Source organism: Dendrobates tinctorius, unplaced genomic scaffold (assembly GCF_039654945.1).
Source record: "Dendrobates tinctorius isolate UK_male_01 unplaced genomic scaffold, ASM3965494v1 ptg000367l, whole genome shotgun sequence".
NCBI classification, from domain to species: domain Eukaryota; kingdom Metazoa; phylum Chordata; class Amphibia; order Anura; family Dendrobatidae; genus Dendrobates; species Dendrobates tinctorius.
The window spans coordinates 734698-878876 of record NW_027362033.1 but is presented as its reverse complement, the minus strand read 5'-3'; the positions used below and the strand labels follow the sequence as shown (position 1 = coordinate 878876).

General features: G+C 48.6%; 2 protein-coding genes across 3 annotated transcripts; one reads left to right on the top strand and one right to left on the bottom strand.

The window, feature by feature from the left end:
- Positions 1 to 11033: 11033 nt before the first annotated feature.
- Positions 11034 to 21569, bottom strand: LOC141075678 (programmed cell death protein 4-like). Of its 2 annotated transcripts, none has more exons than XM_073562781.1 (11): positions 21477 to 21569; positions 18749 to 19046; positions 14109 to 14206; positions 13256 to 13369; positions 12954 to 13172; positions 12719 to 12816; positions 11916 to 12030; positions 11738 to 11845; positions 11513 to 11623; positions 11300 to 11439; positions 11034 to 11184 (listed from the first exon to the last, which is right to left on the bottom strand). In XM_073562781.1, exons 2-11 carry the CDS (start codon positions 19008 to 19010, stop codon positions 11133 to 11135), a joined length of 1317 nt encoding a protein of 438 aa, XP_073418882.1. In that variant the 5' UTR covers positions 19011 to 19046; positions 21477 to 21569; the 3' UTR covers positions 11034 to 11132. The 2 variants fall into 2 exon arrangements, with proteins under 2 accessions (XP_073418882.1, XP_073418881.1); XM_073562780.1 differs by lacking the exon at positions 21477 to 21569 and adding an exon at positions 21208 to 21380.
- Positions 21570 to 30999: 9430 nt separating this feature from the next.
- CCDC142 (coiled-coil domain containing 142) lies at positions 31000 to 96335 on the top strand. The gene is made up of 11 exons (XM_073562779.1): positions 31000 to 31155; positions 72320 to 72429; positions 88355 to 89290; positions 89520 to 89762; positions 92126 to 92266; positions 92338 to 92483; positions 92568 to 92678; positions 93007 to 93121; positions 93202 to 93379; positions 95148 to 95353; positions 96047 to 96335. The coding sequence occupies exons 2-11, from the start codon at positions 72378 to 72380 to the stop codon at positions 96238 to 96240; spliced, it is 2322 nt and encodes a 773-aa protein (XP_073418880.1). The 5' UTR covers positions 31000 to 31155; positions 72320 to 72377; the 3' UTR covers positions 96241 to 96335.
- The last annotated feature ends 47844 nt before the right edge of the window (positions 96336 to 144179 follow it).

Here is a 144179-nt window from a genome sequence, read left to right as displayed (position 1 = left end):
AGGCTGCCTGCACGGGGTCTACTTCATGCAGCACTTCCTCCATCTCTTCCACCCCTTGGTTAGTCGTAGCCCCCAATGCCGGGTCAGCTTCGCCTTGGTAGCAGTGTACAGCAGCCCGGCTGAAGGTAGCTGTTCCCGCCTTTGGCCACTGGGTATGCTGAGTCCGGTTGGGACATTGTCTTTGCAGGTGGCCCAGCTGACGGCAGGTGTGGCATCGCGCCCCAGGGGGACTGTTGTAGGCCGGGTTTCTAGCTGGTCCCCCTACAATCTTCGGTGGTTTGGGGCCCCAAGTAACCATCTTTGATCCAGACAACTGAGGCCTCCTGGCATCATGATGTTCATCGGCCAGACGAGCGGCTTCCTCCAGAGTTGTTGGCCGCCTGTCCCGAAGCCATTCCTGTGTCTCGGGGGTTAGTCCATTAAAGAATCGTTCTAACAAGAAGAGCTGGAGGACGTCCTCCTTAGTGGTTGCTTGGCTCCCTTGTACCCTCTGTAGCAGTGACCGCCGTAATTTACAGGCCCATTCAGCCTGGGTATCGGTTACGCACTTTATAAGTCCACGAAACTTTTGGCGGTATGCCTCTGGTGTCAGCGCATACCGGCCAAGATCACTTCTTTGATCCGCTCATAGTCCATACAGTCCTCATCAGGTACCGTGCGATAGGCGTCCGCTGCCCGGCCTGTCAGCTTGCTGGCCAGAAACTGAACCCGTTCCTCCGGCTTTACTTGATGAAGGGCACACTGCCACTCAAAGTCCTGCAGAAAGCCATCAATGTCTTCCTCTGCCTCCCCCAACTGTCGGAAGGCATTATACTGGATCTTTTTGTAGCTTACTGTTGAAGGTACCTGGTCGAAGGCCTGAGCTCCCCCTGCTCGCTGACTCTCCTCTCTCCGCTCTGCCATCTCCATCTTGGCCAGCTCCACTTTGGTCCGCTCTGCCATCTCCATCTTGGCTAGCTCTATCATGGTCCGCTCTGCCATCTTTTCCTTCAGATCAGTACGCACATCAGCCATCACCTCTCGTATGATCTCTACTGCAGGGTTCGGGCCATAGAACGCCAGTCTGTTCTTTACCTCCCTCTGGAATTCAGTCTCCTCCACGTTCACATTGGGGGGCGCTGCACTGTCGTGTTCCATGATGGCTGCTATCAAATCTGGTTTTGTTCTGTTGCTGGCGATCAACCCTCGGGCTTCCACCAGATCTTTTAATGTAGTCCTCTTTAACTTCTAGTAGTTCTTTTCCATTCATTCCTTTCCTCCTGTAGAAGGGGTATCATATTCCACTGCTGCCACCAGTGTAACGGGGTCTTCCAAGCTGGGGTACCTCTTTCAGTACCACCCCGTGTTTCCGGAGGTCCACTCTGCTTTGGCTGGAGTCTGAATGAAGGACGCTGGCTGGAATTCCTTGGTTACATGGGCGCATATAAAAGATCACTGCTTCTCCACGTATTCCCAGTCTGACAACACTTTACTCACAGGACACAGAATATATCACACAGATACAGAAGGCCGGCCAATAGAAAAGCGGCAGGCCAGACATACATTACAATAGCCGCAGGTGGCCGGAGCCTGCCGATATTTACTGTGGGAATTACAAAGGTGGGGGGAGGGGGCGGCTGGGTGCAGCCTGTGGGCTGATGCATTAGGGACATGCATCTCCCATGGAACCTATTATACATACATATAACTGCACAACATATTCTGGGTGCTGAGTGGTTCCGTAACATGTAACATGTAGTATGTATGTAGTATGCATGTATGTTGTATGAATGTAGTATATATGAAGTATGTATGTAGTATGTATATTTTTTTTTTTTTACATTCAACACATTAGCCGGATGATGGGAATACTACTGACCCATCATTGGCTAATGTGTCAACCACTGTCATTGTAGCAGGCATAGCCCGATGGGACTTGTAGTCCCATCGGACAATGCCTGCACACACACACAACCCCTGGCAGGCCCGCACAGACCCCCGGCAGCCGGCACAGACCCCCGGCAGGCCCGTACAGACCCCCGGCAGTCCGCACAGACGCCCGGCAGGCCCGCACAGACCGGCAGGCCCGCACAGACCCCCAGCAGGCCCGCAAAGACCGTGCATCATGATTAAATCATTTCAGCAGCCAATCACAGCCACAACAGTGGCTCATTGCATTATGGGAACTTCCGATTCCGGTATCCGATATTGTAAAAATATCGGTACTCGGTATCGGAATGCTCAACACTAGTAGAGGTGTCAGATGTCCGAAGAGCCAGCTACACCACCTGCTGTGCTGATGAACCATTTTTCCCTTGGGAAGTCTCTCCTCTCCTTTATCGACACATTATACCTGTGGCTGTAGAGTAAATTTATTTTAATCCCTTTTATTTGTAACTGTCTGTACATACTGTATTTTGTCGCCTTTTGTAATATCTTTTGTATTTTTGTAAACACTGCCTATATTTTCTGGAGTAAACTTACAAAATGTACTAGTTTTGTTCTTTTGGCTCTTTGACAGAACCGACACGTACTCCGTGCCATATCACGCTACCTGTGGGTGGGTTCCTGACCCGATATAGGCTTTATTATCAAACGAGGAACTGGTGGCAGCGCAGCATATTGGTGTTATTGGAGAACACTGGCAGTGACAGATCGGAGGTTTATGTGTATATTCCCTTCCTGGGACTGGTGATATACAAACTGGCCTCACTGCAGAATGCCCGAGAGCCAGTACGCGACAAGGCAGCATTTCTGGCGACTATTTTATCCTATGTGCAGTTCCCTGACTGATCTGAGGGTAAGGGGGCGCCAGAGAGCTGCAAGTTCCTAACTGGAACTGAAAGTGGAAACACCAAGGTTACTTACCGGTAGCCGGTTTTTCCGGAGCCCATGACGGCACACATGAGAGAGGGGATCCGCTCAGTCAGGGCAGGAACCCTACGAAGATAAAAGGGGCGGTACCTCTCCCTCGCTTCAGTTGGTTTACAGAGCATGAGAGGCCCCCCCGTGTTAGTACACATGGTAAAACTATCACCACATTATATCTAACTAAAAAAACACCCAAACTATAGTGCACACCAAAAGGAGTGAAAGGGGGGGAATATACAGGTGCCGTCATGGGCTCCGGAAAAAACGGCTACCGGTAAGTAACCTTGCTGTTTTCCCGTCTCCCATGACGGCACACGAGAGACTTTTGTAGAATAAGACACCTTCGGGAGGGACCACCGCTTGCAGCACCCTTCTACCAAAGGTTAGGTCAGCAGAGGAAGATAGATCAAGTCGGTAGTGCTTAAAAAAGGTTGAAGGTGAGGACCAGGTAGCGGCTTTACAAATCTGCTCAATCGATACCTCAGCCCAGGAGGTAGCCACGGCTCTGGTGGAGTGAGCCTTGATGCCTTCTGGAACCGGAGCGCCACTTGCGGAGTAGGATAACATAATGGCCTCCCTGATCCATCTGGCAATGGTACTCTTAGCTACCCCGTGCCCTTTTCTACTACCCTGAAAGGCTACAAAAAGGGACTGATCTTTCCTCCACTGACTAGTCATTGAGATATATTGTACTATGGCTCTTCTAACATCTAATGTATGGAATTTTTGCTCCCCCGGGTTTCTAGGATTGTTACAGAAAGATGGCAAGGAGATCTCCTGAGTCCTATGAAACTTTTGGACTACCTTGGGGAGATAGGCCGGGTCCGGTCTTAGAACCACTCGGTCATCCAAGATCTGCATATATGGAGGACATATAGATAGAGCTTGTAGATCGCTCACTCTTCGGGCTGATGTTAAGGCTACCAGTAAGACAGTTTTAAGTGTAAGTAGCTTTGGTGACAGCTCTAGTAGTGGTTCAAAGGGATCTTTGGTTACGGCCTCCAAGACTAGGTTGAGGTCCCAGGGTGGTATCTTTGGAATAATGACCGGCCTTGACCTGCCACAGGATTTCATGAATCGGGACACCCACCTATTGGCTGCTAAGTTGTAGTTATATAGGGCCCCCAAAGCTGAGACTTGGACTTTGAGTGTGTTAGTGGCTAACCCCAGTTGCAGCCCCGACTGTAAAAATTCTAGGATAGGTCGCACTGGCGCTACATCCCCTAAAGGTTCCCCCAGGAAGTCTAGGAACTTTCTCCTCGTTCTACCGTAGATTTGGGATGTTATAGGTTTCCTACTTTTCAACAGGGTGGAGACTAACCCTGGAGAGAATCCCTGGCTACTCAGTAGCACCCTCTCAAATTCCAGGCTGCTAGATGGAAGCCCTTCACCTGAGAGTGGACCACTGGTCCCTGCGAAAGCAGGTCTGGAACCTCCGGTAGTATCCATGGATCTGTCACCATCAGTCTCAGAAGGGAGAACCAAGGCCTCCTTGGCCAAAACTGAGCTATAAGAATTATTCTCGCTTGATCCTTCCTGTTTTTCCTGACCACTACTGGGATCATTGTTATCGGGGGAAATGCATAGGCCAGGATGAACTTCCAGGGTATTTGTAGGGCATCTACTGCGAAGGGGTTTTCCCTTGGATTTAGTGAGCAGAACTTCCTGACCTTCCGGTTGTGTGCGGTAGCGAACAAGTCTATTTCTGGTTTGCCCCAGGCCTGAACTATTTGTTGGAAGACTTGGGGGCTTAGGTGCCTGCGACTCAGGAAGTCTGCCTGTATATTTTCTACCCCCTTTATATGCAGTGCTGTGATGGATAACAGATGTTGTTCTGCTAGCTGGAAGAGTAGAACCGATATTTGCATGAGGCCCCGAGATCTCGTTCCCCCCTGGTGATTGATGTAGGCTACTACTGTCTGATTGTCCGTCATGACCCGGGTGTGGCGGCCCCGAAGGGAAGGAAATGTTTCACGGCTTTTTCCACTGCCCATAGTTCTTTTACATTTGAACTCTGATCGTTTTCTAGCGAGGACCAGGTCCCCTGTATCGAGTGGGATCTCAGGTGTGCTCCCCATCCTGTGGCACTCGCGTCTGTTGTAATGATGTCCTCGACTAGTTTTTGCCACGGGACACCGGCTGTTAGATGCTTTTCTACAGTCCACCAGAGCAGGGAATCTCTTACAGCCACTGAGAGACATAGTTTGCCTTCTAAATGCCCTTTTAATAGTTTCTGTGCTGACAGAACTTCCCACTATAGTTGCCTTAAGTGGTACTGCGCCCATGCTACTGCGGGTATGCATGATGTCAACGAGCCTAAAAGGGACATTGCGTTCCTCAGTGTCATATTTGTTTTTTGTATTGCTGTGCGAGCTAGGCCTCTTATCTTGGTCACTTTGTTCTCTGGCAGGAGGCAGTGTTGTCGCTCGGAGTCCAATATCAACCCTAGGAAGGATTGCTCTTTTACTGGGGTTAACCTTGACTTGGGGATGTTTACTATCCATCCTAGTCCTACTAGAATTGCTATCACTTCTTTCACTTGATGTGCGCAGTGGGACTCCGATCTCCCCATTTCAAGAAAGTCGTCTAGGTATGGGACGATCACTATGTCCCTGGAATGAAGAAAAGACATTACTTCGGCCATCACTTTGGTGAATACTCTGGGGGCTGTAGACAGGCCAAACGGAAGGGCTGCGTATTGGTAGTGTTTCACCTGCCCCTGGACATAGAGCGCTACTCTTAAATATTTTTGATACTCCTGATGAATTGGGATGTGATAGTAGGCATCTTTTAAGTCTATCACTGCCATGAGGCAATGCTGGAACAGGATCTTTGTGGCCGTGTTGATTGACTCCATTTTGAAGGAGCAATTGTCTACCCACTGATTCAGTCTCCTCAGGTTGACAATGGTTCTCCAAGAGCCGTCTGGTTTTTGTATTAAGAAGAGGGTGGAGTAGAACCCCCTTCCTTCTTCTTGCACTGGGACTTCCTGTAGGACTCGTTTTTTCACTAGTCCCAAGACTTCCGTCTCCAGGGCCAGCTGTTGCTCTTGGGCTTTCCTTCGGGTTGTCATTATGAAGGTACGCCTGGGCGGACGGATGAATTTTATTTTTAACCCGTCCTTTATTATGTTTAGGACCCATTTACTGGGGGAGATATTCGCCCAGGCGGAAAGAAAGAGAGACAGCCTTCCCCCTACCTCCGGCCTGATGTCATTGGGGAGATTTTTTGGAGGAAGTGGAGGGCCCTTTAAACATATAGCCGGATCCTCTTCTTTCTTTAAAGTCCCAGTTTTTTCTATCTCCCGGGGGACGACCCCTGTTAAATCTCCTCCTCCGAAAGGGCTGCTTTTTAGTTTCTCCCGGAAATCGGGGAAGCTTTTTCCGAAGAGGAATTGGCCATCGCATGGAATGGAACACAGTCTATGTTTTTATGGTAAATCTCCGGGACACCCTTTAAGCCACAGGGCTCATCTTGCCGCATTTGACAGGCTTGCTGCTCTAGCTGTCAATCTTGCGGAGTCTGCAGAGGAATCCGCTAGGAAAGCCGCTGCTCCGTGTACCAGTGTCAGATTAGACAGAATTTCGTCCCTAGGAACTCTATCCCTGATCTGGTCCTCTATTTGTTGTAGCCAGACCATGAGGGCACGAGCGGTACAGGTACCAGCTATCGCTGGCTTTAATCCACCTGCCGAAGCTTCCCGGATATGCTTTAGGAAACCATCTGCTTTTTTATCAAGCGGGTCTTTCAACACGCCAGAGTCCTCTAATGGTAGAGATACCTTTTTTGAGGATTTGGCTATAGCCCCATCAATTTTTGGGACTTTTTCCCAGGTCTCTGAATCCTTTTGTTCAAAAGGGTACCTCCTTTTTGATGTAGAAGGCAAGCTCCCTGACCTCTCCGGTTTTTTCCATTCCCTGTCACTTAGGGCCTTTATTTTATCATTTACAGGAAGGTGCGTTTTTTTCCTTTCCTCCAAACATCATATCCTCCAATGATTTAGGAGTCTTCTCCTCCTTCAGGCCCATCGTAGCCCTAATAGCTTTGACCAGCTTTTCCACATCCTCTGTTGGGAAACATGGACGGCCGCCTATATCGCTGTCCGAGGAGGATTCTGAAAACTGAGTAGAGGAAGAGGAGGTGGAGGGGGACAAGGATCTCTCCTGCCCCTTCTGCCCTGGCGAGTCCTCTGAACCAGAATCCCTTCTATGACCTCTTTTATCCTTCTTTTTAAGGGCTGCTTTTAGGGAACCTTTCACCTCCTGTTGTATTAGCGCCTTAAGGGTAGTCACCAAATCAGGGGTCTCCTCCTGTATAGTTTTATTTATACAGTCAGCGCAGAGGTCTTTCTGCCACTGATCTGCCAGCGGGTGTTTGCATAGGGCGCATTCTCTATTTTTGGTTTTGCTGCTGGCCTTCCTCGACCCCTAGTGATCAGAGAAAAATGGAACCTCGTTACCATAAGGGTGACATTCACGTAGATCACTCACCACCGCTGTCAATCTGGGGTACCGATCTCGGAGGCTCCTCAGATGCACTCGTGACGTTTCTTCTGGGCGTCTCAGAGTCGTGCCGGTCGCGTTTACGACTGCCGCTCCCACCACTCGAGCGGCTGCTCCTGGTATGCTGGCGGCCCGGCCTGGCATCTGGCGAGAGCTCTTGTTGCTGCTGACGCTGTTGTCGCTGCTGCTTACGCTGCTGCTGCTGCTCGTCTTGCCCCACTTCCATCATGAAGCTTTGGCATGAGTGCGTCTTCTGTGGTCATCTCCCTTATGTAAGGGAGATCCACTGCACTCTCCGCCTCCTCCGGTTACCCCCACAGCCCCTCCCCCCCCCGCCACGCCGCCGGGATCTTCTCTTGCCGGCCGGCGTTTTTTCCTATGGGCGCCGCCATTTTGGATCCTGGCGCCGCCTCCCGACGTCATGCGGGCACGCCCCTTCCCAGCATGCCCTGCGTGACGTCAGAGGGGCGCGACCCGGAAGCGGCCGCTCCCTGACGCTGCGCTGTGCTTCCTGGATGCGGCACAGGGGGAGAGGGCGGCGCGGCAGCCACGGCAGAGCCCCAGGTCGCCGTGCTGATTCTGCGCCCGCTCGGACGCTGAGCCCCCGGGGGACCCGCGGACGGCGCTTCCCCCTCCCGACACACAGCGCTCAGGAACCAGCCTGATCTTCCACGCCGGCACGAGAGAGGGGCAGGTACGTGATCTTCAGTGCACGGGTCCCTGTCAGGACAGGAAACCCAACTGAAGCGAGGGAGAGGTACCGCCCTTTTATCTTCAGTAGGGCTCCTGTCCTGACTGGGCGGATCCCCTCTCTCATGTGTGCCGTCATGGGAGACGGGAAAACAAAAGTTATGAGCTTATAGGTCTTATAACAAATTTGTATCTTGGAGGGAAAGAAGAAAACCACACATAACTGGACAGATGCAATAAAAGTGACCATCTGCTGAAGGGAGGGAAGAGTGGATAGAATTTCACAGAGGCAGACTGAGGGGGATCGCTGGTGAAGCATGATCTTTACAAACCAATGGGGGAAAAGCAACAGGCAGCCCTGGATGGGTACTTAGTAGTGATGAGCGAGTATACTCGTTACTCGAGATTTCCGAGCATGCTCGGGTGATCGCCGAGTATTTGGATGTGCTCGGTGATTTAGACTGTCGCCGTAGCTGCATGATTTGCGACTTGTAGACAGGCTGAACACGTGGGGATTTCCTAACAGGCATTCCACACATGTTGTATTCAGAATGTCTAGCAGCCGCAAATCATGAAGCTGAGACGACAGAAACTAAATCTCCGAGCACGCCAAAATACTCAAAGATCAGCCGAGCATGCTCGGAAATCTCGAGTAATGAATATACTCGCTCATCACTAGTCCTTAGGATATTTAGGAAATAACTCATATTTTCCTGACACCATGGATAAATTCTCTACACCTCCCTTATAGCGGATCTGTCACTAGATCCCATATAACCATGACCGGATGAGAAAACTCGCAGAACTCGTTGGATGTTTCTAGACTTCTGATCTTTGTAATTTATTCTTGTAATATGTGTATGAAGTTAGTAGTGACTGAGCACCACCTTGTGCTCCATCAATATTCAGTTTCATGTCCTCCCTGCCACACCCAGCACAGTAATCAACAACCAAGCCCTTCCCCAGATCTGGAAAGATCCACCATGTTCTACCATTGATACAGTTGTGCTCAAAACTTTACATACTCCGGCAGAATTTTTGCTTTCTTGGCCTTTTTTTCCAGAGAATATGAATGATAACACCAAACCTTTTTCTCCACTCATGGTCAGTGGTTGGGTGAAGCCTTTTATTGTCTAACTACTGTGTTTTCTCTTTTTAAATAATAATAATAATAGTGATTTTGGCCTGATAACATGCACAGACGTTGACACAAATGGGATTGAATGGCTACTAAAGGTAACATCCTCACCTGTGACCTGTTTGCTTGTAATAAGTGTGTGTAGAAAAGCTGAGTGAGTTTCTGGGATCCAGACAGACTCTTACATCTTTCATCCAGCCACTGACGTTTCTGGATAGTGAATCATGGGGAAAGCAAAAGAATTGTCAACTGATCTACGGGAAAAGTTAGTTGAAATGTATAAAACAGGAAAGGGATACAAAAAGATATCCAAGGACTTAATAATGCCAATCAGCAGTGTTCAAACTGTGATTAACAAATGGAAAATCAGGGGCTCTGTAAAAACAATTCCACGGTCAGGTAGACCAACAAAAATTTCCTCCACAACTGCCAGGAAAATTGTTTGGGAAGCAAAGAAAAACCCACAAAAAACATCAGCTGAAATACTGGACTCTCTGAAAACTAGCGGTGTGGCTGTTTCAAGATACACAATAAGGCCTGGATCACACTTCCGTTTTTTTAAATCCATCCAAATCCGTCGTTTTCCGTTAAAAAACGGATCCATGTTTTTGGCGGATCTGTTTTTTTTCCCATAGACTTGCATTAGCGGCTACCGCGGATCCGTCAAAAAAACGGATCCAAACGGATCCGTTAGCGGCAAAAAACGGAAACGGATCCGTTTGGCGGACACAAAAAACGGATGTGTGAAACAGGGCTAAGGAGGCACTCGAAGAAAAATGGGCTGCATGGTCGAATCGCCAGAAGTAAGCTATTACTGCGCAAATGCCACAAAGTATCTCACCTACAATTCGTGAGACAAGCCTCAAAACTACTGGAACAAGGTAATTTGGAGTGATGAGACCGAAATTGCACTTTTTGGCCACAACCATAAACGTTACATTTGGAGAGAGTCCAACAAGGCCTATGATGAAAGGAACACCATTCCTACTGCAAAGCATGGAGGGAATCGCTGATGTTTTGGGGACGTATGAGCTACAAAGGCACAGGAAACTTGGTCAAAGTTGAAGAAAAGATGAATGCAGCACGCTATCAGCAAATACTGGAGGCAAATTTGCAATCATCAGCCTGGAAGCTGCGCATAGGACGTACTTGGACGTTTCAACATACAAAGATCCACAACACAAGGACAAGTCGACCTGTCATTGGCTACAGCAGAACACAGTGAAGGTTCTGGAGTGGCCATCCCAGTCTCCACACCTCAATATCTTTGAGCCGCTCTGGGGAGATCACAAGCGCGCAGTTCATGCTAGACAGCCCAGGAATTAACAGGAACTGGAGGCTTTTTGCCAAGAAGAGTGGGCAGCTTTACCATCTGAGAAAATAAAGAACCTCATCCACAACTACCACAAAAGACTTCAAGCTGTCATTGATGTGAGAGGGGGCAATACACGGTATTAAGAAATGGGGTATGTAAACTTTTGATCAGGGTCATTTGGAATGTCATTATGATTTAATAAGAGAAAACACAGTAGTTTGACAATAAATGACTTCACCCGGTGTATGTAAACTTTTGAGCACAACTGTATGATGTACACATATGCCAGATTACACTTGCTGTAATTGGTTTCTGCAGATCCTGTGATTGCACAGCGACAGTGCAGCCAGAAGACCGTCCGGATGATCCTTACTCCAGTGCTCTGTTGCCTGCAGCTTCTAATGAGCTCCTGCAAGCCCTCAGCAGCCACTTCGCGCAGAGCTCGAGCAATCTTTCATTTATAAGCTTGTACACTTGACTTTAGGTGCCCCAATGGCTGAATAATATCTCTATACAATCAAACACCAGACGGCCCTACTCAGCTTTCCATTCTTTATTTTGGATAAACTGATTGTCACGACAGGTTCCCCGGAGATCCCCCTGATCCTTCAGAAGCATCAGTTACTTCAGGGTGAAGTCACTGTTTGATAAGCCCACCATCTCCCTCACTCACAAAGCGTTTGCGGCCCCTGTAGTAGACAAGAGTGAAGAACAGAAGGGTGAATGTGATGTCGACTCTAGTTTTATCATAAAGCACAACTCAAACTGTCTGAAGGTCAGCTCTAAAGTAATAGGATCACTCACCTGGAGGGACACTGGTCCAGCAACTGTTGGGTAATCACTCCCTCCTTGTAGCACAGATCTACTAACTTCTCCATGACATTGTGGGCTAACGGGACATCTAGGGTGAGGTCTGGCAGCTCAGAGTACACACGCTGGAAGCCCTAGATGACACTGGACAGTGAGAATGGCACCAAAATATGATACATACAGACATATAAGTGACCAGAGCAGTACCCGGTTCATCTGGTCCAGGGTGATCAGGCCGCTCTCCCATAAAGCTTTCAGCAGCTTCACTGCCTTCAGGACATGGCCTTCAGCAGAGCCTTCCAGCACCATAACCACAGCCTGTAAATGAAGAGACACTGGGATAAGGAAAGTAAGAAACATATCACCTCTTCCCCAAACCCTCACCATCTCCAGAGTAACGTCATAACATCACAGAGACACAGATATCAATACCTCATAGACAAGCTCATGGTGGAAATGTGGCACCTCCAACTCCCGCAGGCATCGCTCTGTCTCAGACACTTGTCCAGAAACAAAAAACTCCTGTAGGATCAAGTTCATCTGAAAGAAGACACATCCATGACATCTCAGGAACAGCCAGGAAGAGGGAACCTCCAACCATGGCTCTTACCTCCTTAATAAGGTGTTTAACGGGTCTCTGTCCCCCACCGACACCCCACACATTGTCCAATCGGATAATTTCCCTCTTGATTCTTAATAACACTGCGGCGCGGTCCAAAGCTGCCCTGCAAGGAGGAACCGCAAGAGACAGCATGAGATTACAACAGAAAACGCGACGAGATGAGTGGGGTGAGAGAGAAGGACCAAGGATGAAAGGGATGAGGAGCTGAGACAGGATGAGAAGAGCAGAAAGGGGAGCAGACCACAATGGATATCATCAGCATGGAGCCACAATGTGAGAGAACATGAGAAAACCGGACGAGAGGAGTGAGAAGACGAAGAAGAAGCAGCGATGGAAGGGATGAAGAGAAGGAGCAGGGATGGAAGGAATGAGGAGCTGAGATAGGATGAGAAGAGCAGAACACAAGATGGAGGGACAACATGAGATAACCTGAGAAAACCCAACGAGAGGAGTGAGAAGAGGGAGAAGGGGCAGGGATGGAAGGAATGGGGAGAAGGAGCAGGGATGGAAGGAATGAGGAGAAGGAGCAGGGATATGAGGTGGCCATAGACACAGTGTTGTGAGGCACAAACACCCGATTTAGTAACTCCGGGTCACTAGGTGGTGTATATCCCCTACAGTGGTGGCAGGAAGTGCGATGGTATTACAAGTAAATGTCTCTGACAGAGTAATGATAAGTCATTCAGTAAAAGGAGAGAAGAGCCACATGTAAAAATAGGATAGGCCCTGCTGTGAGATGACCCCGCCGGCTGACATGCATCATTCTCGGCATTCTCCACCAGCCCTCTCACCGCGCTTGCTCACAGTCAACTCGTCCCTTGTAGCGATCCAGAAAATCTAATGGCAAAGCGTGATCCGCAACTGCACGGGCAATAAACTGGCCCAGCATCTGCAAGACAACACGAAGCATCAGACACGGCCCGCTGCAGAGTGAGCATCCTGCCAGTGCACAAACCACGGGCAGAAGAGAGTGCAGCCACTATGGTAGGATGATGCCCGCATCGGCACCCGGCATATTGTCATTACCTGTGGAGCCTCAGGAGTGTCCAGGATGAGGTCAGGGAGGTCAGTCAGCAATCTGTCAAAGGCCTGGGCCATGTTCTCTTCAGATAAGACTTTACACAGATCACACAAGAGGCGAGAAGTTAGCTCACGGTGACTAGCTTTTCCTTCCAGGGACAGTGAAACTGCAAGACGGGGAACCCCAGAACTCTGACTCCCCAAATTCAGCTCCCGCAGGAGAGCCTGCAATCCCAGACAGAACTTCAGTTGTGACTCTCTACTTGCTACAGACTATGCCACCACATCATTCATGGCCAGATACTTACTAGAACCTCCCCAGTGTCTCCATGCTCAAAGTATTCTTGCACCATGGGCTGCACCGTCTTCTGCATTCCGCTCTCATCCATCTCTGGGATCACCTTCTGATATACCGTGTCCCCCTATTAAGAGAGACCAGTGACTGACGAACACACGGACATCTCATACACACACCAACAACCTAGTCCGTTCTCTCAGGAGATCTGCTGTCTTCTTATAATCCTACTATGCCTTATAAGCCTCACATGATGGACACAGTCCATACGCTCAATGCTTTGTTCTCGCTTCCGTCATTAGATATCAATAACTAGCTTGTACCCATTACTAGGCGATGACCCTGGTAAGCCATTGTATGAAGGCATCTCCATTAGTGATGAGCGAGTATACTCGTTGCTCGGTGATCTCCGAGTATTTTGGCGTGCTCGGAGATCTAGTTTTCATCGCCTCAGCTGCATAATTTGTGACTTGTAGACAGGCTGAATACATGTGGGGATTCCCTAACAAACAGGCATTCCACACACGTATTCAGCCTGTCCAGCAGTCGCAAATCATGCAGCCGAGACGACGAAAACTAAATCTCCGAGCACGCTAAAATACTCGGGAGACCACCCGGGCATGCTTGGGGAGACCCGAGCAACGAGTATACTCGCACATCACTAATCTCCACCTCCCCCTCCACCAATGTGACCATCCTCCTTCCTTCTGTACATTGGGAGACCACGCAACCTACAATCCTGAATATCTCTCCTTGATCTCCTCAAACCACCCTGTCATCTTTGAAGGGCTCTACCTGATCATCTTCAGTGTCAGCCTGTCCTCCCCCATCTCCCTGTCTTCTAGTCATCCGTGCACTGCTATTACCTGAGCCGCTTCATCATAATTGGGGTCTCGAGCGTCAGGTTCCTGGTAGGTGTAGACCTGTCCTGGAGCTCCCCAGACACCTTTTCCACCAGCACCTCCTACAGAAACATCCACATTATAATGTACTTCATGCCGACAACCACCCCCAATATCCTTCTAGACTCTAAATACTTTCCATAACCAAAGAACATTGACCATGCCTGCTTCTCCAACCCAGGGTCCACTTCTACTCCACCAAGGCATCCAATCTTGGACACTGATCATTTCTACTCCATCACGGCATCTGATCCTCGACACTGAGCACTTCTGCACCAAAGCATCAGAGTCTGGACACTGACCACTTCTACTACACTATGGCATCCTATCCAGAACTCTGACCACTTCTGCTCCAGTAAAGTATCCGATCATAGACAATGACCACTACCACTCCACCACAGCAGCCGATACTAAACCCTGATCACTTCTACTCCACCACACCATCTGATCCTGAACACTGATCACTTCTACTCCACCACAGCATCTGATCTTGAACATTGACCACTTCTACTGCACCAAAGCACCCGATCCTGGACATTGACCCCTTGTACTCCACCACAGCATCAGCACTTCTACTGCAACATTGACTACTACTCCACCATAGCATCTGATCCTGAACACTGATCACTTCTACTCCACCACACCTTCTGATCCTGAACACTGATCACTTCTACTCCACCACAGCATCTGATCCTGAACACTGATTACTTCTACTCCACCACAGCATATGATCTTGAACATTGACCACTTCTACTGCACCAAAGCACCCGATCCTGGTACTCCACCACAGCATCAGCACTTCTACTGCAACACTGACTACTACTCAACCACAGCATCTGATCCTGGACATTGACCACCTGTACTCCACCACAGCATCTCATCCTGGACATAGACCACCTGTACTCCATCACAGCATCTGATCCTGGACATTGACCACCTGTTCTCCACCACAGCATCTCATCCTGGACATTGACCACCTGTACTCCATCACGGCATCTGATCCTGGACATTGACCACCTGTTCTCCACCACAGCATCTCATCCTGGACATTGACCACCTGTACTCCATCACAGCATCTGATCCTGGACATTGACCACCTGTTCTCCACCACAGCATCTCATCCTGGACATTGAACACCTGTACTCCACCACAGCATCTCATCCTGGACATTGAACACCTGTATCCACCACAGCATCTCATCCTGGACATTGAACACCTGTATCCACCACAGCATCTCATACTGGACATTGAACACCTGTATCCACCACAGCATCTCATCCTGGACATTGAACACCTGTACTCCAGCACAGCATCTCATACTGGACATTGACCACTTGTACTCCACCACAGCATCCTATCCTGGACATTGACCACTTGTACTCCACCACAGCATCCTATCCTGGACATTGACCACTTGTACTCCACCACAGCATCCTATCCTGGACATTGAACACCTGTATCCACCACAGCATCTCATACTGGACATTGAACACCTGTATCCACCACAGCATCTCATACTGGACATTGAACACCTGTATCCACCACAGCATCTCATACTGGACATTGAACACCTGTACTCCACCACAGCATCTCATACTGGACATTGAACATCTGTATCCACCACAGCATCTCATACTGGACATTGACCACTTGTACTCCATCACAGCATCTGATCCTGGACATTGAACATCTGTATCCACCACAGCATCTCATACTGGACATTGAACACCTGTATCCACCACAGCATCTCATACTGGACATTGACCACTTGTACTCCACCACAGCATCCTATCCTGGACATTGAACACCTGTATCCACCACAGCATCTCATACTGGACATTGACCACTTGTACTCCATCACAGCATCTGATCCTGGACATTGAACACCTGTATCCACCACAGCATCTCATACTGGACATTGACCACTTGTACTCCATCACAGCATCTGATCCTGGACATTGAACACCTGTATCCACCACAGCATCTCATACTGGACATTGAACACCTGTATCCACCACAGCATCTCATACTGGACATTGACCACTTGTACTCCACCACAGCATCCTATCCTGGACATTGAACATCTGTATCCACCACAGCATCTCATACTGGACATTGAACACCTGTATCCACCACAGCATCTCATACTGGACATTGAACACCTGTACTCCACCACAGCATCTCATACTGGACATTGACCACTTGTACTCCATCACAGCATCTGATCCTGGACATTGAACATCTGTATCCACCACAGCATCTCATACTGGACATTGAACACCTGTATCCACCACAGCATCTCATACTGGACATTGAACACCTGTACTCCACCACAGCATCTCATACTGGACATTGAACATCTGTATCCACCACAGCATCTCATACTGGACATTGAACATCTGTATCCACCACAGCATCTCATACTGGACATTGAACATCTGTATCCACCACAGCATCTCATCCTGGACATTGAACACCTGTATCCACCACAGCATCTCATACTGGACATTGAACACCTGTATCCACCACAGCATCTCATACTGGACATTGACCACTTGTACTCCATCACAGCATCTGATCCTGGACATTGAACATCTGTATCCACCACAGCATCTCATACTGGACATTGAACACCTGTATCCACCACAGCATCTCATACTGGACATTGAACACCTGTATCCACCACAGCATCTCATACTGGACATTGAACACCTGTACTCCACCACAGCATCTCATACTGGACATTGAACATCTGTATCCACCACAGCATCTCATACTGGACATTGAACACCTGTATCCACCACAGCATCTCATACTGGACATTGAACACCTGTATCCACCACAGCATCTGATCCTGGACATTGAACACCTGTATCCACCACAGCATCTCATACTGGACATTGAACATCTGTATCCACCACAGCATCTCATACTGGACATTGAACACCTGTATCCACCACAGCATCTCATACTGGACATTGAACACCTGTACTCCACCACAGCATCTCATACTGGACATTGACCACTTGTACTCCACCACAGCATCTCATACTGGACATTGAACATCTGTATCCACCACAGCATCTCATACTGGACATTGAACACCTGTACTCCACCACAGCATCTCATACTGGACATTGAACACCTGTATCCACCACAGCATCTGATCCTGGACATTGAACACCTGTATCCACCACAGCATCTCATACTGGACATTGAACACCTGTATCCACCACAGCATCTGATCCTGGACATTGAACACCTGTATCCACCACAGCATCTCATACTGGACATTGAACACCTGTATCCACCACAGCATCTGATCCTGGACATTGAACATCTGTATCCACCACAGCATCTCATACTGGACATTGAACACCTGTATCCACCACAGCATCTGATCCTGGACATTGAACACCTGTACTCCACCACAGCATCTCATACTGGACATTGAACATCTGTTTCCACCACAGCATCTCATACTGGACATTGAACACCTGTACTCCACCACAGCATCTCATACTGGACATTGAACACCTGTATCCACCACAGCATCTGATCCTGGACATTGAACACCTGTATCCACCACAGCATCTCATACTGGACATTGAACATCTGTTTCCACCACAGCATCTCATCCTGGACATTGAACATCTGTATCCACCACAGCATCTCATACTGGACATTGAACACCTGTATCCACCACAGCATCTCATACTGGACATTGAACACCTGTATCCACCACAGCATCTCATACTGGACATTGACCACCTGTATCCACCACAGCATCTCATACTGGACATTGAACACCTGTATCCACCACAGCATCTCATACTGGACATTGAACACCTGTATCCACCACAGCATCTCATCCTGGACATTGAACACCTGTATCCACCACAGCATCTCATACTGGACATTGAACACCTGTATCCACCACAGCATCTCATCCTGGACATTGAACATCTGTATCCACCACAGCATCTCATACTGGACATTGAACACCTGTATCCACCACAGCATCTCATACTGGACATTGAACACCTGTATCCACCACAGCATCTCATACTGGACATTGAACACCTGTATCCACCACAGCATCTCATACTGGACATTGACCACTTGTACTCCATCACAGCATCTGATCCTGGACATTGACCACTTGTACTCCATCACAGCATCTGATCCTGGACATTAACCACCTGTTCTCCACCACAGCATCTGATCCTGGACATTGACCACTTGTACTCCATCACAGCATCTGATCCTGGACATTGACCACTTGTACTCCATCACAGCATCTGATCCTGGACATTGACCACTTGTACTCCATCACAGCATCTGATCCTGGACATTAACCACCTGTTCTCCACCACAGCATCTGATCCTGGACATTGACCACCTGTACTCCATCACAGCATCTGATCCTGGACATTAACCACCTGTACTCCACGACAGCATCTGATCCTCGACACTTACGACTTCTACTTGTGGCATCCGCTACCCACTGCCAATAACCACTTCCACACCTCCTGTCCTGGCCCCTTCCCTCCCCACTGCCCCTTCCATCATGCCTTATCAGCCACTAGCAGTCCACTATGTACCTTTCTTGGGGAGTCCTCGCCCTTTGCCCATCCGTGACTTTCTGTCATTCCCCTTCTCTCGAGGGCTGATGGGCTCTGCTTGGTGGTCTGAGCTCTCAGATTCCCTGGTGGAATCACGGGATGATGTCCGGCGGATGCGGCGCTTAGCCTTCGCCTTCACTTTGGCTTCATGTAGAGCTTTTTCTTGGGGGGTCCAGTTACGAGCCCCCTCCTCATCACTTAGCTCCTCTCCCTCCAAAACTTCATCCTCCCCGGGACCCATCCCAGCCAAAGAAGAAGCCCCGATTGACCAGGTGCCCTGGAGAGGAAATGAGAGTAAGTATCCCAAAAATAACGGCACCCCTTCCAGTGGCGCAGGGTGGACATTACAAAAATGGTTCAGAGGCCAAGAGTCAAGGACACCTCCTGCACCCTAAGATTGAGCGTGTCACTGTCCTGCCCCCCCAGAAGTCAGGGTGTCACTGTCCTGCCCCCCCAGAAGTCAGGGTGTCACTGTCCTGCCCCCCCAGAAGTCAGGATGTCACTGTCCTGCCCCCCCAGAAGTCAGGGTGTCATTGTCCTGCCCCCCAGTAGTCAGGGCGTCACTGTCCTGCCCCCCAGTAGTCAGGATGTCACTGTCCTGCCCCCCCAGAAGTCAGGGTGTCATTGTCCTGCCCCCCAGAAGTCAGGGTGTCATTGTCCTGCCCCCCAGTAGTCAGGGCGTCACTGTCCTGCCCCCCAGTAGTCAGGGCGTCACTGTCCTGCCCCCCAGTAGTCAGGGCGTCACTGTCCTGCCCCCCAGTAGTCAGGGCGTCACTGTCCTGCCCCCCAGTAGTCAGGGCGTCACTGTCCTGCCCCCCAGTAGTCAGGGCGTCACTGTCCTGCCCCCCAGTAGTCAGGGCGTCACTGTCCTGCCCCCCAGTAGTCAGGGCGTCACTGTCCTGCCCCCCAGTAGTCAGGGCGTCACTGTCCTGCCCCCCAGTAGTCAGGGCGTCACTGTCCTGCCCCCCAGTAGTCAGGGCGTCACTGTCCTGCCCCTCAGTAGTCAGGGCGTCACTGTCCTGCCCCCCAGTAGTCAGGGCGTCACTGTCCTGCCCCCCAGTAGTCAGGGCGTCACTGTCCTGCCCCCCAGTAGTCAGGGCGTCACTGTCCTGCCCCCCAGTAGTCAGGGCGTCACTGTCCTGCCCCCCAGTAGTCAGGGCGTCACTGTCCTGCCCCCCAGTAGTCAGGGCGTCACTGTCCTGCCCCCCAGTAGTCAGGGCGTCACTGTCCTGCCCCCCAGTAGTCAGGGCGTCACTGTCCTGCCCCCCAGTAGTCAGGGCGTCACTGTCCTGCCCCCCAGTAGTCAGGGCGTCACTGTCCGGCCCCCCAGTAGTCAGGGCGTCACTGTCCTGCCCCCCAGTAGTCAGGGCGTCACTGTCCTGCCCCCCAGTAGTCAGGGCGTCACTGTCCTGCCCCCCAGTAGTCAGGGCGTCACTGTCCTGCCCCCCAGTAGTCAGGGCGTCACTGTCCTGCCCCCCAGTAGTCAGGGCGTCACTGTCCTGCCCCCCAGTAGTCAGGGCGTCACTGTCCTGCCCCCCAGTAGTCAGGGCGTCACTGTCCTGCCCCCCAGTAGTCAGGGCGTCACTGTCCTGCCCCTCAGTAGTCAGGGCGTCACTGTCCTGCCCCCCAGTAGTCAGGGCGTCACTGTCCTGCCCCCCAGTAGTCAGGGCGTCACTGTCCTGCCCCCCAGTAGTCAGGGCGTCACTGTCCTGCCCCCCAGTAGTCAGGGTGTCACTGTCCTGCCCCCCAGTAGTCAGGGCGTCACTGTCCTGCCCCCCAGTAGTCAGGGCGTCACTGTCCTGCCCCCCAGTAGTCAGGGCGTCACTGTCCTGCCCCTCAGTAGTCAGGGCGTCACTGTCCTGCCCCCCAGTAGTCAGGGCGTCACTGTCCTGCCCCCCAGTAGTCAGGGCGTCACTGTCCTGCCCCCCAGTAGTCAGGGCGTCACTGTCCTGCCCCCCAGTAGTCAGGGTGTCACTGTCCTGCCCCCCAGTAGTCAGGGCGTCACTGTCCTGCCCCCCAGTAGTCAGGGCGTCACTGTCCTGCCCCCCAGTAGTCAGGGCGTCACTGTCCTGCCCCTCAGTAGTCAGGGCGTCACTGTCCTGCCCCCCAGTAGTCAGGGGGTCACTGTCCTGCCCCCCAGTAGTCAGGGCGTCACTGTCCTGCCCCCCAGTAGTCAGGGCGTCACTGTCCTGCCCCCCAGTAGTCAGGGTGTCACTGTCCTGCCCCCCAGTAGTCAGGGCGTCACTGTCCTGCCCCCCAGTAGTCAGGGCGTCACTGTCCTGCCCCCCAGTAGTCAGGGCGTCACTGTCCTGCCCCTCAGTAGTCAGGGCGTCACTGTCCTGCCCCCCAGTAGTCAGGGCGTCACTGTCCTGCCCCCCAGTAGTCAGGGCGTCACTGTCCTGCCCCCCAGTAGTCAGGGCGTCACCGTTCGCACACACCTTATATTTTTCTGCTGTGGTGATGTAGGTAGAGCAGAATGCACAGGAGTCACAAGAGGGTCAGAGATATGCAAAGAAAGGGTTAAAGCAGCAGGCGATAAAGGGTTAATGATGGAGACATGTGCAGCAGGGAAGGAGTTAACGTTGCAGGGGGAGGGGAGGGGGTCCATGTGTTCCATATGTTTACTACACGTGCTGCAGCCTGAAGCCCCCGGGTCTCCCCCACAACCCCGGGCACCCCCAGCCGCCCCGGACACACGTGACCTCACCTCCAGTCCTCCACACACCCCGAAACCGAGCCCGAGCCTCCAGATCCCGCACAGCCTCCCCCTGCTGCCTGCCCAGGAAGTGATGTGTGCGCCTCCGATCCCTCCCCGGCCCCGCACCTCCTCCTCCCAGCCCCGCAGAGAGGGCGGCCTGCCCAAAGCCTGCACCGACCTCACACCTCAACCTCAGCCTGCCCCACACCTCAGCCCCACCGACCTCACACCTCCAGCCTCACACCTCAACCTCAGCCTGCCCCACACCTCCAGCCCCACCGACCTCACACCTCAACCTCACCGACCTCACACCTCAACCTCACCGACCTCACACCTCAGCCCCACCGACCTCACACCTCAACCTCAGCCTGCCCCACACCTCCAGCCCCAGCGACTTCACACCTCAGCCTGCCCCACACCTCCAGCCTCACACCTCAACCTCAGCCTGCCCCACACCTCCAGCCCCAGCGACCTCACACCTCAGCCCCACCGACCTCACACCTCAGCCCCACCGACCTCACACCTCAGCCCCACCGACCTCACACCTCAGCCTGCCCCACACCTCCAGCCCCAGCGACCTCACACCTCAACCTCACCGACCTCACACCTCAGCCCCACCAACCTCACACCTCAGCCCCACCGACCTCACACCTCAGCCCCACCGACCTCACACCTCAACCTCACCGACCTCAGACCTCACACCTCAGCCCCACCGACCTCACACCTCAGCCCCACCGACCTCACACCTCCAGCCCCACCGACCTCACACCTCAGCCCCACCGACCTCACACCTCCAGCCCCACCGACCTCACACCTCAGCCCCACCGACCTCACACCTCAGCCCCACCGACCTCACACCTCAACCTCACCGACCTCACACCTCAGCCCCACCGACCTCACACCTCAGCCCCACCGACCTCACACCTCAGCCCCACCGACCTCACACCTCAGCCCCACCGACCTCACACCTCAACCTCACCGACCTCACACCTCAGCCCCACCGACCTCACACCTCAGCCCCACCGACCTCACACCTCAGCCCCACCGACCTCACACCTCAACCTCACCGACCTCACACCTCAGCCCCAGCGACCTCACACCTCAGCCCCAGCGACCTCACACCTCCAGCCCCACCGACCTCACACCTCAGCCCCACCGACCTCACACCTCAGCCCCACCGACCTCACACCTCAGCCCCACCGACCTCACACCTCAACCTCACCGACCTCACACCTCAGCCCCACCGACCTCACACCTCAGCCCCACCGACCTCACACCTCAGCCCCACCGACCTCACACCTCAACCTCACCGACCTCACACCTCAGCCCCACCGACCTCACACCTCAGCCCCACCGACCTCACACCTCAGCCCCACCGACCTCACACCTCAGCCCCACCGACCTCACACCTCAACCTCACCGACCTCAAACCTCACACCTCAGCCCCACCGACCTCACACCTCCAGCCCCACCGACCTCACACCTCAGCCCCACCGACCTCACACCTCAGCCCCACCGACCTCACACCTCAGCCCCACCGACCTCACACCTCCAGCCCCACCGACCTCACACCTCAGCCCCACCGACCTCACACCTCAGCCCCACCGACCTCACACCTCAGCCCCACCGACCTCACACCTCAGCCCCACCGACCTCACACCTCAGCCCCACCGACCTCACACCTCAGCCCCACCGACCTCACACCTCAACCTCACCGACCTCACACCTCAGCCCCACCGACCTCACACCTCAGCCCCACCGACCTCACACCTCAGCCCCACCGACCTCAACCTCACCGACCTCACACCTCAGCCCCACCGACCTCACACCTCAGCCCCACCGACCTCACACCTCAGCCCCACCGACCTCAACCTCACCGACCTCAGACCTCACACCTCAGCCCCACCGACCTCACACCTCCAGCCCCACCGACCTCACACCTCAGCCCCACCGACCTCACACCTCAGCCCCACCGACCTCACACCTCAGCCCCACCGACCTCACACCTCAGCCCCACCGACCTCACACCTCAGCCCCACCGACCTCACACCTCAGCCCCACCGACCTCACACCTCCAGCCCCACCGACCTCACACCTCAGCCCCACCGACCTCACACCTCAACCTCACCGACCTCACACCTCAACCCCAGCGACCACACACCTCAGCCCCAACGACCTCACACCTCCAGCCCCACCGACCTCACACCTCAGCCCCACCGACCTCACACCTCAACCCCACCGACCTCACACCTCAACCCCACCGACCTCACACCTCAGCCCCACCGACCTCACACCTCAGCCCCACCGACCTCACACCTCAGCCCCACCGACCTCACACCTCAGCCCCACCGACCTCACACCTCAGCCCCACCGACCTCACACCTCAGCCCCACCGACCTCACACCTCAACCCCAGCGACCTCACACCTCAGCCCCACCGACCTCACACCTCAGCCCCACCGACCTCACACCTCAACCTCAGCCTGCCCCACACCTCCAGCCCCACCGACCTCACACCTCAGCCCCACCGACCTCACACCTCAGCCCCACCGACCTCACACCTCAACCCCAGCGACCTCACACCTCAGCCCCACCGACCTCACACCTCAACCCCACCGACCTCACACCTCAACCCCAGCGACCTCACACCTCAGCCCCACCGACCTCACACCTCAGCCCCACCGACCTCACACCTCAGCCCCACCGACCTCACACCTCAACCCCAGCGACCTCACACCTCAGCCCCACCGACCTCACACCTCAGCCCCACCGACCTCACACCTCAACCCCAGCGACCTCAGCCCCACCGACCTCACACCTCAGCCCCACCGACCTCACATCTCAGCCCCACCGACCTCACATCTCAGCCCCACCGACCTCACACCTCCAGCCCCACCGACCTCACACCTCAGCCCCACCGACCTCACACCTCAACCTTACCGACCTCACACCTCAGCCCCACCGACCTCACACCTCAACCCCACCGACCTCACACCTCAACCCCAGCGACCTCACACCTCAGCCCCACCGACCTCACACCTCCAGCCCCACCGACCTCACACCTCAGCCCCACCGACCTCACACCTCAACCCCACCGACCTCACACCTCAACCCCAGCGACCTCAAACCTCACACCTCAGCCCCACCGACCTCACACCTCCAGCCCCACCGACCTCACACCTCAACCTCACCGACCTCAGACCTCACACCTCAGCCCCACCGACCTCACACCTCCAGCCCCACCGACCTCACACCTCCAGCCCCACCGACCTCACACCTCAGCCCCACCGACCTCACACCTCCAGCCCCACCGACCTCACACCTCAGCCCCACCGACCTCACACCTCAGCCCCACCGACCTCACACCTCAGCCCCACCGACCTCACACCTCCAGCCCCACCGACCTCACACCTCAGCCCCACCGACCTCACACCTCAGCCCCACCGACCTCACACCTCCAGCCCCACCGACCTCACACCTCAGCCCCACCGACCTCACACCTCAGCCCCACCGACCTCACACCTCAGCCCCACCGACCTCACACCTCAGCCCCACCGACCTCACACCTCAGCCCCACCGACCTCACACCTCAGCCCCACCGACCTCACACCTCAACCTCACCGACCTCAGACCTCACACCTCAGCCCCACCGACCTCACACCTCCAGCCCCACCGACCTCACACCTCAGCCCCACCGACCTCACACCTCAGCCCCACCGACCTCACACCTCAGCCCCACCGACCTCACACCTCAACCTCACCGACCTCAGACCTCACACCTCAGCCCCACCGACCTCACACCTCCAGCCCCACCGACCTCACACCTCAGCCCCACCGACCTCACACCTCAGCCCCACCGACCTCACACCTCAGCCCCACCGACCTCACACCTCAGCCCCACCGACCTCACACCTCAGCCCCACCGACCTCACACCTCCAGCCCCACCGACCTCACACCTCAGCCCCACCGACCTCACACCTCAACCTCACCGACCTCACACCTCAGCCCCACCGACCTCACACCTCAACCTCACCGACCTCACACCTCAGCCCCACCGACCTCACACCTCAACCCCAGCGACCTCACACCTCAGCCCCACCGACCTCACACCTCAGCCCCACCGACCTCACACCTCAACCCCAGCGACCTCACACCTCAGCCCCACCGACCTCACACCTCAGCCCCACCGACCTCACACCTCAACCTCAGCCTGCCCCACACCTCCAGCCCCACCGACCTCACACCTCAGCCCCACCGACCTCACACCTCAGCCCCACCGACCTCACACCTCAACCCCAGCGACCTCACACCTCAGCCCCACCGACCTCACACCTCAACCCCAGCGACCTCACACCTCAACCCCAGCGACCTCACACCTCAGCCCCACCGACCTCACACCTCAGCCCCACCGACCTCACACCTCAGCCCCACCGACCTCACACCTCAGCCCCACCGACCTCACACCTCAGCCCCACCGACCTCACACCTCAGCCCCACCGACCTCACACCTCAACCCCACCGACCTCAGCCCCACCGACCTCACACCTCAGCCCCACCGACCTCACACCTCAGCCCCACCGACCTCACACCTCCAGCCCCACCGACCTCACACCTCAGCCCCACCGACCTCACACCTCCAGCCCCACCGACCTCACACCTCAGCCCCACCGACCTCACACCTCAACCCCACCGACCTCACACCTCAACCCCACCGACCTCACACCTCAACCCCAGCGACCTCACACCTCAGCCCCACCGACCTCACACCTCCAGCCCCACCGACCTCACACCTCAGCCCCACCGACCTCACACCTCAGCCCCACCGACCTCACACCTCAGCCCCACCGACCTCACACCTCAGCCCCACCGACCTCACACCTCAGCCCCACCGACCTCACACCTCAGCCCCACCGACCTCACACCTCAGCCCCACCGACCTCACACCTCAACCCCAGCGACCTCACACCTCAGCCCCACCGACCTCACACCTCCAGCCCCACCGACCTCACACCTCCAGCCTCACCGACCTCACACCTCCAGCCTCACCGACCTCACACCTCCTGCCCCACCGACCTCACACCTCAGCCCCACCGACCTCACACCTCAGCCCCACCGACCTCACACCTCCAGCCTCACCGACCTCACACCTCCAGCCCCACCGACCTCACACCTCCAGCCCCACCGACCTCACACCTCAACCTCACCGACCTCACACCTCAGCCCCACCGACCTCACACCTCAACCTCACCGACCTCACACCTCAGCCCCACCGACCTCACACCTCAACCCCAGCGACCTCACACCTCAGCCCCACCGACCTCACACCTCCAGCCCCACCGACCTCACACCTCCAGCCCCACCGACCTCACACCTCCAGCCTCACCGACCTCAAACCTCAGCCCCACCGACCTCACACCTCAACCCCAGCGACCTCACACCTCAGCCTCACCGACCTCACACCTCAGCCCCACCGACCTCACACCTCAGCCCCACCGACCTCACACCTCAGCCCCACCGACCTCACACCTCAGCCCCACCGACCTCACACCTCAACCTCACCGACCTCACACCTCCAGCCCCACCGACCTCACACCTCCAGCCCCACCGACCTCACACCTCCAGCCTCACCGACCTCACACCTCCAGCCCCACCGACCTCACACCTCCAGCCTCACCGACCTCACACCTCCAGCCCCACCGACCTCACACCTCCAGCCCCACCGACCTCACACCTCAACCTCACCGACCTCACACCTCAGCCCCACCGACCTCACACCTCAACCTCACCGACCTCACACCTCAGCCCCACCGACCTCACACCTCAACCCCAGCGACCTCACACCTCAGCCCCACCGACCTCACACCTCCAGCCCCACCGACCTCACACCTCCAGCCCCACCGACCTCACACCTCCAGCCTCACCGACCTCAAACCTCAGCCCCAGCGACCTCACACCTCAACCCCAGCGACCTCACACCTCAGCCTCACCGACCTCACACCTCAGCCCCACCGACCTCACACCTCAGCCCCACCGACCTCACACCTCAGCCCCACCGACCTCACACCTCAGCCCCACCGACCTCACACCTCAGCCCCACCGACCTCACACCTCAGCCCCACCGACCTCACACCTCAACCTCACCGACCTCACACCTCCAGCCCCACCGACCTCACACCTCCAGCCCCACCGACCTCACACCTCAACCTCACCGACCTCACACCTCAGCCCCACCGACCTCACACCTCCAGCCTCACCGACCTCACACCTCCAGCCCCACCGACCTCACACCTCCAGCCTCACCGACCTCACACCTCCAGCCCCACCGACCTCACACCTCCAGCCCCACCGACCTCACACCTCCAGCCCCACCGACCTCACACCTCCAGCCCCACCGACCTCACACCTCCAGCCTCACCGACCTCACACCTCCAGCCTCACCGACCTCACACCTCCAGCCCCACCGACCTCACACCTCAGCCTCACCGACCTCACACCTCAGCCTCACCGACCTCAGCCTCACCGACCTCACACCTCCAGCCCCACCGACCTCACACCTCAGCCTCACCGACCTCACACCTCCAGCCCCACCGACCTCACACCTCAGCCTCACCGACCTCAGCCTCACCGACCTCACACCTCCAGCCCCACCGACCTCACACCTCAGCCTCACCGACCTCACACCTCCTCCCAGCCCTGCCTCCTGCAGAGAAAGCGGCCTGCCCAAAGCCTGCACCTCAGCCTGCCTCACCGACCTCACACCTCAACCCGCCTCACACCTCCAGCCCCAGACCTCATACCTCCAGCACTGCCTCACTGACCTCACACCTCCAACCCCACTGACCTCACACCTCCAGCCCCACTGACCTCACACCTCCTCCCAGCCTGCCTCCTGCAGAGAGAGCGGCCTGCCCAAAGCCTGCACCTCAGCCTGCCTCACCGACCTCACACCTCAACCCGCCTCACACCTCCAGCCCCACCGACCTCATACCTCCAGCCCCACTGACCTCATACCTCCAGACCTGCCTCACCAACCTCACACCTCCAGCACTGCCTCACCGACCTCACACCTCCAGCCCCACCGACCTCATACCTCAGCCCCAGCCTGCCTCACCGACCTCATACCTCAACCTCAGCCCGCCTCACACCTCCAGCCCCACTGACCTCATACTTCCAGACCTGGCTCACCGACCTCACACCTCCTCCCAGCCCTGCCTCCTGCAGAGAGAGCGGCCTGCCCAAAGCCTGCACCTCAGCCTGCCTCACCGACCTCATACCTCAACCTCAGCCCGCCTCACACCTCCAGCCCCACTGACCTCACACCTCCAGCACTGCCTCACCGACCTCATACCTCCAGCCCCACCGACCTCATACCTCAGCCCCAGCCTGCCCCACCGACCTCACACCTCCTCCCAGCCCTACCTCCTGCAGAGACAGCGGCCTGCCCAAAGCCTGCACCTCAGCCCCACCGACCTTATACCTCCAGCCCCAGTACTGCCCTACCAAGCTAATATGGGGACACAATGCTCCTGCAGATGATGGGAATATCCAGGGTGTGACCACTAGGGGGCACAATGCTCCTAGAGATGATGGGAATATCCAGGATGTGACCACTAGGGGGCACAATACTCCCGCAGATGATGGGAATATCCAGGATGTGACCACTAGGGGGCACAATGCTCCCGCAGATGATGGGAATATCCAGGATGTGACCACTAGGGGGCACAATGCTCCTGCAGATGATGGGAATATCCAGGATGCGACCACTAGGGGGCACAATGCTCCTGCAGATGATGGGAATATCCAGGATGCGACCACTAGGGGGCACAATGCTCATGCAGATGATGGGAATATCCAGGATGTGACCACTAGGGGGCACAATGCTCCTGCAGATGATGGGAATATCCAGGATGTGACCACTAGGGGGCACAATGCTCCTGCAGATGATGGGAATATCCAGGATGTGACCACTAGGGGGCACAATGCTCCTGTAGATGGTGGGAATATCCAGGATGTGACCACTAGGGGGCACAATGCTCCTGCAGATGATGGGAATATCCAGGATGTGACCACTAGGGGGCACAATGCTCCTGCAGATGATGGGAATATCCAGGATGTGACCACTAGGGGGCACAATGCTCCTGCAGATGAAGGGAATATCCAGGATCTGACCACTAGGGGGAACAATGATCCTGGAGATGATGGGAATATCCAGGATGTGACCACTAGGGGGCACAATGCTCCTGTAGATGGTGGGAATATCCAGGATGTGACCACTAGGGGGCACAACGCCCCTGCAGATGATGGGAATATCCAGGATGTGACCACTAGGGGGCACAATGCTCCTGCAGATGATGGGAATATCCAGGGTGTGACCACTAGGGGGCACAATGCTCCTGTAGATGCTGGGAATATTCAGGATGTGACCACTAGGGGGCACAATGCTCCTGTAGATGTTGGGAATATCCAGGATGTGACCACTAGGGGGCACAATGCTCCTGGAGATGATGGGAATATCCAGGATGTGACCACTAGGGGGCACAATACTCCTGCAGATGATGGGATTATCCAGGATGTGACCACTAAGGGGGCACAATGCTCCTGCAGATGATGGGAATATCCAGGGTGTGACAACTAGGGGGCACAATGCTCCTGGAGATGATGGGAATATCCAAGATGTGACCACTAGGGGGCACAATGCTCCTGTAGATGCTGGGAATATCCAGGATGTGACCACTAGGGGGCACAATGCTCCTGTAGATGTTGGGAATATCCAGGATGTGACCACTAGGGGGCACAATGCTCCTGCAGATGATGGGAATATCCAGGATGTGACCACTAGGGGGCACAATGCTCCTGCAGATGATGGGAATATCCAGGGTATGACCACTACGGGGCACAATGCTCCTGGAGATGATGGGAATATCCAGGATGTGACCACTAGGGGGCACAATGCTCCTGCAGATGATGGGAATATCCAGGAAGTGACCACTAGGGGGCACAATGCTCCTGTAGATGCTGGGAATATTCAGGATGTGACCACTAGGGGGCACAATGCTCCTGCAGATGATGGGAATATCCAGGAAGTGACCACTAGGGGGCACAATGCTCCTGGAGATGATGGGAATATCCAGGATGTAACCACTAGGGGGCACAATACTCCTGCAGATGATGGGATTATCCAGGATGTGACCACTAAGGGGGCACAATGCTCCTGCAGATGATGGGAATATCCAGGGTGTGACCACTAGGGGGCACAATGCTCCTGTAGATGCTGGGAATATCCAGGGTGTGACCACTAGGGGGCACAATGCTCCTGTAGATGTTGGGAATATCCAGGATGTGACCACTAGGGGGCACAATGCTCCTAGAGATGATGGGAATATCCAGGATGTGACCACTAGGGGGCACAATGCTCCTGCACATGATGGGAATATCCAGGGTGTGACCACTAGGGGGCGCAATGCTCCAGTAGATGATGGGATATTTACTGTTCGCTCTTCCTCGCTCAGTAGGAGGTGATGATTCCTATTGGTTCCTGTCTACGATCATGTGACACATGTAAGCCCCGCCTACTCCACACTGTCTGTTGGAAGTCGTCACTTCATAGCTGTGATTTCCGTAAACTACAACTCCCAGAGTGCAGCGCGGTCACTTCCGGTGCTGAGTGTTGTGGAGACGAGGCGGAAAGGTGAGAAATAACAACAATTACTAATGTGCAATGTATGTGACCCCCATCACTGTGTCCTGCCCCCCATCAGTGTGTCCTGCCCCCCATCGCTGTGTCCTGCCCCCCATCAGTGTGTCCTGCCCCCCATCAGTGTGTCCTGCCCCCCCATCACTGTGTCCTGCCCCCCATCAGTGTGTCCTGCCCCCCATCAGTGTGTCCTGCCCCCCATCAGTGTGTCCTGCCCCCCATCAGTGTGTCCTGCCCCCCATCAGTGTGTCCTGCCCCCCCATCAGTGTGTCCTGCCCCCCCATCACTGTGTCCTGCCCCCCATCACTGTGTCCTGCCCCCCATCAGTGTGTCCTGCCCCCCATCAGTGTGTCCTGCCCCCCATCAGTGTGTCCTGCCCCCCATCAGTGTGTCCTGCCCCCCATCAGTGTGTCCTGCCCCCCATCAGTGTGTCCTGCCCCCCCATCAGTGTGTCCTGCCCCCCATCGCTGTGTCCTGCCCCCCATCAGTGTGTCCTGCCCCCCATCAGTGTGTCCTGCCCCCCCATCACTGTGTCCTGCCCCCCATCAGTGTGTCCTGCCCCCCCATCAGTGTGTCCTGCCCCCCCATCAGTGTGTCCTGCCCCCCATCACTGTGTCCTGCCCCCCATCACTGTGTCCTGCCCCCCATCACTGTGTCCTGCCCCCCATCAGTGTGTCCTGCCCCCCATCAGTGTGTCCTGCCCCCCATCACTGTGTCCTGCCCCCCCATCAGTGTGTCCTGCCCCCCCATCAGTGTGTCCTGCCCCCCCATCACTGTGTCCTGCCCCCCATCACTGTGTCCTGCCCCCCATCAGTGTGTCCTGCCCCCCATCAGTGTGTCCTGCCCCCCATCAGTGTGTCCTGCCCCCCCATCAGTGTGTCCTGCCCCCCATCGCTGTGTCCTGCCCCCCATCAGTGTGTCCTGCCCCCCATCAGTGTGTCCTGCCCCCCCATCACTGTGTCCTGCCCCCCATCAGTGTGTCCTGCCCCCCCATCAGTGTGTCCTGCCCCCCCATCAGTGTGTCCTGCCCCCCCATCAGTGTGTCCTGCCCCCCCATCACTGTGTCCTGCCCCCCATCACTGTGTCCTGCCCCCCATCAGTGTGTCCTGCCCCCCATCAGTGTGTCCTGCCCCCCATCAGTGTGTCCTGCCCCCCCATCAGTGTGTCCTGCCCCCCATCACTGTGTCCTGCCCCCCATCACTGTGTCCTGCCCCCCCATCACTGTGTCCTGCCCCCCATCAGTGTGTCCTGCCCCCCATCAGTGTGTCCTGCCCCCCATCAGTGTGTCCTGCCCCCCATCAGTGTGTCCTGCCCCCCATCAGTGTGTCCTGCCCCCGCATCACTGTGTCCTGCCCCCCATCACTGTGTCCTGCCCCCCCATCACTGTGTCCTGCCCCCCATCAGTGTGTCCTGCCCCCCATCAGTGTGTCCTGCCCCCCCATCAGTGTGTCCTGCCCCCCCATCAGTGTGTCCTGCCCCCCCATCAGTGTGTCCTGCCCCCCCATCAGTGTGTCCTGCCCCCCATCAGTGTGTCCTGCCCCCCATCAGTGTGTCCTGCCCCCGCATCACTGTGTCCTGCCCCCCATCACTGTGTCCTGCCCCCCCATCACTGTGTCCTGCCCCCCATCAGTGTGTCCTGCCCCCCCATCAGTGTGTCCTGCCCCCCATCACTGTGTCCTGCCCCCCATCAGTGTGTCCTGCCCCCCCATCACTGTGTCCTGCCCCCCCATCACTGTGTCCTGCCCCCCATCACTGTGTCCTGCCCCCCCATCACTGTGTCCTGCCCCCCATCAGTGTGTCCTGCCCCCCCATCAGTGTGTCCTGCCCCCCATCACTGTGTCCTGCCCCCCATCAGTGTGTCCTGCCCCCGCATCACTGTGTCCTGCCCCCCATCACTGTGTCCTGCCCCCCCATCACTGTGTCCTGCCCCCCCATCACTGTGTCCTGCCCCCCATCACTGTGTCCTGCCCCCCCATCACTGTGTCCTGCCCCCCCATCACTGTGTCCTGCCCTCCATCAGTGTGTCCTGCCCCCCATCACTGTGTCCTGCCCCCCATCACTGTGTCCTGCCCCATTATATAATATCACTGTATACTGCCCCGTTATATAATATCACTGTATACTGCCCCGTTATATAATATCACTGTATACTGCCCCATTATATAATATCACTGTATACTGCCCCGTTATATAATATCACTGTATACTGCCCCATTACTGTATACTGCCCCGTTATATAATATCACTGTATACTGCCCCATTACTGTATACTGCCCCATTATATAATATCACTGTATACAGCCCCGTTATATAATATCACTGTATACTGCCCCGTTATATAATATCACTGTATACTGCCCCATTACTGTATACTGCCCCGTTATATAATATCACTGTATACTGCCCCGTTATATAATATCACTGTATACTGCCCCGTTACTGTATACTGCCCCGTTATATAATATCACTGTATACTGCCCCGTTATATAATATCACTGTATACTGCCCCGTTACTGTATACTGCCCCGTTATATAATATCACTGTATACTGCCCCGTTATATAATATCACTGTATACTGCCCCATTACTGTATACTGCCCCATTATATAATATCACTGTATACAGCCCCGTTATATAATATCACTGTATACTGCCCCGTTATATAATATCACTGTATACTGCCCCGTTATATAATATCACTGTATACTGCCCCATTACTGTATACTGCCCCGTTATATAATATCACTGTATACTGCCCCATTTCTGTATACTGCCCCGTTATATAATATCACTGTATACTGCCCCATTACTGTATACTGCCCCGTTATATAATATCACTGTATACTGCCCCGTTATATAATATCACTGTATACTGCCCCATTACTGTATACTGCCCCGTTATATAATATCACTGTATACTGCCCCATTACTGTATACTGCCCCGTTATATAATATCACTGTATACTGCCCCGTTATATAATATCACTGTATACTGCCCCATTATATAATATCACTGTATACAGCCCCGTTATATAATATCACTGTATACTGCCCCGTTATATAATATCACTGTATACTGCCCCGTTATATAATATCACTGTATACTGCCCCATTACTGTATACTGCCCCATTATATAATATCACTGTATACTGCCCCGTTATATAATATCACTGTATACTGCCCCATTACTGTATACTGCCCCGTTATATAATATCACTGTATACTGCCCCATTTCTGTATACTGCCCCGTTATATAATATCACTGTATACTGCCCCGTTATATAATATCACTGTATACTGCCCCATTACTGTATACTGCCCCGTTATATAATATCACTGTATACTGCCCCGTTACTGTATACTGCCCCGTTATATAATATCACTGTATACTGCCCCGTTATATAATATCACTGTATACTGCCCCATTACTGTATACTGCCCCGTTATATAATATCACTGTATACTGCCCCATTACTGTATACTGCCCCGTTATATAATATCACTGTATACTGCCCCATTATATAATATCACTGTATACTGCCCCGTTATATAATATCACTGTATACTGCCCCATTACTGTATACTGCCCCGTTATATAATATCACTGTATACTGCCCCGTTATATAATATCACTGTATACTGCCCCATTACTGTATACTGCCCCGTTATATAATATCACTGTATACTGCCCCGTTATATAATATCACTGTATACTGCCCCGTTATATAATATCACTGTATACTGCCCCGTTATATAATATCACTGTATACTGCCCCATTACTGTATACTGCCCCATTATATAATATCACTGTATACAGCCCCGTTATATAATATCACTGTATACTGCCCCATTACTGTATACTGCCCCATTATATAATATCACTGTATACTGCCCCGTTACATAATATCACTGTATACTGCCCCATTATATAATATCACTGTATACTGCCCCATTATATAATATCACTGTATACTGCCCCATTATATAATATCACTGTATACTGCCCCGTTACATAATATCACTGTATACTGCCCCATTATATAATATCACTGTATACTGCCCCATTATATAATATCACTGTATACTGCCCCATTACTGTATACTGCCCCGTTATATAATATCACTGTATACTGCCCCGTTATATAATATCACTGTATACTGCCCCCATTACAGTATACTGCCCCGTTATATAATATCACTGTATACTGCCCCGTTATATAATATCACTGTATACTGCCCCATTATATAATATCACTGTATACTGCCCCCATTACAGTATACTGCCCCGTTATATAATATCACTGTATACTGCCCCATTATATTATATCACTGTATACTGCCCCATTACAGTATACTGCCCCGTTATATAATATCACTGTATACTGCCCCATTATATAATATCACTGTATACTGCCCCATTATATAATATCACTGTATACTGCCCCCATTACAGTATACTGCCCCGTTATATAATATCACTGTATACTGCCCCATTATATAATATCACTGTATACTGCCCCCATTACAGTATACTGCCCCGTTATATAATATCACTGTATACTGCCCCGTTATATAATATCACTGTATACTGCCCCATTATATAATATCACTGTATACTGCCCCCATTACAGTATACTGCCCCGTTATATAATATCACTGTATACTGCCCCCATTACAGTATACTGCCCCGTTATATAATATCACTGTATACTGCCCCGTTATATAATATCACTGTATACTGCCCCATTATATAATATCACTGTATACTTCCCCCATTACAGTATACTGCCCCGTTATATAATATCACTGTATACTGCCCCATTATATTATATCACTGTATACTGCCCCCATTACAGTATACTGCCCCGTTATATAATATCACTGTATACTGCCCCCATTATATAATATCATTATATACTGCCCCGTTACATAATATCACTGTATACTGCCCCGTTATATAATATCACTGTATACTGCCCCGTTATATAATATCACTGTATACTGCCCCGTTATATAATATCACTGTATACTGCCCCCATTACAGTATACTGCCCCGTTATATAATATTACTGTATACTGCCCCATTATATAATATCACTGTATACTGCCCCCATTACAGTATACTGCCCCGTTATATAATATCACTGTATACTGCCCCGTTATATAATATCACTGTATACTGCCCCATTATATAATATCACTGTATACTGCCCCCATTACAGTATACTGCCCCATTATATAATATCACTGTATACTGCCCCATTATATAATATCACTGTATACTGCCCCCATTACAGTATACTGCCCCGTTATATAATATCACTGTATACTGCCCCCATTATATAATATCATTGTATACTGCCCCGTTACATAATATCACTGTATACTGCCCCGTTATATAATATCACTGTATACTGCCCCGTTATATAATATCACTGTATACTGCCCCGTTATATAATATCACTGTATACTGCCCCCATTACTGTATACTGCCCCATTATATAATATCACTGTATACTGCCCCATTATATAATATCACTGTATATTGCCCCATTATATAATATCACTGTATACTGCCCCATTACTGTATACTGCCCCGTTATATAATATCATTGTATACTGCCCCCATTACTGTATACTGCCCCATTATATAATATCACTGTATACTGCCCCACTATATAATATCACTGTATACTGCCCCATTACTGTATACTGCCCCGTTATATAATATCACTCTATACTGCCCCATTATATAATATCACTGTATACTGCCCCGTTATATAATATCACTGTATACTGCCCCATTATATAATATCACTGTATACTGCCCCATTATATAATATCACTGTATACTGCCCCGTTATATAATATCACTGTATACTGCCCCAATATATAATATCACTGTATACTGCCCCATTACTGTATACTGCCCCATTATATAATATCACTGTATACTGTCCCATTACTGTATACTGCCCCGTTATATAATATCACTGTATACTGCCCCATTACTGTATACTGCCCCATTATATAATATCACTGTATACTGTCCCATTACTGTATACTGCCCCATTATATAATATCACTGTATACTGCCCCATTATATAATATCACTGTATACTGTCCCATTACTGTATACTGCCCCGTTATATAATATCACTGTATACTGCCCCATTATATAATATCACTGTATACTGCCCCATTACTGTATACTGCCCCGTTATATAATATCACTGTATACTGCCCCCATTACAGTATACTGCCCCGTTATATAATATCACTGTATACTGCCCCATTATATAATATCACTGTATACTGCCCCCATTACAGTATACTGCCCCGTTATATAATATCACTGTATACTGCCCCATTATATAATATCACTGTATACTGCCCCCATTACAGTATACTGCCCCGTTATATAATATCACTGTATACTGCCCCATTATATAATATCACTGTATACTGCCCCATTACAGTATACTGCCCCGTTATATAATATCACTGTATACTGCCCCGTTATATAATATCACTGTATACTGCCCCATTATATAATATCACTGTATACTGCCCCCATTACAGTATACTGCCCCGTTATATAATATCACTGTATACTGCCCCCATTATATAATATCATTATATACTGCCCCGTTACATAATATCACTGTATACTGCCCCGTTATATAATATCACTGTATACTGCCCCGTTATATAATATCACTGTATACTGCCCCATTATATAATATCACTGTATACTGCCCCCATTACAGTATACTGCCCCGTTATATAATATCACTGTATACTGCCCCGTTATATAATATCACTGTATACTGCCCCATTATATAATATCACTGTATACTGCCCCCATTACAGTATACTGCCCCGTTATATAATATCACTGTATACTGCCCCGTTATATAATATCACTGTATACTGCCCCATTATATAATATCACTGTATACTGCCCCCATTACAGTATACTGCCCCATTATATAATATCACTGTATACTGCCCCATTATATAATATCACTGTATACTGCCCCCATTACAGTATACTGCCCCGTTATATAATATCACTGTATACTGCCCCCATTATATAATATCATTATATACTGCCCCGTTACATAATATCACTGTATACTGCCCCGTTATATAATATCACTGTATACTGCCCCGTTATATAATATCACTGTATACTGCCCCCATTACAGTATACTGCCCCGTTATATAATATCACTGTATACTGCCCCATTATATAATATCATTATATACTGCCCCGTTACTGTATACTGCCCCGTTATATAATATCACTGTATACTGCCCCATTACTGTATACTGCCCCGTTATATAATATCACTGTATACTGCCCCGTTATATAATATCACTGTATACTGCCCCAATACTGTATACTGCCCCATTATATAATATCACTGTATACTGCCCCCATTACTGTATACTGCCCCGTTATATAATATCACTGTATACTGCCCCGTTATATAATATCACTGTATACTGCCCCGTTATATAATATCACTGTATACTGCCCCAATACTGTATACTGCCCCATTATATAATATCACTGTATACTGCCCCCATTACTGTATACTGCCCAGTTATATAATATCACTATATACTGCCCCGTTATATAATATCACTGTATACTGCCCCAATATATATTATCACTGTATACTGCCCCGTTACTGTATACTGCCCCGTTATATAATATCACTGTATACTGCCCCCATTACTATATACTGCCCCGTTATATAATATCACTGTATACTGCCCCAATACTGTATACTGCCCCATTATATAATATCACTGTATACTGCCCCATTACATAATATCACTGTATACTGCCCCGTTATATAATATCACTGTATACTGCCCTGTTATATAATATCACTGTATACTGCCCCATTACTATATACTGCCCCGTTATATAATATCACTGTATACTGCCCCGTTACATAATATCACTGTATACTGCCCCATTACTGTATACTGCCCCGTTATATAATATCACTGTATACTGCCCCGTTATATAATATCACTGTATACTGCCCCCATTACTGTATACTGCCCCGTTATATAATATCACTGTATACTGCCCCGTTATATAATATCACTGTATACTGCCTCCATCACTGTATACTGCCCCGTTATATAATATCACTGTATACTGCCCCGTTATATAATATCACTGTATACTGCCCCATTATATAATATCACTGTATACTGCCCCCATTACAGTATACTGCCCCGTTATATAATATCACTGTATACTGCCCCATTATATAATATCATTATATACTGCCCCGTTACATAATATCACTGTATACTGCCCCGTTATATAATATCACTGTATACTGCCCCATTACTGTATACTGCCCCGTTATATAATATCACTGTATACTGCCCCGTTATATAATATCACTGTATACTGCCCCAATACTGTATACTGCCCCATTATATAATATCACTGTATACTGCCCCGTTATATAATATCACTGTATACTGCCCCCATTACTGTATACTGCCCCGTTATATAATATCACTGTATACTGCCCCGTTATATAATATCACTGTATACTGCCCCGTTACTGTATACTGCCCCGTTATATAATATCACTGTATACTGCCCCGTTATATAATATCACTGTATACTGCCCCCATTACTGTATACTGCCCCGTTATATAATATCACTGTATACTGCCCCGTTATATAATATCACTGTATACTGCCCCCATTACTGTATACTGCCCCGTTATATAATATCACTGTATACTGCCCCATTATATAATATCACTGTATACTGCCCCATTACATAATATCACTGTATACTGCCCCATTACTGTATACTGCCCCGTTATATAATATCACTGTATACTGCCCTGTTACATAATATCACTGTATACTGCCCCATTACTATATACTGCCCCGTTATATAATATCACTGTATACTGCCCCGTTACATAATATCACTGTATACTGCCCCATTACTGTATACTGCCCCGTTATATAATATCACTGTATACTGCCCTGTTACATAATATCACTGTATACTGCCCCATTACTATATACTGCCCCGTTATATAATATCACTGTATACTGCCCTGTTATATAATATCACTGTATACTGCCCCATTACTGTATACTGCCCCGTTATATAATATCACTGTATACTGCCCCAATACTGTATACTGCCCCGTTACATAATATCACTGTATACTGCCCCCATTACTGTATACTGCCCCGTTATATAATATCACTGTATACTGCCCCGTTATATATCACTGTATACTGCCCCATTACTGTATACTGCCCCGTTATATAATATCACTGTATACTGCCCCAATACTGTATACTGCCCCATTATATAATATCACTGTATATTGCCCCATTACTGTATACTGCCCTGTTATATAATATCACTGTATACTGCCCCATTACTGTATACTGCCCCGTTATATAATATCACTGTATACTGCCCCGTTATATAATATCACTGTATACTGCCCCATTACTGTATACTGCCCCATTATATAATATCACTGTATACTGCCCCATTATATAATCACTGTATACTGCCCCATTACTGTATACTGCCCTGTTATATAATATCACTGTATACTGCCCCATTATATAATCACTGTATACTGCCCCCATTACTGTATACTGCCCCGTTATATAATATCACTGTATACTGCCCCGTTATATATCACTGTATACTGCCCCCATTACTGTATACTGCCCCGTTATATAATATCACTGTATACTGCCCCGTTATATATCACTGTATACTGCCCCCATCACTGTATACTGCCCCGTTATATAATATCACTGTATACTGCCCAGTTATATAATATCACTGTATACTGCCCCATTACTGTATACTGCCCCGTTATATAATATCACTGTATACTGCCCCATTACTGTATACTGCCCCGTTATATAATATCACTGTATACTGCCCCAATACTGTATACTGCCCCGTTATATAATATCACTGTATACTGCCCCGTTACATAATATCACTGTATACTGCCCCATTACTGTATACTGCCCCGTTATATAATATCACTGTATACTGCCCCCATTATATAATATCACTGTATACTGCCCCATTACTGTATACTGCCCCGTTATATAATATCACTGTATACTGCCCCCATTATATAATATCACTGTATACTGCCCCGTTATATAATATCACTGTATACTGCCCCGTTGCATAATATCACTGTATACTGCCCCATTCCTGTATACTGCCCCGTTATATAATATCATTATATACTGCCCCGTTACATAATATCACTGTATACTGCCCCATTATATAATATCACTGTATACTGCCCCATTATATAATATCACTGTATACTGCCCCGTTACATAATATCACTGTATACTGCCCCATTACTGTATACTGCCCCATTACTGTATACTGCCCCGTTATATAATATCATTATATACTGCCCCATTATATAATATCACTATATACTGCCCCGTTATATAATATCACTGTATACTGCCCCAATATATAATATCACTGTATACTTCCCCGTTACTGTATACTGCCCCGTTATATAATATCACTGTATAATGCCCCATTACTGTATACTGCCCTGTTATATAATATCATTATATACTGCGCCGTTACATAATATCACTGTATACTGCCCCATTATATAATATCACTGTATACTGCCCCATTACTGTATACTGCCCTGTTATATATCACTGTATACTGCCCCATTACTGTATACTGCCCCGTTATATAATATCACTGTATACTGCCCCGTTACATAATATCACTGTATACTGCCCCATTATATAATCACTGTATACTGCCCCATTACTGTATACTGCCCTGTTATATATCATTGTATACTGCCCCATTACTGTATACTGCCCCGTTATATAATATCACTGTATACTGCCCCGTTATATAATATCACTGTATACTGCCCCGTTATATAATATCACTGTATACTGCCCCCATTACTGTATACTGCCCCGTTATATAATATCACTGTATACTGCCCCCATTACTGTATACTGCCCCGTTATATAATATCACTGTATACTGCCCCATTACTGTATACTGCCCCATTATATAATATCACTGTATACTGCCCTGTTATATATCACTGTATACTGCCCCATTACTGTATACTGCCCCGTTATATAATATCACTGTATACTGCCCCATTACTGTATACTGCCCCATTATATAATATCACTGTATACTGCCCCATTATATAATATCACTGTATACTGCCCCCATTACTGTATACTGCCCCGTTATATAATATCACTGTATACTGCCCCATTATATAATATCACTGTATACTGCCCCGTTACATAATATCACTGTATACTGCCCCATTACTGTATACTGCCCCATTATATAATATCACTGTATACTGCCCCCATTACTGTATACTGCCCCGTTATATAATATCACTGTATACTGCCCCGTTATATAATATCACTGTATACTGCCCCGTTATATATCACTGTATACTGCCCCCATTACAGTATACTGCCCCGTTATATAATATTACTGTATACTGCCCCGTTATATAATATCACTGTATACTGCCCCGTTACATAATATCACTGTATACTGCCCCATTACTGTATACTGCCCCGTTATATAATATCACTATATACTGCCCCGTTATATAATATCACTGTATACTGCCCCAATATATAATATCACTGTATACTGCCCCGTTACTGTATACTGCCCGTTATATAATATCACTGTATACTGCCCCGTTATATAATATCACTGTATACTTCCCTGTTATATAATATTACTGTATACTGCCCCGTTTCTGTATACTGCCCTGTTATATAATATTACTGTATACTGCCCCGTTACTGTATACTGCCCAGTTATATATCACTGTATACTGTCCCATTACTGTATACTGCCCCGTTATATAATATCACTGTATACTGCCCCATTACTGTATACTGCCCTGTTACTGTATACTGCCCTGTTATATAATATCACTGTATACTGCCCCGTTACTGTATACTGCCCCGTTACTGTATACTGCCCCGTTACTGTATACTGCCCTGTTATATAATATCACTGTATACTGCCCCGTTATATAATATCACTGTATACTGCCCCGTTATATAATATCACTCTATACTGCCCCATTACTGTATACTGCCCCGTTATATAATATCACTGTATACTGCCCCGTTACTGTATACTGCCCCGTTATATAATATCACTGTATACTGCCCCATTATATAATATCACTGTATACTGCCCCATTACTGTATACTGCCCCGTTATATAATATCACTGTATACTGCCCCATTACTGTATACTGCCCCGTTATATAATATCACTGTATACTGCCCCCATTACTGTATACTGCCCCGTTATATAATATCACTGTATACTGCCCCATTATATAATATCACTGTATACTGCCCCGTTATATAATATCACTGTATACTGCCCCATTACTGTATACTGCCCCGTTATATAATATCACTGTATACTGCCCCCATTACTGTATACTGCCCCGTTATATAATATCACTGTATACTGCCCCGTTATATAATATCACTGTATACTGCCCCGTTATATAATATCACTGTATACTGCCCCCATTACAGTATACTGCCCCGTTATATAATATTACTGTATACTGCCCCGTTATATAATATCACTGTATACTGCCCCGTTATATAATATCACTGTATACTGCCCCATTACTGTATACTGCCCCGTTATATAATATCACTATATACTGCCCCGTTATATAATATCACTGTATACTGCCCCAATATATAATATCACTGTATACTGCCCCGTTACTGTATACTGCCCCGTTATATAATATCACTGTATACTGCCCCGTTATATAATATCACTGTATACTTCCCTGTTATATAATATTACTGTATACTGCCCCGTTTCTGTATACTGCCCTGTTATATAATATTACTGTATACTGCCCCGTTACTGTATACTGCCCAGTTATATAATATCACTGTATACTGTCCCATTACTGTATACTGCCCCGTTATATAATATCACTGTATACTGCCCCATTACTGTATACTGCCCTGTTACTGTATACTGCCCCGTTATATAATATCACTGTATACTGCCCCGTTACTGTATACTGCCCCGTTACTGTATACTGCCCCGTTACTGTATACTGCCCCGTTATATAATATCACTGTATACTGCCCCGTTATATAATATCACTGTATACTGCCCCGTTATATAATATCACTGTATACTGCCCCATTACTGTATACTGCCCCGTTATATAATATCACTGTATACTGCCCCGTTACTGTATACTGCCCCGTTATATAATATCACTGTATACTGCCCCATTATATAATATCACTGTATACTGCCCCGTTATATAATATCACTGTATACTGCCCATTACTGTATACTGCCCCGTTACATAATATCACTGTATACTGCCCAATTACTGTGTACTGCCCTATTATATAATCACTGTATACTGCCCCATTCCTGTATACTGCCCCGTTATATAATATCACTGTATACTGTCCCATTACTGTATACTGCCCCGTTATATAGTATCACTGTATACTGTCCCACTACTGTATACTGCCCCATTATATAATATCACTGTATACTGCCCCGTTACTGTATACTGCCCCGTTATATAATATCACTGTATACTGCCCCATTATATAATATCACTGTATACTGCCCCCATTACTGTATACTGCCCCGTTATATAATATCACTGTATACTGCCCCATTACTGTATACTGCCCCGTTATATATCACTATATACTGCCCCGTTATATAATGTCACTGTATACTGCCCCATTATATAATATCACTGTATACTGTCCCATTACTGTATACTGCCCCGTTATATAATATCACTGTATACTGCCCCATTATATAATATCACTGTATACTGCCCCATTACTGTATACTGCCCCGTTATATAATATCACTGTATACTGCTCCATTACTGTATACTGCCCCGTTATATAATATCACTGTATACTGCCCCCATTACTGTATACTGCCCCGTTATATAATATCACTGTATACTGTCCCATTACTGTATACTGCCCCGTTATATAATATCACTGTATACTGCCCCGTTACTGTATACTGCCCCGTTATATAATATCACTGTATACTTCCCCATTATATAATCACTGTATACTGCCCCATTACTGTATACTGCCCCGTTATATAATATCACTGTATACTGTCCCATTACTGTATACTGCCCCATTATATAATATCACTGTATACTGCCCCGTTACTGTATACTGCCCCGTTATATAATATCACTGTATACTTCCCCATTACTGTATACTGCCTCGTTATATAATATCACTGTATACTGCCCCATTATATAATATCACTGTATACTGCCCCATTACTGTATACTGCCCCGTTATATAATATCACTGTATACTGCCCCGTTATATAATATCACTGTATACTTCCCCATTATATAATCACTGTATACTGCCCCATTACTGTATACTGCCCCGTTATATAATATCACTGTATACTGTCCCATTACTGTATACTGCCCCATTATATAATATCACTGTATACTGCCCCGTTACTGTATACTGCCCCGTTATATAATATCACTGTATACTTCCCCATTACTGTATACTGCCTCGTTATATAATATCACTGTATACTGCCCCATTATATAATATCACTGTATACTGCCCCATTACTGTATACTGCCCCGTTATATAATATCACTATATACTGCCCCGTTATATAATATCACTGTATACTGCCCCATTATATAATATCACTGTATACTGTCCCATTACTGTATACTGCCCCGTTATATAATATCACTGTATACTGCCCCGTTACTGTATACTGCCCCGTTACTGTATACTGCCCCGTTATATAATATCACTGTATACTGCCCCATTATATAATCACTGTATACTGCCCCATTACTGTATACTGCCCCGTTATATAATATCACTATATACTGCCCCGTTATATAATATCACTGTATACTGCCCCATTATATAATATCACTGTATACTGTCCCATTACTGTATACTGCCCCGTTATATAATATCACTGTATACTGCCCCGTTATATAATATCACTGTATACTGTCCCATTACTGTATACTGCCCCGTTATATAATATCACTGTATACTGCCCCGTTACTGTATACTGCCCCGTTACTGTATACTGCCCCGTTATATAATATCACTGTATACTGCCCCATTATATAATCACTGTATACTGCCCCATTACTGTATACTGCCCCGTTATGTAATATCACTGTATTCTGTCCCATTACTGTATACTGCCCCATTATATAATATCACTGTATACTGCACCGTTATATAATATCACTGTATACTTCCCCATTACTGTATACTGCCTCGTTATATAATATCACTGTATACTGCCCCATTACTGTATACTGCCCCGTTATATAATATCACTATATACTGCCCCGTTATATAATATCACTGTATACTGCCCCATTATATAATATCACTGTATACTGTCCCATTACTGTATACTGCCCCGTTATATAATATCACTGTATACTGCCCCGTTACTGTATACTGCCCCGTTACTGTATACTGCCCCGTTATATAATATCACTGTATACTGCCCCATTATATAATCACTGTATACTGCCCCATTACTGTATACTGCCCCGTTATATAATATCACTGTATACTGTCCCATTACTGTATACTGCCCCATTATATAATATCACTGTATACTGCCCCGTTACTGTATACTCCCCCGTTATATAATATCACTGTATACTGCCCCATTATATAATCACTGTATACTGCCCCATTACTGTATACTGCCCCGTTATATAATATCACTGTATACTGTCCCATTACTGTATACTGCCCCATTATATAATATCACTGTATACTGCCCCGTTACTGTATACTGCCCCGTTATATAATATCACTGTATACTTCCCCATTACTGTATACTGCCTCGTTATATAATATCACTGTATACTGCCCCATTATATAATATCACTGTATACTGCCCCATTACTGTATACTGCCCCGTTATATAATATCACTATATACTGCCCCGTTATATAATATCACTGTATACTGCCCCATTATATAATATCACTGTATACTGTCCCATTACTGTATACTGCCCCGTTATATAATATCACTGTATACTGCCCCGTTACTGTATACTGCCCCGTTATATAATATCACTGTATACTGCCCCATTATATAATCACTGTATACTGCCCCATTACTGTATACTGCCCCGTTATATAATATCACTGTATACTGTCCCATTACTGTATACTGCCCCATTATATAATATCACTGTATACTGCCCCGTTACTGTATACTGCCCCGTTATATAATATCACTGTATACTTCCCCATTACTGTATACTGCCTCGTTATATAATATCACTGTATACTGCCCCATTATATAATATCACTGTATACTGCCCCATTACTGTATACTGCCCCGTTATATAATATCACTATATACTGCCCCGTTATATAATATCACTGTATACTGCCCCATTATATAATATCACTGTATACTGTCCCATTACTGTATACTGCCCCGTTATATAATATCACTGTATACTGCCCCGTTACTGTATACTGCCCCGTTACTGTATACTGCCCCGTTATATAATATCACTGTATACTGCCCCATTATATAATCACTGTATACTGCCCCATTACTGTATACTGCCCCGTTATATAATATCACTATATACTGCCCCGTTATATAATATCACTGTATACTGCCCCATTATATAATATCACTGTATACTGTCCCATTACTGTATACTGCCCCGTTATATAATATCACTGTATACTGCCCCGTTATATAATATCACTGTATACTGTCCCATTACTGTATACTGCCCCGTTATATAATATCACTGTATACTGCCCCGTTACTGTATACTGCCCCGTTACTGTATACTGCCCCGTTATATAATATCACTGTATACTGCCCCATTATATAATCACTGTATACTGCCCCATTACTGTATACTGCCCCGTTATGTAATATCACTGTATACTGTCCCATTACTGTATACTGCCCCATTATATAATATCACTGTATACTGCCCCGTTATATAATATCACTGTATACTGCCCCATTACTGTATACTGCCCCGTTATATAATATCACTATATACTGCCCCGTTATATAATATCACTGTATACTGCCCCATTATATAATATCACTGTATACTGTCCCATTACTGTATACTGCCCCGTTATATAATATCACTGTATACTGCCCCGTTACTGTATACTGCCCCGTTACTGTATACTGCCCCGTTATATAATATCACTGTATACTGCCCCATTATATAATCACTGTATACTGCCCCATTACTGTATACTGCCCCGTTATATAATATCACTGTATACTGTCCCATTACTGTATACTGCCCCATTATATAATATCACTGTATACTGCCCCGTTACTGTATACTGCCCCGTTATATAATATCACTGTATACTTCCCCATTATATAATCACTGTATACTGCCCCATTACTGTATACAGCCCCGTTATATAATATCACTGTATACTGTCCCATTACTGTATACTGCCCCATTATATAATATCACTGTATACTGCCCCGTTACTGTATACTGCCCCGTTATATAATATCACTGTATACTGCCCCATTATATAATCACTGTATACTGCCCCATTACTGTATACTGCCCCGTTATATAATATCACTGTATACTGTCCCATTACTGTATACTGCCCCATTATATAATATCACTGTATACTGCCCCGTTACTGTATACTGCCCCGTTATATAATATCACTGTATACTTCCCCATTACTGTATACTGCCTCGTTATATAATATCACTGTATACTGCCCCATTATATAATATCACTGTATACTGCCCCATTACTGTATACTGCCCCGTTATATAATATCACTATATACTGCCCCGTTTTATAATATCACTGTATACTGCCCCATTATATAATATCACTGTATACTGTCCCATTACTGTATACTGCCCCGTTATATAATATCACTGTATACTGCCCCGTTACTGTATACTGCCCCGTTACTGTATACTGCCCCGTTATATAATATCACTGTATACTGCCCCATTATATAATCACTGTATACTGCCCCATTACTGTATACTGCCCCGTTATATAATATCACTGTATACTGTCCCATTACTGTATACTGCCCCATTATATAATATCACTGTATACTGCCCCATTACTGTATACTGCCCCATTATATAATATCACTGTATACTGCCCCATTATATAATATCACTGTATACTGCCCCATTACTGTATACTGCCCCGTTATATAATATCACTATATACTGCCCCGTTATATAATATCACTGTATACTTCCCCATTACTGTATACTGCCCCGTTATATAATATCACTGTATACTGCCCCATTACTGTATACTGCCCCGTTATATAATATCACTGTATACTGTCCCATTACTGTATACTGCCCCATTATATAATATCACTGTATACTGCCCCATTACTGTATACTGCCCCGTTATATAATATCACTATATACTGCCCCGTTATATAATATCACTGTATACTGCCCCATTATATAATATCACTGTATACTGTCCCATTACTGTATACTGCCCCGTTATACAATATCACTGTATACTGCCCCGTTACTGTATACTGCCCCGTTACTGTATACTGCCCCGTTATATAATATCACTGTATACTGCCCCATTATATAATCACTGTATACTGCCCCATTACTGTATACTGCCCCGTTATATAATATCACTATATACTGCCCCGTTATATAATATCACTGTATACTGCCCCATTATATAATATCACTGTATACTGTCCCATTACTGTATACTGCCCCGTTATATAATATCACTGTATACTGCCCCGTTATATAATATCACTGTATACTGTCCCATTACTGTATACTGCCCCGTTATATAATATCACTGTATACTGCCCCGTTACTGTATACTGCCCCGTTACTGTATACTGCCCCGTTATATAATATCACTGTATACTGCCCCATTATATAATCACTGTATACTGCCCCATTACTGTATACTGTCCCGTTATGTAATATCACTGTATACTGTCCCATTACTGTATACTGCCCCATTATATAATATCACTGTATACTGCCCCGTTATATAATATCACTGTATACTTCCCCATTACTGTATACTGCCTCGTTATATAATATCACTGTATACTGCCCCATTATATAATATCACTGTATACTGCCCCATTACTGTATACTGCCCCGTTATATAATATCACTATATACTGCCCCGTTATATAATATCACTGTATACTGCCCCATTATATAATATCACTGTATACTGTCCCATTACTGTATACTGCCCCGTTATATAATATCACTGTATACTGCCCCGTTACTGTATACTGCCCCGTTACTGTATACTGCCCCGTTATATAATATCACTGTATACTGCCCCATTATATAATCACTGTATACTGCCCCATTACTGTATACTGCCCCGTTATATAATATCACTGTATACTGTCCCATTACTGTATACTGCCCCATTATATAATATCACTGTATACTGCCCCGTTACTGTATACTGCCCCGTTATATAATATCACTGTATACTGCCCCATTACTGTATACTGCCCCGTTATATAATATCACTGTATACTGTCCCATTACTGTATACTGCCCCATTATATAATATCACTGTATACTGCCCCGTTACTGTATACTGCCCCGTTATATAATATCACTGTATACTGCCCCATTATATAATCACTGTATACTGCCCCATTACTGTATACTGCCCCGTTATATAATATCACTGTATACTGTCCCATTACTGTATACTGCCCCATTATATAATATCACTGTATACTGCCCCGTTACTGTATACTGCCCCGTTATATAATATCACTGTATACTTCCCCATTACTGTATACTGCCTCGTTATATAATATCACTGTATACTGCCCCATTATATAATATCACTGTATACTGCCCCATTACTGTATACTGCCCCGTTATATAATATCACTATATACTGCCCCGTTATATAATATCACTGTATACTGCCCCATTATATAATATCACTGTATACTGTCCCATTACTGTATACTGCCCCGTTATATAATATCACTGTATACTGCCCCGTTACTGTATACTGCCCCGTTACTGTATACTGCCCCGTTATATAATATCACTGTATACTGCCCCATTATATAATCACTGTATACTGCCCCATTACTGTATACTGCCCCGTTATATAATATCACTGTATACTGTCCCATTACTGTATACTGCCCCATTATATAATATCACTGTATACTGCCCCATTACTGTATACTGCCCCATTATATAATATCACTGTATACTGCCCCATTATATAATATCACTGTATACTGCCCCATTACTGTATACTGCCCCGTTATATAATATCACTATATACTGCCCCGTTATATAATATCACTGTATACTTCCCCATTACTGTATACTGCCCCGTTATATAATATCACTGTATACTGCCCCATTACTGTATACTGCCCCGTTATATAATATCACTGTATACTGTCCCATTACTGTATACTGCCCCATTATATAATATCACTGTATACTGCCCCATTACTGTATACTGCCCCATTATATAATATCACTGTATACTGCCCCGTTACTGTATACTGCCCCGTTATATAATATCACTGTATACTTCCCCATTACTGTATACTGCCTCGTTATATAATATCACTGTATACTGCCCCATTATATAATATCACTGTATACTGCCCCATTACTGTATACTGCCCCGTTATATAATATCACTATATACTGCCCCGTTATATAATATCACTGTATACTGCCCCATTATATAATATCACTGTATACTGTCCCATTACTGTATACTGCCCCGTTATATAATATCACTGTATACTGCCCCGTTACTGTATACTGCCCCGTTATATAATATCACTGTATACTGCCCCATTACTGTATACTGCCCCGTTATATAATATCACTGTATACTGCCCCATTACTGTATACTGCCCCATTATATAATATCACTGTATACTGCCCCATTATATAATATCACTGTATACTGCCCCATTACTGTATACTGCCCCGTTATATAATATCACTATATACTGCCCCGTTATATAATATCACTGTATACTGCCCCATTATATAATATCACTGTATACTGCCCCGTTACTGTATACTGCCCCGTTATATAATATCACTGTATACTGCCCCATTACTGTATACTGCCCCGTTATATAATATCACTGTATACTGCCCCGTTACTGTATACTGCCCCGTTATATAATATCACTGTATACTGCCCCATTACTGTATACTGCCCCGTTATATAATATCACTGTATACTGCCCCGTTATATAATATCACTGTATACTGCCCCATTATTTAATCGCTGTATACTGCCCCATTACTGTATACTGCCCCGTTATATAATATCACTGTATACTGCCCCGTTATATAATATCACTGTATAGTGTCCCATTACTGTATACTGCCCCGTTATATAATATCACTGTATACTGCCCCATTACTGTATACTGCCCCGTTATATAATATCACTGTATACTGCCCCGTCACTGTATACTGCCCCGTTATATAATATCACTGTATACTGTCCCATTACTGTATACTGCCCCGTTATATAATATCACTGTATACTGCCCCCATTACTGTATACTGCCCTGTTATATAATATCACTGTATACTGCCCCCATTACTGTATACTGCCCCATTATATAATATCACTCTATACTGCCCCGTTATATATCACTGTATACTGCCCCATTATATAATCACTGTATACTGCCCCATTACTGTATACTGCCCCGTTATATAATGTCACTGTATACTGTCCCATTACTGTATACTGCCCCGTTATATAATATCACTGTATACTGCCCCGTTATATAATATCACTGTATACTGCCCCCATTACTGTATACTGCCCCGTTATATAATATCACTGTATACTGCCCCATTACTGTATACTGCCCCGTTATATAATATCACTGTATACTGCCCCATTACTGTATACTGCCCCGTTATATAATATCACTGTATACTGCCCCATTACTGTATACTGCCCCGTTATATAATATCACTGTATACTGCCCCGTTATATAATATCACTTTATACTGCCCCATTACTGTATACTGCCCCGTTATATAATATCACTGTATACTGCCCCCATTACTGTATACTACCCCGTTATATAATATCACTGTATACTGCCCCGTTATATAATATCACTGTATACTGCCCCCATTACTGTATACTGCCCCGTTATATAATATAAATGTATACAGCCCCGTTATATAATATCACTGTATACTGCCCCCATTACTGTATACTGCCCGTTATATAATATCACTGTATACTGCCCCATTACTGTATACTGCCCCGTTATATAATATCACTGTATACTGCCCCGTTATATAATATCACTGTATACTGCCCCCATTACTGTATACTGCCCCGTTATATAATATCACTGTATACTGCCCCATTACTGTATACTGCCCCGTTATATAATATCAATGTATACTGCCCCCATTACTGTATACTGCCCGTTATATAATATCACTGTATACTGCCCCATTACTGTATACTGCCCCGTTATATAATATCACTGTATACTGCCCCCATTACTGTATACTGCCCGTTATATAATATCACTGTATACTGCCCCATTACTGTATACTGCCCCGTTATATAATATCACTGTATACTGCCCCATTACTGTATACTGCCCCGTTATATAATATCACTGTATACTGCCCCCATTACTGTATACTGCCCGTTATATAATATCACTGTATACTGCCCCATTACTGTATACTGCCCCGTTATATAATATCAATGTATACAGCCCCGTTATATAATATCACTGTATACTGCCCCCATTACTGTATACTGCCCCGTTATATAATATCACTGTATACTGCCCCATTACTGTATACTGCCCCGTTATATAATATCACTGTATACTGCCCCGTTATATAATATCACTTTATACTGCCCCATTACTGTATACTGCCCCGTTATATAATATCACTGTATACTGCCCCGTTATATAATATCACTGTATACTGCCCACATTACTGTATACTGCCCCGTTATATAATATCACTGTATACTGCCCACATTACTGTATACTACCCCGTTATAGAATATCACTATATACTGCCCCGTTATATAATATCACTGTATACTGCCCCGTCACTGTATACTGCCCCGTTATATAATATCACTGTATACTGTCCCATTACTGTATACTGCCCCGTTATATAATATCACTGTATACTGCCCCCATTACTGTATACTGCCCCGTTATATAATATCACTGTATACTGTCCCGTTATATAATATCACTGTATACTGCCCCATTATATAATATCACTGTATACTGCCCCCATTACTGTATACTGCCCCGTTATATAATATCACTGTATACTGCCCCCATTACTGTATACTGCCCCGTTATATAATATCACTGTATACTGCCCCCATTACTGTATACTGCCCAGTTATATAATATCACTGTATACTGCCCCATTACTGTATACTGCCCCGTTATATAATATCACTGTATACTGCCCCATTACTGTATACTGCCCTGTTATATATCACTGTATACTGCCCCGTTACTGTATACTGCCCAATTATATAATATCACTGTATACTGCCCCCATTATATATCACTGTATACTGCCCCATTATGATATCACTGTATACTGCCCCGTTACTGTATACTGCCCCGTTACATAATATCACTGTATACTGCCCCGTTATATATCACTGTATACTGCCCCGTTACTGTATACTGCCCCATTATATAATATCACTGTATACTGCCCCATTACTGTATACTGCCCCGTTATATAATATCACTGTATACTGCCCCGTTATATAATATCACTGTATACTGCCCCGTTACTGTATACTGCCCCGTTATATAATATCACTGTATACTGCCCCATTACTGTATACTGCCCCGTTATATAATATCACTGTATACTGCCCCGTTATATAATATCACTGTATACTGCCCCATTATTTAATCACTGTATACTGCCCCCATTATATATCACTGTATACTGCCCCATTATGATATCACTGTATACTGCCCCGTTACTGTATACTGCCCCGTTACATAATATCACTGTATACTGCCCCGTTATATATCACTGTATACTGCCCCGTTACTGTATACTGCCCCATTATATAATATCACTGTATACTGCCCCATTACTGTATACTGCCCCGTTATATAATATCACTGTATACTGCCCCGTTATATAATATCACTGTATACTGCCCCGTTACTGTATACTGCCCCGTTATATAATATCACTGTATACTGCCCCATTACTGTATACTGCCCCGTTATATAATATCACTGTATACTGCCCCGTTATATAATATCACTGTATACTGCCCCATTATATAATCACTGTATACTGCCCCATTACTGTATACTGCCCCGTTATATAATATCACTGTATACTGCCCCGTTATATAATATCACTGTATAGTGTCCCATTACTGTATACTGCCCCGTTATATAATATCACTGTATACTGCCCCATTACTGTATACTGCCCCGTTATATAATATCACTGTATACTGCCCCGTCACTGTATACTGCCCCGTTATATAATATCACTGTATACTGTCCCATTACTGTATACTGCCCCGTTATATAATATCACTGTATACTGCCCCGTCACTGTATACTGCCCCGTTATATAATATCACTGTATACTGTCCCATTACTGTATACTGCCCCGTTATATAATATCACTGTATACTGCCCCCATTACTGTATACTGCCCTGTTATATAATATCACTGTATACTGCCCCCATTACTGTATACTGCCCCGTTATATAATATCACTCTATACTGCCCCGTTATATATCACTGTATACTGCCCCATTATATAATCACTGTATACTGCCCCCATTACTGTATACTGCCCCATTATATAATATCACTGTATACTGCCCCATTACTGTATACTGCCCCATTATATAATATCACTGTATACTGCCCCGTTACTGTATACTGCCCCGTTATATAATATCACTGTATACTTCCCCATTACTGTATACTGCCTCGTTATATAATATCACTGTATACTGCCCCATTATATAATATCACTGTATACTGCCCCATTACTGTATACTGCCCCGTTATATAATATCACTATATACTGCCCCGTTATATAATATCACTGTATACTGCCCCATTATATAATATCACTGTATACTGTCCCATTACTGTATACTGCCCCGTTATATAATATCACTGTATACTGCCCCGTTACTGTATACTGCCCCGTTATATAATATCACTGTATACTGCCCCATTACTGTATACTGCCCCGTTATATAATATCACTGTATACTGCCCCATTACTGTATACTGCCCCATTATATAATATCACTGTATACTGCCCCATTATATAATATCACTGTATACTGCCCCATTACTGTATACTGCCCCGTTATATAATATCACTATATACTGCCCCGTTATATAATATCACTGTATACTGCCCCATTATATAATATCACTGTATACTGCCCCGTTACTGTATACTGCCCCGTTATATAATATCACTGTATACTGCCCCATTACTGTATACTGCCCCGTTATATAATATCACTGTATACTGCCCCGTTACTGTATACTGCCCCGTTATATAATATCACTGTATACTGCCCCATTACTGTATACTGCCCCGTTATATAATATCACTGTATACTGCCCCGTTATATAATATCACTGTATACTGCCCCATTATTTAATCACTGTATACTGCCCCATTACTGTATACTGCCCCGTTATATAATATCACTGTATACTGCCCCGTTATATAATATCACTGTATAGTGTCCCATTACTGTATACTGCCCCGTTATATAATATCACTGTATACTGCCCCATTACTGTATACTGCCCCGTTATATAATATCACTGTATACTGCCCCGTCACTGTATACTGCCCCGTTATATAATATCACTGTATACTGTCCCATTACTGTATACTGCCCCGTTATATAATATCACTGTATACTGCCCCCATTACTGTATACTGCCCTGTTATATAATATCACTGTATACTGCCCCCATTACTGTATACTGCCCCATTATATAATATCACTCTATACTGCCCCGTTATATATCACTGTATACTGCCCCATTATATAATCACTGTATACTGCCCCATTACTGTATACTGCCCCGTTATATAATGTCACTGTATACTGTCCCATTACTGTATACTGCCCCGTTATATAATATCACTGTATACTGCCCCGTTATATAATATCACTGTATACTGCCCCCATTACTGTATACTGCCCCGTTATATAATATCACTGTATACTGCCCCATTACTGTATACTGCCCCGTTATATAATATCACTGTATACTGCCCCATTACTGTATACTGCCCCGTTATATAATATCACTGTATACTGCCCCATTACTGTATACTGCCCCGTTATATAATATCACTGTATACTGCCCCGTTATATAATATCACTTTATACTGCCCCATTACTGTATACTGCCCCGTTATATAATATCACTGTATACTGCCCCCATTACTGTATACTACCCCGTTATATAATATCACTGTATACTGCCCCGTTATATAATATCACTGTATACTGCCCCCATTACTGTATACTGCCCCGTTATATAATATCAATGTATACAGCCCCGTTATATAATATCACTGTATACTGCCCCCATTACTGTATACTGCTCGTTATATAATATCACTGTATACTGCCCCGTTATATAATATCACTGTATACTGCCCCATTACTGTATACTGCCCCGTTATATAATATCACTGTATACTGCCCCCATTACTGTATACTACCCCGTTATATAATATCACTGTATACTGCCCCGTTATATAATATCACTTTATACTGCCCCATTACTGTATACTGCCCCGTTATATAATATCACTGTATACTGCCCCGTTATATAATATCACTGTATACTGCCCACATTACTGTATACTGCCCCGTTATATAATATCACTGTATACTGCCCACATTACTGTATACTACCCCGTTATAGAATATCACTATATACTGCCCCGTTATATAATATCACTGTATACTGCCCCGTCACTGTATACTGCCCCGTTATATAATATCACTGTATACTGTCCCATTACTGTATACTGCCCCGTTATATAATATCACTGTATACTGCCCCCATTACTGTATACTGCCCCGTTATATAATATCACTGTATACTGCCCCGTTATATAATATCACTGTATACTGCCCCATTATATAATATCACTGTATACTGCCCCCATTACTGTATACTGCCCCGTTATATAATATCACTGTATACTGCCCCCATTACTGTATACTGCCCCGTTATATAATATCACTGTATACTGCCCCCATTACTGTATACTGCCCAGTTATATAATATCACTGTATACTGCCCCATTACTGTATACTGCCCCGTTATATAATATCACTGTATACTGCCCCATTACTGTATACTGCCCTGTTATATATCACTGTATACTGCCCCGTTACTGTATACTGCCCAATTATATAATATCACTGTATACTGCCCCCATTATATATCACTGTATACTGCCCCATTATGATATCACTGTATACTGCCCCGTTACTGTATACTGCCCCGTTACATAATATCACTGTATACTGCCCCGTTATATATCACTGTATACTGCCCCGTTACTGTATACTACCCCATTATATAATATCACTGTATACTGCCCCATTACTGTATACTGCCCCGTTATATAATATCACTGTATACTGCCCCGTTATATAATATCACTGTATACTGCCCCGTTACTGTATACTGCCCCGTTATATAATATCACTGTATACTGCCCCATTACTGTATACTGCCCCGTTATATAATATCACTGTATACTGCCCCGTTATATAATATCACTGTATACTGCCCCATTATATAATCACTGTATACTGCCCCATTACTGTATACTGCCCCGTTATATAATATCACTGTATACTGCCCCGTTATATAATATCACTGTATAGTGTCCCATTACTGTATACTGCCCCGTTATATAATATCACTGTATACTGCCCCATTACTGTATACTGCCCCGTTATATAATATCACTGTATACTGCCCCGTCACTGTATACTGCCCCGTTATATAATATCACTGTATACTGTCCCATTACTGTATACTGCCCCGTTATATAATATCACTGTATACTGCCCCCATTACTGTATACTGCCCTGTTATATAATATCACTGTATACTGCCCCCATTACTGTATACTGCCCCGTTATATAATATCACTCTATACTGCCCCGTTATATATCACTGTATACTGCCCCATTATATAATCACTGTATACTGCCCCATTACTGTATACTGCCCCATTATATAATGTCACTGTATACTGTCCCATTACTGTATACTGCCCCGTTATATAATATCACTGTATACTGCCCCGTTATATAATATCACTGTATACTGCCCCCATTACTGTATACTGCCCCGTTATATAATATCAATGTATACAGCCCCGTTATATAATATCACTGTATACTGCCCCCATTACTGTATACTGCCCCGTTATATAATATCACTGTATACTGCCCCGTTATATAATATCACTGTATACTGCCCCATTACTGTATACTGCCCCGTTATATAATATCACTGTATATTGCCCCCATTACTGTATACTGCCCCGTTATATAATATCACTGTATACTGCCCCGTTATATAATATCACTTTATACTGCCCCATTACTGTATACTGCCCCGTTATATAATATCACTGTATACTGCCCCGTTATATAATATCACTGTATACTGCCCACATTACTGTATACTACCCCGTTATAGAATATCACTATATACTGCCCCGTTATATAATATCACTGTATACTGCCCCGTCACTGTATACTGCCCCGTTATATAATATCACTGTATACTGTCCCATTACTGTATACTGCCCCGTTATATAATATCACTGTATACTGCCCCCATTACTGTATACTGCCCCGTTATATAATATCACTGTATACTGCCCCGTTATATAATATCACTGTATACTGCCCCATTATATAATATCACTGTATACTGCCCCCATTACTGTATACTGCCCCGTTATATAATATCACTGTATACTGCCCCGTTATATAATATCACTGTATACTGCCCCCATTACTGTATACTGCCCAGTTATATAATATCACTGTATACTGCCCCATTACTGTATACTGCCCCGTTATATAATATCACTGTATACTGCCCCATTACTGTATACTGCCCTGTTATATATCACTGTATACTGCCCCGTTACTGTATACTGCCCAATTATATAATATCACTGTATACTGCCCCCATTATATATCACTGTATACTGCCCCATTATGATATCACTGTATACTGCCCCGTTACTGTATACTGCCCCGTTACATAATATCACTGTATACTGCCCCGTTACTGTATACTGCCCCATTATATAATATCACTGTATACTGCCCCATTACTGTATACTGCCCCGTTATATAATATCACTGTATACTGCCCCGTTATATAATATCACTGTATACTGCCCCATTTTGCAAGTTTTCCCACCTACAAGGAATGCAGAGGTCTGTAATTTTCATCATAGGCACGGCTCACCTGTGTGAGACAGAATCTAAAGATCTAGACCTGAAAATCACATTGTAGGATTTTTAGATAATTTGCATTTATTATACTCCTCCATTATATAGTATTAGCAGATTATTATAACCCTCTCCCCCTATAATATAGTATTAGCGGATTATTCAATCATAGTATCGTAGAGTTGGAAGAGACCTCCTGGGCCATCTGGTCCAACCCCCTGCTCAATGCAGGGTTCACTAAATCATCCCAGTCAGATGTCTGTCCAGCCTCTGTTTTAAGACTTCCATTGAAGGAGAACTCACCACTTCTCGTGGCAGCTTGTTCCACTCATTGATCATCCTCACTGTCAAAAAGTTTTTTCTAATATCTAATCTGTGTCTCCTCCCATTCAGTTTCATCCCATTGCTTCTAGTCTTTCCTTCTGCAAATGAGAATAAAGTTGATCCTTCTACAATGTGACAGCCCTTGAGATATTTGTAGACAGCTATTAAGTCTCCTCTCAGTCTTCTCTTTTGCAAACTAAACATTCCCAAATCCTGCAACCTTTCCTCATAAGACACGGTTTGCAGACCGGTCACCATTCTGGTCGCTCTTTTCTGAACTCGCTCCAGTTTGTTGATGTCTTTTTTAAAATGTGGCGCCCAAAACTGGACACAATATTCCAGATGAGGTCTGACCAAAGAGGAGTAGAGGGAAATAATGACTTCACGTGATCTAGACTGTATGCTTCTGTTAATACATCCTAGAATTGCATTTGCCTTTTTTGCTGCTGCATCACACTGTTGACTCATATTCAGTCTGTGATCTATTAGTATACCCAAGTCTTTTTCGCATGTGCTGTCACTTAGCCCTATTCATCCCATTCTGTATATGCTTTTTTCATTTTTATTGCCCAGATGTAGTACTTTGCATTTTTCCCTGTTAAAAACCATTCTGTTAGTTGCTGCCCACTGATCCAGTTTATTTATATCTTTTTGAATCCTCTCTCTCTCTTCTCTAGTATTAGCTATCCCTCCTAGCTTTGTGTCATCAGCAAATTTAATCCGTTTACCCTCAATTCCTTCATCTAAATCGTTGATAAAGATGTTGAACAATACAGGGCCCAGGACAGAGCCCTGTGGTACCCCACTTGAGACATTCTTCCAACTGGATGTGCAGCCATTTACGACCACTCTTTGGGTCCGATCACTAAGCCAGTTATGAATCCACCTAATAGTTGCCTTGTCCATTCCATACTTAGTCATTTTTTCAATAAGGATTGTGTGAGATACTTTGTCAAATGCTTTGCTGAAGTCAAGATATACTATATCTACAGCATTTCCCTGATCCACCCAATCAGTGATTCCGTCATAGAAGGAAATTAAGTTAGTCTGACATGACTTATTAGTTACAAACCCATGCTGACTGTGTTTAATCACTTCATTCTTATCCAGGTACTGACATACATGTTGTTTAATAATTTATTCAAATATCTTTCCTGGTATAGAAGTCAGACTCACCGGCCTATATTTGCCTGGGTCCACCTTCTTCCCCTTTTTGAAGATAGGAACAACATTTTCTCTTCTCCAGTCTTCTGGGACTTCTGAATTTTCAATGATTATGGAGAGCGGTTCAAAAATTTCTTCTCCTATCTCCTTCAGTACTCTGGGGTGTAATTCATCTGGACCTGGAGACTTGAATTCATTTAGGTTAGCTAAGTGTTTCCTCACTATCTTTCTGTTTATAGATATCCTGGATTCTTCTATTCCTTTAATAGGACAGTGAAGAACAGTTGATGTTACATTTCCTTTCTGAAAGAAAACAGATGCAAAATAGGAATTTAAAAGTTCGGCCTTCTCAACATCCTGTCTTACCATTTCATCATTTTCATCCTGTAAAAATCCTATAGCATCTTTGACTTTTCTTTTACTTTTGACATATCCCCAAAATCCTTTATTATTGCTTTTGACGTCTCTTGCAAGTCTCAATTCATTGTCAGCTTTACCTAATCTGATTTGTGCCCTGCAGGTTCTGCAGACAGCATTATATTCTTCTTTAGATATGCCTCCCTCTTTCCATTTTATAAACATTTTTCTTCCTTTTTAGCATGTGATTAAGTTCTGTGTTCATCCATCCTGGTTTCCTTAAATGCTTCCTATTCTTCCCTCTTTTCGGAATTGTTAACAATTGTGCTTTGAGAATTTCATTTTTCAAGATTTCCCATCCTTCCTGGACATTTTTGTCTTTAAGGATATCCAGCCATTGGATCCCTCCAATTCTCTTTCTGAATCCCTTAAAATCTGCCTTTCTGAAATCTAACCTTGACTTCTGAGTCTTCACAGGTCTTCCGCCTCTAGTTATCCAAAATTCTAAAATAGCATGGTCGCTACCTTCTAGAGTCCCAGCCACTTTTACCTCCTCAACCATTTCCTCCCTGTTTATAAGGGTTAGATCCAAGGTAGCATTTCCCCTTGTTTTCTCCCCTACCTTTTATACCTATTATATTCCACCCTATTATATAGTACTAACGGATTATTATACCCCACCACTATATAGTATTAGCAGTTTATTATACTCCCCCTGTTATATTAGTGGTTTATTACACTCCCTCCTATAATCTTATATATCTCTATATATAAAAATGTATGTATGTGTGTGTATCACCAACCAATCACAAAGCATCTTTCATTTCACCAGAGCTGTTCAAAAGAAGCTGAGCTGTGATTGGTTGCTATGAGTACATTTTCCCACTTGACAACACCTCAGCAGACACTGACATGGTGGGAGAAATCTAGCATCCCCAGGAACATAAGCTCCCAGCCATTGTCTGCCCCCCAGAAAGGAGCAGAGCACGTGACAGAAATGATCCCCCCCCTCCCGTTCCAAAATACAGCGGTTGTGACGGGATGATGTGGGATATTAGTGGTAGTAGTCTGGTGGCTCTGGCTGATGGGATGATGTGGGATATTAGGGGTAGTAGTCCGGTGGCTCTGGCTGACGGGATGATGTGGGATATTAGTGGTAGTAGTCCGGTGGCTCTGGCTGATGGGATGATGTGGGATATTAGTGGTAGTAGTCCGGTGGCTCTGGCTGATGGGATGATGTGGGATATTAGTGGTAGTAGTCCGGTGGCTCTGGCTGATGGGATGATGTGGGATATTAGTGGTAGTAGTCCGGTGGCTCTGGCTGACGGGATGATGTGGGATATTAGTGGTAGTAGTCCGGTGGCTCTGGCTGATGGGATGATGTGGGATATTAGTGGTAGTAGTCCGGTGGCTCTGGCTGACGGGATGATGTGGGATATTAGGGGTAGTAGTCCGGTGGCTCTGGCTGACGGGATGATGTGGGATATTAGTGGTAGTAGTCCGGTGGCTCTGGCTGACGGGATGATGTGGGATATTAGTGGTAGTAGTCCGGTGGCTCTGGCTGACGGGATGATGTGGGATATTAGGGGTAGTAGTCCGGTGGCTCTGGCTGACGGGATGATGTGGGATATTAGAGGTAGTAGTCCGGTGGCTCTGGCTGATGGGATGATGTGGGATATTAGTGGTAGTAGTCCGGTGGCTCTGGCTGATGGGATGATGTGGGATATTAGTGGTAGTAGTCCGGTGGCTCTGGCTGACGGGATGATGTGGGATATTAGTGGTAGTAGTCCGGTGGCTCTGGCTGATGGGATGATGTGGGATATTAGTGGTAGTAGTCCGGTGGCTCTGGCTGATGGGATGATGTGGGATATTAGAGGTAGTAGTCCGGTGGCTCTGGCTGACGGGATGATGTGGGATATTAGTGGTAGTAGTCCGGTGGCTCTGGCTGACGGGATGATGTGGGATATTAGGGGTAGTAGTCCGGTGGCTCTGGCTGATGGGATGATGTGGGATATTAGAGGTAGTAGTCCGGTGGCTCTGGCTGATGGGATGATGTGGGATATTAGTGGTAGTAGTCCGGTGGCTCTGGCTGATGGGATGATGCGGGATATTAGGGGTAGTAGTCCGGTGGCTCTGGCTGATGGGATGATGCGGGATATTAGGGGTAGTAGTCCGGTGGCTCTGGCTGACGGGATGATGCGGGATATTAGGGGTAGTAGTCCGGTGGCTCTGGCTGATGGGATGATGTGGGATATTAGTGGTAGTAGTCCGGTGGCTCTGGCTGATGGGATGATGTGGGATATTAGGGGTAGTAGTCCGGTGGCTCTGGCTGATGGGATGATGTGGGATATTAGTGGTAGTAGTCCGGTGGCTCTGGCTGACGGGATGATGTGGGATATTAGTGGTAGTAGTCCGGTGGCTCTGGCTGACGGGATGATGTGGGATATTAGTGGTAGTAGTCCGGTGGCTCTGGCTGACGGGATGATGTGGGATATTAGGGGTAGTAGTTCGGTGGCTCTGGCTGATGGGATGATGTGGGATATTAGTGGTAGTAGTCCGGTGTCTCTGGCTGATGGGATGATGTGGGATATTAGGGGTAGTAGTCCGGTGGCTCTGGCTGACGGGATGATGTGGGATATTAGTGGTAGTAGTCCGGTGGCTCTGGCTGATGGGATGATGTGGGATATTAGTGGTAGTAGTCCGGTGGCTCTGGCTGACGGGATAATGTGGGATATTAGTGGTAGTAGTCCGGTGGCTCTGGCTGATGGGATGATGTGGGATATTAGGGGTAGTAGTCCGGTGGCTCTGGCTGACGGGATGATGTGGTATATTAGGGGTAGTAGTCCGGTGGCTCTGGCTGACGGGATGATGTGGGATATTAGGGGTAGTAGTCCGGTGGCTCTGGCTGACGGGATGATGTGGGATATTAGTGGTAGTAGTCCGGTGGCTCTGGCTGATGGGATGATGTGGGATATTAGAGGTAGTAGTCCGGTGGCTCTGGCTGATGGGATGATGTGGGATATTAGTGGTAGTAGTCCGGTGGCTCTGGCTGATGGGATGATGTGGGATATTAGAGGTAGTAGTCCGGTGGCTCTGGCTGATGGGATGATGTGGGATATTAGTGGTAGTAGTCCGGTGGCTCTGGCTGATGGGATGATGTGGGATATTAGAGGTAGTAGTCCGGTGGCTCTGGCTGATGGGATGATGTGGGATATTAGTGGTAGTAGTCCGGTGGCTCTGGCTGATGGGATGATGTGGGATATTAGTGGTAGTAGTCCGGTGGCTCTGGCTGATGGGATGATGTGGGATATTAGGGGTAGTAGTCCGGTGGCTCTGGCTGACGGGATGATGTGGGATATTAGTGGTAGTAGTCCGGTGGCTCTGGCTGATGGGATGATGTGGGATATTAGGGGTAGTAGTCCGGTGGCTCTGGCTGACGGGATGATGTGGGATATTAGAGGTAGTAGTCCGGTGGCTCTGGCTGATGGGATGATGTGGGATATTAGTGGTAGTAGTCCGGTGGCTCTGGCTGATGGGATGATGTGGGATATTAGAGGTAGTAGTCCGGTGGCTCTGGCTGATGGGATGATGTGGGATATTAGAGGTAGTAGTCCGGTGGCTCTGGCTGATGGGATGATGTGGGATATTAGTGGTAGTAGTCCGGTGGCTCTGGCTGATGGGATGATGTGGGATATTAGAGGTAGTAGTCCGGTGGCTCTGGCTGACGGGATGATGTGGGATATTAGTGGTAGTAGTCCGGTGGCTCTGGCTGACGGGATGATGTGGGATATTAGGGGTAGTAGTCCGGTGGCTCTGGCTGACGGGATGATGTGGGATATTAGAGGTAGTAGTCCGGTGGCTCAGGCTGATGGGATGATGTGGGATATTAGAGGTAGTAGTCCGGTGGCTCTGGCTGATGGGATGATGTGGGATATTAGTGGTAGTAGTCCGGTGGCTCTGGCTGATGGGATGATGTGGGATATTAGAGGTAGTAGTCCGGTGGCTCTGGCTGATGGGATGATGTGGGATATTAGAGGTAGTAGTCCGGTGGCTCTGGCTGATGGGATGATGTGGGATATTAGTGGTAGTAGTCCGGTGGCTCTGGCTGATGGGATGATGTGGGATATTAGTGGTAGTAGTCCGGTGGCTCTGGCTGATGGGATGATGTGGGATATTAGTGGTAGTAGTCCGGTGTCTCTGGCTGATGGGATGATGTGGGATATTAGGGGTAGTAGTCCGGTGGCTCTGGCTGACGGGATGATGTGGGATATTAGGGGTAGTAGTCCGGTGGCTCTGGCTGACGGGATGATGTGGGATATTAGTGGTAGTAGTCCGGTGGCTCTGGCTGATGGGATGATGTGGGATATTAGTGGTAGTAGTCCGGTGGCTCTGGCTGACGGGATGATGTGGGATATTAGTGGTAGTAGTCCGGTGGCTCTGGCTGATGGGATGATGTGGGATATTAGAGGTAGTAGTCTGGTGGCTCTGGCTGATGGGATGATGTGGTATATTAGGGGTAGTAGTCCGGTGGCTCTGGCTGATGGGATGATGTGGGATATTAGTGGTAGTAGTCCGGTGGCTCTGGCTGACGGGATGATGTGGGATATTAGTGGTAGTAGTCCGGTGGCTCTGGCTGATGGGATGATGTGGGATATTAGTGGTAGTAGTCCGGTGGCTCTGGCTGATGGGATGATGTGGGATATTAGAGGTAGTAGTCCGGTGGCTCTGGCTGATGGGATGATGTGGGATATTAGTGGTAGTAGTCCGGTGGCTCTGGCTGATGGGATGATGTGGGATATTAGTGGTAGTAGTCCGGTGGCTCTGGCTGATGGGATGATGTGGGATATTAGTGGTAGTAGTCCGGTGGCTCTGGCTGATGGGATGATGTGGGATATTAGAGGTAGTAGTCCGGTGGCTCTGGCTGACGGGATGATGTGGGATATTAGGGGTAGTAGTCCGGTGTCTCTGGCTGATGGGATGATGTGGGATATTAGGGGTAGTAGTCCGGTGGCTCTGGCTGATGGGATGATGTGGGATATTAGGGGTAGTAGTCCGGTGGCTCTGGCTTACGGGATGATGTGGGATATTATGGGTAGTAGTCCGGTGGCTCTGGCTGACGGGATGATGTGGGATATTAGGGATCGTAGTCCGGTGGCTCTGGCTGATGGGATGATGTGGGATATTAGTGGTAGTAGTCCGGTGGCTCTGGCTGACGGGATGATGTGGGATATTAGGGGTAGTAGTCCGGTGTCTCTGGCTGACGGGATGATGTGGGATATTAGGGGTAGTAGTCCGGTGGCTCTGGCTGACGGGATGATGTGGGATATTAGGGGTAGTAGTCTGGTGGCTCTGGCTGACGGGATGATGTGGGATATTAGGGGTAGTAGTCCGGTGGCTCTGGCTGATGGGATGATGTGGGATATTAGGGGTAGTAGTCCGGTGGCTCTGGCTTACGGGATGATGTGGGATATTATGGGTAGTAGTCCGGTAGCTCTGGCTGACGGGATGATGTGGGATATTAGGGATCGTAGTCCGGTGGCTCTGGCTGATGGGATGATGTGGGATATTAGTGGTAGTAGTCCGGTGGCTCTGGCTGACGGGATGATGTGGGATATTAGGGGTAGTAGTCCGGTGTCTCTGGCTGACGGGATGATGTGGGATATTAGGGGTAGTAGTCCGGTGGCTCTGGCTGACGGGATGATGTGGGATATTAGGGGTAGTAGTCTGGTGGCTCTGGCTGACGGGATGATGTGGGATATTAGGGGTAGTAGTCCGGTGGCTCTGGCTGATGGGATGATGTGGGATATTAGGGATCGTAGTCCGGTGGCTCTGGCTGATGGGATGATGTGGGATATTAGGGGTAGTAGTCCGGTGGTTCTGGCTGATGGGATGATGTGGGATATTAGTGGTAGTAGTCCGGTAGCTCTGGCTGACGGGATGATGTGGGATATTAGGGGTAGTAGTCCGGTGTCTCTGGCTGACGGGATGATGTGGGATATTAGGGGTAGTAGTCTGGTGGCTCTGGCTGACGGGATGATGTGGGATATTAGGGGTAGTAGTCCGGTGGCTCTGGCTGACGGGATGATGTGGGATATTAGGGGTAGTAGTCTGGTGGCTCTGGCTGACGGGATGATGTGGGATATTAGGGGTAGTAGTCCGGTGTCTCTGGCTGACGGGATGATGTGGGATATTAGGGGTAGTAGTCTGGTGGCTCTGGCTGACGGGATGATGTGGGATATTAGGGGTAGTAGTCCGGTGGCTCTGGCTGACGGGATGATGTGGGATATTAGGGGTAGTAGTCCGGTGGCTCTGGCTGACGGGATGATGTGGGATATTAGGGGTAGTAGTCTGGTGGCTCTGGCTGACGGGATGATGTGGGATATTAGGGGTAGTAGTACGGTGGCTCTGGCTGATGGGATGATGTGGGATATTAGGGGTAGTAGTCTGGTGGCTCTGGCTGACGGGATGATGTGGGATATTAGGGGTAGTAGTCCGGTGGCTCTGGCTGACGGGATGATGTGGGATATTAGGGGTAGTAGTCCGGTGGCTCTGGCTGACGGGATGATGTGGGATATTAGGGGTAGTAGTCCGGTGGCTCTGGCTGACGGGATGATGTGGGATATTATAGTGAATGTGGCTATGCGGAGTGGGCAGGGCTCTACTTTCAGATATATATATATATATATATATATATAATCATTATAATTTGTTATAATTAACCGTAGTTAGTTACTATGCCCGAGCAGCGCCGGGCTCTTCCGCTAGTAGTCTATAATCCTTAAAAAGCCAACCCTCAACCCAACCGCTATGTCCAGCTATCGCCCATGATCGCTGCTCTCATTCGCTTCCAAACTCCTGGAACAGCACGTCCACGCTGAACTTTCCTCCCATCTATCATCTCACCTGCTCTTTGACAATCCACAATCTGTCTTCCGCCCCCATCAATCCACTGAGACAGCCATGACTAAAATTACTAACGACCTACTTACAGCCAAAGCTAACGGACAAAACTTTGTAATCCTTCTTCTAGACCTGTCCTCTGCTTTCGACACAGTTGATCACTGCCTGTTACCACAGATCCTCTCCTTTAGCATCAATGACCTCGCCCTTTCCTTGATCTCCTCTTACCTTTCCAACCGCACATTCAGCGTCTCCCACTCCCACACTACCTCCTCATCCCGCACTCTCTCTGTTGGAGACCCCCAAGGCTCTGTTCTAGGACCCCTACTCTTCTCAATCTATACACTTGTCCTGGGACAATTCATAAAGTCCCATGGATTCCAGTACCACCTGTATGCAGATGACACTCAGATCTACCTCTCTGGCCAAGATGTCACCTCTCTGCTGTCCAGAATCCCGGAGTGTCTATCAGCCATATCCTTCTTCTCCTCTCGCTTCCTCAAACTCAATGTGGACAAATCTGAACTCATCATCTTTCCCCCATTTCACATATCTTCCTTACCTGACCTATTTATTACAATTAACGACATTGCGCTTTCCCCCGTACCGGAAGTCCGCTGCCTCGGAGTAACCATTGACTCTGCCCTGTCCTTCAAACCGCACATCCAAGCTCTTTCTACCTCCTGTCGCCTCCAGCTCAAAAATATTTCCAGAATTCGTCCCTTCATCAATCCTCAATCTACTAAACTACTTGTGCATGCCCTCATCATCTCCTGCCTAGACTACTGCAACATCCTTTTCTGTGGCCTCCCTGCTAACACCCTCGCACCTCTCCAGTCCATCCTTAACTCTGCCGACCGACTAATTAATCGTTCTCCTCGCTACTCCTCTGCTTCTCCCTTCTGCAAATCTCTTCACTGGCTCCCATTCCCTCAGCGTATCCAGTTCAAATTACTAATTCTGACCTACAAGGCCATCTATAACCTGTCTCCCCCATATGTCTCTGAACTAATCTGCCGATATCTTCCCTCACATAATCTCCGGTCCTCCCAAGACCGTCTTTGCTCCTCACCCAACCACCTCCAAGACTTCTCTCGAATATCCCCCATCCTCTGGAATTCTTTGCCCCAACACATCCGGCTGTCAACCACACTCAGATCCTTCAGACAGAACCTGAAAACCCATCTCTTCAAGAAAGCCTACAGCCTGCAATGATCCCCGCTGCCTCCTCACCACTATTGGAGCCACCGCCTCACCATCACCGGAACTGCTGCAACCCACCAACCTACTATCTCTTTCCCCACCATCCTGTAGAATGTAAGCCCATAAGGGCAGGGTCCTCTCTCCTCTGTATCAGTCTGTGATTGTTAGGTTACTGTAAGTGATGTCTGTAATTTGTATGTAACCCCTTCTCATGTACAGACCATGGAAGCAATGGCGCTATATAAATAATAATAATATTAGCAGATTATTATTTTCCCCCTTGTTATATAGTATTAGCAGATTGTTATACTCCTCCTATTATATAGTATTGGCGGATTATTATACTCCCCCCCCCCCCCCCCAACCAACCTTTATTATATATTATTAGGTATTATTAGCGGACTATTATACTCCCCCTATTATATAGTATTAGTGGATTATTATGCTCCCACACACACACTCACACACACACATGCACCCTCCCCTTATTATATATTAGCGGATTATTATACTTCTCCTATCTATTCTCTTATAGAAGCAAGAAAACAGTCAGACAAACCACACATCCACGATTTTATCACTAAATACAGGTTAAGCATTCATTTTCATAAACCTGCAGTAAGACACAATGACCTGCAGGTGGCACCTCAACCGGAAGACATTTTTTGACCTCTACTTATCAAAACAATTTATTGTATTACCAATCTCCATATATAAATACCTGTCTGTGCTCATCAGCTCATGAACTACAGTTACATTGGAGCAGCTTGCTTTTTCTGAAATTGCCTGCGCCACCGACGACCAGTGTGCGAAAATTGCGCACGGGCCAAGCTAGTTATATAGTATTAGCAGATTATTATACTCCTATTATATAGTATTAGCAGATTATTATACTCCTATTATATAGTATTAGCGGATAATTATACTATCCCCCCCACTATATAGTATTAGCAGATTATTATACTCCCCCATCCACCCTTATTATATATTATTAGCAGATTATTATACTCCCCCCCCCCCCCATCCACCCTTATTATATAGTATTAGCGGATAATTATACTATCCCCCCCCACTATATAGTATTAGCAGATTATTATACTCCCCCATCCACCCTTATTATATATTATTAGCAGATTATTATACTCCCCCCCCCCCCATCCACCCTTATTATATAGTATTAGCGGATAATTATACTATCCCCCCCCACTATATAGTATTAGCAGATTATTATACTCCCCCATCCACCCTTATTATATATTATTAGCAGATTATTATACTCCACCCTTATTATATAGTATTAGCGGATAATTATACTATCCCCCCCCACTATATAGTATTAGCGGCTCGCCCTTAGGGTTGTGATAACATAACACACATAGTGAACTGTTTGTCCTTGGCTACTCCCACTTATCATTCGACGTCTGTCCTGCTGTCTTTCTCAGATGATGATGAGTGAGCCGCTGCAGCGGAGGAGCGGGGTCTTCTTATCACCTTGAGCCCATGAGCAGGCGCGCCACTCCATGGTCTGATCCCAGACATGGCCCCCGAAAGGGTAAGTAACAATCCCAGATCCTGGCTCCTCATCTCTCTGTACCCGAGGTGGTGTTTCCCTCTGCTCTCTCTGGGGGGGTGATGCGTCTTCCTCTGCTCTCTCTGGGAGGAGATGGCTTCTCGCCTCTCTGTACCGGAGGTGTCATCGCTCTCTCTAGGGGGAGATGGCTTCTCACTTCTCTGTACCGGAGGTGTCATCGCTCTCTCTAGGGGGAGATGGCTTCTCGCCTCTTTGTACCAGAGGTGTCATCGCTCTCTGCTCTCTCTAGGGGGAGATGACTTCTCACTTCTCTGTACCGGAGGTGTCATCGCTCTCTCTAGGGGGAGATGGCTTCTCGCCTCTTTGTACCAGAGGTGTCATCGCTCTCTGCTCTCTCTAGGGGGAGATGACTTCTCACTTCTCTGTACCGGAGGTGTCATCGCCCTCTGCTCTCTCTGGGAGGAGATGGCTTCTCGCCTCTCTGTAGCGGAGGTGTCATCGTTCTCTGCTCTCTCTGGGAGGAGATGGCTTCTCGCCTCTCTGTACCGGAGGTGTCATCGCTCTCTCTAGGGGGAGATGGCTTCTCGCCTCTTTGTACCAGAGGTGTCATCGCTCTCTGCTCTCTCTAGGGGGAGATGGCTTCTCACTTCTCTGTACCGGAGGTGTCATCGCTCTCTCTAGGGGGAGATGGCTTCTCGCCTCTTTGTACCAGAGGTGTCATCGCTCTCTGCTCTCTCTAGGGGGAGATGACTTCTCACTTCTCTGTACCGGAGGTGTCATCGCTCTCTCTAGGGGGAGATGGCTTCTCGCCTCTTTGTACCGGAGGTGTCATCGCTCTCTGCTCTCTCTAGGGGGAGATGACTTCTCACTTCTCTGTACCGGAGGTGTCATCGCCCTCTGCTCTCTCTGGGAGGAGATGGCTTCTCGCCTCTCTGTACCGGAGGTGTCATCGTTCTCTGCTCTCTCTGGGAGGAGATGGCTTCTCGCCTCTCTGTACCGGAGGTGTCATCGCTCTCTCTAGGGGGAGATGGCTTCTCGCCTCTCTGTACCAGAGGTGTCATCACTCTCTGCTCTCTCTGGGAGGAGATGGCTTCTCGCCTCTCTGTACCGGAGGTGTCATCGCCCTCTGCTCTCTCTGGGAGGAGATGGCTTCTCGCCTCTCTGTACCGGAGGTGTCATCGCTCTCTGCTCTCTCTGGGAGGAGATGGCTTCTCGCCTCTCTGTACCGGAGGTGTCATCGCTCTCTCTAGGGGGAGATGGCTTCTCGCCTCTCTGTACCAGAGGTGTCATCACTCTCTGCTCTCTCTGGGAGGAGATGGCTTCTCGCCTCTCTGTACCGGAGGTGTCATCGCTCTCTCTAGGGGGAGATGGCTTCTCGCCTCTCTGTACCGGAGGTGTCATCGCTCTCTCTAGGGGGAGATGGCTTCTCACCTCTCTGTACCAGAGGTGTCATCACTCTCTGCTCTCTCTGGGGGGAGATGGCTTCTCGCCTCTCTGTACCGGAGGTGTCATCGCTCTCTCTAGGGGGAGATGGCTTCTCGCCTCTCTGTACCGGAGGTGTCATCGCTCTCTGCTCTCTCTGGGAGGAGATGGCTTCTCGCCTCTCTGTACCGGAGGTGTCATCGCTCTCTCTAGGGGGAGATGGCTTCTCGCCTCTCTGTACCAGAGGTGTCATCGCTCTCTCTAGGGGGAGATGGCTTCTCGCCTCTCTGTACCGGAGGTGTCATCGCCCTCTGCTCTCTCTGAGGGGAGATGGCTTCTCACCTCTCTGTACCGGAGGTGTCATCGCCCTCTGCTCTCTCTGGGGGGAGATGGCTTCTCGCCTCTCTGTACCGGAGGTGTCATCGCTCTCTCTAGGGGGAGATAACTTCTCTCTTCTCTGTACCGGAGGTGTCATCGCCCCCCCGGCTCTCTCTGGTGGGGAGATGGCTTCTCACTTCTCTGTACCGGCGGTGGAGTCACCCTCTGCTCTCTCTGGGGAGAGATGGCTTCTCACCTCTCTGTACCGGAGGTGTCATCGCCCTCTGCTCTCTCTGGGGGTAGATGGCTTCTCGCCTCTCTGTACCGGAGGTGGTGTCGCCCTCTGCTCTCTGGGGGGAGATGGCTTCTCGCCTCTCTGTACCGGAGGTGTCATTGCCCTCTGCTCTCTCTGGGGGGAGATGGCTTCTCACCTCTCTGTACCGGAGGTGTCATCGCCTTCTGCTATTTCTCGGGGGAGATGGCCTCTCACTTCTCTGTACAAGAGGTGGTGTTTTCCTCTGCTCTCTCTGGGGGGAGATGGCTTCTCACTTCTCTGTACCGGAGGTGGAGCTGCCCTCTGCTCTCTGGTGGGAGATGGCTTCTCACCTCTCTGTACCGGAGGTGGTGTTTTCCTCTGCTCTCTCTGGGGGGAGATGGCTTCTCGCCTCTCTGTACCGGAGGTGGTGTCGCCCTCTGCTCTCTGGGGGGAGATGGCTTCTCGCCTCTCTGTACCGGAGGTGTCATTGCCCTCTGCTCTCTCTGGGGGGAGATGGCTTCTCGCCTCTCTGTACCGGAGGTGTCATTGCCCTCTGCTCTCTCTCGGGGGAGATGGCTTCTCACCTCTCTGTACCGGAGGTGTCATTGCCCTCTGCTCTCTCTGGGGGGAGATGGCTTCTCGCCTCTCTGTACCGGAGGTGTCATTGCCCTCTGCTCTCTCTGGGGGGAGATGGCTTCTCACCTCTCTGTACCGGAGGTGTCATTGCCCTCTGCTCTCTCTGGGGGGAGATGGCTTCTCGCCTCTCTGTACCGGAGGTGTCATTGCCCTCTGCTCTCTCTCGGGGGAGATGGCTTCTCACCTCTCTGTACCGGAGGTGTCATCGCCCTCTGCTCTTTCTGGGGGGGAGATGGCTTCTCACTTCTCTGTACCGGCGGTGGAGTTTACACCGGCGATGTGCTGCCAAGGACAATGATTTCTATTCCGGCATAAACAATCCAATCACACAATGCACAGAACCCAATGGTATGAACTGGGATATAAATTGGTGGGCATGCAGCATGTAAGTGCAGAAACATAATGATTAACTCCTTCATGACCGGAGCTTTTTTCAGTTTTGCGTTTTTGTTTTTTGCTCCCCTTCTTCCCAGAGCCATAACTTTTTTATTTTTCCATCGATATGGCCATGTGAGGGCTTGTTTTTTGTGGGACGAGTTGTACTTTTGAACGACACCATTGGTTTCAACATATCATGTACTGGAAAATGGGGAAAAAATTCAAAGTGCGGTGAAATTGCAAAAAAAGTGCAGTCCCACACTTGTTTTTTGTTTGGCTTTTTTGCTGGGTTCACTAAATGCTAACACTGCCCCACCATGATGATTCTCCAGGTCATTACGAGTTCACAGACACCAAACATGTCTAGGTTCTTCTTTATCTAAGTGGTGAAAAAAATTCCAAAGTTTGCTAAAAAAAAAAAAAAAATCGCGTCAGTTCCCAAGACCCGCAGCGTCTCCATTTTTCGTGATCTCGGGTCAAGTGAGGGATTACTGTTTCCGTGCCGGGCTGACGTTTTTATTGATACCATTTTTGGAGCAGATATGATCTTTTCATCGCCCGATATTGCATTTTAATGCAATGTCGCAGGGACCAAAAAACCGTAATTCTGGCGTTTTGACTTTTTTTCTCGCTACGATGTTTAGTGATCAGGTTGATTAAATACACAGCATAGTGCATGAAAATAATATACAGTATTTAGTAAACATGTTTTTTGATAAAAAAAAAAATAAATTCAAAAGCCATCCCACCACTTCACCGTGGGGTTTTAACCCTTTCGCGCCCGAGCCTGTTTTTGCCTTCGTGACGGGGCCAGTTCTCACACTTCTGACCACTGTCCCTTTATGAGGTGAGAGCTCTGGAGCTTCCACGGATCCCGGTGATTCTGACAATGTTTTCTCGTGACATATTGGACTTTCTAAATAAATAAGTGAATAAATAAATAAAATTTGCGCTTAATAATGAAGCCCTTCAGCTTGTAGTGAACGATAAAATGGACACAAATAAATTGGATGCTCCTGATTAGTTATTACCTTAGGGTGTAACCTGAGTCGATATCTGGACTCCAGAGGACCGGTCTATTGGACTTCATGTTAGTGGGAACATCTCTTTGATATGACTTGTGTTTATTTGTGAAAAAAACGGGAATTTGCCGACGATTTTGAAAATTTTGCAATTTTCAATCTTTTAATTTTTATGCCCTTAAATCAGAGAGTGATGTCGCACAAGGTAGTTAATAGGTAACATTTCCCACATGCCTACTTTACATCAGCAGAAGTTTGGAAACAAAATATTTTTGTCAGGAAGTTCTAAGGGTTAAAAGTTGAGCAGCGATTTCTCATTTTTGGAACACCATTTTATTTTTACAGACCACATCACATTTGAAGTCACTTTGAGGGACCTATATGATAGAAAATACCCAAAAGTGACACCATTCTAAAAACTGCACCCCTCAAGGTGCTCAACACCACATTCAAGAAGTTTATTAACCCTTCAGGTGCTTCACTGGAATTTTTGGAATGTGGAAGGAAAAAATAAACATTTACTTTTCTCCTGAGCACGCCGATAGCCCATATGTGGGGTAAACCACTGTTTGGGCGCATGGCAGCGCATGGAAGGGAAGGAGCACCGTTTGACTTTTGGAATGCAAAATTGGCTGGAATCGATAGCGGACGCCATGTTGTGTTTGGAGAGCCCCTGACATCCTAAACAATGGAAACCCCCTCAAGGAATTTATCTAGATATCTGGTGAGCACATTGAACCTCCAGGGGCTTCACAGAATTTTATAATATTGAGCCGTCAAAATAAAACAAAAAACAATTTTGTCACAAAAATGCTATTTTAGCCCCTACTTTTTTATTTTCACAAGGGTAGCAAGAAAAAATGGACCCCAAAGTTTGTTGTGCAATTTCTTCTAAGTATGCCAATAACCCAGTATGTGGTGGAAAACTACTGACTGGGGGCACGGCAGGGCATGAAAGGGAAGGAACGCCATATTACAGTGCAGGTTTTGCTGCATTAGTTTGAGGGGGCCATGTCACATTGTCTGAGCCCCTGAGGTGCCAGAACAGCAGAACCCCGCCCATAAGTGACCCCATTTTGTAAGTTGCACCTCTCACTGAATTCATCTAGGGGTGCAGTGATCATATTGACACCTCAGGTGTGTCACAGAATTTTATACCATTATGAAGTGAAGAAAAAAAATAATTATATTTTTACCACAAAAAAATTGTTTTAGCCCCAAACTTTACATTTTCACCCTGGAAAATGGGTAAAAATGGTGCCAAAATGTGTTACACAATTTCTTCTGAACTTGGCAATACCCCAGATGTGGCTGTACCGAACTGCTTTAGCCGCACAGCAAGACTCTGGAGGGACGGAGCGCTATTTGAGTCTTGGAGAACAAATTATTATAGAATAGTTTCCAGACTATATAAAGAGCCCCTAAATGCCAGAAAAGCAGAATCCCCCCTCAAGTGACCCCAGTTTGGAAATAACACCCCTTTACGAATTTATCTATAGGTGTAGAGACTATTTTGACCCCATGGGTGTTTTCCAGAAACGGGCAGCAGTGGATGTTGCTGAGTGAAAAATGCAAACTGCCATTGTAGTGACCAGTACGCTGTAGTGCCCAGTACATTGCAGTCACCAGTAAGTTATGCCCAGCGCGTGTTTCTAGAGACATGCACCCATAAATTAGGCAGTCTCTCATCACTACAGAAATGCCAAACATGTGGGCGCTCTGTGTGGTTTAGGTACACTCTGGGGCTCAGAAGGGAGGGGGCCATATGAATTTAAGTGCAGGATTTCGTTTGGCGGGTGAGAAGCCATTTCGCTTTTCCAGAGCCTTTGTGCTACCAGTAACGTGGAAGCCCCCTATATTTCCATTAACAGATGACGGACCTTAGTGAGGACTCGCTTTTTTTTTTGTGGATTGAGTTGAAGCTTTTATTGGGAACATTTTACATAATGTTTGGGATCACAGTTATCCGTCGCTCTACGCTGAGCACTTACTTTGGGGTTTCCATCTAAATCTCTGAGTGATGTGACAGATGAAACCCTCGATCCATTCACTTTAATGAAGCAGCATAGTTACGCTGGACTCTGTCTGGCCTCTGTTCAGCAGTGTCCTTCTTTTCAGAGGTGCACAAACCTGGCTGACTGCGCTTTTATGTATGACTAAAAAGACAGACACTGCCGGATCACAGGTTCTATGGCGTCCACAGAGCCTCCATCTGCTTCATTATGGGGAATCTTCTGCCGGGGGTTCTGTATGAATCACGTACGTCAGAGATTTACACGGAAACCCTAGTGTAAGCGCTCACTGCAGTGCGCAGGATAAATGTGAGCTGAGGCAGAATGGAAAAAATCAACAGCATGTGAAGAATTGTTTTTTTTTATTTTTTACGCTGTTCCTCGTGCGGTATTAGTGATTAGGCGACTTTATTCTTCGGGTCAGTACGATTACAGCGATACCTCATTTTATTTTTTTATTTTTTTTTTACATTTTGCTGCGTTTTCACAATAAAAACTATTTAATAGAAAAAATAATTGTTTTTGCATCACTTTATTCTGAAAGCTATAACTTTTTTATTTTTCTGCTGCTGGAGCTGTATGGCAGCTTGCTTTTTGCAGGACAAGATGACGTTTTCATCGCTACAATTTTTATTTTGATATGACTTTTTGATCGCGTTTTATTCTACTTTTTGTTTCGCGGCATGAGGAAAAAGCAAAGGTTTTTGCTCCTTTTTTTTTTTTACAGTGTGCACTGAAGGAGTGAACAAGTGTGACCGTTTTATAGGATAGCCCGTTCCGGACTCGGCAATACCAAACGTATATGTGTGTGTGTATATATAATATATGTGTGTGTGTGTGTGTATATGTATATGTGTGTATATATAATATATGTGTGTGTGTGTATATATATATATATGTGTGTATATATAATATATGTGTGTGTGTGTGTGTGTATATGTATATATATAATATATATATATATATTATATATATTTTTTTCTTTTGTTATTTGTTTTGTGATTTTTTTTTTAATAGTTTTAAAACATTGTTTTTACTTTTTTTATTGTAATTTTCTACTTAGTCCCTGTATGGGACTTCAATTTTTATTTGTCTGATCACTGGTCTTTTACTATGCAATACAATTGTATTGTTAGCTGCAGGCTGAACCTAACAAGCCACCGTGGCTGGCAGACTCTGAGATCATCACGTGACCTCCAGCTGCCGGGACAACGCGGGATCCCCCTGTGATGTGATCAGATCTCATCACGGGGGGTGTCGGAGAGGGGAGCATTTCAGGTGTCTCCTCCTGCAATCTTCCTGCATCTAGAAGATAGCAAAGGGTTAACATCATTGGGACCTGATCTAATCAGGTCCCGATAATGTCACCTGTCAGAGCAACCGCTCTGCACAGTAATCGCAGCGCTTGCAGGACCCTGGGGTCCTGAGTGCTGTGAGACTACCCACCATTCATAAATGTCGGCGCTGCACAAAACCCAGCAAGCGCTGACGTATATCTACCATGGGCGGTCGGGAAGAGGTTAATATTAGAGTTAGGACTGTCCCAATTATGGTTGCCGTGACAAGGCGAATGGCTTCTGCATATTTTTTTTTATCAAAAAACATGTTAACTAAATACTGTATTTTATTTTCATGCACTATCCTATTTATTTATTTACTGCAGGGTATTTAATCATTGTTTCCCCATAGTCCTCCATACAGTATCATGCACACCCCATAGTTCTCCACATAGTAAAATGCACAGCCCATGGTCCTCCATATAGTGTAATGCACAGCCCATAGTCCTGCATATAGTATAATGCACAGCCCATAGTCCTCCATATAGAATCATAGAATCATAGAATCGTAGAGTTGGAAGGGACCTCCTGGGCCATCTGGTCCAACCCCCTGCTCAAAGCAGGATTCGCTAAATCATCCCAGTCAGATGTCTGTCCAGCCTCTGTTTGAAGACTTCCATTGAAGGAGAACTCACCACTTCTCGTGGCAGCCTGTTCCACTCATTGATCACTCTAACTGTCAAAAAGTTTTTTCTAATATCTAATCTGTGTCTCTTCCCATTCAGTTTCATCCCATTGCTTCTAGTCTTTCCTTGTGCAAATGAGAATAAAGTTGATCCTTCTACAATGTGACAGCCCTTTAGATATTTGTAGACAGCTATTAAGTCTCCTCTCAGTCTTCTCTTTTGCAAACTAAACATTCCCAAATCCTGCAACCTTTCCTCATAAGACAGGGTTTGCAGACCGGTCACCATTCTGGTCGCTCTTTTCTGAACTTGCTCCAGTTTGTTGATGTCTTTTTTAAAATGTGGTGCCCAAAACTGGACACAATATTCCAGATGAGGTCTGACCAAAGAGGAGTAGAGGGAAATAATGACTTCACGTGATCTAGACTGTATGCTTCTGTTAATACATCCTAGAATTGCATTTGCCTTTTTTGCTGCTGCATCACACTGTTGACTCATATTCAATCTGTGATCTATTAGTATACCCAAGTCTTTTTCACATGTGCTGTCACTTAGCCCTATTCCTCCCATTCTATATATGCTTTTTTCATTTTTATTGCCCAGATGTAGTACTTTGCATTTCTCCCTGTTAAAAACCATTCTGTTAGTTGCTGCCCACTTCTCCAGTTTATTTAAATCTTTTTGAATCATCTCTCTCTCCTCTCTAGTATTAGCTATCCCTCCTAGCTTTGTGTCATCAGCAAATTTAATCAGTTTACCCTCAATTCCTTCATCTAAATCGTTGATAAAGATGTTGAACAATACAGGGCCCAGGACAGAGCCCTTTGGTACCCCACTTGAGACATTCTTCCAACTGGATGTGCAGCCATTTACGACCACTCTTTGGGTCCGATCACTAAGCCAGTTATGAATCCACCTAACAGTTGCCTTGTCCATTCCATACTTAGTCATTTTTTCAATAAGGATTGTATGAGAGACTTTGTCAAATGCTTTGCTGAAGTCAAGATATACTATATCTACAGCATTTCCTTGATCCACCCAATCAGTGATACCGTCATAGAAGGAAATTAAGTTAGTCTGACATGACTTATCATGCCCAGCCCCTAATCCTCCATATAGTATAATGCAAAGCCCCTAATCCTCCATATAGCATAATGCACAGCCCCTAATCCTCCATATAGTATGCACAGCCCATAATCCTCCATATAGTATATTGCACAGCCCCTAATCCTCCATATAGTATAATGCACTGCCCATAGTCCTCCATATAGTATAATGCACAGCCCCTAATCCTCCATATAGTATGCACAGCCCATAGTACTCCATATAGTATAATGCACAGCCCATGGTCCTCCATATAGTATAATGCACAGACCATAGTCCTCCATATAGTATAATGCACAGCCCATAGTCCTCCATATAGTATAATGCACCGCCCATAGTCCTCCATATAGTATAATGCACAGCCCCTAATCCTCCATATAGTATGCACAGCCCATAATCCTCCATATAGTATAATGCACTCCCCATAATCCTCCATATAGTATAATGCACAGACCATAGTCCTCCATATAGTGTAATGCACTCCCCATAATCCTCCATATAGTATAATGCACAGCCCATGGTCCTCCATATAGTATAATGCACAGACCATTGTCCTCCATATAGTATAATGCACAGCCCATAGTCCTCCATATAGTATATTGCACAGCCCATAGTCCTGCATATAGTATAATGCACAGCCCCTAATCCTCCATATAGTATAATGCACCGCCCATAGTCCTCCATATAGTATAATGCACAGCCCATAGTCCTCCATATAGTATAATGCACAGCCCATAGTCCTCCATATAGTATAATGCACAGCCCATAATCCTCCATATAGTATGCACAGCCCATAATCCTCCATATAGTATAATGCACTCCCCATAATCCTCCATATAGTATAATGCACAGCCCATAGTCCTCCATATAGTATAATGCACAGCCCATAGTCCTCCATATAGTATAATGCACAGCCCATAGTCCTCCATATAGTATAATGCACAGCCCATAGTCCTCCATATAGTATAATGCACAGCCCATAATCCTCCATATAGTATGCACAGCCCATAATCCTCCATATAGCATAATGCACTCCCCATAATCCTCCATATAGTATAATGCACAGACCATAGTCCTCCATATAGTATAATGCACAGCCCCTAATCCTCCATATAGTATAAAGCACAGCCCATAGTCCTCCATATAGTGTAATGCACAGCCTATAATCTTCCATATAGTATGCACAGCCCATAATCCTCCATATAGTATAATGCACAGCCCATAATCCTCCATATAGTATGCACAGCCCATAATCCTCCATATAGTATAATGCACAGCCCATAATCCTCCATATAGTATAATGCACAGCCCCTAATCCTCCATATAGTATAAAGCACAGCCCATAGTCCTCCATATAGTGTAATGCACAGCCTATAATCTTCCATATAGTATGCACAGCCCATAATCCTCCATATAGTATAATGCACAGCCCATAATCCTCCATATAGTATGCACAGCCCATAATCCTCCATATAGTATAATGCACAGCCCATAATCCTCCATATAGTATAATGCACAGCCCCTAATCCTCCATATAGTATAATGCACAGCCCATAGTCCTGCATATAGTATAATGCACAGCCCCTAATCCTCCATATAGTATAATGCAAAGCCCCTAATCCTCCATATAGCATAATGCACAGCCCGTAATCCTCCATATAGTATGCACAGCCCATAATCCTCCATATAGTATATTGCACAGCCCCTAATCCTCCATATAGTATAATGCACCGCCCATAGTCCTCCATATAGTATAATGCACAGCCCCTAATCCTCCATATAGTATGCACAGCCCATAGTACTCCATATAGTATAATGCACAGCCCATGGTCCTCCATATAGTATAATGCACAGACCATAGTCCTCCATATAGTATAATGCACAGCCCATAGTCCTCCATATGGAATAATGCACCGCCCATAGTCCTCCATATAGTATAATGCACAGCCCCTAATCCTCCATATAGGATGCCCAGCCCATAATCCTCCATATAGTATAATGCACTCCCCATAATCCTCCATATAGTATAATGCACAGACCATAGTCCTCCATATAGTGTAATGCACTCCCCATAATCCTCCATATAGTATAATGCACAGCCCATGGTCCTCCATATAGTATAATGCACAGCTTATAGTCCTCCATATAGTATATTGCACAGCTTATAGTCCTGCATATAGTATAATGCACAGCCCCTAATCCTCCATATAGTATAATGCACCGCCCATAGTCCTCCATATAGTATAATGCACAGCCCATAGTCCTCCATATAGTATAATGCACAGCCCATAATCCTCCATATAGTATGCACAGCCCATAATCTTCCATATAGTATAATGCACTCCCCATAGTCCTCCATATAGTATAATGCACAGCCCATAGTCCTCCATATAGTATAATGCACAGCCCATAGTCCTCCATATAGTATAATGCACAGCCCATAGTCCTCCATATAGTATAATGCACAGCCCATAGTCCTCCATATAGTATAATGCACAGCCCTTAATCCTCCATATAGTATGTACAGCCCATAATCCTCCATATAGTATAATGCACTCCCCATAATCCTCCATATGGTATAATGCACAGACCATAGTCCTCCATATAGTATAATGCACAGCCCATAGTCCTCCATATAGTATAATGCACAGCCCATAGTCCTCCATATAGTATAATGCACAGCCCATAGTCCTCCATATAGTATAATGCACAGCCCATAGTCCTCCATATAGTATAATGCACAGCCCATAATCCTCCATATAGTATGTACAGCCCATAATCCTCCATATAGTATAATGCACTCCCCATAATCCTCCATATAGTATAATGCACAGACCATAGTCCTCCATATAGTATAATGCACAGCCCCTAATCCTCCATATAGTATAATGCACAGCCCATAGTCCTCCATATAATATAATGCACAGCCCATAATCTTCCATATAGTATGCACAGCCCATAATCCTCCATATAGTATAATGCACAGCCCATAATCCTCCATATAGTATGCACAGCCCATAATCCTCCATATAGTATAATGCACAGCCCATAATACTCCGCATAGTATAATGCACTCCCCATAGTATAATTGGGGGAGAGGGTGGAGAGTATCCACTGCTCTGGGTGATGTGTTCTTCTGGGCCATCCCCTGCTATCTGAGGTTCACCTGCGCTGTCTGGGGTTTCCTGCAGTGTATGTAGGAGGTGTTGGGGTGACACTTTGCTGTTTTAGGTTTTCCTCTTCTCGTTTGTGGGGAGGTGGTGATTGAGGGCTCTTGTGGAGAAACGGGGTAAGTGGGTGCTCTCGTCCGCTGGCCTGGCTGTCTTTAGCAAAACTGCATGGACCAGGGCTCATACCATTGAATGCCCGCGCTCTTTCCCCATGGGCAGAACACTACACAGACAACACAGGGTGAGGGTAAAACAGTTTGGCAATAATTTATTGAATATCAACACAAAATAGCAAAAGAACAGTCCCAGCAGTTACCCCAAGATGGTGCACATTACAGAGTCTTCCCCTTCCGCTCACTCACTGCTTCGTGTTGCATACCCCCCTCACCAGTGGCTCCCCAATTTTGGGGGGCCTCCACAGTGAGGAGGTAATGGCAAGCTTAGGAAGCTAACCGAGACCAGTGAGATATGTGGCCAGGTGACTCGATTGTCCCAACCTGGATTACGTAAGACGTCTCTGGGGTTTCACTGATGGTCAATGAAGCAGTGCTGTGTTCTTCCAGCTGAGTCCATAGTACCCTAAGCTGAGATCCTGAAAAGTCACTCTGCCCAGAAGAAAAAGTCTCTTTACATACAGGTGCTTCTCACTAAATTAGAATATCATCAAAAAAGTGAATTTACAAAAAGTGACACTCATATATAGTCATTACACACAGTGTGATCTACAGTGGGTACGGAAAGTCTTCAGACCCCTTTACATTTCTCACTCTTTGTTTCATTGCAGTCATTTGGTAAATTCAAAAAACTTAATTTTTTTTCTCATTAATGTGCACTCTGCTCCCCATCTTGATGGGGAAAATACAGGAATGTAGAAATTTTTGCAAATTTATTAAAATAAGAAAACCTGAAATATCCCATGGACAGTGCTGGTTTTCTCCACACATACCGCTTAGAATTATCACCAAAAAGTTCTATCTTCGTCTCATCAGACCAGAGAATCTTATTTCTCATAGTCTGGGAGTCCTTCATGTGTTTTGAGTAAACTCTATGCTTTCATATGTCTGGCACTGAGGAGAGGCTTCCATTGGGCCACTCTGCCATAAAGTCCTGACTGGTGGAGGGCTGCAGTGATAGTTGTCTTTGTGGAACTTTCTCCCATCTCCCTACTACATCGGTGGAGCACAGCCACAGTGATCTTGGGGCTCTTCTTTACCTCTCTCACCAAGGCTCTTCTCCCATGACTGCTCAGTTTGGCTGGACGGCCAGGTCTAGGAAGACCTCTGATGGCCCCAAACTTCTTCCATTTAAGGATTATAGAGGCCACAGTGCTCTTAGGAACCCTGAGTACTGCAGAAATTCTTTTGTAACCTTGGCCAGACCTGTTTAATTACACACAGCTGGACTCCAACGAAGGAGCAGAACCATCTCAAGGAGGATCACAAGGAGATGGACAGCAGGTGACTTACATATGAGTGTCTGAGCAAAGGGGCTGAATACTTATGGCCATGGGATATTTCAGGTTTTCTTTTTTAATAAATTTGCAAAAAACTTTCAGACAAGATGGGGTGCAGAGTGTACATTAATGAGAAAAAATGAACTTTTTTGAATTTACCAATGGCTGCAATGAAACAAAGAGTGAAAAATTTAAAGCGGTCTGAATACTTTCCGTAACCACTGTATTTCACATGTTTATTTTTGTCAATGTTGATGACTATGGCTTACAGTCAATGAAAACCCCAAAGTCATTATCTCAGTAAATTAGAATAATTAACAATAAACACCTGTAAAGGCTCCTAAGTGTTTATAAAGGTCCCTTAGTCTGTTTCAGTAGCTCCACAATCATGGGGAAGACTGATGACCTGACAGATGTCCAGAAGGCAGTCACTGACACACTCCACAATCATAGGGAAGACTGCTGACCTGACAGATGTCCAGAAGGCAGTCACTGACACACTCCAGAAGGAGGGGAAGCCAGAAAAGGTCATTGCTAAAGAAGTCGGCTGGTCACAGAGTGCTGTATCCAAGAATATTAATGGAAAGTGGAGTGGAAGGAAAGTGTGGTAGAAAAAGGTGCACAAGCCATGAGGATAACTTCAGCCTGGAAAAGATTAAGAAAAGGCCATTCAGTAATGTGGGGGAGATTCACAAGGAGTGGATGGTTGAGGAGTCTTTGCTTCACACCACACACAGACGTCTTCAGGACATGGGCTACAAGTGTCACATTCCTTGTGCCACCTACTCATGGCCAATAGACAACGCCAGAAGCGTCTTACCTGGGCCAAGGAGAAGAAGAACCGGACTGTGGTCAGTGGTCCAAGGTGTTGTTTTCAGATGAAAGTAAATTTTGCTTTTCATTTGGAAATCGCGGTCCCAGAGTCTGGAGGAAGAGTGGAGAGGCCACAATCCAAGCTGCTGGAGGTCTAGTGTGAAGTCTCCACAATCAGTGATGGTTTGGGGAGCCATGTCATCTGCTGGTGTAGGTCCACTGTGTTTGTCAAGACCAAAGTCAGCGCAGCCGTCTACCAGGACATTTTAGAGCTCTTCATGCTTCCCTCTGCCGACAAGCTTTATGGAGATGGAAATGTCATTCTCCAGCAGGACTTGGCCTCTGTCCACACTGCCAAAAGTACCAATACCTGGTGTACACACAACAGTATCACTGTGCTTGATTGTCAGCAAACTCGCCTGACCTTAACCCCATAGAGAATCTATGGAGTATTGCCAAGAGGAAGATGAGAGACACGAGACCCAACAATGCAGACGAGCTGAAGGCTGCTATCAAAGCAACCTGGGCTTCCATAACCCCTCAGCAGTGCCACAGGCTGATCGCCTCCATGCCACGCCGTATTGATGCAGTAATTGATGCAGAAGGAGCCCGACCAAGTACTGAGGGCATTTACTGATCATACATTTCAGGAGGACAACATTTCAGATTTTACAATCATTATTCTAGCTGGTGATATAAAGTATTCTAATTTACTGAGATAATGACTTTTGGGTTCTCATTGGCTGTAAGCCATAGTCATCAACATTACCAGAAATTAAACATGTGACATAGATCACTCTGTGTGTAATGACTGTATAATGAGTTTCACTTTTTGTATTGAAGAACTGAAATAAATTCACTTTTTGTTATTTTAATGTTGTGAGAAGCCCCTGTAGTTCTCAACTGGCCTTCAACCAGCATCCAGCGGTCAGAGAGATGTGAATGAGGCCACCCTGCATTGTTCCATTATGTCAGCTATTTGCATAGTTTTTCCTCCTCTGTTTGGAAAGCCAACAAACTGGCTGGCCTGGACAATGTATGTGATCAGCTTATCAGCACACATCATTGCTCAGTGGCCATGCATCACTGTTTAGCAAAGAAAACAGAAAATAAACTGTAGGAGATAATATTAGAGGTAAATATTCGTCCTACAAGAGGAGTCAATACTTCAGACCACAGTTTGATTCTGGGCCTACACCATTTATGTCTGGCATAATAAGAAGAACTGCTGTGTCGTCACAGCTCTTTGCTCTCTTGATGGGGAGGGTTGTGGATCATCTTATTTCCTCAGGGGCGGCGTTTAGCGCTACAGAAGAGTGGTCTTCTGATGTACATTGGGGGTCTGATCTTTAGTGGCCCTTTGTTTTCTCAGTGAACTGTTTACGTCTTTTATCTTTAGGCTTCGCCTCCTCGCCCCCGCCTCCAGTCCTGTTTCGGTGTGATGTCATCAGTGAAGGGGAGGAGCTGACATCAAGTGTTGTCGGGAGAGACGATGCATCACTGCAGTTCCTCCGCCAGCAGCGGCGCCTGCTCACTTTGTCGCGGGAGTTTGTGGTCCATCAGATGCGAGTACTGGAGTATTATAAGACGGTGGTGTGGAGGCCGCTCTCTGGACTGGAGGCCGCTTGTCTCAGGCTGCAACAACTGTGTCATGACGGTGCAGTGCTGCAGAGGAGGGTCCGAGCGAATCAGCTGCTGCGCCCGCTCTCCGCCCCTGTACATCAGGCCCTCCGGACCATGCACAGAATGCTGCAGCTCATGTCTGTAAAGGCCACCATTGTGGCAGGGGAGATGGTGCTGAGTGCAGTGCGATGTGCGGCCCGTCTGCCTGAGGAGGTCCCGGGGGGTCTGTCCCACACTCTGACCCTTTACAACAAAGTTATAGCTGATGTATCCACATGGGCCTCGTCGGGGGCAGAGATGCTGCCGATATCTGTCACCAGATCCCTAGAGATTGTGGCGGAGGAGCGTGCTTGGCTGCTGGCTGGACGCTTCTCCTCACAGGCTGGCCTGCGACATTGGCTGGTGGAAGTCCTGAAGGGAGAGGCGGGGTCTCCAGAGGTGGGTGGAGCTCTCTTCTCATGCCTGAAGACCCTCATCAGGGAAGATTGGGGTCAGGTCTCCCCTATACTAGAGATGCTGGCCGGTCCGGATCACGTGGTACAGAGCCTCCTGTATGAGAAGTATTGCAGCTACCTTTGGCCCCTCCTGTGTGCCCATCTGTACCAGGCCTTGTACCCAGGTAGACGAGGAGTCCATGCCCTGCCTGCCCTGACGCCATGTACAGAGGGGGTGAGAGCCATCATCCAGCTACTACTCCGCCTGCTGAAATCCGGTAGGTGGTGCCACAGAAGAACTCACAGGCGTCGTAGTTATGATGTGTTTGATGGGTCAGGGGCCCTCTATATAGCTGTCCTGGGGGGGCTCCCTCTCCCTATTGTCAGCCCCTCCCAAGTTTGGGTGGGAAGCTTCTCTTATTGCGGTGACCCTGGGAAGTAGAACACCACCCGTCGTTCTCTCTTATATCGGGTTGTGATTTGTGTCATGTCTGGTGATTATCACAGAGTCTGTCCCGGAGCGGGGCCAAGAGCAGAGCCGAGAGCGGGGCCAAGAGCAGAGCCGAGAGCGGGGCCAAGAGCAGAGCCGAGAGCGGGGCCAAGAGCAGAGCCGAGAGCGGGGCCAAGAGCAGAGCCGAGAGTGGGGCCAAGAGCAGAGCCGAGAGCGGGGCCAAGAGCAGAGCCGAGAGTGGGGCCATGTCCTGTGCCATCAGCTGCTTTGTACCACAGCCCTAATCTCCTGGGACAGAGGTAAGGGGGGGTGCAGAATATGATGACATCCTATGTGGGGGCGCAGCATGCGGTGAGACCTATGTGGGGGCGCAGCATGCGGTGAGACCTATGTGGGGGCGCAGCATGCGGTGAGATCTGTGTGGGCGCAGCATGCGGTGAGATCTGTGTGTGGGCGCAGCATGCGGTGAGATCTGTGTGTGGGCGCAGCATGCGGTGAGATCTGTGTGTGGGGGCGCAGCATGCGGTGAGATCGGTGTGGGGGCACAGCATGCGGTGAGACCTGTGTGGGGGCACAGCATACGGTGAGATCTGTGTATGGGCGCAGCATGCGGTGAGATCTGTGTGTGGGGGCGCAGCATGCGGTGAGATCTGTGTGGGGGAGCAGCATGCGGTGAGATCTGTGTGGGGGCGCAGCATGCGGTGAGATCTGTGTGTGGGCGCAGTATGCGGTGAGATCTGTGAGGGGGCGCAGCATGCGGTGAGATCTGTGTGTGGGCGCAGCATGCGGTGAGATCTGTGTGGGGGCGCAGCATGCGGTGAGATCTGTGTGGGGGCGCAGCATGCGGTGAGATCTGTGTGTGGGCGCAGCATGCGGTGAGATCTGTGTGTGGGCGCAGCATGCGGTGAGATCTGTGTGGGGGCGCAGCATGCGGTGAGATCTGTGTGTGGGCGCAGCATGCGGTGAGATCTGTGTGTGGGGGCGCAGCATGCGGTGAGATCGGTGTGGGGGCACAGCATGCGGTGAGACCTGTGTGGGGGCACAGCATACGGTGAGATCTGTGTTTGGGCGCAGCATGCGGTGAGATCTGTGTGGGGGCGCAGCATGCGGTGAGATCTGTGTGTGGGCGCAGCATGCGGTGAGATCTGTGTGGGGGCGCAGCATGCGGTGAGATCTGTGTGGGGGCGCAGCATGCGGTGAGATCTGTGTGGGGGCGCAGCATGCGGTGAGATCTGTGTGGGGGTGCAGCATGCGGTGAGATCTGTGTGGGCTGCAGCATGCGGTGAGATCTGTGTGTGGGCGCAGCATGCGGTGAGATCTGTGTGGGGGTGCAGCATGCGGTGAGATCTGTGTATGGGCGCAGCATGCGGTGAGACCTATGTGGGGGCGCAGCATGCGGTGAGATCTGTGTGGGGGCGCAGCATGCGGTGAGATCTGTGTGTGGGCCGCAGCATGCGGTGAGATCTGTGTGGGGCCACAGCATGCGGTGAGATCTGTGTGGGGGTGCAGCATGCGGTGAGATCTGTGTGTGGGCGCAGCATGCGGTGAGATCTGTGTGTGGGCGCAGCATGCGGTGAGATCTGTGTGTGGGCCGCAGCATGCGGTGAGATCTGTGTGGGGGCGCAGCATGCGGTGAGATCTGTGTGGGGGTGCAGCATGCGGTGAGATCTGTGTGGGGGCGCAGCATGCGGTGAGATCTGTGTGTGGGCCGCAGCATGCGGTGAGATCTGTGTGTGGGCGCAGCATGCGGTGAGATCTGTGTGGGGGTGCAGCATGCGGTGAGATCTGTGTGTGGGCGCAGCATGCGGTGAGATCTGTGTGTGGGCGCAGCATGCGGTGAGATCTGTGTGTGGGCCGCAGCATGCGGTGAGATCTGTGTGGGGGCGCAGCATGCGGTGAGACCTATGTGGGGGCGCAGCATGCGGTGAGATCTGTGTGGGGGCGCAGCATGCGGTGAGATCTGTGTGGGGGCGCAGCATGCGGTGAGATCTGTGTATGGGTGCAGCATGCGGTGAGATCTGTGTGTGGGCGCAGCATGCGGTGAGATCTGTGTGTGGGCGCAGCATGCGGTGAGATCTGTGTGTGGGTGCAGCATGCGGTGAGATCTGTGTATGGGCGCAGCATGCGGTGAGACCTATGTGGGGGCGCAGCATGCGGTGAGATCTGTGTGGGGGCGCAGCATGCGGTGAGATCTGTGTGTGGGCCGCAGCATGCGGTGAGATCTGTGTGGGGGCGCAGCATGCGGTGAGATCTGTGTATGGGCGCAGCATGCGGTGAGATCTGTGTGTGGGCGCAGCATGCGGTGAGATCTGTGTGTGGGCGCAGCATGCGGTGAGATCTGTGTGTGGGGCGCAGCATGCGGTGAGATCTGTGTATGGGCGCAGCATGCGGTGAGATCTGTGTGTGGGCGCAGCATGCGGTGAGATCTGTGTGTGGGGGCGCAGCATGCGGTGAGATCTGTGTGTGGGCGCAGCATGCGGTGAGATCTGTGTGTGGGGGCGCAGCATGCGGTGAGATCTGTGTGTGGGCGCAGCATGCGGTGAGATCTGTGTGGGGGCGCAGCATGCGGTGAGATCTGTGTTGGGGTGCAGCATGCGGTGAGACCTCTGGGGGGATTGTGTTGCATATGGCTGCCCCAGGCTTTGACCTTTGTGCTCTACAGGGATGTGTTGGGCGTTGGGCTCGGCTCTTACCGATAAATGTGTAATGGATGATGGAGAGCGCAGGAAGCACAGCAGAACCTCTGCAGCCCTCGTCACAGTGTGTCAGGAGGTGATGGTGCTGCTGCATGCTCTGAGCTCCGGTAAGATGCCACCATTGTGAGGTCTGTGCTGGTGTCACCAGGAGCCTCTGACCTCATTGTTTCTGTGGCAGGTGATGTCTTCGGCCATCTTGGTGTCCTCAGCCGCTCGGTGACGTTTCTGCAGCTCTGCCATCTGTGGCTGAGGAGCCGCTCTCAGATGTACGTGAGCTCTGGCTCTGTCCGTCACCTGCTGCTGATCAGCCACGGGGATGTGCCGGTAAGATGTCTGCTGAGGGAGTGCTGCAGTTCCCTTCTGGGTCCTGATAGTCGATGTGATCTTGTGGTTCTGATGTAACCTCAGGTGATAAAGGCGCAGCTGCGCAGAGTAACCGCTGTCGCACACAGCATGGATTGGTCTTCTGCGTGTCAACGACTGTGCATGAAGCTGCAGGACGTGGCGGAGAGCCTGGAGGTGAGTACCCGGCCCCTGCTGCACTTGTACCCTCAGTGCTTTGCCTCTAAGATAAGTGACAACAGATTAGAAGAAAAGCTGTGTTCTGCATGATGGACAGACGTCTGTGCTCTGGAGATTTATTGTCATGTTAGAAAACACTGGGGTCCACAATGAAATGATCAGAGCAGGCGTTCACATGTCCCTTCTGCACTGATGTAGGAGGGCAGCGACATTTGCCAGGGTCCGACATGTGGGTGTGGAAATGGCCGGCCCCGTCATCTCCTGAGGAGAAGGCAGAGCCCGTCTATAGTGATGTAGGGCCGCTATTATGTCACCTCCTTTGTAGGGTGTGGTCTTGGGTTTGCCCTGCCTTCTGGACTCTGTGTGCGCTCATCAAGCTCAGGAGGCTTTCCAGCACATGATGCCGGTCGGACGTCACTGGAGAGGGAAGGTTACACGTGGTAAGTGTCATGGAGACGGGTTGTGGTGTTATCTGTGGAATGAGACTGGCTGACATCGTCCTCCTGTGTTTTCCTCTTAGCTCCTGACTTGGTTCCCAGTGAGTATGCTGAAGCCGCCATTACTTTCGTGTTGGTGCCAGTTCTGGAAGGAGTCCATAAACTCACATCGGAGGAGCAAATGTCTGCAGTGTCTGGTGCTGTCAGGGCCTTTATGGAAGCCTGGCTGGGTCATATCCTGCAAGAGAGGATGAGATTCAGGTATTTAATAGGGAGTGGGAGCATCATGACCCGAGACCCTGGAAATGCTTCTCAGGAATTTGTCCCTTGTTGTACATAGAGCAGCTATATCCTGTGTATGCTGGCTCCTGTCCCGAAGAAGGCTCATTGTGTTTGGGGAGGATGGGTCGTCTTCTTCTCAGAATGCTCATTGTGTTTGGGGAGGATGGGTCTTCTACTTCTGAAAATGGTCATTGTGTTTGGCGTCTGTTGGCTCTGGGAAAGATTCGTCGTGTTTGAGGTCTGCTGGCTTTGAGAAAGGCTTGTCGTGTTTGCTGGCTCTGGGAAAGGCTCAGCATATTGGGCGTCTTCTGGCTCTGAGGAAGGCTTGTCACGTTTGGCGTCCGCTGGCTCTGGGAAAGGTTTGTCGTGTTTGAGTTCTGCTGGCTCTGGGGCAGGATCGTCGTGTTTGGTCTGCTGGCTCTGGGGAAGGCTCGTCGTGTTTGGTCTGCTGGCTCTGGGGATGGCTCGTCGTGTTTGGTCTGCTGGCTCTGGGGAAGGCTCGTCGTGTTTGGTCTGCTGGCTCTGGGGAAGGCTCGTCGTGTTTGGTCTGCTGGCTCTGAGGAAGGCTCGTCGTGTTTGGTCTGCTGGCTCTGAGGAAGGCTCGTCGTGTTTGGTCTGCTGGCTCTGGGGAAGGCTCGTCGTGTTTGGTCTGCTGGCTCTGGGGAAGGCTCGTCGTGTTTGGTCTGCTGGCTCTGGGGAAGGCTCGTCGTGTTTGGTCTGCTGGCTCTGGGGAAGGCTCGTCGTGTTTGGTCTGCTGGATCTGGGGAAGGCTCGTCGTGTTTGGTCTGCTGGATCTGGGGAAGGCTCGTCGTGTTTGGTCTGCTGGATCTGGGGAAGGCTCGTCGTGTTTGCAGTCTGCTGGCTCTGGGGAAGGCTCGTCGTGTTTGGTCTGCTGGCTCTGGGGAAGGTTCGTCGTGTTTGGTCTGCTGGCTCTGGGGAAGGCTCGTCGTGTTTGGTCTGCTGGATCTGGGGAAGGCTCGTCGTGTTTGCAGTCTGCTGGCTCTGGAGAAGGCTCGTCGTGTTTGGTCTGCTGGCTCTGGGGAAGGTTCGTCGTGTTTGGTCTGCTGGCTCTGGGGAAGGCTCGTCGTGTTTGGTCTGCTGGCTCTGGGGAAGGCTCATCGTGTTTAGTCTGCTGGCTCTGGGGAAGGCTCGTCGTGTTTGGTCTGCTGGCTCTGGGGAAGGCTCGTCGTGGTGGGTCTGCTGGCTCTGAGGAAGGCTCGTCGTGTTTGGTCTGCTGGCTCTGGGGAAGGCTCGTCGTGTTTGGTCTGCTGGCTCTGGGGAAGGTTCGTCGTGTTTGGTCTGCTGGCTCTGGGGAAGGCTCGTCATGTTTGGTCTGCTGGCTCTGGGGAAGGCTCGTCGTGGAGGGTCTGCTGGCTCTGGGGAAGGCTCGTCGTGGAGGGTCTGCTGGCTCTGAGGAAGGCTCGTCGTGTTTGGTCTGCTGGCTCTGAGGAAGGCTCGTCGTGTTTGGTCTGCTGGCTCTGGGGAAGGCTCGTCGTGTTTGGTCTGCTGGCTCTGGGGAAGGCTCGTCGTCTTTGCAGTCTGCTGGCTCTGGGGAAGGCTCGTCGTGTTTGGTCTGCTGGCTCTGGGGAAGGCTCGTCGTGTTTGGTCTGCTGGCTCTGGGGAAGGCTCGTCGTGTTTGGTCTGCTGGCTCTGGGGAAGGCTCGTCGTCTTTGCAGTCTGCTGGCTCTGGGGAAGGCTCACTCTTTCCATGTCCGCAGTCGCTTCATCTCACAAGTTGTGCTCTTAGTTTGCAGGGGGCGCTCCAGCTTCGGTGTGACTTTGAGCTTGTGCGTGAGCTGCTGAAGTCTCCGGCATCAGGGATGTCTCTGGAGGTGGTCCAGGCTGCATTGTCTCTCCCGGTTTTCCAGCAGGCAGATAATGCCATTGTGTGCCTCCTGCAGCAGCCGTCTCGTAAGCCGTACTTGCAGTCTTCCGGCTGCTCTGTCTTCTGCTGTGAGTAGACACTCATCGTCTTTGTGCCTCTCGTGTCATTTTTTTGTTAATCCTTAACATATTGTCTGTCTGATATTTTAATATTTCTGTTAATAGAGCCGAAAAAAGGGTTTGTTTTGTGAACACGTTTTCCCATACAGTGTCCTGGTAAATGAGACATGAGGTTGGGGGAACTTCCATGTCTACACCAGAGTGAAGATGTTGCTGAACTTGGAGTGTGGTTTTTCTTTTTTTTAAAAGAAAAAGTCTCCACCTCCTGAGACCTGAAACGTGTCCATTTTGGGTCCGACGTTTCACTCGCTTTTTGTCACTTTTTTTTTTTTAGAGAAATGGAGTGATTAGAATTATTGCTTATGTATATTTGTAAAGCTTTTTTTCTCTTTACATATAGTCCTGTAAAGGTTTAGCCTCTGGCTGGACTTCATAGGAGACCACCAGCAGAGCAGGCACAGGATGTTCCGCATGCTCCCGGCTGCCATGGCAGCCCATCGGCATGCCACAACTTCGTGGAGCTATTTTTGTTCCTCCGGACATCATAAATTAAATGCCACGGTCAGCTTGCCAGCGGCATTTATAGGTGTTACCATCAGATCTGGCTATGCTTACACGTCATGGCCGTCATCTCCCAGGTATGATGGAGGCTCAGATCCTGCCACCATAGAAGGTTCTGATTTCTGTTCTTTCCCTATCCAGGTCCTCCCCTGTGTCGCACCACTGTGGAGAGCGTATCTGATAGCCTGCAAAGCCTGGACAGCCTGGGCCGCAGAGTATGGAGCCATAATTATCCAGCACATCGGCCGCGGCACAGCCATGACTCCTACCTCCCGCACAACCAGCGCCAGTGGCTCTCACTGCGCCTCCATAAGAGCTGGACCGGGCTGGGCTGAGCTGTGGTAGGGGCCACAGACAAAGGAGACAATCGCCTGTAATAACTTACTATTTTATACGCAAGAAATCTATTTTATTAAATATGTCTGATAACCATCGTCGTCACTGTCATCCCATCCCTCGTAGATGGCTGACGCTGGCCAAAAGGTGTGAGAAGGGCAGGAAGAGCTGCAGGGTGTATGATGATGATGGTGGTGGAGTGCTTCCCGTTGGCAATGACGTCACATCAGATGTCGGCATGAAGGCTAGCTGTCCCGATAACACGATACAGTTGTGTGCAGACTGCAGTGTTGTGGTTAACATCATGATAAGAAAAAAGTCCACGTCCCTCGTTGTGTAGTCTGCTCACGTCACTCCGTATTTCTCAGATGTCGCTGGGATCGTCCACCGTCTTAGTGCAGCTTCCGTCACACACTGCCCCGTGCTCAGGTGTGACTAGACCATCAGTGGCCAATGTATGGACAGAAGTACTGCTCGGTAGTGATGAGCGAGCGTGCTTGTCACTGCTTGTTAATGGCTCGACTATCAAGGTGCTTGAGATTCTTGTCAATCTGCAAGTATTTTTGATTGCTTGCGCCCAAGCTAGAGTCCGTGCCTCGCGTGTTTGGCGATTGTTAGACAGCCATTAAATGTGTGGGATTGCCTGCCAGTCACTGTAATGTAGTAGCCATGTTGGCAGTGGCATTACTGTAATTGGCTTGCTGCATAGCGTCATCGGATCTATATAAGACCTGTGACGCCATGCTTGGCACAGTGTGCCAATGGAAACAGGCGGAGCAGGGAGAGATGCTGCTGAACTGAGGACTATTAGCTGCGTATAGGTAGGGATAAAACACAATTTATATTTATTTCAATCAGGACAACAGTCCTTCTTAGGAGAAAATAATAATCAATAGTAATACTGCTGTTAGCAGCACTTAGAGATTGTGCTGAAGGGATTGTGTAGGACAGGATAGGGGGAATGGCACGTCCTTTCTGCTGTAGCTCAGACCAAAACCCCTTCTCAGGGCTGGTAATATTCTTTTTGCTCTTGATCCAACAATTTTTTCTGAGCAGAGAATATCATACACCATCTATACTGCAGCAGTTGTGCGTCAAAAGCTACAACCAGACTTGGTTTGTTAGCAAAAGCAAGGTGAAACTGTGCCTGCAGCGGGAGCACAACAAAAACACACATCATGTCGATCTAGCTTCCTGTGCCACATTGTAGGGGGGTGTGGAGCACCAATTTTGAAGCCAGAGTAGTGTGAAAAGTTTGCTGGATTGATAGCAGATAATGCTTCCAGTCACTTTGCCAGCACCACCCTGTCTTCCACTCGGTCCAGTTTCAGTAGCTGTGATTCTGGACCACATGATCCTCACCCTGATCCTCCTTCCTCCCACCATACTGAGGGCATGGAGACAAGTGATCCCACACTCGGACACTCCGAAGAGCTCTTCACATTTCCATTTATAGATTCTAGGCTCTTGCCCTGCCCGTTTCAAGCGGGATATGAGGAGATCCAAGGTAGCGATGACCAAATTTTTGAGCAGTCACGGTCACAAGCAGGCGACAGTGAGAAAGTGCAGTTACTGTTGCAAGAGATGGATGATGATGAGACACAATTGACAACAATTGATGATGTTACAACAGCAAGTCAGTAGGAGGACCAGGTTGTGGAAGTGGAAGACAAGGTAGTGGACGATGAAGTCACTAACCCACCTCGGAAGGTGACATGCAGAGCGAGGATGGCGGATCAGAGGGGGAAGAATCCGCAGCACCACATCAGACAGGAAGAGGCAGTGGAGTGGCTGGGGACACAAGGTGAGCAACTGCTCCCCAAAGCGACAACACTAGTGAAGTTACCAGGTCAATGGTTAGGTGTTCTGGAGTCTGGAGCTTTTTTTAAATACAGTCCAGTTCACCCGAAAAAAGCTATTTGCCACAATCGCCATTTCAGCATCAGCAGGGGCAGCACAACTACCAGCATGCTCAGGCATATGCAAGCAAAGAATCCAACTACATGGGCAGTACACCAGGGTCCAGAAACATTGTCTGCAGGTGACGCCACTGCCTCTACCCCTGTTCTACATGCACGCCAGTCCCATCCATTAAATAAGCAAAGATGCCTCCTACCCTGCATCCGTCGTTGCACACTTGCAACCACTGTCAGCATCCATGTCCTTGTCCCAGCACAGTGTTCAGTTATCCCTACCCCAGTCCTTGGAACGCAAGCATAATTATGCAGCCACCCACCCACAGGCCACAATACTAAACGGCTCCATTTGCAGACTGCTCGTCATGGTAATGTTACAGTTTAGGCTTGTGGAGATGAATGCTTTCCGCAACCTCATGGTGGCGACCATCCCTCTGTACTCGGTCCTCAGCCACCACTATTTTGGTCATGTCCGGTCTGCAGATGGCTGCTTCTGTGCCTCTCAGTAGTGAGTCTCCCACCACTCTTCTTTGCTTCTTGGCTGTACTTTTTGTTGTCACTTCTGGGTGTTGCTGTGTGCCCTTTTCTTCTTTGCTTGCCGGTATTGCCTCATCCTTAGGTGCGCCATCTTCGTCCTCCACAAGGCCTTGGTATCAGTTTCTCAGTTGTGTGGTTTGTGATGTCTCCATGGTCTTCTTGCTTCTTTTGGTCACTTGCTTCCACTCGTCTGCTTTTGGAGCTTCTCTGACACTTTATTCACCTTCGGTCACCAGTAGAGATGCTTCTGTTCTGTCTAGGAAATCTTCATTTTCTTTGAGTTTCAAAGTTGCAATTCTTTCTTCCAGACGCCGCACCTTTTCTTCTAAAAGGGCCCGTAGTCTACACTTCTGGCAGGTGAAGTTGGATTCTTCTTCTGGTCGATCTGTGAACATGTAGCGCAGGTTGCCGCTCACCATGTAGGTTGTCACATCTGCCATGTCGCTCCTAGATCCTGCTGACTTGCTGTGTGTCTTCCTTCTTGTGTAATCTACTTGATCAGCCAAGTTTTCTTGCAATAATTTTCCTAGAGGCAAAAATTTGCCTTATGGCGCACAGTGTGGCGATGCTTTCCAAGCAGCTGGTCCCGGCTGTATCCAATGATCTTCTTGCTGAGGGAGGCTCTTCGCTTTTCCCACAAGGCACCTGGAATATGCAAATTGTCCTCCTCAAGCTTCAGTCCCTGGTTTTTAAGCATGTGGTGATGTATCATGATATTAACACCACAAGGAGCGGACTAGAACACCACAACCTCTGTAACACAACGCTCCTCATTACACTCCACGCCATTCCCCTCTTCCGGGATTCATCAGGAGTGAGATATTAATGAAGGACTACTGAGCTGTTGTCCATACTCTGATGTGGTGCAGTGTCCATATGGACAGGCAGGGTAATCTACCTCTGTAACCCCTCGGACCCCTCTATAACTGATTGACTCTCAAGGCTTTGGATGCTGACACTGGAATCCCTTTTATAGATTATTATACCACTAGCTGAAGCGTGGCCCGGCCATAGTAACCGTGGTTAGTTATAACAAATTATAATGATTATATTCCACATAAAAACATTTCACATCATATATTCATCACTACAGATCTGCAACACAAATTAACTAAACGATTACCCAAGTATTGATAGGATTTATTTTTTTTAGCTGGTGCCATTTTGTTGAAGCAAAAATTTTTTTTTAACACAATATTAACCCCTTACCTACTGCCGATACGACTTTTAATGGCGGCAGTTAAGGGGCCTTATTCCTCCTGCACCTCATGCTCCTTTTTACACAGCCTCCTCCTGCACCTCATGCTCCTTTTTACACAGCCTCCTCCTGCACCTCACGCTCCTCCTTTATACACAGCATTTTTCTGCAGCACAGCTTTTCTCCTTCGTAGTCGCCTCCTCCGGCAGCGCCTCACACTCCTCTTCCATATACTGTACAATTAGAAACACTTGATCCCGAGATAAATTACACTAATTGCAATAAAGGGTGTCGTATACACAGCCTACTTTGGCTGCAGCACCACACTTCTCTCATTTTCCCATCACGCCTCTCATTTACATACATGTACACATGTATATACACAGAGATCCATAATATACACACGCGTACATTTATTTTACTCATTTATATAGCACCATTAATTCCACAGTGCTTTTAAGACGTTATTGGCACTGTCCCCAATGGGGCTCACAATCTACATTCCCCATCAGTATGTCTTTGGAATGTGGGAGGAAACCCACGCAAACACGGGGAGAACATACAAACGCCTTACAGATGTCCTTGGTGAGATTTGAACCCAGGACCCCAGCGCTGCAGTGCTAACCACTGAGCCATAATGCTGCCCAAGATATATATTTATACACACAGATATTATACATACAGTGGGGAAAAAAGTATGTAGTCGGCCACCAATTGTGCGAGTTCTCCCCCTTATAAAGATGAGAGCGGCCTGTAATTGGCATCATAGGTCGACCACAACTATGAGAGTCACAATGAGAAAACAAATCCAGGAAATCACATTGTCTGATTTGCAAATAAAGTCCGTGGAGCCTCATTTAAGAGTCTCAAACACGGGACTAGCCAGATCTTCCTCCAGGGAAGGACCCAGCCAAGGGGAGGCTCCTTTCGGAAACCACCATTACCACCATATTAAGTGGTCCTTTAAGTCAATATCCAGCTCTACGAGTTTACAGATATGACAAGGGAAATGCCAAGGCCAGGTATCCACCCACAGACAGCTATTTCGGGGTGTTGCCCTTCATCAGTGTGGAGTAGGATTCTGTCTAGGTTTGCATATCCGTATTTCCCAGGGAGCATTGCACCTGGGATTTCCCTGTGATTGAGCGCCTTTGCCGGCTGCCGCAGTGTTTTCTTTGGTCTCCCTGAGGTCAGTGATTGTTTTCTGAGGCTTGTCTGATTTGGGAAGATTTAGTTTGCAAATTATAAGTGGGAGAACTTGCACAATTGGTGGCTGACAATACTTTTTTTCCCCACTGTACATGTACACACACCTTTATATACACTCAGATACTATACATACATGTACACACATTTCTATAGACACACACTACACATGTCAGTACTGAAGCACATCACTGGGCAGTGGGCCACAGTGGCAGATGTAAGGGTCGGGGCTTCTCCCTCCTCCACAGTCATGTCACAGTTGTAAAGTGATGATAAAGTCTGGGTCCGGTGTTTGCTCCGCCGTTGCCTCATCCAGGACAATCCCTTTAAGAGCCCAGGAGCGCTGACTGATGGGAGACACCTGGGGCAGTGACCAGAGCTCCAAGTATCAGAAGAGTCAGGAAACTTTCCCATGCGGAGAACTTGTCCAGGGTGACACTCATTCACTCCAGATATGCTGTATGTTCCTCCTCCAGGACGGAGAGCGCTGGAGATCTCCCGCAAGTCCAGTTGCCTCCGGAGCAGCGATCTGCGCCACACACACCAACGGCTACCCATGCAGTGTGAGAGCCCCGGAGCCGCAGGCCGAGCACACACCGCTGTCCCCTCCATCCACACACTCAGCACCGTACACCACAAGTCTCATCACTACATTCCTGGAGACGGGAACATGGGCAGGGGCGGCCAGTGTCACTCTCACAGGGGAGCCATCAATCACCGGAGCCCACGCCGCTGCCACCCGTAACTCCAGGCTGAAGAAGGAGCAGCTGCGAGACGCTGCGGGGCCTGGGCTCTGCACTGTGTGCTGGATGCACATGTGCTATATCATATCCTGTATTTACAGAATGGAGGGATGGGTGTCATGTACAACATGGGCTGTGTGGAGTGGGCGGGGCTAGATACATACACACACACCGACACTCAACTTCATATCTATAGATTGGTTATTTTTACTGAACTGCGCCCTAATGGGGATGTTAGTAATTGTATATGCTTTCTCACAATCCCTAATATGTTCCCTTACTGTTACCTATAATTCACGAGTCCAATGTAGATGAGGTTACAGGGGCATTTAGCATAGTCAATGACTCAATAGGTGGAGGCTTCTCATCCATGGAGGGGGTCACTCACAATGTGTGGGGGCTTCTCATCCATGGAGGGGGTCACTCACAATGTGTGGGGGCTTCTCATCCATGGAGGGGGTCACTCACAATGTGTGGGGGCTTCTCATCCATGGAGGGGATCACTCACAATGTGTGGGGGCTTCTCATCCATGGAGGGGGTCACTCACAATGTGTGGGGGCTTCTCATCCATGGAGGGGATCACTCACAATGTGTGGGGGCTTCTCATCCATGGAGGGGATCACTCACAATGTGTGGGGGCTTCTCATCCATGGAGGGGATCATTCACAATGTGTGGGGGCTTCTCATCCATGGAGGGGATCATTCACAATGTGTGGGGGGCTTCTCTTCCATGGAGGGGATCACTCACAATGTGTGGGGGGCTTCTCTTCCATGGAGGGGATCACTCACAATGTGTGGGGGCTTCTCTTCCATGGAGGGGATCACTCACAATGTGTGGGGGCTTCTCATCCATGGAGGGGGTCACTCACAATGTGTGGGGGCTTCTCATCCATGGAGGGGATCACTCACAATGTGTGGGGGCTTCTCATCCATGGAGGGGATCACTCACAATGTGTGGGGGCTTCTCATCCATGGAGGGGATCATTCACAATGTGTGGGGGCTTCTCATCCATGGAGGGGGTCACTCACAATGTGTGGGGGCTTCTCATCCATGGAGGGGGTCACTCACAATGTGTTGGGGCTTCTCATCCATGGAGGGGGTCACTCACAATGTGTGGGGGCTTCTCATCCATGGAGGGGATCACTCACAATGTGTGGGGGCTTCTCATCCATGGAGGGGGTCACTCACAATGTGTGGGGGATTCTCATCCATGGAGGGGATCACTCACAATGTGTGGGGGATTCTCATCCATGGAGGGGGTCACTCACAATGTGTGGGGGCTTCTCATCCATGGAGGGGGTCACTCACAATGTGTGGAGGCTTCTCATCCATGGAGGGGATCACTCACAATGTGTGGGGGCTTCTCATCCATGGAGGGGGTCACTCACAATGGGTGGGGGCTTCTCATCCATGGAGGGGATCACTCACAATGTGTGGGGGCTTCTCATCCATGGAGGGGGTCACTCACAATGTGTGGGGGCTTCTCATCCATGGAGGGGATCACTCACAATGTGCGGGGGCTTCTCATCCATGGAGGGGGTCACTCACAATGTGCGGGGGCTTCTCATCCATAGAGGGGGTCACTCACAATGTGTGGGGACTTCTCATCTATGGAGGGGGTCACTCAAAATGTGTGGGGGCTTCTCATCCATAGAGGGGATCACTCACATTGTGCGGGGCCTTCTCATCCATAGAGGGGGTCACTCACAAGGTGCGGGGGCTTCTCATCCATGGAGGGGGTCACTCACAATGTGCGGGGGCTTCTCATCCATGGAGGGGGTCACTCACAATGTGCGGAGGCTTCTCATCCATGGAGGGGGTCACTCACAATGTGCGGAGGCTTCTCATCCATGGAGGGGGTCACTCACAATGTGCGGAGGCTTCTCATCCATGGAGGGGGTCACTCACAATGTGCGGGGGCTTCTCATCCATGGAGGGGATCACTCACAATGTGCGGAGGCTTCTCATCCATGGAGGGGATCACTCACAATGTGCGGGGGCTTCTCATCCATGGAGGGGATCACTCACAATGTGTGGGGGCTTCTCATCCATGGAGGGGATCACTCACAATGTGTGGGGGCTTCTCATCCATGGAGGGGGTCACTCACAATGTGTGGGGGCTTCTCATCCATGGAGGGGATCACTCACATTGTGTGGAGGCTTCTCATCCATGGAGGGGATCACTCACAATGTGTGGGGGCTTCTCATCCATGGAGGGGGTCACTCACAATGTGTTGGGGCTTCTCATCCATGGAGGGGGTCACTCACAATGTGTGGGGGCTTCTCATCCATGGAGGGGATCACTCACAATGTGTGGGGGCTTCTCATCCATGGAGGGGGTCACTCACAATGTGTGGGGGATTCTCATCCATGGAGGGGATCACTCACAATGTGTGGGGGATTCTCATCCATGGAGGGGGTCACTCACAATGTGTGGGGGCTTCTCATCCATGGAGGGGGTCACTCACAATGTGTGGAGGCTTCTCATCCATGGAGGGGATCACTCACAATGTGTGGGGGCTTCTCATCCATGGAGGGGGTCACTCACAATGGGTGGGGGCTTCTCATCCATGGAGGGGATCACTCACAATGTGTGGGGGCTTCTCATCCATGGAGGGGGTCACTCACAATGTGTGGGGGCTTCTCATCCATGGAGGGGATCACTCACAATGTGCGGGGGCTTCTCATCCATGGAGGGGGTCACTCACAATGTGCGGGGGCTTCTCATCCATGGAGGGGGTCACTCACAATGTGTGGGGGCTTCTCATCCATAGAGGGGGTCACTCACAATGTGTGGGGACTTCTCATCTATGGAGGGGGTCACTCAAAATGTGTGGGGGCTTCTCATCCATAGAGGGGATCACTCACATTGTGCGGGGCCTTCTCATCCATAGAGGGGGTCACTCACAAGGTGCGGGGGCTTCTCATCCATGGAGGGGGTCACTCACAATGTGCGGGGGCTTCTCATCCATGGAGGGGGTCACTCACAATGTGCGGAGGCTTCTCATCCATGGAGGGGGTCACTCACAATGTGCGGAGGCTTCTCATCCATGGAGGGGGTCACTCACAATGTGCGGAGGCTTCTCATCCATGGAGGGGGTCCAGCGAGGAGCAGGGGCCTGATCACAAGAACTGACAATCTGAGGACACAGCAATGCTGAATAACAGTCTACACTGCATCACTAGATCCTTATACAGGGGTATAATGAGGCCTCACTGTACAGGAGAGACCGGAGCGAGGAGCGGGGGCCTGATCACAAGAGCTGACAATCTGAGTACACAGCAATGCTGAATAACAGTCTACACTGCGTCACAAGATCCTTATACAGGGGTATAATGAGGCCTCACTGTACAGGAGAGACCGGAGCGAGGAGCGGGGGCCTGATCACAAGAGCTGACAATCTGAGTACACAGCAATGCTGAATAACAGTCTACACTGCGTCACTAGATCCTTATACAGGGGTATAATGAGGCCTCACTGTACAGGAGAGACCGGAGCGAGGAGCGGGGGCCTGATCACAAGAGCTGACAATCTGAGTACACAGCAATGCTGAATAACAGTCTACACTGCGTCACTAGATCCTTATACAGGGGTATAATGAGACCTCACTGTACAGGAGAGACCGGAGCGAGGAGCAGGGGCCTGATCACAAGAACTGACAATCTGAGGAGACAGCAATGCTGAATAACAGTCTACACTGCGTCACAAGATCCTTATACAGGGGTATAATGAGACCTCACTGTACAGGAGAGACCGGAGCGAGGAGCAGAGGCCTGATCACAAGAGCTGACAATCTGAGGACACAGCAATGCTGAATAACAGTCTACACTGCGTCACTAGATCCTTATACAGGAGTATAATGAGACCTCACTGTACAGGAGAGACCGGAGCGAGGAGCAGAGGCCTGATCACAAGAGCTGATAATCTGAGGAGACAGCAATGCTGAATAACAGTCTACACTGCGTCACTAGATCCTTATACAGGGGTATAATGAGGCCTCACTGTACAGGAGAGACCGGAGCGAGGAGCAGGGGCCTGATCACAAGAACTGACAATCTGAGGAGACAGCAATGCTGAATAACAGTCTACACTGCGTCACAAGATCCTTATACAGGGGTATAATGAGGCCTCACTGTACAGGAGAGACCGGAGCGAGGAGCAGAGGCCTGATCACAAGAGCTGACAATCTGAGGAGACAGCAATGCTGAATAACAGTCTACACTGCGTCACTAGATCCTTATGCAGGGGTATAATGAGGCCTCACTGTACAGGAGAGACCGGAGCGAGGAGCAGGGGCCTGATCACAAGAGCTGACAATCTGAGGAGACAGCAATGCTGAATAACAGTCTACACTGCGTCACAAGATCCTTATACAGGGGTATAATGAGGCCTCACTGTACAGGAGAGACCGGAGCGAGGAGCAGGGGCCTGATCACAAGAGCTGACAATCTGAGGAGACAGCAATGCTGAATAACAGTCTACACTGCGTCACAAGATCCTTATACAGGGGTATAATGAGGCCTCACTGTACAGGAGAGACCGGAGCGAGGAGCGGGGGCCTGATCACAAGAGCTGACAATCTGAGGAGACAGCAATGCTGAATAACAGTCTACACTGCGTCACAAGATCCTTATACAGGGGTATAATGAGGCCTCACTGTACAGGAGAGACCGGAGCGAGGAGCGGGGGCCTGATCACAAGAGCTGACAATCTGAGGACACAGCAATGCTGAATAACAGTCTACACTGCGTCACTAGATCCTTATACAGGGGTATAATGAGGCCTCACTGTACAGGAGAGACCGGAGCGAGGAGCAGAGGCCTGATCACAAGAGCTGACAATCTGAGGACACAGCAATGCTGAATACCAGTCTACACTGCGTCACTAGATCCTTATACAGGGGTATAATGAGGCCTCACTGTACAGGAGAGACCGGAGCGAGGAGCGGGGGCCTGATCACAAGAGCTGACAATCTGAGGAGACAGCAATGCTGAATAACAGTCTACACTGCGTCACTAGATCCTTATACAGGGGTATAATGAGGCCTCACTGTACAGGAGAGACCGGAGCGAGGAGCGGGGGCCTGATCACAAGAGCTGACAATCTGAGGAGACAGCAATGCTGAATAACAGTCTACACTGCGTCACTAGATCCTTATACAGGGGTATAATGAGGCCTCACTGTACAGGAGAGACCGGAGCGAGGAGCAGGGGCCTGATCACAAGAGCTGACAATCTGAGGAGACAGCAATGCTGAATAACAGTCTACACTGCGTCACTAGATCCTTATACAGGGGTATAATGAGGCCTCACTGTACAGAAGAGACCAAAGCGAGGAGCAGAGGCCTGATCACAAGAGCTGACAATCTGAGGAGACAGCAATGCTGAATAACAGTCTACACTGCGTCACTAGATCCTTATACAGGGGTATAATGAGGCCTCACTGTACAGGAGAGACCGGAGCGAGGAGCAGAGGCCTGATCACAAGAGCTGACAATCTGAGGAGACAGCAATGCTGAATAATAGTCTACACTGCGTCACTAGCTCCTTATACAGGGGAATAATGAGGCCTCACTGTACAGGAGAGACCGGAGCGAGGAGCAGGGGCCTGATCACAAGAGCTGACAATCTGAGGAGACAGCAATGCTGAATAACAGTCTACACTGCGTCACTAGATCCTTATACAGGGGTATAATGAGGCCTCACTGTACAGGAGAGACCGGAGCGAGGAGCAGGGGCCTGATCACAAGAGCTGACAATCTGAGGAGACAGCAATGCTGAATAACAGTCTACACTGCGTCACTAGATCCTTATACAGGGGTATAATGAGGCCTCACTGTACAGAAGAGACCAAAGCGAGGAGCAGAGGCCTGATCACAAGAGCTGACAATCTGAGGAGACAGCAATGCTGAATAACAGTCTACACTGCGTCACTAGATCCTTATACAGGGGTATAATGAGGCCTCACTGTACAGGAGAGACCGGAGCGAGGAGCGGGGGCCTGATCACAAGAGCTGACAATCTGAGGACACAGTAATGCTGAATAACAGTCTACACTGCGTCACTAGATCCTTATACAGGGGTATAATGAGGCCTCACTGTACAGAAGAGACCAAAGCGAGGAGCAGAGGCCTGATCACAAGAGCTGACAATCTGAGGAGACAGCAATGCTGAATAACAGTCTACACTGCGTCACTAGATCCTTATACAGGGGTATAATGAGGCCTCACTGTACAGGAGAGACCGGAGCGAGGAGCAGAGGCCTGATCACAAGAGCTAACAATCTGATGACACAGCAATGCTGAATAACAGTCTACACTGCGTCACTAGATCCTTATACAGGGGAATAATGAGGCCTCACTGTACAGGAGAGACCGGAGCGAGGAGCGGGGGCCTGATCACAAGAGCTGACAATCTGATGACACAGCAATGCTGAATAACAGTCTACACTGCGTCACTAGATCCTTATACAGGGGTATAATGAGGCCTCACTGTACAGGAGAGACCGGAGCGAGGAGCGGGGGCCTGATCACAAGAGCTGACAATCTGAGGACACAGCAATGCTGAATAACAGTCTACACTGCGTCACTAGATCCTTATACAGGGGTATAATGAGGCCTCACTGTACAGGAGAGACCGGAGCGAGGAGCAGAGGCCTGATCACAAGAGCTGACAATCTGAGGAGACAGCAATGCTGAATAACAGTCTACACTGCGTCACTAGATCCTTATACAGGGGTATAATGAGGCCTCACTGTACAGGAGAGACCGGAGCGAGGAGCAGAGGCCTGATCACAAGAGCTGACAATCTGAGGAGACAGCAATGCTGAATAACAGTCTACACTGCGTCACTAGATCCTTATACAGGGGAATAATGAGGCTTCACTGTACAGGAGAGACCGGAGCGAGGAGCGGGGGCCTGATCACAAGAGCTGACAATCTGAGGAGACAGCAATGCTGAATAACAGTCTACACTGCGTCACTAGATCCTTATACAGGGGTATAATGAGGCCTCACTGTACAGGAGAGACCGGAGCGAGGAGCAGAGGCCTGATCACAAGAGCTGACAATCTGAGGAGACAGCAATGCTGAATAACAGTCTACACTGCGTCACTAGATCCTTATACAGGGGTATAATGAGGCCTCACTGTACAGGAGAGACCGGAGCGAGGAGCGGGGGCCTGATCACAAGAGCTGACAATCTGAGGAGACAGCAATGCTGAATAACAGTCTACACTGCGTCACTAGATCCTTATACAGGGGAATAATGAGGCTTCACTGTACAGGAGAGACCGGAGCGAGGAGCGGGGGCCTGATCACAAGAGCTGACAATCTGATGACACAGCAATGCTGAATAACAGTCTACACTGCGTCACTAGATCCTTATACAGGGGTATAATGAGGCCTCACTGTACAGGAGAGACCGGAGCGAGGAGCGGGGGCCTGATCACAAGAGCTGACAATCTGAGGACACAGTAATGCTGAATAACAGTCTACACTGCGTCACTAGATCCTTATACAGGGGTATAATGAGGCCTCACTGTACAGGAGAGACCGGAGCGAGGAGCAGAGGCCTGATCACAAGAGCTGACAATCTGAGGAGACAGCAATGCTGAATAACAGTCTACACTGCGTCACTAGATCCTTATACAGGGGTATAATGAGGCCTCACTGTACAGGAGAGACCGGAGCGAGGAGCAGAGGCCTGATCACAAGAGCTGACAATCTGAGGAGACAGCAATGCTGAATAACAGTCTACACTGCGTCACTAGATCCTTATACAGGGGTATAATGAGGCCTCACTGTACAGGAGAGACCGGAGCGAGGAGCGGGGGCCTGATCACAAGAGCTGACAATCTGAGGAGACAGCAATGCTGAATAACAGTCTACACTGCGTCACTAGATCCTTATACAGGGGTATAATGAGGCCTCACTGTACAGGAGAGACCGGAGCGAGGAGCAGGGGCCTGATCACAAGAGCTGACAATCTGAGTACACAGCAATGCTGAATAACAGACTACACTGCGTCACTAGATCCTTATACAGGGGTATAATGAGGCCTCACTGTACAGGAGAGACCGGAGCGAGGAGCAGAGGCCTGATCACAAGAGCTGATAATCTGAGGAGACAGCAATGCTGAATAACAGACTACACTGCGTCACTAGATCCTTATACAGGGGAATAATGAGGCCTCACTGTACAGGAGAGACCGGAGCGAGGAGCTGGGGCCTGATCACAAGAGCTGATAATCTGAGGAGACAGCAATGCTGAATAACAGTCTACACTGCGTCACTAGATCCTTATACAGGGGAATAATGAGGCCTCACTGTACAGGAGAGACCGGAGCGAGGAGCGGGGGCCTGATCACAAGAGCTGACAATCTGATGACACAGCAATGCTGAATAACAGTCTACACTGCGTCACTAGATCCTTATACAGGGGTATAATGAGGCCTCACTGTACAGGAGAGACCGGAGCGAGGAGCAGAGGCCTGATCACAAGAGCTGACAATCTGAGGAGACAGCAATGCTGAATAACAGTCTACACTGCGTCACTAGATCCTTATACAGGGGTATAATGAGGCCTCACTGTACAGGAGAGACCGGAGCGAGGAGCGGGGGCCTGATCACAAGAGCTGACAATCTGAGGACACAGTAATGCTGAATAACAGTCTACACTGCGTCACTAGATCCTTATACAGGGGTATAATGAGGCCTCACTGTACAGGAGAGACCGGAGCGAGGAGCGGGGGCCTGATCACAAGAGCTGACAATCTGAGGACACAGTAATGCTGAATAACAGTCTACACTGCGTCACTAGATCCTTATACAGGGGTATAATGAGGCCTCACTGTACAGGAGAGACCGGAGCGAGGAGCAGAGGCCTGATCACAAGAGCTGACAATCTGAGGAGACAGCAATGCTGAATAACAGTCTACACTGCGTCACTAGATCCTTATACAGGGGTATAATGAGGCCTCACTGTACAGGAGAGACCGGAGCGAGGAGCAGAGGCCTGATCACAAGAGCTGACAATCTGAGGAGACAGCAATGCTGAATAACAGTCTACACTGCGTCACTAGATCCTTATACAGGGGAATAATGAGGCCTCACTGTACAGGAGAGACCAGAGCGAGGAGCAGGGGCCTGATCACAAGAGCTGACAATCTGAGGAGACAGCAATGCTGAATAACAGTCTACACTGCGTCACTAGATCCTTATACAGGGGTATAATGAGGCCTCACTGTACAGGAGAGACCGGAGCGAGGAGCAGAGGCCTGATCACAAGAGCTGACAATCTGAGGAGACAGCAATGCTGAATAACAGTCTACACTGCGTCACTAGATCCTTATACAGGGGTATAATGAGGCCTCACTGTACAGGAGAGACCGGAGCGAGGAGCAGAGGCCTGATCACAAGAGCTGACAATCTGAGGAGACAGCAATGCTGAATAACAGTCTACACTGCGTCACTAGATCCTTATACAGGGGTATAATGAGGCCTCACTGTACAGGAGAGACCGGAGCGAGGAGCAGAGGCCTGATCACAAGAGATGACAATCTGAGGAGACAGCAATGCTGAATAATAGTCTACACTGCGTCACTAGCTCCTTATACAGGGGAATAATGAGGCCTCACTGTACAGGAGAGACCGGAGCGAGGAGCAGGGGCCTGATCACAAGAGCTGACAATCTGAGGACACAGCAATGCTGAATAACAGTCTACACTGCGTCACTAGATCCTTATACAGGGGTATAATGAGACCTCACTGTACAGGAGAGACCGGAGCGAGGAGCAGGGGCCTGATCACAAGAGCTGACAATCTGAGGAGACAGCAATGCTGAATAACAGTCTACACTGCGTCACTAGATCCTTATACAGGGGTATAATGAGGCCTCACTGTACAGGAGAGACCGGAGCGAGGAGCAGGGGCCTGATCACAAGAGCTGACAATCTGAGGAGACAGCAATGCTGAATAACAGTCTACACTGCGTCACTAGATCCTTATACAGGGGTATAATGAGGCCTCACTGTACAGGAGAGACCGGAGCGAGGAGCAGGGGCCTGATCACAAGAGCTGACAATCTGAGGAGACAGCAATGCTGAATAACAGTCTACACTGCGTCACTAGATCCTTATACAGGGGTATAATGAGGCCTCACTGTACAGGAGAGACCGGAGCGAGGAGCAGGGGCCTGATCACAAGAGCTGACAATCTGAGGACACAGCAATGCTGAATAACAGTCTACACTGCGTCACTAGATCCTTATACAGGGGTATAATGAGACCTCACTGTACAGGAGAGACCGGAGCGAGGAGCAGGGGCCTGATCACAAGAGCTGACAATCTGAGGAAACAGCAATGCTGAATAACAGTCTACACTGCATCACTAGATCCTTATACAGGGGTATAATGAGGCCTCACTGTACAGGAGAGACCGGAGCGAGGAGCAGAGGCCTGATCACAAGAGCTGACAATCTGAGGACACAGCAATGCTGAATAACAGTCTACACTGCGTCACTAGATCCTTATACAGGGGTATAATGAGGCCTCACTGTACAGGAGAGACCGGAGCGAGGAGCAGGGGCCTGATCACAAGAGCTGACAATCTGAGGAGACAGCAATGCTGAATAACAGTCTACACTGCGTCACTAGATCCTTATACAGGGGTATAATGAGGCCTCACTGTACAGGAGAGACCGGAGCGAGGAGCAGGGGCCTGATCACAAGAGCTGACAATCTGAGGACACAGCAATGCTGAATAACAGTCTACACTGCGTCACTAGATCCTTATACAGGGGTATAATGAGGCCTCACTGTACAGGAGAGACCGGAGCGAGGAGCAGGGGCCTGATCACAAGAGCTGACAATCTGAGGACACAGCAATGCTGAATAACAGTCTACACTGCGTCACTAGATCCTTATACAGGGGTATAATGAGGCCTCACTGTACAGGAGAGACCGGAGCGAGGAGCAGAGGCCTGATCACAAGAGCTGACAATCTGAGGACACAGCAATGCTGAATAACAGTCTACACTGTGTCACTAGATCCTTATACAGGGGTATAATGAGGCCTCACTGTACAGGAGAGACCGGAGCGAGGAGCAGAGGCCTGATCACAAGAGCTGACAATCTGAGGACACAGTAATGCTGAATAACAGTCTACACTGCATCACTAGATCCTTATACAGGGGAATAATGAGGCCTCACTGTACAGGAGAGACCGGAGCGAGGAGCAGGGGCCTGATCACAAGAGCTGACAATCTGAGGACACAGCAATGCTGAATAACAGTCTACACTGCGTCACTAGATCCTTATACAGGAGTATAATGAGGCCTCACTGTACAGGAGAGACCGGAGCGAGGAGCAGGGGCCTGATCACAAGAGCTGACAATCTGAGGACACAGCAATGCTGAATAACAGTCTACACTGCGTCACTAGATCCTTATACAGGGGTATAATGAGGTCTCACTGTACAGGAGAGACCGGAGCGAGGAGCGGGGGCCTGATCACAAGAGCTGACAATCTGAGGAGACAGCAATGCTGAATAACAGTCTACACTGCGTCACTAGATCCTTATACAGGGGTATAATGAGGCCTCACTGTACAGGAGAGACCGGAGCGAGGAGCGGGGGCCTGATCACAAGAGCTGACAATCTGAGGACACAGCAATGCTGAATAACAGTCTACACTGCGTCACTAGATCCTTATACAGGGGTTTAATGAGGTCTCACTGTACAGGAGAGACCGGAGCGAGGAGCAGGGGCCTGATCACAAGAGCTGACAATCTGAGGAAACAGCAATGCTGAATAACAGTCTACACTGTGTCACTAAATCCTTATACAGGGGTATAATGAGGCCTCACTGTACAGGAGAGACCGGAGCGAGGAGCAGGGGCCTGATCACAAGAGCTGACAATCTGAGGACACAGCAATGCTGAATAACAGTCTACACTGCGTCACTAGATCCTTATACAGGGGTATAATGAGGTCTCACTGTACAGGAGAGACCGGAGCGAGGAGCAGGGGCCTGATCACAAGAGCTGACAATCTGAGGAGACAGCAATGCTGAATAACAGTCTACACTGCGTCACTAGATCCTTATACAGGGGTATAATGAGGCCTCACTGTACAGGAGAGACCGGAGCGAGGAGCAGGGGCCTGATCACAAGAGCTGACAATCTGAGGACACAGCAATGCTGAATAACAGTCTACACTGCGTCACTAGATCCTTATACAGGAGTATAATGAGGCCTCACTGTACAGGAGAGACCGGAGCGAGGAGCAGGGGCCTGATCACAAGAGCTGACAATCTGAGGACACAGCAATGCTGAATAACAGTCTACACTGCGTCACTAGATCCTTATACAGGGGTATAATGAGGTCTCACTGTACAGGAGAGACCGGAGCGAGGAGCGGGGGCCTGATCACAAGAGCTGACAATCTGAGGAGACAGCAATGCTGAATAACAGTCTACACTGCGTCACTAGATCCTTATACAGGGGTATAATGAGGTCTCACTGTACAGGAGAGACCGGAGCGAGGAGCGGGGGCCTGATCACAAGAGCTGACAATCTGAGGACACAGCAATGCTGAATAACAGTCTACACTGCGTCACTAGATCCTTATACAGGGGTATAATGAGGCCTCACTGTACAGGAGAGACCGGAGCGAGGAGCAGGGGCCTGATCACAAGAGCTGACAATCTGAGGACACAGCAATGCTGAATAACAGTCTACACTGCGTCACTAGATCCTTATACAGGGGTATAATGAGGCCTCACTGTACAGGAGAGACCGGAGCGAGGAGCAGGGGCCTGATCACAAGAGCTGACAATCTGAGGAGACAGCAATGCTGAATAACAGTCTACACTGCGTCACTAGATCCTTATACAGGGGTATAATGAGGCCTCACTGTACAGGAGAGACCGGAGCGAGGAGCAGGGGCCTGATCACAAGAGCTGACAATCTGAGGAGACAGCAATGCTGAATAACAGTCTACACTGCGTCACTAGATCCTTATACAGGGGTATAATGAGGTCTCACTGTACAGGAGAGACCGGAGCGAGGAGCAGGGGCCTGATCACAAGAGCTGACAATCTGAGGAGACAGCAATGCTGAATAACAGTCTACACTGCGTCACTAGATCCTTATACAGGGGTATAATGAGGCCTCACTGTACAGGAGAGACCGGAGCGAGGAGCAGGGGCCTGATCACAAGAGCTGACAATCTGAGGAGACAGCAATGCTGAATAACAGTCTACACTGCGTCACTAGATCCTTATACAGGGGTATAATGAGGCCTCACTGTACAGGAGAGACCGGAGCGAGGAGCAGAGGCCTGATCACAAGAGCTGACAATCTGAGGAGACAGCAATGCTGAATAACAGTCTACACTGCGTCACTAGATCCTTATACAGGGGTATAATGAGGCCTCACTGTACAGGAGAGACCGGAGCGAGGAGCAGGGGCCTGATCACAAGAGCTGACAATCTGAGGACACAGCAATGCTGAATAAGAGTCTACACTGTGTCTCTAGATCCTTATACAGGATTATAATGAGGCCTCATTGTACAGGAGAGACCGGAGCGAGGAGCCGGGGCCTGATCACAAGAGCTGACAATCTGAGGAGACAGCAATGCTGAATAACAGTCTACACTGCGTCACTAGATCCTTATACAGGGGTATAATGAGGCCTCACTGTACAGGAGAGACCGGAGCGAGGAGCAGGGGCCTGATCACAAGAGCTGACAATCTGAGGACACAGCAATGCTGAATAAGAGTCTACACTGCGTCACTAGATCCTTATACAGGATTATAATGAGGCCTCATTGTACAGGAGAGACCGGAGCGAGGAGCCGGGGCCTGATCACAAGAGCTGACAATCTGAGAAGACAGCAATGCTGAATAACAGTCTACACTACGTCACTAGATCCTTATACAGGGGTATAATGAGGCCTCACTGTACAGGAGAGACCGGAGCGAGGAGCAGAGGCCTGATCACAAGAGCTGACAATCTGAGGAGACAGCAATGCTGAATAACAGTCTACACTGCGTCACTAGATCCTTATACAGGGGTATAATGAGGCCTCACTGTACAGGAGAGACCGGAGCGAGGAGCAGGGGCCTGATCACAAGAGCTGACAATCTGAGGAGACAGCAATGCTGAATAACAGTCTACACTGCGTCACTAGATCCTTATACAGGGGTATAATGAGGCCTCACTGTACAGGAGAGACCGGAGCGAGGAGCAGGGGCCTGATCACAAGAGCTGACAATCTGAGGACACAGCAATGCTGAATAACAGTCTACACTGCGTCACTAGATCCTTATACAGAGGTATAATGAGGCCTCACTGTACAGGAGAGACCGGAGCGAGGAGCAGGGGCCTGATCACAAGAGCTGACAATCTGAGGACACAGCAATGCTGAATAACAGTCTACACTGCGTCACTAGATCCTTATACAGGGGTATAATGAGGCCTCACTGTACAGGAGAGACCGGAGCGAGGAGCAGGGGCCTGATCACAAGAGCTGACAATCTGAGGACACAGCAATGCTGAATAACAGTCTACACTGCGTCACTAGATCCTTATACAGGGGTATAATGAGGCCTCACTGTACAGGAGAGACCGGAGCGAGGAGCAGGGGCCTGATCACAAGAGCTGACAATCTGAGGACACAGCAATGCTGAATAACAGTCTACACTGCGTCACTAGATCCTTATACAGGGGTATAATGAGGCCTCACTGTACAGGAGAGACCGGAGCGAGGAGCAGAGGCCTGATCACAAGAGCTGACAATCTGAGGACACAGCAATGCTGAATAACAGTCTACACTGCGTCACTAGATCCTTATACAGGGGTATAATGAGGCCTCACTGTACAGGAGAGACCGGAGCGAGGAGCAGAGGCCTGATCACAAGAGCTGACAATCTGAGGAGACAGCAATGCTGAATAACAGTCTACACTGCGTCACTAGATCCTTATACAGGGGTATAATGAGGCCTCACTGTACAGGAGAGACCGGAGCGAGGAGCAGAGGCCTGATCACAAGAGCTGACAATCTGAGGACACAGCAATGCTGAATAACAGTCTACACTGCGTCACTAGATCCTTATACAGGGGTATAATGAGACCTCACTGTACAGGAGAGACCGGAGCGAGGAGCAGAGGCCTGATCACAAGAGCTGACAATCTGAGGACACAGCAATGCTGAATAACAGTCTACACTGCGTCACTAGATCCTTATACAGGGGTATAATGAGGCCTCACTGTACAGGAGAGACCGGAGCGAGGAGCAGGAGCCTGATCACAAGAGCTGACAATCTGAGGAGACAGCAATGCTGAATAACAGTCTACACTGCGTCACTAGATCCTTATACAGGGGTATAATGAGGCCTCACTGTACAGGAGAGACCGGAGCGAGGAGCAGAGGCCTGATCACAAGAGCTGACAATCTGAGGACACAGCAATGCTGAATAACAGTCTACACTGCGTCACTAGATCCTTATACAGGGGAATAATGAGGCCTCACTGTACAGGAGAGACCGGAGCGAGGAGCAGGGGCCTGATCACAAGAGCTGACAATCTGAGTAGACAGCAATGCTGAATAACAGTCTACACTGCATCACTAGATCCTTATACAGGGGTATAATGAGGCCTCACTGTACAGGAGAGACCGGAGCGAGGAGCAGGGGCCTGATCACAAGAGCTGACAATCTGAGTAGACAGCAATGCTGAATAACAGTCTACACTGCATCACTAGATCCTTATACAGGGGTATAATGAGGCCTCACTGTACAGGAGAGACCGGAGCGAGGAGCAGGGGCCTGATCACAAGAGCTGACAATCTGAGGAGACAGCAATGCTGAATAACAGTCTACACTGCATCACTAGATCCTTATACAGGGGTATAATGAGGCCTCACTGTACAGGAGAGAACGGAGCGAGGAGCAGGGGCCTGATCACAAGAGCTGACAATCTGAGGAAACAGCAATGATGAATAACAGTCTACACTGCATCACTAGATCCTTATACAGGGGTATAATGAGGCCTCACTGTACAGGAGAGAACGGAGCGAGGAGCAGGGGCCTGATCACAAGAGCTGACAATCTGAGTAGACAGCAATGCTGAATAACAGTCTACACTGCATCACTAGATCCTTATACAGGGGTATAATGAGGCCTCACTGTACAGGAGAGACCGGAGCGAGGAGCAGGGGCCTGATCACAAGAGCTGACAATCTGAGGAGACAGCAATGCTGAATAACAGTCTACACTGCGTCACAAGATCCTTATACAGGGGTATAATGAGGCCTCACTGTACAGGAGAGACCGGAGCGAGGAGCGGGGGCCTGATCACAAGAGCTGACAATCTGAGGAGACAGCAATGCTGAATAACAGTCTACACTGCGTCACAAGATCCTTATACAGGGGTATAATGAGGCCTCACTGTACAGGAGAGACCGGAGCGAGGAGCGGGGGCCTGATCACAAGAGCTGACAATCTGAGGACACAGCAATGCTGAATAACAGTCTACACTGCGTCACTAGATCCTTATACAGGGGTATAATGAGGCCTCACTGTACAGGAGAGACCGGAGCGAGGAGCAGGGGCCTGATCACAAGAGCTGACAATCTGAGGAGACAGCAATGCTGAATAACAGTCTACACTGCGTCACTAGATCCTTATACAGGGGTATAATGAGGCCTCACTGTACAGGAGAGACCGGAGCGAGGAGCAGAGGCCTGATCACAAGAGCTGACAATCTGAGGAGACAGCAATGCTGAATAACAGTCTACACTGCGTCACTAGATCCTTATACAGGGGTATAATGAGGCCTCACTGTACAGGAGAGACCGGAGCGAGGAGCAGAGGCCTGATCACAAGAGCTGACAATCTGAGGAGACAGCAATGCTGAATAACAGTCTACACTGCGTCACTAGATCCTTATACAGGGGTATAATGAGGCCTCACTGTACAGGAGAGACCGGAGCGAGGAGCAGGGGCCTGATCACAAGAGCTGACAATCTGAGGAGACAGCAATGCTGAATAACAGTCTACACTGCGTCACTAGATCCTTATACAGGGGTATAATGAGGCCTCACTGTACAGGAGAGACCGGAGCGAGGAGCAGGGGCCTGATCACAAGAGCTGACAATCTGAGGAGACAGCAATGCTGAATAACAGTCTACACTGCGTCACTAGATCCTTATACAGGGGTATAATGAGGCCTCACTGTACAGGAGAGACCGGAGCGAGGAGCAGAGGCCTGATCACAAGAGCTGACAATCTGAGGAGACAGCAATGCTGAATAACAGTCTACACTGCGTCACTAGATCCTTATACAGGGGTATAATGAGGCCTCACTGTACAGGAGAGACCGGAGCGAGGAGCGGGGGCCTGATCACAAGAGCTGACAATCTGAGGAGACAGCAATGCTGAATAACAGTCTACACTGCGTCACTAGATCCTTATACAGGGGTATAATGAGGCCTCACTGTACAGGAGAGACCGGAGCGAGGAGCAGAGGCCTGATCACAAGAGCTGACAATCTGAGGAGACAGCAATGCTGAATAACAGTCTACACTGCGTCACTAGATCCTTATACAGGGGTATAATGAGGCCTCACTGTACAGGAGAGACCGGAGCGAGGAGCAGAGGCCTGATCACAAGAGCTGACAATCTGAGGAGACAGCAATGCTGAATAATAGTCTACACTGCGTCACTAGCTCCTTATACAGGGGAATAATGAGGCCTCACTGTACAGGAGAGACCGGAGCGAGGAGCAGGGGCCTGATCACAAGAGCTGACAATCTGAGGAGACAGCAATGCTGAATAACAGTCTACACTGCGTCACTAGATCCTTATACAGGGGTATAATGAGGCCTCACTGTACAGGAGAGACCGGAGCGAGGAGCAGGGGCCTGATCACAAGAGCTGACAATCTGAGGAGACAGCAATGCTGAATAACAGTCTACACTGCGTCACTAGATCCTTATACAGGGGTATAATGAGGCCTCACTGTACAGAAGAGACCAAAGCGAGGAGCAGAGGCCTGATCACAAGAGCTGACAATCTGAGGAGACAGCAATGCTGAATAACAGTCTACACTGCGTCACTAGATCCTTATACAGGGGTATAATGAGGCCTCACTGTACAGGAGAGACCGGAGCGAGGAGCGGGGGCCTGATCACAAGAGCTGACAATCTGAGGACACAGTAATGCTGAATAACAGTCTACACTGCGTCACTAGATCCTTATACAGGGGTATAATGAGGCCTCACTGTACAGGAGAGACCGGAGCGAGGAGCAGGGGCCTGATCACAAGAGCTGACAATCTGAGGACACAGCAATGCTGAATAACAGTCTACACTGCGTCACTAGATCCTTATACAGGGGTATAATGAGGCCTCACTGTACAGGAGAGACCGGAGCGAGGAGCAGAGGCCTGATCACAAGAGCTGACAATCTGAGGAGACAGCAATGCTGAATAACAGTCTACACTGCGTCACTAGATCCTTATACAGGGGTATAATGAGGCCTCACTGTACAGGAGAGACCGGAGCGAGGAGCAGAGGCCTGATCACAAGAGCTGACAATCTGAGGAGACAGCAATGCTGAATAACAGTCTACACTGCGTCACTAGATCCTTATACAGGGGTATAATGAGGCCTCACTGTACAGGAGAGACCGGAGCGAGGAGCGGGGGCCTGATCACAAGAGCTGATAATCTGAGGAGACAGCAATGCTGAATAACAGTCTACACTGCGTCACTAGATCCTTATACAGGGGAATAATGAGGCCTCACTGTACAGGAGAGACCAGAGCGAGGAGCAGGGGCCTGATCACAAGAGCTGACAATCTGAGGAGACAGCAATGCTGAATAACAGTCTACACTGCGTCACTAGATCCTTATACAGGGGTATAATGAGGCCTCACTGTACAGGAGAGACCGGAGCGAGGAGCAGAGGCCTGATCACAAGAGCTGACAATCTGAGGAGACAGCAATGCTGAATAACAGTCTACACTGCGTCACTAGATCCTTATACAGGGGTATAATGAGGCCTCACTGTACAGGAGAGACCGGAGCGAGGAGCAGAGGCCTGATCACAAGAGATGACAATCTGAGGAGACAGCAATGCTGAATAACAGTCTACACTGCGTCACTAGCTCCTTATACAGGGGAATAATGAGGCCTCACTGTACAGGAGAGACCGGAGCGAGGAGCAGGGGCCTGATCACAAGAGCTGACAATCTGAGGACACAGCAATGCTGAATAACAGTCTACACTGCGTCACTAGATCCTTATACAGGGGTATAATGAGGCCTCACTGTACAGGAGAGACCGGAGCGAGGAGCAGGGGCCTGATCACAAGAGCTGACAATCTGAGGAGACAGCAATGCTGAATAACAGTCTACACTGCGTCACTAGATCCTTATACAGGGGTATAATGAGGCCTCACTGTACAGGAGAGACCGGAGCGAGGAGCAGGGGCCTGATCACAAGAGCTGACAATCTGAGGAGACAGCAATGCTGAATAACAGTCTACACTGCGTCACTAGATCCTTATACAGGGGTATAATGAGGCCTCACTGTACAGGAGAGACCGGAGCGAGGAGCAGGGGCCTGATCACAAGAGCTGACAATCTGAGGACACAGCAATGCTGAATAACAGTCTACACTGCGTCACTAGATCCTTATACAGGGGTATAATGAGACCTCACTGTACAGGAGAGACCGGAGCGAGGAGCAGGGGCCTGATCACAAGAGCTGACAATCTGAGGAAACAGCAATGCTGAATAACAGTCTACACTGCGTCACTAGATCCTTATACAGGGGTATAATGAGGCCTCACTGTACAGGAGAGACCGGAGCGAGGAGCAGGGGCCTGATCACAAGAGCTGACAATCTGAGGACACAGCAATGCTGAATAACAGTCTACACTGCATCACTAGATCCTTATACAGGGGTATAATGAGGCCTCACTGTACAGGAGAGACCGGAGCGAGGAGCAGAGGCCTGATCACAAGAGCTGACAATCTGAGGACACAGCAATGCTGAATAACAGTCTACACTGCGTCACTAGATCCTTATACAGGGGTATAATGAGGCCTCACTGTACAGGAGAGACCGGAGCGAGGAGCAGGGGCCTGATCACAAGAGCTGACAATCTGAGGAGACAGCAATGCTGAATAACAGTCTACACTGCGTCACTAGATCCTTATACAGGGGTATAATGAGGCATCACTACAGGAGAGACCGGAGCGAGGAGCAGGGGCCTGATCACAAGAGCTGACAATCTGAGGACACAGCAATGCTGAATAACAGTCTACACTGCGTCACTAGATCCTTATACAGGGGTATAATGAGGCCTCACTGTACAGGAGAGACCGGAGCGAGGAGCAGGGGCCTGATCACAAGAGCTGACAATCTGAGGACACAGCAATGCTGAATAACAGTCTACACTGCGTCACTAGATCCTTATACAGGGGTATAATGAGGCCTCACTGTACAGGAGAGACCGGAGCGAGGAGCAGAGGCCTGATCACAAGAGCTGACAATCTGAGGACACAGCAATGCTGAATAACAGTCTACACTGTGTCACTAGATCCTTATACAGGGGTATAATGAGGCCTCACTGTACAGGAGAGACCGGAGCGAGGAGCAGAGGCCTGATCACAAGAGCTGACAATCTGAGGACACAGCAATGCTGAATAACAGTCTACACTGCATCACTAGATCCTTATACAGGGGAATAATGAGGCCTCACTGTACAGGAGAGACCGGAGCGAGGAGCAGGGGCCTGATCACAAGAGCTGACAATCTGAGGACACAGCAATGCTGAATAACAGTCTACACTGCGTCACTAGATCCTTATACAGGAGTATAATGAGGCCTCACTGTACAGGAGAGACCGGAGCGAGGAGCAGGGGCCTGATCACAAGAGCTGACAATCTGAGGACACAGCAATGCTGAATAACAGTCTACACTGCGTCACTAGATCCTTATACAGGGGTATAATGAGGTCTCACTGTACAGGAGAGACCGGAGCGAGGAGCGGGGGCCTGATCACAAGAGCTGACAATCTGAGGAGACAGCAATGCTGAATAACAGTCTACACTGCGTCACTAGATCCTTATACAGGGGTATAATGAGGCCTCACTGTACAGGAGAGACCGGAGCGAGGAGCGGGGGCCTGATCACAAGAGCTGACAATCTGAGGACACAGCAATGCTGAATAACAGTCTACACTGCGTCACTAGATCCTTATACAGGGGTTTAATGAGGTCTCACTGTACAGGAGAGACCGGAGCGAGGAGCAGGGGCCTGATCACAAGAGCTGACAATCTGAGGAAACAGCAATGCTGAATAACAGTCTACACTGTGTCACTAAATCCTTATACAGGGGTATAATGAGGCCTCACTGTACAGGAGAGACCGGAGCGAGGAGCAGGGGCCTGATCACAAGAGCTGACAATCTGAGGACACAGCAATGCTGAATAACAGTCTACACTGCGTCACTAGATCCTTATACAGGGGTATAATGAGGTCTCACTGTACAGGAGAGACCGGAGCGAGGAGCAGGGGCCTGATCACAAGAGCTGACAATCTGAGGAGACAGCAATGCTGAATAACAGTCTACACTGCGTCACTAGATCCTTATACAGGGGTATAATGAGGCCTCACTGTACAGGAGAGACCGGAGCGAGGAGCAGGGGCCTGATCACAAGAGCTGACAATCTGAGGACACAGCAATGCTGAATAACAGTCTACACTGCGTCACTAGATCCTTATACAGGAGTATAATGAGGCCTCACTGTACAGGAGAGACCGGAGCGAGGAGCAGGGGCCTGATCACAAGAGCTGACAATCTGAGGACACAGCAATGCTGAATAACAGTCTACACTGCGTCACTAGATCCTTATACAGGGGTATAATGAGGTCTCACTGTACAGGAGAGACCGGAGCGAGGAGCGGGGGCCTGATCACAAGAGCTGACAATCTGAGGAGACAGCAATGCTGAATAACAGTCTACACTGCGTCACTAGATCCTTATACAGGGGTATAATGAGGTCTCACTGTACAGGAGAGACCGGAGCGAGGAGCGGGGGCCTGATCACAAGAGCTGACAATCTGAGGACACAGCAATGCTGAATAACAGTCTACACTGCGTCACTAGATCCTTATACAGGGGTATAATGAGGCCTCACTGTACAGGAGAGACCGGAGCGAGGAGCAGGGGCCTGATCACAAGAGCTGACAATCTGAGGACACAGCAATGCTGAATAACAGTCTACACTGCGTCACTAGATCCTTATACAGGGGTATAATGAGGCCTCACTGTACAGGAGAGACCGGAGCGAGGAGCAGGGGCCTGATCACAAGAGCTGACAATCTGAGGAGACAGCAATGCTGAATAACAGTCTACACTGCGTCACTAGATCCTTATACAGGGGTATAATGAGGCCTCACTGTACAGGAGAGACCGGAGCGAGGAGCAGGGGCCTGATCACAAGAGCTGACAATCTGAGGAGACAGCAATGCTGAATAACAGTCTACACTGCGTCACTAGATCCTTATACAGGGGTATAATGAGACCTCACTGTACAGGAGAGACCGGAGCGAGGAGCAGGAGCCTGATCACAAGAGCTGACAATCTGAGGAGACAGCAATGCTGAATAACAGTCTACACTGCGTCACTAGATCCTTATACAGGGGTATAATGAGGCCTCACTGTACAGGAGAGACCGGAGCGAGGAGCAGGGGCCTGATCACAAGAGCTGACAATCTGAGGAGACAGCAATGCTGAATAACAGTCTACACTGCGTCACTAGATCCTTATACAGGGGTATAATGAGGCCTCACTGTACAGGAGAGACCGGAGCGAGGAGCAGGAGCCTGATCACAAGAGCTGACAATCTGAGGAGACAGCAATGCTGAATAACAGTCTACACTGCGTCACTAGATCCTTATACAGGGGTATAATGAGGCCTCACTGTACAGGAGAGACCGGAGCGAGGAGCAGGGGCCTGATCACAAGAGCTGACAATCTGAGGACACAGCAATGCTGAATAACAGTCTACACTGCGTCACTAGATCCTTATACAGGGGTATAATGAGGCCTCACTGTACAGGAGAGACCGGAGCGAGGAGCAGAGGCCTGATCACAAGAGCTGACAATCTGAGGAGACAGCAATGCTGAATAACAGTCTACACTGCGTCACTAGATCCTTATACAGGGGTATAATGAGGCCTCACTGTACAGGAGAGACCGGAGCGAGGAGCAGGGGCCTGATCACAAGAGCTGACAATCTGAGGAGACAGCAATGCTGAATAACAGTCTACACTGCGTCACTAGATCCTTATACAGGGGTATAATGAGGCCTCACTGTACAGGAGAGACCGGAGCGAGGAGCAGGGGCCTGATCACAAGAGCTGACAATCTGAGGACACAGCAATGCTGAATAACAGTCTACACTGCGTCACTAGATCCTTATACAGGGGTATAATGAGGCCTCACTGTACAGGAGAGACCGGAGCGAGGAGCAGAGGCCTGATCACAAGAGCTGACAATCTGAGGAGACAGCAATGCTGAATAACAGTCTACACTGCGTCACTAGATCCTTATACAGGGGTATAATGAGGCCTCACTGTACAGTAGAGACCGGAGCGAGGAGCAGGGGCCTGATCACAAGAGCTGACAATCTGAGGAGACAGCAATGCTGAATAACAGTCTACACTGCGTCACTAGATCCTTATACAGGGGTATAATGAGGCCTCACTGTACAGTAGAGACCGGAGCGAGGAGCAGGGGCCTGATCACAAGAGCTGACAATCTGAGGAGACAGCAATGCTGAATAACAGTCTACACTGCGTCACTAGATCCTTATACAGGGGTATAATGAGGCCTCACTGTACAGGAGAGACCGGAGCGAGGAGCAGGGGCCTGATCACAAGAGCTGACAATCTGAGGACACAGCAATGCTGAATAACAGTCTACACTGCGTCACTAGATCCTTATACAGGGGTATAATGAGGCCTCACTGTACAGGAGAGACCGGAGCGAGGAGCAGAGGCCTGATCACAAGAGCTGACAATCTGAGGAGACAGCAATGCTGAATAACAGTCTACACTGCGTCACTAGATCCTTATACAGGGGTATAATGAGGCCTCACTGTACAGGAGAGACCGGAGCGAGGAGCAGGGGCCTGATCACAAGAGCTGACAATCTGAGGACACAGCAATGCTGAATAAGAGTCTACACTGCGTCACTAGATCCTTATACAGGATTATAATGAGGCCTCATTGTACAGGAGAGACCGGAGCGAGGAGCCGGGGCCTGATCACAAGAGCTGACAATCTGAGGAAACAGCAATGCTGAATAACAGTCTACACTGCGTCACTAGATCCTTATACAGGATTATAATGAGGCCTCATTGTACAGGAGAGACCGGAGCGAGGAGCAGGGGACTGATCACAAGAGCTGACAATCTGAGGAGACAGCAATGCTGAATAACAGTCTACACTGCGTCACTAGATCCTTATACAGGGGTATAATGAGGCCTCACTGTACAGGAGAGACCGGAGCGAGGAGCAGGGGCCTGATCACAAGAGCTGACAATCTGAGGACACAGCAATGCTGAATAAGAGTCTACACTGCGTCACTAGATCCTTATACAGGATTATAATGAGGCCTCATTGTACAGGAGAGACCGGAGCGAGGAGCCGGGGCCTGATCACAAGAGCTGACAATCTGAGGAGACAGCAATGCTGAATAACAGTCTACACTACGTCACTAGATCCTTATACAGGGGTATAATGAGGCCTCACTGTACAGGAGAGACCGGAGCGAGGAGCAGGGGCCTGATCACAAGAGCTGACAATCTGAGGAGACAGCAATGCTGAATAACAGTCTACACTGCGTCACTAGATCCTTATACAGGGGTATAATGAGGCCTCACTGTACAGGAGAGACCGGAGCGAGGAGCAGGGGCCTGATCACAAGAGCTGACAATCTGAGGACACAGCAATGCTGAATAACAGTCTACACTGCGTCACTAGATCCTTATACAGAGGTATAATGAGGCCTCACTGTACAGGAGAGACCGGAGCGAGGAGCAGGGGCCTGATCACAAGAGCTGACAATCTGAGGACACAGCAATGCTGAATAACAGTCTACACTGCGTCACTAGATCCTTATACAGGGGTATAATGAGGCCTCACTGTACAGGAGAGACCGGAGCGAGGAGCAGGGGCCTGATCACAAGAGCTGACAATCTGAGGACACAGCAATGCTGAATAACAGTCTACACTGCGTCACTAGATCCTTATACAGGGGTATAATGAGGCCTCACTGTACAGGAGAGACCGGAGCGAGGAGCAGGGGCCTGATCACAAGAGCTGACAATCTGAGGACACAGCAATGCTGAATAACAGTCTACACTGCGTCACTAGATCCTTATACAGGGGTATAATGAGGCCTCACTGTACAGGAGAGACCGGAGCGAGGAGCAGAGGCCTGATCACAAGAGCTGACAATCTGAGGACACAGCAATGCTGAATAACAGTCTACACTGCGTCACTAGATCCTTATACAGGGGTATAATGAGGCCTCACTGTACAGGAGAGACCGGAGCGAGGAGCAGAGGCCTGATCACAAGAGCTGACAATCTGAGGAGACAGCAATGCTGAATAACAGTCTACACTGCGTCACTAGATCCTTATACAGGGGTATAATGAGGCCTCACTGTACAGGAGAGACCGGAGCGAGGAGCAGAGGCCTGATCACAAGAGCTGACAATCTGAGGACACAGCAATGCTGAATAACAGTCTACACTGCGTCACTAGATCCTTATACAGGGGTATAATGAGACCTCACTGTACAGGAGAGACCGGAGCGAGGAGCAGGAGCCTGATCACAAGAGCTGACAATCTGAGGAGACAGCAATGCTGAATAACAGTCTACACTGCGTCACTAGATCCTTATACAGGGGTATAATGAGGCCTCACTGTACAGGAGAGACCGGAGCGAGGAGCAGAGGCCTGATCACAAGAGCTGACAATCTGAGGACACAGCAATGCTGAATAACAGTCTACACTGCGTCACTAGATCCTTATACAGGGGAATAATGAGGCCTCACTGTACAGGAGAGACCGGAGCGAGGAGCAGAGGCCTGATCACAAGAGCTGACAATCTGAGTAGACAGCAATGCTGAATAACAGTCTACACTGCATCACTAGATCCTTATACAGGGGTATAATGAGGCCTCACTGTACAGGAGAGACCGGAGCGAGGAGCAGGGGCCTGATCACAAGAGCTGACAATCTGAGTAGACAGCAATGCTGAATAACAGTCTACACTGCATCACTAGATCCTTATACAGGGGTATAATGAGGCCTCACTGTACAGGAGAGACCGGAGCGAGGAGCAGGGGCCTGATCACAAGAGCTGACAATCTGAGGAAACAGCAATGATGAATAACAGTCTACACTGCATCACTAGATCCTTATACAGGGGTATAATGAGGCCTCACTGTACAGGAGAGAACGGAGCGAGGAGCAGGGGCCTGATCACAAGAGCTGACAATCTGAGTAGACAGCAATGCTGAATAACAGTCTACACTGCATCACTAGATCCTTATACAGGGGTATAATGAGGCCTCACTGTACAGGAGAGACCGGAGCGAGGAGCAGGGGCCTGATCACAAGAGCTGACAATCTGAGGAGACAGCAATGCTGAATAACAGTCTACACTGCATCACTAGATCCTTATACAGGGGTATAATGAGGCCTCACTGTACAGGAGAGAACGGAGCGAGGAGCAGGGGCCTGATCACAAGAGCTGACAATCTGAGGAGACAGCAATGCTGAATAACAGTCTACACTGCGTCACTAGATCCTTATACAGGGGTATAATGAGGCCTCACTGTACAGGAGAGACCGGAGCGAGGAGCAGGGGCCTGATCACAAGAGCTGACAATCTGAGGACACAGCAATGCTGAATAACAGTCTACACTGCATCACTAGATCCTTATACAGGGGTATAATGAGGCCTCACTGTACAGGAGAGACCGGAGCGAGGAGCAGGGGCCTGATCACAAGAGCTGACAATCTGAGGACACAGCAATGCTGAATAACAGTCTACACTGCATCACTAGATCCTTATACAGGGGTATAATGAGGCCTCACTGTACAGGAGAGACCGGAGCGAGGAGCAGGGGCCTGATCACAAGAGCTGACAATCTGAGGACACAGCAATGCTGAATAACAGTCTACACTGCATCACTAGATCCTTATACAGGGGTATAATGAGGCCTCACTGTACAGGAGAGACCGGAGCGAGGAGCAGGGGCCTGATCACAAGAGCTGACAATCTGAGGAGACAGCAATGCTGAATAACAGTCTACACTGCATCACTAGATCCTTATACAGGGGTATAATGAGGCCTCACTGTACAGGAGAGACCGGAGCGAGGAGCAGGGGCCTGATCACAAGAGCTGACAATCTGAGGAGACAGCAATGCTGAATAACAGTCTACACTGCATCACTAGATCCTTATACAGGGGTATAATGAGGCCTCACTGTACAGGAGAGACCGGAGCGAGGAGCAGAGGCCTGATCACAAGAGCTGACAATCTGAGGAGACAGCAATGCTGAATAACAGTCTACACTGCGTCACTAGATCCTTATACAGGGGTATAATGAGGCCTCACTGTACAGGAGAGACCGGAGCGAGGAGCAGGGGCCTGATCACAAGAGCTGACAATCTGAGGAGACAGCAATGCTGAATAACAGTCTACACTGCGTCACTAGATCCTTATACAGGGGTATAATGAGGCCTCACTGTACAGGAGAGACTGGAGCGAGGAGCAGAGGCCTGATCACAAGAGATGACAATCTGAGGACACAGTAATGCTGAATAACAGTCTACACTGCGTCACTAGATCCTTATACAGGGGTATAATGAGGCCTCACTGTACAGGAGAGACCGGAGCGAGGAGCAGAGGCCTGATCACAAGAGCTGACAATCTGAGGACACAGCAATGCTGAATAACAGTCTACACTGCGTCACTAGATCCTTATACAGGGGTATAATGAGACCTCACTGTACAGGAGAGACCGGAGCGAGGAGCAGAGGCCTGATCACAAGAGCTGACAATCTGAGGAGACAGCAATGCTGAATAACAGTCTACACTGCGTCACTAGATCCTTATACAGGGGTATAATGAGGCCTCACTGTACAGGAGAGACCGGAGCGAGGAGCAGAGGCCTGATCACAAGATCTGACAATCTGAGGAGACAGCAATGCTGAATAACAGTCTACACTGCGTCACTAGATCCTTATACAGGGGTATAATGAGGCCTCACTGTACAGGAGAGACCGGAGCGAGGAGCAGGGGCCTGATCACAAGAGCTGACAATCTGAGGAGACAGCAATGCTGAATAACAGTCTACACTGCACCACTAGATCCTTATACAGGGGTATAATGAGGCCTCACTGTACAGGAGAGACCGGAGCGAGGAGCAGGGGCCTGATCACAAGAGCTGACAATCTGAGGAGACAGCAATGCTGAATAACAGTCTACACTGCGTCACTAGAGCCTTATACAGGGGTATAATGAGGCCTCACTGTACAGGAGAGACCGGAGCGAGGAGCAGGGGCCTGATCACAAGAGCTGACAATCTGGGGACACAGCAATGCTGAATAACAGTCTACACTGCATCACTAGATCCTTATACAGGGGTATAATGAGACCTCACTGTACAGGAGAGACCGGAGCGAGGAGCAGAGGCCTGATCACAAGAGCTGACAATCTGAGGACACAGCAATGCTGAATAACAGTCTACACTGCGTCACTAGATCCTTATACAGTGGTATAATGAGGCCTCACTGTACAGTAGAGACCGGAGCGAGGAGCAGAGGCCTGATCACAAGAGCTGACAATCTGAGGACACAGCAATGCTGAATAACAGTCTACACTGCGTCACTAGATCCTTATACAGGGGTATAATGAGACCTCACTGTACAGGAGAGACCGGAGCGAGGAGCGGGGGCCTGATCACAAGAGCTGACAATCTGAGGACACAGCAATGCTGAATAACAGTCTACACTGCGTCACTAGATCCTTATACAGGGGTATAATGAGGCCTCACTGTACAGTAGAGACCGGAGCGAGGAGCAGGGGCCTGATCACAAGAGCTGACAATCTGAGGAGACAGCAATGCTGAATAACAGTCTACACTACGTCACTAGATCCTTATACAGGGGTATAATGAGACCTCACTGTACAGGAGAGACCGGAGCGAGGAGCAGGGGCCTGATCACAAGAGCTGACAATCTGAGGACACAGCAATGCTGAATAACAGTCTACACTGCGTCACTAGATCCTTATACAGGGATATAATGAGGCCTCACTGTACAGGAGAGACCGGAGCGAGGAGCAGGGGCCTGATCACAAGAGCTGACAATCTGAGGACACAGCAATGCTGAATAACAGTCTACACTGCGTCACTAGATCCTTATACAGGGGTATAATGAGGCCTCACTGTACAGGAGAGACCGGAGCGAGGAGCAGAGGCCTGATCACAAGAGCTGACAATCTGAGGAGACAGCAATGCTGAATAACAGTCTACACTGCGTCACTAGATCCTTATACAGGGGTATAATGAGGCCTCACTGTACAGGAGAGACTGGAGCGAGGAGCAGAGGCCTGATCACAAGAGCTGACAATCTAAGGACACAGTAATGCTGAATAACAGTCTACACTGCGTCACTAGATCCTTATACAGGGGTATAATGAGGCCTCACTGTACAGGAGAGACCGGAGCGAGGAGCAGAGGCCTGATCACAAGAGCTGACAATCTGAGGACACAGCAATGCTGAATAACAGTCTACACTGCGTCACTAGATCCTTATACAGGGGTATAATGAGGCCTCACTGTACAGGAGAGACCGGAGCGAGGAGCAGAGGCCTGATCACAAGAGCTGACAATCTGAGGAGACAGCAATGCTGAATAACAGTCTACACTGCGTCACTAGATCCTTATACAGGGGTATAATGAGGCCTCACTGTACAGGAGAGACCGGAGCGAGGAGCAGAGGCCTGATCACAAGAGCTGACAATCTGAGGAGACAGCAATGCTGAATAACAGTCTACACTGCGTCACTAGATCCTTATACAGGGGTATAATGAGGCCTCACTGTACAGGAGAGACCGGAGCGAGGAGCCGGGGCCTGATCACAAGAGCTGACAATCTGAGGAGACAGCAATGCTGAATAACAGTCTACACTGCGTCACTAGATCCTTATACAGGGGTATAATGAGGCCTCACTGTACAGGAGAGACCGGAGCGAGGAGCAGAGGCCTGATCACAAGAGCTGACAATCTGAGGAAACAGCAATGCTGAATAACAGTCTACACTGCGTCACTAGATCCTTATACAGGGGTATAATGAGGCCTCACTGTACAGGAGAGACCGGAGCGAGGAGCAGAGGCCTGATCACAAGATCTGACAATCTGAGGAGACAGCAATGCTGAATAACAGTCTACACTGCGTCACTAGATCCTTATACAGGGGTATAATGAGGCCTCACTGTACAGGAGAGACCGGAGCGAGGAGCAGGGGCCTGATCACAAGAGCTGACAATCTGAGGAGACAGCAATGCTGAATAACAGTCTACACTGCACCACTAGATCCTTATACAGGGGTATAATGAGGCCTCACTGTACAGGAGAGACCGGAGCGAGGAGCAGGGGCCTGATCACAAGAGCTGACAATCTGAGGAGACAGCAATGCTGAATAACAGTCTACACTGCACCACTAGATCCTTATACAGGGGTATAATGAGGCCTCACTGTACAGGAGAGACCGGAGCGAGGAGCAGGGGCCTGATCACAAGAGCTGACAATCTGAGGAGACAGCAATGCTGAATAACAGTCTACACTGCGTCACTAGAGCCTTATACAGGGGTATAATGAGGCCTCACTGTACAGGAGAGACCGGAGCGAGGAGCAGGGGCCTGATCACAAGAGCTGACAATCTGGGGACACAGCAATGCTGAATAACAGTCTACACTGCATCACTAGATCCTTATACAGGGGTATAATGAGGCCTCACTGTACAGTAGAGACCGGAGCGAGGAGCAGGGGCCTGATCACAAGAGCTGACAATCTGAGGAGACAGCAATGCTGAATAACAGTCTACACTGCGTCACTAGATCCTTATACAGGGGTATAATGAGACCTCACTGTACAGGAGAGACCGGAGCGAGGAGCAGAGGCCTGATCACAAGAGCTGACAATCTGAGGACACAGCAATGCTGAATAACAGTCTACACTGTGTCACTAGATCCTTATACAGGGGTATAATGAGGCCTCACTGTACAGTAGAGACCGGAGCGAGGAGCAGGGGCCTGATCACAAGAGCTGACAATCTGAGGAGACAGCAATGCTGAATAACAGTCTACACTGCGTCACTAGATCCTTATACAGGGGTATAATGAGGCCTCACTGTACAGGAGAGACCGGAGCGAGGAGCAGGGGCCTGATCACAAGAGCTGACAATCTGAGGACACAGCAATGCTGAATAACAGTCTACACTGCATCACTAGATCCTTATACAGGGGTATAATGAGACCTCACTGTACAGGAGAGACCGGAGCGAGGAGCAGGGGCCTGATCACAAGAGCTGACAATCTGAGGAGACAGCAATGCTGAATAACAGTCTACACTGCGTCACTAGATCCTTATACAGGGGTATAATGAGGCCTCACTGTACAGTAGAGACCGGAGCGAGGAGCAGGGGCCTGATCACAAGAGCTGACAATCTGAGGACACAGCAATGCTGAATAACAGTCTACACTGCGTCACTAGATCCTTATACAGGGGTATAATGAGGCCTCACTGTACAGTAGAGACCGGAGCGAGGAGCGGGGGCCTGATCACAAGAGCTGACAATCTGAGGAGACAGCAATGCTGAATAACAGTCTACACTGAATCACTAGATCCTTATACAGGGGTATAATGAGACCTCACTGTACAGGAGAGACCGGAGCGAGGAGCAGGGGCCTGATCACAAGAGCTGACAATCTGAGGAGACAGCAATGCTGAATAACAGTCTACACTGCGTCACTAGATCCTTATACAGGGGTATAATGAGACCTCACTGTACAGGAGAGACCGGAGCGAGGAGCCGGGGCCTGATCACAAGAGCTGACAATCTGAGGAAACAGCAATGCTGAATAACAGTCTACACTGCGTCACTAGATCCTTATACAGGGGTATAATGAGGCCTCACTGTACAGGAGAGAGCGGAGCGAGGAGCAGAGGCCTGATCACAAGAGCTGACAATCTGAGGAGACAGCAATGCTGAATAACAGTCTACACTGCGTCACTAGATCCTTATACAGGGGTATAATGAGGCCTCACTGTACAGGAGACCGGAGCGAGGAGCAGAGGCCTGATCACAAGAGCTGACAATCTGAGGACACAGCAATGCTGAATAACAGTCTACACTGCGTCACTAGATCCTTATACAGGGGTATAATGAGACCTCACTGTACAGAAGAGACCGGAGCGAGGAGCAGAGGCCTGATCACAAGAGCTGACAATCTGAGGAGACAGCAATGCTGAATAACAGTCTACACTGCGTCACTAGATCCTTATACAGGGGTATAATGAGGCCTCACTGTACAGAAGAGACCGGAGCGAGGAGCAGAGGCCTGATCACAAGAGCTGACAATCTGAGGAGACAGCAATGCTGAATAACAGTCTACACTGCGTCACTAGATCCTTATACAGGGGTATAATGAGGCCTCACTGTACAGGAGAGACCGGAGCGAGGAGCAGAGGCCTGATCACAAGAGCTGACAATCTGAGGAGACAGCAATGCTGAATAACAGTCTACACTGCGTCACTAGATCCTTATACAGGGGTATAATGAGACCTCACTGTACAGAAGAGACCGGAGCGAGGAGCAGAGGCCTGATCACAAGAGCTGACAATCTGAGGAGACAGCAATGCTGAATAACAGTCTACACTGCGTCACTAGATCCTTATACAGGGGTATAATGAGGCCTCACTGTACAGGAGAGACCGGAGCGAGGAGCAGAGGCCTGATCACAAGAGCTGACAATCTGAGGAGACAGCAATGCTGAATAACAGTCTACACTGGGTCACTAGATCCTTATACAGGGGTATAATGAGGCCTCACTGTACAGGAGAGACCGGAGCGAGGAGCAGGGGCCTGATCACAAGAGCTGACAATCTGAGGAGACAGCAATGCTGAATAACAGTCTACACTGCGTCACAAGATCCTTATACAGGAGTATAATGAGGCCTCACTGTACAGGAGAGACCGGAGCGAGGAGCAGAGGCCTGATTACAAGAGCTGACAATCTGAGGAGACAGCAATGCTGAATAACAGTCTACACTGCGTCACTAGATCCTTATACAGGGGTATAATGAGGCCTCACGGTACAGGAGAGACAGGAGCGAGGAGCAGGGGCCTGATCACAAGAGCTGACAATCTGAGGACACAGCAATGCTGAATAACAGTCTACACTGCGTCACTAGATCCTTATACAGGAGTATAATGAGGCCTCACTGTACAGGAGAGACCAGAGCGAGGAGCAGGGGCCTGATCACAAGAGCTGACAATCTGAGGACACAGCAATGCTGAATAACAGTCTACACTGCGTCACTAGATCCTTATACAGGGGTATAATGAGGCCTCACTGTACAGGAGAGACCGGAGCGAGGAGCAGAGGCCTGATCACAAGAGCTGACAATCTGAGGAGACAGCAATGCTGAATAACAGTCTACACTGCGTCACTAGATCCTTATACAGGAGTATAATGAGGTCTCACTGTACAGGAGAGACCGGAGCGAGGAGCAGAGGCCTGATCACAAGAGCTGACAATCTGAGGACACAGCAATACTGAATAACAGTCTACACTGCGTCACTAGATCCTTATACAGGGGTATAATGAGACCTCACTGTACAGGAGAGACCGGAGCGAGGAGCAGGGGCCTGATCACAAGAGCTGACAATCTGAGGAGACAGCAATGCTGAATAACAGTCTACACTGCGTCACTAGATCCTTATACAGAGGTATAATGAGGCCTCACTGTACAGGAGAGACCGGAGCGAGGAGCAGGGGCCTGTTCACAAGAGCTGACAATCTGAGGACACAGCAATACTGAATAACAGTCTACACTGCGTCACTAGATCCTTATACAGGGATATAATGAGGCCTCACTGTACAGGAGAGACCGGAGCGAGGAGCAGGGGCCTGATCACAAGAGCTGACAATCTGAGGAGACATTAATGCTGAATAACAGTCTACACTGCGTCACTAGATCCTTATACAGAGGTATAATGAGGCCTCACTGTACAGGAGAGACCGGAGCGAGGAGCAGGGGCCTGTTCACAAGAGCTGACAATCTGAGGACACAGCAATACTGAATAACAGTCTACACTGCGTCACTAGATCCTTATACAGGGATATAATGAGGCCTCACTGTACAGGAGAGACCGGAGCGAGGAGCAGGGGCCTGATCACAAGAGCTGACAATCTGAGGAGACAGCAATGCTGAATAACAGTCTACACTGCGTCACTAGATCCTTATACAGGGGTATAATGAGGCCTCACTGTACAGGAGAGACCGGAGCGAGGAGCAGGGGCCTGATCACAAGAGCTGACAATCTGAGGACACAGCAATGCTGAATAACAGTCTACACTGCGTCACTAGATCCTTATACAGGGGTATAATGAGGCCTCACTGTACAGGAGAGACCGGAGCGAGGAGCGGGGGCCTGATCACAAGAGCTGACAATCTGAGGAGACAGCAATGCTGAATAACAGTCTACACTGCGTCACTAGATCCTTATACAGGGGTATAATGAGGCCTCACTGTACAGGAGAGACCGGAGCGAGGAGCAGGGGCCTGATCACAAGAGCTGACAATCTGAGGACACAGCAATGCTGAATAACAGTCTACACTGCGTCACTAGATCCTTATACAGGAGTATAATGAGGCCTCACTGTACAGGAGAGACCGGAGCGAGGAGCAGGGGCCTGATCACAAGAGCTGACAATCTGAGGACACAGCAATGCTGAATAACAGTCTACACTGCGTCACTAGATCCTTATACAGGGGTATAATGAGGCCTCACTGTACAGGAGAGACCGGAGCGAGGAGCAGGGGCCTGATCACAAGAGCTGACAATCTGAGGACACAGCAATGCTGAATAACAGTCTACACTGCATCACTAGATCCTTATACAGGGGTATAATGAGGCCTCACTGTACAGGAGAGACCGGAGCGAGGAACAGGGGCCTGATCACAAGAGCTGACAATCTGAGGAGAGAGCAATGCTGAATAACAGTCTACACTGCGTCACTAGATCCTTATACAGGAGTATAATGAGGCCTCACTGTACAGGAGAGACCGGAGCGAGGAGCAGGGGCCTGATCACAAGAGCTGACAATCTGAGGAGACAGCAATGCTGAATAACAGTCTACACTGCGTCACTAGATCCTTATACAGGGGTATAATGAGGCCTCACTGTACAGTAGAGACCGGAGCGAGGAGCAGGGGCCTGATCACAAGAGCTGACAATCTGAGGACACAGCAATGCTGAATAACAGTCTACACTGCATCACTAGATCCTTATACAGGGGTATAATGAGGCCTCACTGTACAGTAGAGACCGGAGCGAGGAGCGGGGGCCTGATCACAAGAGCTGACAATCTGAGGAGACAGCAATGCTGAATAACAGTCTACACTGAATCACTAGATCCTTATACAGGGGTATAATGAGACCTCACTGTACAGGAGAGACCGGAGCGAGGAGCAGGGGCCTGATCACAAGAGCTGACAATCTGAGGAGACAGCAATGCTGAATAACAGTCTACACTGCGTCACTAGATCCTTATACAGGGGTATAATGAGACCTCACTGTACAGGAGAGACCGGAGCGAGGAGCCGGGGCCTGATCACAAGAGCTGACAATCTGAGGAAACAGCAATGCTGAATAACAGTCTACACTGCGTCACTAGATCCTTATACAGGGGTATAATGAGGCCTCACTGTACAGGAGAGAGCGGAGCGAGGAGCAGAGGCCTGATCACAAGAGCTGACAATCTGAGGAGACAGCAATGCTGAATAACAGTCTACACTGCGTCACTAGATCCTTATACAGGGGTATAATGAGGCCTCACTGTACAGGAGACCGGAGCGAGGAGCAGAGGCCTGATCACAAGAGCTGACAATCTGAGGACACAGCAATGCTGAATAACAGTCTACACTGCGTCACTAGATCCTTATACAGGGGTATAATGAGACCTCACTGTACAGAAGAGACCGGAGCGAGGAGCAGAGGCCTGATCACAAGAGCTGACAATCTGAGGAGACAGCAATGCTGAATAACAGTCTACACTGCGTCACTAGATCCTTATACAGGGGTATAATGAGGCCTCACTGTACAGAAGAGACCGGAGCGAGGAGCAGAGGCCTGATCACAAGAGCTGACAATCTGAGGAGACAGCAATGCTGAATAACAGTCTACACTGCGTCACTAGATCCTTATACAGGGGTATAATGAGGCCTCACTGTACAGGAGAGACCGGAGCGAGGAGCAGAGGCCTGATCACAAGAGCTGACAATCTGAGGAGACAGCAATGCTGAATAACAGTCTACACTGCGTCACTAGATCCTTATACAGGGGTATAATGAGACCTCACTGTACAGAAGAGACCGGAGCGAGGAGCAGAGGCCTGATCACAAGAGCTGACAATCTGAGGAGACAGCAATGCTGAATAACAGTCTACACTGCGTCACTAGATCCTTATACAGGGGTATAATGAGGCCTCACTGTACAGGAGAGACCGGAGCGAGGAGCAGAGGCCTGATCACAAGAGCTGACAATCTGAGGAGACAGCAATGCTGAATAACAGTCTACACTGCGTCACTAGATCCTTATACAGGGGTATAATGAGGCCTCACTGTACAGGAGAGACAGGAGCGAGGAGCAGAGGCCTGATCACAAGAGCTGACAATCTGAGGAGACAGCAATGCTGAATAACAGTCTACACTGCGTCACTAGATCCTTATACAGGGGTATAATGAGGCCTCACTGTACAGGAGAGACCGGAGCGAGGAGCAGAGGCCTGATCACAAGAGCTGACAATCTGAGGAGACAGCAATGCTGAATAACAGTCTACACTGGGTCACTAGATCCTTATACAGGGGTATAATGAGGCCTCACTGTACAGGAGAGACCGGAGCGAGGAGCAGGGGCCTGATCACAAGAGCTGACAATCTGAGGAGACAGCAATGCTGAATAACAGTCTACACTGCGTCACAAGATCCTTATACAGGAGTATAATGAGGCCTCACTGTACAGGAGAGACCGGAGCGAGGAGCAGAGGCCTGATTACAAGAGCTGACAATCTGAGGAGACAGCAATGCTGAATAACAGTCTACACTGCGTCACTAGATCCTTATACAGGGGTATAATGAGGCCTCACGGTACAGGAGAGACAGGAGCGAGGAGCAGGGGCCTGATCACAAGAGCTGACAATCTGAGGACACAGCAATGCTGAATAACAGTCTACACTGCGTCACTAGATCCTTATACAGGAGTATAATGAGGCCTCACTGTACAGGAGAGACCAGAGCGAGGAGCAGGGGCCTGATCACAAGAGCTGACAATCTGAGGACACAGCAATGCTGAATAACAGTCTACACTGCGTCACTAGATCCTTATACAGGAGTATAATGAGGTCTCACTGTACAGGAGAGACCGGAGCGAGGAGCAGAGGCCTGATCACAAGAGCTGACAATCTGAGGACACAGCAATACTGAATAACAGTCTACACTGCGTCACTAGATCCTTATACAGGGGTATAATGAGACCTCACTGTACAGGAGAGACCGGAGCGAGGAGCAGGGGCCTGATCACAAGAGCTGACAATCTGAGGAGACAGCAATGCTGAATAACAGTCTACACTGCGTCACTAGATCCTTATACAGAGGTATAATGAGGCCTCACTGTACAGGAGAGACCGGAGCGAGGAGCAGGGGCCTGTTCACAAGAGCTGACAATCTGAGGACACAGCAATACTGAATAACAGTCTACACTGCGTCACTAGATCCTTATACAGGGATATAATGAGGCCTCACTGTACAGGAGAGACCGGAGCGAGGAGCAGGGGCCTGATCACAAGAGCTGACAATCTGAGGAGACATTAATGCTGAATAACAGTCTACACTGCGTCACTAGATCCTTATACAGAGGTATAATGAGGCCTCACTGTACAGGAGAGACCGGAGCGAGGAGCAGGGGCCTGTTCACAAGAGCTGACAATCTGAGGACACAGCAATACTGAATAACAGTCTACACTGCGTCACTAGATCCTTATACAGGGATATAATGAGGCCTCACTGTACAGGAGAGACCGGAGCGAGGAGCAGGGGCCTGATCACAAGAGCTGACAATCTGAGGAGACAGCAATGCTGAATAACAGTCTACACTGCGTCACTAGATCCTTATACAGGGGTATAATGAGGCCTCACTGTACAGGAGAGACCGGAGCGAGGAGCAGGGGCCTGATCACAAGAGCTGACAATCTGAGGACACAGCAATGCTGAATAACAGTCTACACTGCGTCACTAGATCCTTATACAGGGGTATAATGAGGCCTCACTGTACAGGAGAGACCGGAGCGAGGAGCGGGGGCCTGATCACAAGAGCTGACAATCTGAGGAGACAGCAATGCTGAATAACAGTCTACACTGCGTCACTAGATCCTTATACAGGGGTATAATGAGGCCTCACTGTACAGGAGAGACCGGAGCGAGGAGCAGGGGCCTGATCACAAGAGCTGACAATCTGAGGACACAGCAATGCTGAATAACAGTCTACACTGCGTCACTAGATCCTTATACAGGAGTATAATGAGGCCTCACTGTACAGGAGAGACCGGAGCGAGGAGCAGGGGCCTGATCACAAGAGCTGACAATCTGAGGAGACAGCAATGCTGAATAACAGTCTACACTGCGTCACTAGATCCTTATACAGGGGTATAATGAGGCCTCACTGTACAGGAGAGACCGGAGCGAGGAGCAGGGGCCTGATCACAAGAGCTGACAATCTGAGGACACAGCAATGCTGAATAACAGTCTACACTGCGTCACTAGATCCTTATACAGGAGTATAATGAGACCCTCACTGTACAGGAGAGACCGGAGCGAGGAGCAGGGGCCTGATCACAAGAGCTGACAATCTGAGGACACAGCAATGCTGAATAACAGTCTACACTGCGTCACTAGATCCTTATACAGGAGTATAATGAGGCCTCACTGTACAGGAGAGACCGGAGCGAGGATCAGGGGCCTGATCACAAGAGCTGACAATCTGAGGAGTCAGCAATGCTGAATAACAGTCTACACTGCGTCACTAGATCCTTATACAGGGGTATAATGAGGCCTCACTGTACAGGAGAGACCGGAGCGAGGAGCAGGGGCCTGATCACAAGAGCTGACAATCTGAGGAGTCAGCAATGCTGAATAACAGTCTACACTGCGTCACTAGATCCTTATACAGGGGTATAATGAGGCCTCACTGTACAGGAGAGACCGGAGCGAGGAGCAGGGGCCTGATCACAAGAGCTGACAATCTGAGGAAACAGCAATGCTGAATAACAGTCTACACTGCGTCACTAGATCCTTATACAGGGGTATAATGAGGCCTCACTGTACAGGAGAGACCGGAGCGAGGAGCAGGGGCCTGATCACAAGAGCTGACAATCTGAGGACACAGCAATGCTGAATAACAGTCTACACTGCGTCACTAGATCCTTATACAGGGGTATAATGAGGCCTCACTGTACAGGAGAGACCGGAGCGAGGAGCAGGGGCCTGATCACAAGAGCTGACAATCTGAGGACACAGTAATGCTGAATAACAGTCTACACTGCGTCACTAGATCCTTATACAGGGGTATAATGAGACCTCACTGTACAGGAGAGACCGGAGCGAGGAGCGGGGGCCTGACCACAAGAGCTGACAATCTGAGGAGACAGCAATGCTGAATAACAGTCTACACTGCGTCACTAGATCCTTATACAGGGGTATAATGAAGCCTCACTGTACAGGAGAGACCGGAGCGAGGAGCAGAGGCCTGATCACAAGAGCTGACAATCTGAGGACACAGCAATGATGAATAACAGTCTACACTGCGTCACTAGATCCTTATACAGGGGTATAATGAGGCCTCACTGTACAGGAGAGACCGGAGCGAGGAGCGGGGGCCTGACCACAAGAGCTGACAATCTGAGGAGACAGCAATGCTGAATAACAGTCTACACTGCGTCACTAGATCCTTATACAGGGGTATAATGAAGCCTCACTGTACAGGAGAGACCGGAGCGAGGAGCAGAGGCCTGATCACAAGAGCTGACAATCTGAGGAGACAGCAATGCTGAATAACAGTCTACACTGCGTCACTAGATCCTTATACAGGGGTATAATGAGGCCTCACTGTACAGGAGAGACCGGAGCGAGGAGCAGGGGCCTGATCACAAGAGCTGACAATCTGAGGAGACAGCAATGCTGAATAACAGTCTACACTTCGTCACTAGATCCTTATACAGGGGTATAATGAGGCCTCACTGTACAGGAGAGACCGGAGCGAGGAGCAGAGGCCTGATCACAAGAGCTGACAATCTGAGGAGACAGCAATGCTGAATAACAGTCTACACTGCGTCACTAGATCCTTATACAGGGGTATAATGAGGCCTCACTGTACAGGAGAGACCGGAGCGAGGATCAGGGGCCTGATCACAAGAGCTGACAATCTGAGGATACAGCAATGCTGAATAACAGTCTACACTGCGTCACTAGATCCTTATACAGGGGTATAATGAGACCTCACTGTACAGGAGAGACCGGAGCGAGGAGCAGGGGCCTGATCACAAGAGCTGACAATCTGAGGAGACAGCAATGCTGAATAACAGTCTACACTGCGTCACTAGATCCTTATACAGGGGTATAATGAGGCCTCACTGTACAGGAGAGACCGGAGCGAGGAGCAGGGGCCTGATCACAAGAGCTGACAATCTGAGGAGACAGCAATGCTGAATAACAGTCTACACTGCGTCACTAGATCCTTATACAGGGGTATAATGAGGCCTCACTGTACAGGAGAGACCGGAGCGAGGATCAGGGGCCTGATCACAAGAGCTGACAATCTGAGGATACAGCAATGCTGAATAACAGTCTACACTGCGTCACTAGATCCTTATACAGGGGTATAATGAGGCCTCACTGTACAGTAGAGACCGGAGCGAGGAGCAGGGGCCTGATCACAAGAGCTGACAATCTGAGGAGACAGCAATGCTGAATAACAGTCTACACTGCGTCACTAGATCCTTATACAGGGGTATAATGAGGCCTCACTGTACAGGAGAGACCGGAGCGAGGAGCAGGGGCCTGATCACAAGAGCTGACAATCTGAGGAGACAGCAATGCTGAATAACAGTCTACACTTCGTCACTAGATCCTTATACAGGGGTATAATGAGGCCTCACTGTACAGGAGAGACCGGAGCGAGGAGCAGGGGCCTGATCACAAGAGCTGACAATCTGAGGACACAGCAATGCTGAATAACAGTCTACACTGCGTCACTAGATCCTTATACAGGGGTATAATGAGGCCTCACTGTACAGGAGAGACCGGAGCGAGGAGCAGGGGCCTGATCACAAGAGCTGACAATCTGAGGACACAGCAATGCTGAATAACAGTCTACACTGCGTCACTAGATCCTTATACAGGGGTATAATGAGGCCTCACTGTACAGGAGAGACCGGAGCGAGGAGCAGGGGCCTGATCACAAGAGCTGACAATCTGAGGAGACAGCAATGCTGAATAACAGTCTACACTGCGTCACTAGATCCTTATACAGGGGTATAATGAGGCCTCACTGTACAGGAGAGACCGGAGCGAGGAGCAGGGGCCTGATCACAAGAGCTGACAATCTGAGGACACAGCAATGCTGAATAACAGTCTACACTGCGTCACTAGATCCTTATACAGGGGTATAATGAGGCCTCACTGTACAGGAGAGACCGGAGCGAGGAGCAGGGGCCTGATCACAAGAGCTGACAATCTGAGGAAACAGCAATGCTGAATAACAGTCTACACTGCGTCACTAGATCCTTATACAGGGGTATAATGAGGCCTCACTGTACAGGAGAGACCGGAGCGAGGAGCAGGGGCCTGATCACAAGAGCTGACAATCTGAGGAGACAGCAATGCTGAATAACAGTCTA

Coding starts and splice junctions, on each gene's coding strand:
- LOC141075678 (XM_073562781.1), bottom strand. CDS start 19,010: ATGGGTCCCGGGGAGGATGAAGTTTTGGAGGGAGAGGAGCTAAGTGAT. Junction 11,846..11,915: donor TTAAACACCTTATTAAGGAG/GTAAGAGCCATG, acceptor GTCTTCTTTCAG/ATGAACTTGATCCTACAGGA. Junction 11,624..11,737: donor ACCATGAGCTTGTCTATGAG/GTATTGATATCT, acceptor CTTCATTTACAG/GCTGTGGTTATGGTGCTGGA.
- CCDC142 (XM_073562779.1), top strand. CDS start 72,378: ATGAGCAGGCGCGCCACTCCATGGTCTGATCCCAGACATGGCCCCCGA. Junction 92,679..93,006: donor ACGTGGCGGAGAGCCTGGAG/GTGAGTACCCGG, acceptor CCTCCTTTGTAG/GGTGTGGTCTTGGGTTTGCC. Junction 93,380..95,147: donor CAAGAGAGGATGAGATTCAG/GTATTTAATAGG, acceptor TTGTGCTCTTAG/TTTGCAGGGGGCGCTCCAGC.